Source organism: Oreochromis niloticus, linkage group LG15 (genome assembly GCF_001858045.2).
Source record: "Oreochromis niloticus isolate F11D_XX linkage group LG15, O_niloticus_UMD_NMBU, whole genome shotgun sequence".
NCBI classification, from domain to species: Eukaryota; Metazoa; Chordata; class Actinopteri; order Cichliformes; family Cichlidae; genus Oreochromis; species Oreochromis niloticus.
This window is the reverse complement of record NC_031980.2, coordinates 10035150-10165636: the sequence shown is the minus strand read 5'-3', so window position 1 is coordinate 10165636 and position 130487 is coordinate 10035150. Positions and strand designations below refer to the sequence as shown.

The 130487-nt window shown below is 40.6% G+C and overlaps 9 protein-coding genes and 1 long non-coding RNA gene across 18 annotated transcripts; 4 read left to right on the top strand and 6 right to left on the bottom strand.

Annotated features, from left to right (window-relative positions):
* Positions 1 to 5088: 5088 nt before the first annotated feature.
* On the bottom strand, positions 5089 to 35457 carry LOC109194847 (wiskott-Aldrich syndrome protein family member 2). Of its 3 annotated transcripts, none has more exons than XM_025899253.1 (2): positions 34735 to 35451; positions 5089 to 6355 (listed from the first exon to the last, which is right to left on the bottom strand). In XM_025899253.1, the coding sequence occupies exons 1-2, from the start codon at positions 35054 to 35056 to the stop codon at positions 6348 to 6350; spliced, it is 330 nt and encodes a 109-aa protein (XP_025755038.1). In that variant the 5' UTR covers positions 35057 to 35451; the 3' UTR covers positions 5089 to 6347. The 3 variants fall into 3 exon arrangements, 2 of the variants coding, with proteins under 2 accessions (XP_025755038.1, XP_019201393.1); XR_003214331.1 differs by lacking the exon at positions 5089 to 6355 and adding an exon at positions 26769 to 28451 and having other exon boundaries at positions 34735 to 34815; XM_019345848.2 differs by lacking the exon at positions 5089 to 6355 and adding an exon at positions 31985 to 33706 and having other exon boundaries at positions 34735 to 35457.
* A 1587-nt stretch (positions 35458 to 37044) lies between these two features.
* acbd3 (acyl-Coenzyme A binding domain containing 3) lies at positions 37045 to 45899 on the bottom strand. 2 transcript variants are annotated; one of them, XM_005454709.4, is made up of 8 exons: positions 45496 to 45899; positions 43979 to 44120; positions 43615 to 43755; positions 43196 to 43354; positions 42776 to 42950; positions 41772 to 42018; positions 40915 to 41199; positions 37045 to 39588 (listed from the first exon to the last, which is right to left on the bottom strand). In XM_005454709.4, the coding sequence occupies exons 1-8, from the start codon at positions 45761 to 45763 to the stop codon at positions 39374 to 39376; spliced, it is 1632 nt and encodes a 543-aa protein (XP_005454766.1). In that variant the 5' UTR covers positions 45764 to 45899; the 3' UTR covers positions 37045 to 39373. The 2 variants fall into 2 exon arrangements, with proteins under 2 accessions (XP_005454766.1, XP_013129699.1); XM_013274245.3 differs by having other exon boundaries at positions 40915 to 41202; positions 45496 to 45898.
* A 2734-nt stretch (positions 45900 to 48633) lies between these two features.
* On the top strand, positions 48634 to 51490 carry mixl1 (Mix paired-like homeobox). Its single transcript, XM_005454711.4, has 5 exons — positions 48634 to 48700; positions 49217 to 49711; positions 49832 to 50052; positions 50226 to 50352; positions 50527 to 51490. The coding sequence occupies exons 2-5, from the start codon at positions 49615 to 49617 to the stop codon at positions 51105 to 51107; spliced, it is 1026 nt and encodes a 341-aa protein (XP_005454768.1). The 5' UTR covers positions 48634 to 48700; positions 49217 to 49614; the 3' UTR covers positions 51108 to 51490.
* Positions 51248 to 60738, bottom strand: lin9 (lin-9 DREAM MuvB core complex component). Of its 2 annotated transcripts, none has more exons than XM_005454713.4 (15): positions 60595 to 60738; positions 59660 to 59692; positions 59290 to 59381; positions 58026 to 58139; positions 57020 to 57150; positions 56633 to 56758; positions 56367 to 56524; positions 55214 to 55347; positions 54945 to 55073; positions 54492 to 54593; positions 54321 to 54401; positions 54098 to 54223; positions 53759 to 53944; positions 53406 to 53503; positions 51248 to 52220 (listed from the first exon to the last, which is right to left on the bottom strand). In XM_005454713.4, exons 1-15 carry the CDS (start codon positions 60623 to 60625, stop codon positions 52115 to 52117), a joined length of 1647 nt encoding a protein of 548 aa, XP_005454770.1. In that variant the 5' UTR covers positions 60626 to 60738; the 3' UTR covers positions 51248 to 52114. The 2 variants fall into 2 exon arrangements, with proteins under 2 accessions (XP_005454770.1, XP_025754787.1); XM_025899002.1 differs by lacking the exon at positions 60595 to 60738 and adding an exon at positions 60047 to 60507.
* Positions 60660 to 61801, top strand: LOC102076639 (uncharacterized). The gene is made up of 3 exons (XR_266522.4): positions 60660 to 60735; positions 61132 to 61208; positions 61321 to 61801. It is a non-coding gene; the product is annotated as an uncharacterized LOC102076639 (long non-coding RNA).
* parp1 (poly (ADP-ribose) polymerase 1) lies at positions 61506 to 72628 on the bottom strand. The gene is made up of 23 exons (XM_003449856.5): positions 72363 to 72628; positions 71069 to 71231; positions 70400 to 70515; positions 70072 to 70286; positions 68183 to 68273; positions 67964 to 68080; positions 67636 to 67812; positions 67005 to 67167; positions 66744 to 66884; positions 66412 to 66651; positions 66243 to 66308; positions 66026 to 66158; positions 65701 to 65896; positions 65482 to 65610; positions 64725 to 64808; positions 64387 to 64509; positions 64149 to 64277; positions 63907 to 64005; positions 63613 to 63765; positions 63346 to 63473; positions 63186 to 63247; positions 62803 to 62917; positions 61506 to 62208 (listed from the first exon to the last, which is right to left on the bottom strand). The coding sequence occupies exons 1-23, from the start codon at positions 72483 to 72485 to the stop codon at positions 62127 to 62129; spliced, it is 3045 nt and encodes a 1014-aa protein (XP_003449904.1). The 5' UTR covers positions 72486 to 72628; the 3' UTR covers positions 61506 to 62126.
* Positions 68287 to 70065, top strand: LOC112842435 (adenosine receptor A1). Its single transcript, XM_074527738.1, has 2 exons — positions 68287 to 68838; positions 68912 to 70065. The coding sequence occupies exon 2, from the start codon at positions 68919 to 68921 to the stop codon at positions 70014 to 70016; it is 1098 nt and encodes a 365-aa protein (XP_074383839.1). The 5' UTR covers positions 68287 to 68838; positions 68912 to 68918; the 3' UTR covers positions 70017 to 70065.
* A 3370-nt stretch (positions 72629 to 75998) lies between the features above and the next one.
* On the bottom strand, positions 75999 to 87000 carry si:dkey-206f10.1 (adenylate cyclase type 8). The gene is made up of 20 exons (XM_025898581.1): positions 86807 to 87000; positions 84950 to 85690; positions 84227 to 84376; positions 83976 to 84106; positions 83680 to 83791; positions 83466 to 83593; positions 82850 to 83008; positions 82356 to 82590; positions 82031 to 82201; positions 81839 to 81939; positions 81273 to 81474; positions 80689 to 80781; positions 80357 to 80517; positions 79991 to 80072; positions 79672 to 79830; positions 78708 to 78854; positions 78399 to 78491; positions 78160 to 78274; positions 77856 to 78058; positions 75999 to 77375 (listed from the first exon to the last, which is right to left on the bottom strand). The coding sequence occupies exons 1-20, from the start codon at positions 86960 to 86962 to the stop codon at positions 77160 to 77162; spliced, it is 3555 nt and encodes a 1184-aa protein (XP_025754366.1). The 5' UTR covers positions 86963 to 87000; the 3' UTR covers positions 75999 to 77159.
* Positions 87001 to 92503: 5503 nt separating this feature from the next.
* LOC100706296 (protein EFR3 homolog B) lies at positions 92504 to 123247 on the top strand. Of its 5 annotated transcripts, XM_005454718.4 has the most exons (24): positions 92504 to 92696; positions 93111 to 93252; positions 101983 to 102059; positions 105396 to 105523; positions 106191 to 106341; positions 109557 to 109678; positions 110032 to 110181; positions 112753 to 112887; positions 113931 to 114009; positions 114472 to 114607; positions 114696 to 114857; positions 115949 to 116060; positions 116140 to 116191; positions 116531 to 116703; positions 116815 to 116890; positions 117080 to 117241; positions 117550 to 117681; positions 117759 to 117826; positions 117935 to 118062; positions 118691 to 118782; positions 118876 to 118924; positions 119149 to 119255; positions 119380 to 119429; positions 120535 to 120640. In XM_005454718.4, the coding sequence occupies exons 2-24, from the start codon at positions 93246 to 93248 to the stop codon at positions 120638 to 120640; spliced, it is 2454 nt and encodes an 817-aa protein (XP_005454775.1). In that variant the 5' UTR covers positions 92504 to 92696; positions 93111 to 93245. The 5 variants fall into 5 exon arrangements, with proteins under 5 accessions (XP_005454775.1, XP_019201355.1, XP_019201354.1 ...); XM_019345810.2 differs by lacking the exons at positions 92504 to 92696; positions 93111 to 93252 and adding an exon at positions 93730 to 94179 and having other exon boundaries at positions 116818 to 116890; positions 120535 to 123247; XM_019345809.2 differs by lacking the exons at positions 92504 to 92696; positions 93111 to 93252 and adding an exon at positions 93732 to 94179 and having other exon boundaries at positions 120535 to 123247.
* Positions 123248 to 124936: 1689 nt separating this feature from the next.
* LOC100706564 (pro-opiomelanocortin) lies at positions 124937 to 130285 on the bottom strand. Its single transcript, XM_005454720.4, has 3 exons — positions 129986 to 130285; positions 127035 to 127196; positions 124937 to 126088 (listed from the first exon to the last, which is right to left on the bottom strand). The coding sequence occupies exons 2-3, from the start codon at positions 127152 to 127154 to the stop codon at positions 125366 to 125368; spliced, it is 843 nt and encodes a 280-aa protein (XP_005454777.1). The 5' UTR covers positions 127155 to 127196; positions 129986 to 130285; the 3' UTR covers positions 124937 to 125365.
* Positions 130286 to 130487: the final 202 nt, after the last annotated feature.

The following is a 130487-nucleotide window of genomic DNA, read 5'->3' as shown; positions in this document are numbered from 1 at the left end:
ACATTTGCACAGATTCTAGTCTGCAACCTCTTTTGGCGCTGGCTTTACTTTCCTTACTCCTGATCCAAGCACAGCTCCCTAAGCAAGTCATCCTGTTAGACATGGATTTAAGAGCAGAATCCAGATCAGCAGTTGCCGGCCAGACCTGCTGGCTGCTCTGCGTTCCAGCCGTTACACGCCGCCATCTCAAGGCACTTTAGAGACAAGCCGCGGAGGAAATGGGGAGGACACACACGCAGTCACACAATAGATCGACTCAAAAATAGAGCGTCTGAGTTGAATACACCCACACGGAGTAATATAAACAAAGAGAGAGTTCATATTTGCTGTGCTATGATTAACCATTCAACACGCTACGGCTGACAAAAACACACACACCAATCAGAAAAAGAGTTCCCCAAAGATATTCCTCCCACGGGCTGTCACAAGTTTCAGAGCGGAGTTCCATCTGGCTACCCTCTACTTCTCCCTCCTTCCTTCCTCTCCATCTGTCTTTCTCCGGCTCTCCTCATCCCTTTTGTGTCATCTTCCTCTGTCTCAGGCTCATCTTCCCTCCTCAGCTTGCTTTTCTTTGTTTGTCCATCTCAAATCTCTCTGAAGCATTCCAGAAATCACTCAACATTTTTCCAGCACCCCCACCACCCCATTTCTCTGGACCTCTCTCCACCTTATCATACCTTGACTCTTTTCTTAAACACAGTGGCTCTTTGTGTTTCTCCCCCAAAGGGGGTTGGGTGGAACACAAACTCTCAGCCCACCTTGGACTCGAAGCCAAAGGCCACTGCTGGTCGCGGCCACCCACCCGCAGCACACCGCTGCAGCAGGGACTTTCCCTCTGTGTGTGTGTGTGTGCGTGCGCGGGCGGGCGGGCGGGCGCGTCTGTGTGCAGCTGTGAGCACGTCTTACCGGTGAAAATATGCATCTGCATCCAGGCGTCCATAAGTCTGGGTATGTGTTTGCCGGTGTCTTCTCTGTTTATTTGTTTGCATACGCTTGGTTAACACTTCACACCGACTGTGATAGCACACATGTATTTGTAAGTGCTGCCACAGGCTCTGAGAAGATTGTGTTTCCAGAAAATAAGATAAATAAAAGAAGATTAAAAACTGGAATTACAGCCCCATCCAGGACAGGTATTGTGTGTATTTTTCCACTGAATCTCAGGTTTCACCTGATCGTTCTCTTCCTGCAGGGCTCCAAAATATTTTCAAACCGGCTTATATTCCTGGGAAGAAAAACTCCAGTGCAGCTGGGCTCTGTGATATTTTTTTATTTCTGTGTGCAACTTTGCAAGACATTTTGCTTTACAGTATCATTCATCTTACCACTTAAAGGATAGTCAACAAATGTAATGATTTTGAAAAAAGGCTAAAAGCTAATCATGTCCAAAACTTTAAAAAAAAAAACTGTTATTATGACACATTCGGATCTTTCTGGTCAACTTGTGTGTTTGCTTTGTTTTACTCAAAATACAGAAAATTGTTGCAATTACACATTAATAAACTATAAATGAAGTATATACCAAGCATGTCCCATCATTTCGCACATGGACCTTTGGTGGTCTGATTCTGGCCCTCGGGCCGTATGTTTACTACACAATTAAGTTGAATAACCCATAAGAAAAAAAATCTGTCTTTAAAAAAATGGCAAAAAAAAAGAAAAAGAAAAAAATCAAAGCTAAGAAATCCCGACTGTAAGTATTTGATATGGGTCAAATTCCTAAAATACTGAATCTTGAGGTAAGAGTTGAGGCGCTCTAAAAGCCAGGGAAAAGTCTTCAGCATTAGTTTCTGGCTACAAGTGACACACTGCTGCAGCCAAAAACAACTTGGAGAGCAGAAGATGAACTGCTGGTTTTCTGTAGGAGGCAGAGCAAAGTGAATGTGTCCACTGGCAACACATACAAACACACAAATTCTTCAAAGCTGACAATAAAAAAAAAAAGCAGGAAAAGAACTAGATTGGAATAAAGTAGTGTTTATAGTTTTCTGGAAAGTGTGGGGAGACTCCAAAGGATTTTTTTTAACATGACAGAAGGAGTCAGACAGCTGATGTTTTTACAAACTCCTTACAGCTTCCAGTAGCCTCCACAGCCTCAATAAAACAGAGCCGTAAAGTCAGCAGACCATAAGGTGGCCTTTCTTCAGCCGAGTTATCCACTGATGCTATACTCTATTATTGTGGGTGATCGCTCTACCTCCCACTTGTCTAGACAACAGTCACCCTCTTTTGCATTAGACTTTTCTGACTATTGCGTAATGAAGTGTAGCGTTGGTCAAGACAAAAAAAAAAGTCAGCTGCGATCCTGGCCGATCTCAGCTGATGTCAGTGCCAGCCCACATCAGCTGACGGCTCAGCTGATTCCCCTTTATACAGCTGTTTATTTAAACTACATAAACCAACCTAAAGTGGCTGGACATTCCCAAGCCGCTTTGAAACACTTGTCCATGCCTACTCATTTTCATGCTCTATATAAGGTACTGCAATTGTGTCCTTTTGTGTAGAGCCTACCGAGAGGATTTTTCAACCACAGACCAGCCGTTTGTGACGCTTTAGTGACACAGCTACAACATGCAGACGAGGGTCTGCAAAGCTGTCCGTAGGCTGGGCGTACAGACCATCGCAGTAGCACGTTTCACCCATTAATCAATGTCACATCCACTCAACAGCCACTTCATTAGTCACACCTTGCTAATGTGGCGTTGCACCCCCTTTTGGATTCAGAGCTACCTTAATTCTCTGTGGCACAGATTCAACAAAGTGCTGGAAGCATTCCTCAATGAATGTCCTGAGTTGCTGTCATGTGACTGACAGATTAGATCACAGATGTCAAACTCATTCTGCATTGCAGTTCACATATAGCCCACCAAGATTTTATGTTGAACAGACCGGTGAAAGTCCCCTTTCTGTCAGTGTAAAGAAGTTTAACTACACATTTAATCTCTGATAATAAGACATGTCTCCGTTTTTCTACATTATAAAGAAATCCTAGTGTAGTAAATTAAAGAAATCTGTCAGCATGACTCTTTAGGCTTAAATTTTATGAAGTAAGGCAATGTATCATTTAATTATTTTAGTTTATTGTTAATGGAAATTGGGGAATCTTTGGGGAGGCCGTAGCCAGGCTGAATACATTTGGATGGATTAGATATTTGTATTCTCGATCAATTAATGGGAGGTGAGCATATGTCCTTACTGGTACCTGTTCTGTTCTATGCTAGGGGCATGGTGCTGCTCGCCCTGACTCCACCTTTCCTCAGACACACAGACAATCAGGTGCCATAACAGAGCCACACTCCCAAATATACACTCTGAAGTACCGCAGATGGAAATAACAATCATGCGTTAAATGTAGTAATCCTGACCGATCTTTAGCTTTTTTTAACCACTAAGAGAGGGTTACATTTTATAAGATGAGCTGAGCTGCCTCAAAACATCAGAAATCCAACATATTTAAAGACACTCTAAATGACCGAACTGTAAGGTGGCGTAAAAATTCATCCATCCGTAAGGAGGGAGTCATAATATGGTTAAGCAAGGGGATAACAGCACATTTACTTTCGGTAACGCCCGGCTTACCTCTCACCCTGCACAGCTGGCTAAACATGCTGTTAAGCAGGTGTTGGATTGTTAATGCTTTTTCACAAAAATGGTCCGACACTGCGATCTGAAATTAGAAAGTTGTTGGGGGGAGGAGGTGTCTAAAGCGATATGACCCTCGGAGGAACAGCTTGGGCAAGATTATAGTGGCAAAACTACAACAGCTTTGCAAAAATATATAAAAAAAATACCCCCCCTCTTTATATGTATTAATCAGAATCCAGGAATATTTGAAAACAAAATCTATCCAATCTTAAGACTTGATAAAAAAAACAAAAACATGATATGCATGGCATAGACAAATCTTTCACAACGCTTTAAAGATTTAAATGTAAGTTTTCGGGGCTTTAAGATTCACTGATTGAAAAATTGTGATGTGAGACATACTAACAGCACAAAGAGATTCTCTCCACTGCAGACTCAAATATTTTATACTCCTACAAGAGAAGATAGGAGGGTGGTAGAGAACATATAGTTCATCTATTTTTTAGCCCAAAGGCTCAGATAATGAGTTGAGAATAGCAGAGTTAATAACCTTTAGAGACACACAAGCTCCAGTGTCGCCTACAGCTCTTCATAACACATGCACGTACATGTACACGTAACCTCATTTCAGGAGAAGCAGGCTCGGGAGACACCGTACAATCCAACGCATATATGTTATCTACATCTGGACACAGTCAGATATCTTCAAAAGAATCTCTAACATAATGTACCTTTATAACAGGCAATAAACTTTAGCCATTTCCATGCATGTTTACCAACTGATTAACCGAGCCAAAGGAAAAGAAAGGGAGCAAAATACTTAAAACTGAGCTAATGCAAACTGTAATGGATCATTAGAAACTTGACATGGCATGCAATTCATGTTCCATTGACTGAACACTAATTTAGTCCTATCAAGATGTCAACACAGAGGTTTTTAAACAGCAGTCACTCTTATTTCTAAAGGCCATCTTTTCCCACATTTACTGTTTCCACAATTTAAAGGTTACTTAATAGAAAAAAAGAATATTTTACTACTAATGAATTATTAGAGTATTAAAAGTGATGCATTCTCATAAACTTAGTATTATTGTATTAAAAATGCGTCAGCTCATAAAAGCCGCCATGTTCCCCCACCATCTCGAATACAGTGGCCAATATGGACATTGGTGTGTTGCGTAATTGAAATTTATGTATGTGGCTAGAGAACAGCCAAATTCCTTGGTTTGGCGATTCTACGAATATATCGACTATCGACGATGGGCTGAGTCTTTCACCGATCATTTTTACAAGGGCGATTTATTTATTCGCTCAAGAGTAAGTTTGCTAATAATGTTGGTTGAAGCTAAGAGAAGCAGTCAACGGAAAAAAATAATAGCTCTGTTTTGACAGCACTGTTTTCCAGCTGCGAACAAATGCAAACTCCTCAGTGTGCGCCCAAATGCAGTGATTCATTTACTCAAACTCATAACAGAAAGAAAGAAAGGCAGTAGCCGATGTTCAGAAAAAAACTAAAACATTTTATTTAAATAAAAAAACACAATGAGAAACTGGCTTCTTTTTTCCACTGTAACTTTGTTTACAGGTCATTCCAGCGTTTATCTGTCTTACACTCTTGGCAAAACAACAAATACAAAATTAAACAGAAAGTAAGTTAAAAATGAAAATCTCTGTTCCAGCAAACATAAAAAAATATCTATCTACATATATATCTATCTAGTCTTTGGTGCGATTTGGTGCATCTCAAATAAATAAATAAAGGAATAATCCAAAAAGTAGCTATATTAATACTGAAGCAAACAAGAAAAGAAGGTAAAATATTCCCTCCAAACAAAACTTATAAATTCTAAATGTGCAAATCAGTCTGTGAATGATTACATTGCTCTGCCCATCGAAAAGTCTGCGCCTGCACGAATATATCACCTATCATCGCGTATTGGACAGGATTGTCGGTTGGAAAATTTTTACATATCGCCCAACCTTACCACATAGTACATCAAAGGTGGAGAAGAAGAGAACAAATTTAAATGTAAATTTGTGCCTGCACCTTCATACTCAAGATATATGAAGCATCATACCTATGTTTTATCATCTGAGAAGGTGTCCCTTTCATCAAAGAAGCAAAAAAGAAAGAAAGGAAAGAGACAACGCGACAGGCATAAAGATAAAATAAGTAAATTCGAAAAGTAAAACCGGATGTAATTTTGGCAAATAAGAGTTTGAAAAAAGTAAAAAGTTTGTCTTCCTTTTTTTTATGCGTTTGTCCTACAGCAGCCACCGTAGCTAGGATTACATACAGACAGAATTGACTCTAATCTGCAATCTACTGACACCTAGTGGTGAGATTTTCCACACTGTACCTTTAAAAACTTTAACACGAGACAACAGGCTATATAACACAGTCTATGATCTCCAAACATCCTTTTTTTCTGGATAATAGTCAACATTTTATAGTTGCTTCAAAAGCCATGTTAATTATACCTGTAAAAAGTCAACAGACAAGACTAGCTAAGTACACAACTTCAACAACCATGAACTGGGTGAAATCCCTTGTGGCACCTTTGTAACCTTCTGTGTCCCAGAAACGGCAGTTCCACTTCTTTACAAAAACTTTTTTCCCCCCATGTTAAAACAATACAAATGCTTTTAAATCATCAGCTCTAAGTGGCTGACAAGCCAGCTGTAGCTACAGGCTGTTGGCAGGACAGAAAGACGACCAGTGGGAAAAGAACTGATACGGGTCAGCGGGGTGTGAGAGCAGGTCAGAGCGCTACAGTGAGAGAAAACATTTTACGGCTGGGCAGAAGAAGTGGAGTCTGTGTGCATGGTTACCAAAAGCGCTGCCTGTGAGCATGCACGACTATGGATTCATGCGTGTGTGAATTATGCAGAGGGGAAAACAGAACGGCGCCTGCGGGCTCTGCATGGTATAGCATTGACAAAACACTGAGTTTAATGATCTCAGAGGCATTATTTCACTTTCTGTTCCCACGTCAGGGAGAAGGAGACGGTTAGAGGGCTTTTCGACTTGTGTTTTACCCACTCTAAACACACAACACCATTATTTGAATCCGAGTGCATTCATAATGTACAGAGCTTCACACATTTCTGAGGTTTATTTTAAGAAATCAGGCCTATATTTTGGTTCATCAGTGACTATGTGTGTGTCAGGGGAGTTTCTAGTATTACAAAACATCATAAAAAAAATGGCAAAAAAACACTTACCTGTGAAGTTACATGTTGAGTTGTAAAGTGATTGGATAGATGTTGAGGGGCGATCACAAAACATGTGGAGAGAACAGAAACATGACGTTAGATTCATTCGGCAGATGCTTTTGTCCATACAAACGTACCATAAATGCACTCAAACTCAGATCTCGAGAAATGAAGTGCCTCCATGTTCAATAAAAATTAAAGGCATGCTCAGTGATACATGCAGGTCCAAAAGGTCTTTTCAACATTTCTAATCAGAGTATGAAAGAGGAGATTTTTAGCCTTCAGAGGAGGATGATAGCAATTGTGTTGACCTCAACTGAGTGAGTAGCACAATGCAACACTGTCAAACATGAAGTGAGATTAGACTTGACCAAGAAAAGAAAGAGAGCTGGTGTGTCTAAATAAGGGGTGTCAAACATAAGGTCCCGGAGCCAGAATTGGCCTGGAAAAGACTCTAATCCGACAATTTGGATGAAACTGTGAATAGTTGGATAGATTTTGGACTTTAAACTGTATTTTCACAAGTTTTACAGTTTTACCAATAAGGGACCTCGCCACTGTAATTCATACTACACTAAAGTAATTAAGTCAAGAGGTAAACAATAACAAAAATCAGCATCAGCATTTCACCATCAGCAATAAAAATTTTATTTGTGGAGCAGTGAGGTTTTTCTGTAGTTTTACACATGCTGACATAGATGTCGTTCATTTACTGCAGCAGCATTTCTTTATCATGGAGAAAAACCAAGACGTGCTGCTGAATTTGCACTTCTTTTTATTCTCATATTAAATAGGATCAAATGTGCAGTTAAAGAAAAAAAAAGGGACCAAAAAAAAAAAAAGGAGTTGAGCTGGTTCGGCCCAATTCAGATCAAAGTGGGCTGTATGTGACCCATGATGTAAAATGAGTTCGAATCAAGGAATATCATATCATGGTGTTTGAAAAAATTGGCTCAGATTTACATTTGACTGTCAAAACAGCTGAATCATTGCATTCCCGATCTGAGCCCACTGAGACTGGGAAATTGCAGCAGTGACTCACTCCTGTACATCCATGCAGGTTTTGAATATGTCTGCAATTCTTTTCACTTCCCATTTCCCACTGACAAAACCAAATCCCTCCTAGTGCTTTGAGCACATCCCAGTTAGTTGTAGAACCAGTTAGAACCAGTAAGACAAAATAAAAATGGGAATTTATTCACCACAGTGGTACGCTACTAATAGGCTTCTGCTCCTATCTGGAGTTCTCTTAATTATTATGTGCAAGTCACAAGCTGTGCAACGGTAAACGCCTAATAACAAAAAAATTCCCCCATGAGAGTTTCATTCATGCTGCTCAGTCCTTCTGTGAACTGAGGACGACCCCAAAAGCCGTGTTACGACACGTTTGAGATGTGATTCAGAATGAGTGAACATAGATAATGGAGCTGCAAAGACACAGCAAAATAAAGACGCAACAACAACTGACAGGCACTCAATTACCCCGTGATTAATGCCTGAGAGAAAGAGGAAATGTTTGTTTACTGACACAGAGACCCAACATGGTTCCTCGAAGTCACACTAGACGTTATTCGCTTGTGTGACTGTTTGTTCCTTTCCATGTTTAAGCTTCCATGCTGTCCATCTGACCTAACCTGCATTCAATTCAGATGCTTTTCCAGAAGCAACACAGAAAAATATTTAAAGGTTTGAAAAGTGAACAAGAAACACACAGTGTACTCGACTCTGTGCGTGTCTTAGAAGGAACCTTATGTTCACAATGGCTCTATATGACTCAGCGCTCATCAAGGGCACTAAGGCTGATGTGAGGAGGTGGAAGAGACAGAGGAGGAGGGACGGCATGAAGGGGCAAGAGGGTGGAAGGTGCAGGAGCTGAAGCTATAACATAACAAAGATAGAGATTCAAAAGGAGGACATGACTTCAGACTTTTCTTCTTGAGCCACTCCTATGATTCCAGTTCTGTGTCAGAAAAAGCAAATAGAAGACAGTTTCATTTAGATACTTCTTTTTTTTAAGAGAATTGGATTCATGATGTTTCAAATGCACTCGTTGACCATCAGCACTCCATAAATCCATAAACGGGAACAAAGGTGATGTTAAAAAAGGTAGACGGTTAAAGGAATCATTAAATATGACATTCATACACGAAGACTGAAACGTGTTGACAGAATATGAAATAAAAATAAACTATATGGTGCATAGCAACTAATAATATGAGTTTAAAAAAAAAAAAGCAGTATGTGACAATGTATGTCAAGGAGTACTTGGATCAGTGATTAGTGGAGGGTGGTGTTGCATGGTGAGGGTGTACGTATACATGTGCGGTGGGAGGAGTAAGACAGTGTCTGCTGTGTGATACAGATCAATAAAATCTCTCCTGCTGCTACGCAAAACATGACCAGGCAGTCACTATCGCTCAGTCAAGCTGTCTCTGCAAATTACTTTATTTTTTCACATTTAATTAAATACAAATTATTATTTCTGAAAACATTTTATATGATATGCTATTTACTAAAGATGAACTGGTTATTTTGGAGTTGAATCTGAAATGCTGTTGAACTGAACTCTAATTAATAAATACTTGTTATTGCTTACTGTGGTGGCGCGAATGAGGGATAACCAGGGACGGGGACTAAGATGTTGACAACGCCACCTGGGGAGGGAGTTACACCCCAGGAAAGATTTCTATAGCCAATGTAGATGTTACACTAGCTACCAAAGCCCACAGGCTCGTTATTAACAGCAGAGGTGAGGCAGATGAATTTTACAAATCAAAATTTAATAAGAAAAACTACTAAAAGCATAGAACTGTAAAATCAGAAAAGTTCTTAAGGTAGCAGGGCTGAGACGGCAAGACAGTTAATTAAAACACTTTATTAACAAACAATGATTAAAATGACCAGGCTCGCTACCACGATGCTACCCTAGAACAATCACAGCTTGATAAAAATAACTAAACAAAATGGTGGAGACCGGCCACTTGAGGAGGAAACCTACAGAGAGGAGTGCCCAAGGGTGCCACCAATTACTCACCCATGTAGTTCCACTGCAAACCTCACTGTCACTCACACTGAAATCTAAATGGTGCAATCTACCTATGCCCGGTGTGTACACTCTCATGCATCGAGGAGGGGATTCCACCTCACGTGCCTAGCCCCTCAACAAGCGGCCGCACCTCCACTAAAGCAATAAAACAAAGCATAAAACGTTAAACAAATTAGTAAAAGAGATCTACATAAAACAAATACACCCTAAGTTACAGTTCTTTATAAAAGCATGATTAAAAATGTATAAAACAATTCAGAGTAAAAGACCATAAAACCAGGAGTCAGTCGAGGCCAGTCCATAAACGTTTGTAAGATGACAACAGGCCACAAAAAGACACAACAAAACAAAACAGCACAAGACAAGACAGCAGCAGTATGGCACAATCCTGTAACAAAAGAGGGAAACAGTCGTCAAGGTCCACCCTACTATATGCCACATTATGATAAACGCAAGATCTGCAGTGCTTAACTGCCTAATGCTCTCAGCCACCTTGGACGGGAAAAGACTGCCAAATGCCTCCGTGTGGTAGTGAAGCGCAGCTGTTTCTTATAAGGCCGCTAATTATCAGCTGGGAAGGTGTGGATGTTAGTGCTGCATTCGTGGACATCAGGTAAAATCCTACCCCAGTATCTACTTCACTACATTACCTTAATGCTGGACCTATTGCAGGACTGCTTAGACTGCATTAGTGCTGGCCTGTTGTACTTAACTAGCTGGCAACTAAGCACAACACTGCCAAACATTGATATCAGCCAATAAAAATCTTGTTGATTGTCGTCAGCCTATCAGTGGCTGACATTTATCTGTCATGTCATATTAGTTATGCACTGGCTAACGGCCGTTCGCTGAGAAACCGGCATGGTTCGGTGAACGTCCCAATATTTGTGGTGCGCAAAGTTTTTTCTGTGAATAAGAGACTCATTTTGTGCCTTCACATAGTAGACAACTAGCAAAGATAGCACAGTTTTGCCGTTATAAAAGGAGCAATTTTTGCACCTTTAAGGTGATTCCCAAAGAGCTATTAGTCAAAAAAAACTTGCCATACCTACATGGTGTGCAGTGTGTCCTTAAAATTGAGGAAACTGGACAAGTGGAGCACAAAACGATGAAATCACAGGCCTAAAAACTATCCACAACAGATTAATATTATCTGAATGTCATATACTTAAGAAAAAGGAACAAACTGAACCTAATTTGACATTTTTGGCTTAACTGTCATGAATATTTACAGAGGATGTCAGAAGAGAGGTACAGCAATAAGCGTTTACAGCCATCTTAAAACACGGTGAAGGCTCTGTTGTAGTTTGGGGCTGAATTTCAGCCAGTGGTGTTGGAGATCTTACCAAAATCGATGCAATTATGAACATAGAAATATAACAATAACTTCTGGACTGGCTTCCTCAGACCCGGACCTCAACATTACTAAAGCAGAGAACAGAACAAAAGGCAGAAACATCCAAAGAAGAGCGTTGAATTTCCATTCATGTGTGCACACCCTTCAATAAATCACTGCACCTATTTCCTATTTTCCAAGCAAAACATAAAGAAATGAAGCGTGACTCAAGATTTTTGCATGTCAAAGCATATGTATACAATGTACAGGGTCTTCTTTTTCCTATTGTACACAGTTCAATGGAGAAATTTAATTAAAAATCCAATTTTATGGCATTATATTAAAAGGTGTTTAAAATCAAACTGAATTATAGCCTTCAAAACATTTGCAGATATTCACAGTGTTAACATAGGCTTTAACAGGACTCAGTTTATTGCTGCAGTATCTAAATCATGACAATTTTGTGAATTTTTAGCCACACAGAGCAAGTGTTTCATCATCAGTGCTCAAAGGTGTCATATGCTGATGAAAGTCCTGATTAATAACACAGTAAAAAAGGGTAAATTAAAAAAATATATCATATTATATGCAACGCTATTACCGAGTAACGCTGCTATTGTTAAAGCTGCATCAAAGGCTGCAACCTCTGACCTCTAAAAAGAAACAACCTGCCTAGCTGTCTCGCTCAATAATCCCTTACAATCATCCCCAGTTTAACTAATCATTCAAGTTCACAGCCCAGTAGTGACCGATAACATAACCTAAATACTGTGTAAATAGAGAGAAAAAAGATCAAATTCACCTGCAATGACAAGTGCATCTGTATCTCCGTCTTTTTCCATTCACTCTTCTGTCCACTATTCAACTTAGTCTCAGAATCCAGCTTCTCTTTACCCATCCCAGAAAACCAACAGTCTGAACAAAGGAAGCTCTCAGCCTACACTGCACTGTTTGCTGATTACCACCAGCTTTGTATCTCTCCCCCACCTTTCTTTTTCCAATTCACACTCTTCACACCTTTATTTTCCTATTTTAGCTCCCAGTCTCTCCCTCGACTCCTTTAATTCTGCCTCTGACTTCACACCATCTTCTTGCAAATTTTTGAAGACAATTCCATTAAAAGTCTGCTGATTTTTTAAACACAACCACGGTTCTTGAATTTGTTCCTATGTGTGTACAAACAATTTGTCTCTAAACATGCACTCCAAAACTATCAAAACACACATACCATAGGGGTTCCTCCTTTGCTTCCGGGACCAAATCCTAATCCCTTTAACAGGCATGATGCTATGTAATAACTACACAGCTAATATGCTACATAGTTTGGCCTCTGTGCAGCATCCAAAAGTCCAATTTCACTCCTAACGTCAATTCAAATACTTGTACACACTCACACGCTCAAATCACATACTCCGGTGTCTGTACCGCCTCGCTGCACGCGTGGAGAGCACACACACACGCGATGGCCAATCAAAAACCTGTCATGAAGAAAAAGGGGTGTGTGAGGGGGAGTGATGTATTCAAAGGAGCTCCTACGTGGTGACCCCCCCTGAACCCCAAGGTTGCTACGGTGATGCAGTTGTTATCTGCCAGAGGCTGTTACCAGGGCAATGAGGCATGGTCCACGCTCTCTTCTAACGGGTCCTCGGGCCCCTTTGAGTATCAAGTTGGGGGTCAGTGGCACATACGCAGGCAAGAACACACACTTGTGAAATAGGTTCTTTGTGCATTTAAGCTGCTGAGCAATCAAGCTTGAAGAATGGGCAGGTTTCATTTGATGTGAGCCACCAATGAGAAGGCGAACTTGTACGGGACTCCAAGTTCCCAACTACCTGTCTCGCCTTCCGAACTTTTATGTCTTAAAAGGAGGGGAGTCAAACATAAGGCTCGGGGGCCAAAATCAGCCCAGCGAAGAATCGAAAATGTGCTTTAGAAAATGTGAAGGAGTGCATAGAGTTTAAACTTTTAACTGTACACCCTTACTGCTATTCACAGTACACCAAAGTAATTAATTAACTGATAAACAATTAAATAACAGGAAGTTCCTGTTTTTCCAATATTAAAAACTTTATATTTTATAATTACAGGACAGTCCTCTTCAGCAGCATCTTGACTTTTACCCTCTGCTCCCAAGTGTCCCATCATCCTGTCACCATTTTCCTTCTCTGCCTCCTGGCCCGTTTCCTCATCCCCTCCTCTGGTACACAAAGAGCTCCTCTCCATCTGATGCAATTACAGACACCACTTACAATTAAGAAGCCAAAGGCCGGGACTCTACCAAGCCAGTCTTGATTATTGAGACAGACTTAAATGTGGTTACTTTTTGCACCTATTATGTTTTTTCTTTTCTGTTCTGTGCATAAAATTTTAGGTTGGTCTCCATATAAAATAAACTCTGCCCTATATTTAAAGCCATTTAAAAAAGAAAAAGAAAAAAAAACGTAATTATGTGCGTGAACAACTTTCCGCACCGGTGCTTACATTGTTTGCTTTAATCATAACCTGCAGAGCATGCGGAAACCTTTTTGGCTAACCCTTTCCGCAGACAAATTCATCACTGCTGCTCTACTTTTCCAATGCAGCAGGAAACAACGGCGAGAGACGTGTCACATCCTGTGGCTGGACTGGGAAACAATCGCAAAGAACATTCTAAGGGAGGCGACTGGATGAGACGGTTTTCCGAATAAGAGCATTTTTCCTCTGCGTTCTGAGTGTGCTGTCGAGGGTCTGGGGTGTAGGGAGAATGGTGACGGGGACAGGAAATGGAACAGGATGTAGTTGACAGTGGCATCTCCCACAGGATGCTGAGAAATGTATGGCTATCAGAGGGTTAGCTCATGATTCACGGTCTGAAATGTGATCAGGGAGGAGGTGGTTAACCTAAATGCCGAGGCAAGGTAGCAGCAAGGGTTGAATAAAACTGAGCAACACAGTCACATGCAGACTATCTGCATATTCACAGCATCCGTTATTGGACTCCCTTCACTACACACTTTTTCTATCTCTGTTCATCGCTGAATGTATCATTCTTCTCCCTCCCACACATCACTGCAACTTCTTCTGCCTGGCAGAGTGTACATATCAACAATCTGGTACGTGCAAAAAGCCGGAGAGCTGTTGACACAACTGCGAACAACTGAGCATTCGCAGAAACACAAAAGCATGTAAACACGCACGTTTCCATAAAGCAAGGATTTCTATTTCCAAGCTCCCTGCATTTCCTCTTCCTCCTCTTCTTCTTCTTCCTGTCTCTAAAACATCCAGAATTTGGAAAATTTGCACTTACCAGAAGACAAATATGACAATGAACACTGAGAAGAAAAAGACACAAAGGCGATAAAGTCAGTGTGTGAAACAGTAACAACACGAACACCTCAGGACCTTCAGAAATTCTGAACAGACCCACTGATGTTAGGGATGTGTTTTAAATATAAAAGAGCACACACATACAAACGTGCAGATTCATATTGTGCTTGAGTGGCTTTGGTTTGAGCCGACACGTAGGACTGAAAACACTGCCACGTGGGCCGCCGAGGGCTTTAACTCTTATCTTAACACTCAGAATGTGTGTGTGTGTGTGTGTGTGTGTGTGTGTGTGTGTGTGTGTGTGTGTGTGTGTGTGTGTGTGCGCAAGTGTCCGTGAGACCAGACTTTTTCTCACACTCCTCAGTATTTGATGCTTAATTCACACTTATTATCAGCATGGGAAAAAATTGACAAGGGTTTCAATTATGGACACAACCACACACAAACAGACACACACATGTATTTACCATAAATCAAGCTGCGCTGTCTTTCCACTGATTGAGCTTAAAAACATTTGGTCATGCTGTATCCCATCACTGCTACAGCTTAGCGAAATAAAGAGACAGATGAAGGAATAAACAGACAGAAGGAAAAAATATGAAGATGTTAAAGGAAGTACAGACTTCTTTAATACTGGGCACTAGCTTTGAGACAGCTGAGCTATCATGAGGCAGCAATGTGTGTGCCTGAGAGTGTGTGTGTGTCTGGACAGCATCAGTGGAGGGCTGCAGCAGAGGAAAGACAGCAACATAAGGCCTATCACTAAATGTCACCACCACACAGTAGCGGGGCACACCGACCGCAGTTCAGAGCTACAGGCTTGGAAACACAATAACCAGTAGCAGTGAGTGCATGTGAGACTGTGTCCATGAATGAAGTAAACATTATCCCTTATAATCGTCAATGCATCCTGTAAGGACACAAACTGGACTTTCCACCTTGGGTCTTATTCTCACAGATACCCAAATTAGGACAGGCTAATTATGTACTCAGTACAAACATCATAGAGATCTGGGAAAGCTGATTTCTGGAAAATTAGCAGTCTCCTAAGTGCCCCGCTAAAACACTACAGCCACTGAGGAGTCCTATAATTAGAGCCCAGGGGACTAATTTCTGTGTTTACGTTTAGTTGGACAGAGAAACCAGCTTTTAAAACTGTTTATGAAAACCAAAGTTTAGGCTGTGTGTGGCTCGTAAAGCCACAGACAAGCCACACACAGCCTGACCCAAAAGATCATGTTTGCAAGAGTCCATGTTTCGAAAAATCTCCATTAAAGTAGAAGAAACATATTTATGCTGAACCATAGCTAGAAATGTATCAACAGGCAGAGGACAGGGAGCATTTAAACCGCAGGGTGGGTGGTGCAGAGTGTTGTCAAACTGTCGTTGGTTACTGAATAGAACAAAGCCATCTTTAAAGTTACCAGTAACACCGGTGATTTTCTACCTCAAATTGTCTCCTATTATAAGATTAAGACCGGGGTTTAAACATCAACGTATCATTGGCAACTTAATTGCAATAGCTACTTGCGTCACTTCAGCAGGATTTGCTGTAAATAAAAGTTTCTTTTAAGCTGATCACAGACATTTATAAAGAGAAAGACACCTCCACATCGCCCGATTAGTTTCCGATGGATTTGTTTTTCCTCTTTCTTTTTCTTTAAAAAAATAATAAAATACCTGGAAACATTACATTGTCAGCCTAAGCTAAGCTGTGCTGGAGGTAAACAGCAATCTCTGTGTTGGATGCCATCACAAAGCAATCATTTCCACCGATGAGATCATAGCCGTTAGCCTAATGAAAAACATCGCCATTATGGCTCAGTGATTACGAGTCAGCTCAATACAGTGTCTTCACAACGCTGACACGAACTGCAGACAGTGCGAAAGCAGCGGATTGGGTGTGACTATGATACTAATAACTGTGTTTTAATAATGCTGACCATAAATTTACAACTGTTTGCTATCATTATCAATCATATTGATAAGAAACTAAATTAATCAAAAGACAGGAAGAACAAATTAATTCCAGTTGTGCTGCAAGAGATATGGAGTGCAAAAGACTCCACTGGTCTGTCTCTGTGTTGCCCAGAGACCAGTTATGAAATTCCCATCAAGGTGTTTCCAGTTTGGAAATCTAAAACTACATCTGTTACAGCACCAGTCCACACATACAAATGTCACCACTTTCCATTTACAGCGTCCCAGTGACCCACAAAGAAAAAAAGCCAGCCAGAGAAAAGCAGTGCATTAGTGTGTGTGGGTGCATGCATGTGTCCATGTGACTTATGGTGTTACTACATTTCAAGCTGTCTACGCTGGTCGGTAGTAGATGTGAGTTCATACAATGGGCTTCTTTGTGGGATTGGGTGATGGGGGGAAGAGATTAAGTAATATATGAGAGAGGCTGAGCTTGGCAGACTTTAGTAGCTCCAGACAATTCAAAATTCAGTGGGTTAATCTGTCAGTGCAAAAGGATTATTCTTTGCAAAAACAGCTTTTCTAAGGGTATATTTGTCACGCTGTAAATGTAGTTATGGGATATTTATAAGTCAGATGATTAATTCTAGCATTACTCAATCTCTACGTGCATGCATCACATCAGTGTTTAGACAAAGTGTGCAAGAAAAAAAAAAAAAGACTTTCTCAGAGTATTGGGGTGCGACCTTTAATTGCCTAACCACACATGTGGCAAAACTTAGTCAACTACACCCAAAGCACTCCGCCCAAACTCTGGCAGCAACAGGAAAACTGTTGGGATCGAGTCCAAACCGCGAACCGCTGTGTCGCTTCAAGCCCCTGAAAAATATGAACCCCGACTTCTCAAAGTGTTTGGCTGAAACAAAGAGATGAGACAAGGAGGAGAGGAGAGGAGGAGAACTGCTCAGACCTTGTGTGTCACCTCCCTGCTCCTGAAACCGCTTCCCCTCCCATCCACTCCCTGAGCCCGCAACCACATGAAAAGCCTACTGGGCTGGGTTCCCATCTGGTGAAGAGACAGGGGTGTGTGTGTTTAGACGGTTTAGCCAGTTAAGGGGGCTCCGTCCGACCTAATGCCCCCGGCCTTAAGAAGCCACTCAGACAGCTGTTTTCCTGAAGAGCCTCACTCTCTCTCCCCAACACACACATACATGAACAATGCACACTCATCCCTGACCAATTAGGACACCCAGTTATGCTATTAGGCCTGTTTACCATAAACTCCCTGCTAGTCCCTCCCTTTCACCCTTCCCACTTTCCACCCTCTCCTTCTTGCTTCCATCAACAAAAATTGTTTAAAATCCTAAATTCCTACATAGTTTAATCCCACAAGAAAAACAATGTGAAAAAAAGAAACAAGGCGGCTAAAATGGTGCTCATAAATCCAAAAAACAAGGGGCTCATAGCTGCGGTGTATAGTTATGAAGTGTAGCATGGCTGCAACGATAGCAGTTTTATAAATAGCGTGTAAATGTTTTCCAAGTTTCCAAATATGTCCAAAAAATAAAATAAAATGCTTTCACTAGTTCCTTTTTGTGTGTCTGTGTTGTCCAATTCCCCCATTTTTGCTAATTTCTTCTTTTTTTAGTCCTCTTGCATTTCACCATCCTCTCGCCTTTTCAACTCCTCCGTCTTTTACCCTCTCATTTCCGCTCACTCCCTGTCACAGCTCCCTGTCTATGGAGCCACTGAGTTGGAACTGTTGTCGAACGGTCAGCATGCTGGGAGAGATCGAGACTGGCCAAGAATGCCTGTGTTTGTGTGCAACTTCACTGGTCTTGCCAGGGGGAATTAGCCTCTTTTTCTTTCCCCTCGCTGTTGTGTATAGCCCTGTCTGACTTGTCAGCCTCAACGGCACGGAGATCAGTCCAGAAAAAACACTTTAAGAAAAGATGCACAAAACAAGAGAAGAGGGAACAGGAAGAGGGAGGATGATGAGAGGACAAGGAGGAGAGAGAGGAGGAGATTTGCTAAATACCGCAAGCCTGACTGACTGGTTTGGAAAGTTCAATCAAAGGGAGTGAGCAGTGGACAAAGAAGAGGACATAACAGTGATATTACAATGCAATACAGTACACACTGAGTGCCTGCACACACCCCACGATTACAGTATGAGTACAAGCTTGTTTGCATCTGCGCTCAGGGTTTGTCCAGGAGTGCGATCAGGAATAAATGTTTCTCCAACTTGAAGGACAAAGCAAGAAATGAAGACAGAAACACTGACAGGAGCAGATATTAAAGCGAAAGAAAAGGCAGCAAACAGGTTGATAGAATGCCAAACAAAGACCAGACTTCTTCATGAATGATTTAAAAAAAAAAAAGAGAGAGAGAGAGAGAGAAAGATTGAGGGATTTCCCTGTTTTTTTTCTTCCAGCCCTAGGGGATCTGCAATTTCCATCGAGACCACTCATCACTGCCTCAGTCTTCCCACAACAAAGATCCTCATCTCTCATCTCCAAACATCCAGGGGGCTCAGGGACTGGTCCCTCAAGGGCAACAGTCCTTACCGGCCCCATTAACCTGCCTCGCCACTCCAGCTTCATTCAGGACCTTTGGGCCTCTAGACCCAAGTTTTTCCAAGAGGTTGGGGGTGGGGTGGAGAAGAGGCCCTGACAGTAGAAGAGGCAGCTGATTGGGTGAAATCATCTCAATCCCAGCAGAGAGTAGAAGCACACTGCTGGGGTTGAGGGTACTTAACTGAAGAGAGGAGGGGGTTTTCTTTTATGTGGTGCCGCCCTTTTTGCTACTGTGGGCCCCACCGAGGCTGACGGATCAAACGAAGAAGGAATGTGTGGGTTTGTGTGTGCGTGTGCTAGGGTGCAATAGATGGAGAGATCTAAGGATCACAGGAGGCAGACGGGCAGACTGTGGGTGCTTTTCATTATGCTAACTTATTCTTCTTTGAGTCCTCTCTCCACCTGTGACCCGGAAATCTTTCCCACTCTGCCATCATTTAGGATTTTGCAGTTCCATAAACGCATCACATGGAAACTACTTCTGTGTTACAAGCAAGTGATGCTGCTTAAAACCTAAGGAGTACTCATTTGCCCAACCCCTCACATTCTCACTAAGAACCGAGAAAGAGATGCAAGTGAGGAAAAATAAATTAGACATTTGCACACAAATAAGCACAGAAAGTAATTAAAAAGGTGAAACATCCTCTCTCTCTCTTCTCGATCTTGTCATATGCTGATGCATTTTCTCACAGCCAGTCAAAAAGTTAACTGTTTTAGCTATCAAAAACACAATACAGCCTGCACTGGAACCATATGTGATCAAGTTAAAGAAAACAAGAGGAGGGGATTAAAATGACACAAAAACACCGCGTCTGTGTACACTTACAGCACAACCTGAAACATGCACACACTGAACAAACAAAAGAGCTCTGAGGTAGGAACCAGATCCCTCTCGATCAGCAATGAACTCAACACGAGTGAAACTGGCCTACAGTAACTTCAGCCCTTATGATACCACTGACAGGCGCACAATAACAGTTACCTGATACACCGGTACCACAGGACTGCTTCTTAACCTACAGCTGGGACCACGGTGCCTCCAGACTCTTTCAGTATGAAAACATTTGTTACTCTGCAGGATTCTGTATGAAAACACGCCTGACAGGCAACTTATCAGATGTCTGTTTCTTCACATTCTGCTTTCCTTCATGTAAAGAAACGGGATACAGCACCACCAACTTTCATTTTATTGGTATTACTTTTTGTAGGAATTTTAAAATTGCACCAAGCATATTCCATTACTGGCTGACATTTTCTGAACATAAACTAATTTAAAATAAATTTATGACCATTAAAAGAACCAATTACATACTTCCTGTCTTCAGGAACAGAAAAAGACAAAGAACTTCTCAGATTATACTGATTATATAATTCGCTTTGTGGTAGTTTTCATCATATTCACCAAAATCTGCAAATTTGTGACTTTTTTTCTTTTTAATTGTAACTTTTCCTGATGAGCAGAGGATTTTCTGACTGTAATTAAAAGGCTTCCCTTCATATATATCGAGTAAAAGCCAGACTTTAGAAAAGTGGAGAACCAGTCAAAATGTTGGACATTATCTCAAGATGTAGGACAGGAGGGCAAGGAATAAAATCCAGTTCACTCCCACATAAAGAGGGACATCTGGTCACATTAAGTACAGAACAAAGAATTAGTTTTTCACTTTTGATGGTGAAATTCTAATGTTTTATTAGTCTGTTATTTGGCAGAAATATTAGTCTGTTAATTGGCATATTTTATACTGTCTATGTTTTTAACCATAATTAACTTACTATTTGCTATTATAACAGTTCATATGTTTACAGTCGTTTTCCACAGACACTTCTCCTGCAGGCAGATCAGGGATACAGCTGAATTAACTAAAGTGAAATGTGTGAATGGTGTCCATTCTATGGAAGCTAGGTCAGTGGCTATTTGGCAACCTGTGTATAATAATAACTTTAAAAAAGTGTGTGTGGGGGGGGGGGGGGGGGGGGGGGGAGAGAAAACACCTGAGACTAGGGAACACACCAAATCAAACAGCTATGACGGTGACAGCCTGTCTCACTGAAGCACATGCACAAACACACACACTCCTTTCACACACACAGAGACAGAAGGTCAAAAACACAGCTGAGTCAATATACCAGGACATTAGCTGGCAACAGCCTCAAAAACACATATCAGTGCCTAAAAGGTTTGACCATTCAAGTCCAAGAGGCTTTCACTTCATTGCAAAGGCTGTTTGAGCAGGTCACTTTTGGATTAGAGTCTAAGAATCTTATTAGAAAGCAAAAAAAAAAAGGCAGGTTTGTATTTATAATCTGCCTCCTTCTGAAGCTAGCGTAAACCTCAGAGTGTGGGACAGAGAAAAGCTTGAGCCAACAGCAACAGCGCCTGAATGACAATGTGGCTGAAATACATGAGAGAAAGCCATTCACATGACCTCACAAGAACTTTAACATAACTACTATTGTATTAAAAACAAGCTCAAATATCAACATAATTAAAAGGATCCTGTAATTAATGTTATCCATAATTTCATGTTTCTAACCATCTTTCAACATTTATAAACCAACAGGTATTGTATGGACACACACACACACACACACACACACACACACACACACACACACACACACACACACACACACACACACACACCCTTGTTTCCTGGTCTTTTCAGCTTCACATGGAGCCTCCGTTAATGGGCAGTAACTGGAATGGGTGTGCAGACTCCAGCAGAGCTTAAGGAGATTAACCATTCTGTAGCCATATGAAATAATATTCCCCGTCACCGACTCCAAAAAATCCCTTCTCACTGTGTGGCAAGGGAGGGCCTCGATTAATGTCCTCTCTTGTTCTCTTGAACACACACACACACACCTGGACAAAACTATTGTGTGTGTTTGAATGTGAATATGTACACTGTTCAACAGTTTTTTTGCAAAGTAAATCAATAAATTCGGTCCCTTGCTCTCTCAGCGTCTCTCTCTGACAATAATGCAATAATCTGAAACATATTTAATTGGACTGTTAAAGCAAGCCGTGTCCTTTACTCTATCCACTTTCACTTAACAGATGTTCTGACTCGAGGAAGTTCTGCTGCTGTGTGTGGCCAACCATGCTAAGACCAAATTTGTGCACTGGTTAATCACAATTAGAGCCTTGTTTTGTCTCCAAGCACCTTATCAACAAACTCGTGAATGTGTGATCGAGTCAAACACAACAGTATCAATAAAAACCAGAATAAATACATCATCTCATAATCATCAAGTATTAACATTAATAAAACTGAGTGTTCTGACATGCTGAGGTTTACTGAGGAACAGTGAATCCGTATATCCAAGGACGATCACTGTGCATGTCTACCACTAGTTTTATTTCCTCTTTGTGTGAGTTATGATCCACAAACCATGCATTGAAAAGCACAATTGAGAGCCCACATTACCACTTCAAGGCCAGTGACTTATTGTTTACATGTGTTTATCCAAGTTATCATTCTTTTCTGAGTGTTGATAGACGTCAGCACATGTTGCAACCAGTCCCTGAACCTCATTTTCCCCCCTTAGGCAAGTTTCATGTTTAACAGACAAAATCACAACAATAAACAAAATTCTGTTGCCGTTTGTTGAGCCACAGTTATTCGGCCCGAGACACTGATCGGCGACCCCTGGAAACCATTAGCTGCAAGGAGAAAAAAAAAAGCGTATTCCCTGACAGGTTGGCAAGTGGTTGGTGGAGGTTGTTGGCAGTCATTATGAAGTTGTTTGCCTAAGACGAGGCTTAGAGATTCGTCACAGACTCCTTGGCAACCACAAGTTGTAAGGAAACTGGTTGCAAAGAGGTACACAGTGCTAAAAAGAAACACTTGCCAACTACTGTAAGAGTGGTAGTAACAGTGGATTTCAGTTGAAGTCAGAAGTCATAATTTCCAAGTTCTCAGTTGGAATTTTCAACTACAACACCCTTTCAAGTCAGACTTTCAACTCTGAATGTCAGAGCAGCACCACCAACCCTGACTTAACAATCCGAGCTGGCGGCTGTGAAAGCAAAAATTAGTAAAACTGTAAAAAAAAAAAAAAAAAAAAAAAATCTAGCACAAATAAATAAGGCACATGAAGAACATTGACAAGGCGCTATCAGTGAATGTGCTCCAGCTATGTTTGTAGGGGCCAAAAAATTGCCATGTGATGTGTCAATGACTCGACCTTACTAAGAAGTAAAACAGCTCCAACATTCAACTTCAGAGGCATGGGATGCAGCATGGAAGTGTGAAAAGATCAACACAACATGGGGGGGGGGGGGGGGGACTTTCACATTTAAAATAAATTGTTCAAACAACCTCTGAAACAGGTGTGGGGAGAAAAAAAAAGAAAAATGAGAGAACTAACACAGAGTAAACAGGCTAAAGATAAGGAAAGAGTGGAGAGACATAAACAGTATTCTGTTGTTGTAATAGATACATCCCCTGGCTATACTGGGTCAAACATATGCAAAAATGCCATAACACTCAGTTCACACATGCCACTGGTAATGTAAATAGCACTCAGGCAGTAGTAGCCTTGGTAAAACAGAGAATTTACTGTAAATGTACTCAAATTTATATAGTGCTTCTCTATTCTTACTGACAAAGCACTTCACATAAAAAGTTACATTTTATCCATACATTCATACAGCACTTTATTTTGTTCTGTTCAAACATGTATCTACTGCACATCCATAGCCAGTTTAGAACAACATTAGCCTAAAATGCATGGAAAGAGCTCTGGGAAAAAGTACCCAGAGGATGTACTCAAAGCAGAAAGCCCCCAGCCAGCATTCGAACCAGTAACTTTCTTGTTGTGAAGTGACAGTATTAACCACTCCATCACCAGGCTGCCCTAATGCTGATGAATGGAAGACTGGAAGAGCACAAATAAGTTTAAGTGAAGGCACACACGCAGACACAGATACACACACACACACACACATATATATGCACAATGAGGTCTCTGTGGATGAGGCAGACAGCTAAAGCTGCTACAGAAGAAGATTCAGTAGTCAATGGGGATTCCTTTATGGAGTATGTCATATTTCACAGTGACACACACTTTCTCAGACACACATGCAAACACCATGGAGCCTTCTGCAGCGAGACAGTGATTAATGATGAGCCGAGAAAGTGCTTCAGGCAAAAGAAGGAAAAACAAAAGCTTCATACTGATGCCCATTTGAGTAATTAATTGAAAAGAAATTACCAAAGTAAACAAAACAACTCAAAACTCTCAGTATGCATCTTCACGCCTGTTGCACTCGAAGGAATTTTTTTTCTAACTGTTTGAGATTTTGAGCTTGCAGTCTGAGAGGATTTCCAAACCAAATGCTTAATTATCTGAGAGGGAATAGGAAACTTCACTGAAAATGAAAAAAAAAAAAGGACTCTTCATCCTCCCTCCTATCTCTTAGTCAGTAGTCATGCATCTGCCACAGCTGTGATGTTATCATATCGACAAAATCAGTCCAGACTTCCAGTGTAAACACCTGTCAAAGTTCCCAGTCCTACATTTGTGGCCATTTCCACTACAGTAGGCATCCCTGGGAGAAAACTTTACTACGATGACACACACAAGGTGAAAAAAAACAAAAAACAGCAGACACGCCACTGCAACTAACAATACAGATGATCGAAACAGAGACGGAGACAGAGAGAACAGTCTCATGTTAAGTCACATACATCTTAGTGAGTAATCAGACAGAAAGATAAACAAGTCTGGCGAATTTGTGGGTTGTTGAAAATAAGCCAGTAAAATTAGTCAGGATGAACTTAGATATTTATGGTACTGAGTCAAGACAGTCGTAACTGTTCAGTCTAACAGGGCAAGGTGAAGATTTTTTATGATCTTTACCAACATTAAGCTGACATACTTTAGGTTTACTCAAAGAAAATGGGTAAACCTAAAGTATGCTGGTATCCACCAGGTAATGGCTGCACATTACGTCTTGAATTTTGTTTAGTTCAACTTCTCTTTAAGGTGAAGGCAAAGGCATCAGGAAAGTCAAGCGTTAAAGAGTTTAAAGCCAAAAAACAAGGGGAAAAAAACAGTCAAAGTGATCAGCAGATTCTACTAAACTCTGCAGTTCAGCAAGCCTCTCCGCTTTATTGTGCTCTTTTGTTAATATAGGTCTAATGGAAACAGTGACCAGTAAGGTGGCACAGGCCATTGTTTACCATACAATCGCCAGACAAACATGCAATAACCAAAGCCGCATAATGTAATCACTAAAGGGAGCCATAAAGTAGGGAGTGGGGTATGTATATTGTATTAAATAACCTAGGTCAAGAGGATGACAGTGAACCCCCTGACCAGGAAGGTGGCAGATTGTGATACAGCTCTGACAAAAAGAAAAGAAAAATAAATATTTTTGAAAAGAAAATCAAGAGAAAAGTTCCTGATGAAATACATAATTAAGACTTTTTTTATACAAATAATTAGAGATCGCAGGCATAATGAAACTGAAGGGCATTATATGGAATGATTCCCCAAGGCAGACTAATGTAATGTATAATTGACTGTATTTATGTAGCGCCAAATCACAACAGCTGCTTCAAGACACTTTATTTTGTAAGGTAAAGATCGTGCAACAATACAGAGAAAATCCGAACAATCACACAACCTCCTGTGAGCAAGCATCAAGTAACCTCCGACTCAGAGAAGGCAAGCCATCTGCCGTAACAGGTTAGGGGTGAGGGTCAAGGGGGGATAGACACCATGGAAAAGACCGAGATTAATAATAACTAATGATTAAATGCAAAGTGGTGCATAAACACAACCCCCAGGCCACGGACCGGTACTGGTTCGTGAGCCGTTTGGTTCCGGGCCGCAAGGGTTGAGGCTCGGGTGTGAAATTTATGGGTTTCAGGTTTTTTATCATTAACTCGGTTCCCCTGGGTCTTTTCCCGTGTTGTAGTTGTGTGTCTTATTTTGAAAGAAATATTTACGCATTACCATAGCAACCAGAGAGCGTTAAGGGGCAGAGAGGAGGATGTTACTCTCAATGCTGTTGGCGCATTTCAGGAGGACGCTGCTAATAAAGTTACACAATTACACAGTGAATTTGCGTTTATTATTATATTTACAAAATACCACAGGTTTTGTGTGGGTCGTATCATTTTATTTTGTTATATTTATCCGTGACACCTTAAAGACCGGTCCGTGAAAATATTGTCTGACATTAAACTGGTCTGTGGCACAAAAAAAGGTTGGGAACTGCTGACACAGTGAGTGAAAAGAGATGCGTGAAGATGAAACAGTGTATCATGGGAAACCCCCAGTAGCCTAGGCCTATTACAGCACAACTAAGAGAGAGTTCAGGGTTACCTGATCCAGTTTAAAAAAAAAAAAAAGTTTGGCTCCTTCAGGATACATAGTGATTTTCAATTCTAACAATCCTCCCAGCAGCATCAGTAAACACAAGGACCCTGTCCTAGCTTACATATGACAAATAAAAGTGAGGGTGAAACTACTTACCCAACAACTTCTCTCAGACCATCATCACCTCAAACCAACATTGCTGACACTTGATGCATGTCTGGAACTTTTCCATCACACAGCTGGTGAAACCTAGCCTTAAATTGTTTTTGTAAATCACATACTTTTAAGACCATCAACCGATTTTTCTATTGGCGGACTATAAATTACAAGCAACGGGTTCAACCAGAAGTGTCAGTTGCACAATGCACATGTCTGAATAAACAAATTCTGAGATGTTCATCAAGTATTAAACATTACATCTGCTAGTCTAAAAAAAAAAAAAAAAAAAAAAAAAACCTTGATGACCCTCTTGCCCCGCAACTTGTTTATTCAGCTGAGGATATTCAAGTTGGTTAATGTCGCCAGTGTTTACAGGACTAAAAATATGCCTGAAAAAAGCCAGCCGACAGCTGCTTCTGAAGACTTATCTGTCAGCCCAAATATAGCAGGAGGTTCACCCCAGCCTCTGCCGTTACAAGGTTTAAAATGCAAATATTTCAATTTACCCCAAATTCATCTGTTGCATCTAATCTGAAGCCTTGGCTTCATGTGATCTATATTCTGCAGACAGTGTTATTTACTGCCAAATGGCCCATTACATTTCATTTCTGTTAATGATACACATTACATACCACTAAGAGAGTTTGAGTGCACGACCTGCGTGCTTCTGCCTGTGTGTTCCTGTGTGAGCTTTGGTTAAGTGGCACAAGTGACAGATGTGGCAGAAAATCCTTGTTTATTTTTCCTCAGGCAGCCATTCAGTCAGAGCGTACGTGTGTAGGGTGCGTTTCCAGGCCTTGAGTGCAGTTTTAGTGCAGATCCAGGATAACAATAGCCTTTATATTCCTGCTAGATGAGCTCCCACCTGCTGCAGTATGTCATTATGTACTGGATGGAATGGATGTGCCTCCCTGTCAGCCCATCTTCTTCCTTCCGTCTGCCTCTTGTACACATCAGTGATAAACCATCATCTAATACATGATAAAATCCATCCTTTATTTTGCTCCCAACAGATGTTTGTGTAGCTTTACATGACACTTTTTTTACTCTTTAACATCATAAAATAAACATGAAATGCTGCAGCAGGTTTGCCACCACTCTGCAGCTGTTGTTCCTTTTGCAAAAAAAGAAAACAAGTCAAAGCAAGGTTGATACCCTCATAATATGCCCTGTTATGGATCACTTTATACCAACTGCAAACATGTTTTTCTCTACAGGTTGCTTTACAGTATATAATGTGTAATAACACATGCAGGATACAGTAGATAGCAGTGCACGGTATTGCATAAATGTACGAGTCAAGATAAAAGACAAAAAAAGATTAAATCTAAAGATGCAACTTTTAGTAGGAAATTCATGCCTTCATCTTTGGATATCTTCTAGATTTTTCTGAATTAAGAATAAGTCATCTCACTCATGCACAGCAATAAACTATATTGCCTCTCTCTTACTCTCACTGTTCTGCTATATCTACAAAAGGCTTCCCTGAACGCCAGACAAAAACATGTAGGACAACATTCCTGGAGTTTATTTTACTCACTGTGAAGGCTCTAACCAGATATATATGGGCACATCATATACACACATTCTTCCGGACATTCATAAATCTTGTAAACTCAAGCTACTGTAAACACTGATAGCAGATAATCTGAAGATCAGTTAGTCAGTCAAGAGGCATGTAATAACAGCTGTTTAACTGCTATATAATATAAAATTACAACAATAAATTTAAAATAAAGGCAATAATGAGCATCAAACACATTGCAAAAGGAACACATGCTTTAAAGGGGAAAAAAGGATAGCTGGAGGAAAAACAAAAGATAAGAAGAGAGAAAAGAGCGTGACAAAAACTGATTATAAAAAGAGAAAGTCGAGAGTGTGAGCGGGGTCCTTGTCTTTGTTGTGGTCAGCGTGGCAGTATAAGGGTTGACATCAAAGTGTAGAGGATGGACAGAGATGAGAGACGAAAGGTCTGGAAACCATATGAAACAACAGGAAAAGAGAGCGAGAGCAAGGGAGTGAGTGAGGAAGAGACTTTAAAACAGAGGAAGGGAAAGCTGAGGCAAAAAGGAGAGCCACTGAAAATTTGCTGAAATATCATTTTACACTCACACAGAAGCTGTGAAAATGTTTTGCAATATTTCATGTAAAAAAAAGGTATATTTGCATATCTTTAGTTTCTGTGGTCTAGAGGCGAACACACGATTTCACTTGAGATCTGCTGACGGTTCAGCTTTTGTTTGTCTTTCCGTAGGAAATACATTTGGGAACGAACATCAGGCTATTTGTGACACTTTTCCTCTAAAAACAATAGCTGTGTAAAAACCCGACCGTGACCTCGACTTGAATTTTCCAGCAGCGGTCCAAATGTAATGCATCTGTGTAAAGGCCTTTGAGTTTACAAATACACACATCAAAACAGATATGTGGAAAAAAAAAATTACCACAAAAACACACACACCCTGAGGATGTCCCACTGCATCCTGTCTCTCAGGCAGAGGTCAAGACAGTCGGGATTAAATCTTGCTCATCTCCCTGCATGCTGGTTAAACCCTGGATTACCCCACAGCACCCTCAATTGCCGACTTACTAACCTATAAGTCCATCATGTGGTGCTCTCTGATTGCGGAGATGTTCGCATGTTTGTGTGTCGACAGCAACAATGAAATCTCAACAGTAGGGAGACAGATTTATCTAATTAAGTTTACTGCCGTCAGCATAAGTCCCCAACCTTTTTTGCACCAAAGACCGGTTTATGTCTGACAATATTTTCACGGACCGGCCTTTAAGGTGTCGCGGATAAATACAACAAAACAAAACCAGTACCAGTACCAAAAAAAATAAGATTTATTCATAACACACGGGAAAAGACCCAGGGAAACCGAGTTAAAGATAAAAACGATAAAAAAGTAACGATAAAAACCCTGAAAACCATAAATTTCACACCGGTGCCGGTCCGTGGCCCGGGAGTTGGGGACCGCTGCTCTACTGGACTGAGATCTGGTGACTGTGGAGATCATTCGAGTACAGTGAACTCATTGTCATGTTCACCAAACCAGTTTGAGACCATACAATCAGTACACCGTGTCATGGAGGGATGGATGTGATCAGCAACAATACTCAGGCAGGCTGTGGCATTGGCACTGGAGTGGCACCCAGTGTGGTCTTCTGCTACTGTAGCCCATCTGCTTCGTGCGTTCAGAGATGCTCTTCTGCATACCTTCTTCAACCAGTGGTTATTTGACTTAATGTTGCCTTCCTATCAGCTTGAAGCAGTCTGGACGTTCTCATGACATTAACAAGGCATTGTCGCCCAGAGAACTGACACCCACTGGATATTTTCTCTTTTTTGTGTTAACAAAAAGTTGAAAAGATACATCTAGCGAGTAAAGGTTATCTTAGCTTATCTTATTTGGGATCCAGGTTAGGAATTTGTTTAGTTAAATTTATATTTAGAGACAGAAACAGAAACAAAAAAAACCTTCATAAAAAAAGAAAAAGAAAAAAAAGGGCTGCAGTCAGCATCTGCTATTAGAAAAACTGTAATCGCAAACATATCCACCAATTCAAGGATATTTTTGGTCTTTCACAAGTGGAGATACAAATCAACCAAGATTATAAGGGCTTTCATCTGCTGCCATTCCAACACCGATGTGATATTTTTATTACTTTATATAAGTAAGGTCTCTCATGACATGTGGTTTGCTCAGGAAATACCTAGATCTATTACAGCTGCAGTTGAGTGACACAAGTGAGGAGGAGAAGCGGCCAGGAAACGGAGCCATGAACCAACCAGATTACCACAAAATGCGAAAACCAACTTAGGCCTATCATCTTCTACTGGTGTAAAATAAGTGATAAAATACACTACTGTATACGGTAAGAGTGATCTTGTTAACACTGCGGCTCGAATTGGGGCTTACACACAGTCAGGGCATATACACAAATCTAAATTTAGCTGTTTCCTTATTAACTTGACTGTCTCCCACCATCAACAGCAAATCTGTCTCTGACAGATTATGTTTTAAGAAACTGCAAGACAGCACTGAGTGGAATCTGGTGTCAGGACATCATAAGTGATGATCAACAAGCATTTTATGCTAACGCAGCCCACTGAAGGAAATGCATGTGTTTACACAGGCAAAGACATATTTAAATCCTACAGTTAAGAAAACACTTTAATTTAGGAACAACTCTTTTTTTCCATCTTTAACACTTCCTCAGTGCCAGGGTGCCACAGCATGGATTTTACAGCGCAGTTAATATACACAGATGTTTTGATTTTAGCGTGTTCAAAGAATGACCCAATGAACTGCTATATTTTTCAGACAAGTTATGCACAGGACACACTAACCACAAGGAAGAATCTGGATGAACTCCTCTAACTAAGCACTCAAGGCTTATTTTACACTTTAAGGCACCTCTATCCATTCATGCACACTTGCACGTTCATTAGAGCCAATAAATCATACAACTATGATATAATGAATACTGCGATATAAATTTTAGGTCATAAAGCTGACCCATGTTCTGTGCTCAGGACAGGGATGTATCCAAATCCTTTGCCGTCAGCTCAGAGCCGTGAGAGAGCACTGCCTGTAGATACAAACACACAAACTCATACACACAGTCCAAGTCAGACACAGTCCACTTCCACAGCCCCTTCCCACTCATTTTCTCTCACTTTTTCAACCCATCTCTTTTGTTCCTCATGGGAGAAGGTCGACCTCTAGAACCAGGCCAGGCTGCCGGCGTTGGAACGAGCGCTGTGGGAACTGACTTGTGGATTCTGGCTGCGTAATGACTGCTCTCTATCGATGAATGAAGGGGACCACAGTGGGCCAGAGTGAATAGTGACTAGGGAGAACTGAAGTAGGATAAACAGGGCTGTGCATGTGAGTGCGCATTTGTGTGGCAAACAGGAAAAGAGGGTTTAAAAAAAAAAGCCACAAACACCAATTAGTTTATCCAGGCACGACTAATTTGTTGTTTGTTGGCTTTTGATATGGACGCAACTTTGATCTCAGTCAAGCAGTTCCACTGTTATTATCTGAATAACTGATTGCAGTCCCACTCTGAGGATGAACTCCCCCTCCCAACACAAGAAGAACCACTTGAACATAGTAACACACCCTAAACATGATAGCATACATTGCTACTCATGAAAGAGCATCGGGCAAAGACTATGTCTATAAATATCTGAGGGATAGGAGGAGGAATGTCCAGGCACTTAACATGTATGTCAGTGTGTGTATGGGAGACAAGATGGACTGTAGACATTAGCAGGTCAGCTGGAAACATGCTTTTTTTATTCTGTGTGTGTGTGTGTGTGTGTGTGTGTGTGTGTGTGTGTGTGTGTGTGTGTGTGTGTGTGTGTGTGTGTGTGTGTGTGTGTGTGTGTGTGTCTGCTAGTGGGCATCAAGTTAACTGACAAAAGAAGGCCCCAAGTCTCTCCTTTCTCCAATTAACCTTCACTAGTATGACCTACTTTTAACATTAAAATAGCATACTCCCAAATCAACACAGAGTTATATTTGGCAGAAAAGAATACGTTTTTAATGTATAGCTAAATCCATACTTCAAGTAAAAGTCAAGCTTGTGACATCGCAGAGAAGCTCTCCGGCTACTCGGTGTACAGAGGTGCGCGGACCTCTGGGGGAAGCAGAGCCTGGCGTGGTTCTCAAGGTCGAACTTTTCTCATGAGGAACAAAAGATGGGTTGTAGAGATGAAGGGGGAGAAATGACAGGAAATAGGTAGTGGAGGGATACGGTCAATGAACGGTGTCTGACTTGAACTGTATTTATGAGTCTGTGTATCAGCATGAGCTCCAAAAAAATCAAGTATTGATGAGAAAGCTAGGGAGATAGATGTTTGGATTAGTAAAAGCATAATAATACATCTTCATCTGGAACAAACAGCATGGTTAAGGGACTTGAAACTGGTTTTATTTCTAGTATCCATGGCATTAGCTTTATTAATATTATTAATACAATTGCACTTAATACAAGTAATACACCAGGGTGGAGCAAACGAGATCCATGTGCCAAACTTAGCAGGAGTGGCCGTTGTTGGCAGCCTGCAGAAATCCAAGCTAACCAAACTAGACTTTGTTTAAACTCTTGACTCTGAGTGTCAGGTGTTCCCCGCTGAGGCACAAGAGGATGACCTGTGACCTTTGCTCTGGGGCCCGCTCCTTCAGAACAGATGGATTAACAGTGGAATAAAGCAGACAAAATACACACAATGAGGAAATCCCATTTTCCTATCATGTCTATGTTCAAACTGCCACTGATTACATTGAGTGTAGAGGTAGGAGTGCACGAACACACACTCTTACTACGCCCTTCTTTCAATGTCAGTCTTCCAGAAGCCCCTCTTCTTGCCCCTCACCAGTAACATGATCCGACTCTGAGCTCTGAGGTTAGGGTAGGAACCCTGAGCCACAGAAGCAGAAGACAACAGGGTGACCAGCCGCAGATATTTACAAGCAGGCTGGTAAATTTATGTAATACAGTGCATTCCTCAGGGTTGGGTAGTCAGCACTACCCAACAAGCAACATACCATTATGTCTCATCAAGGATTTGAGGTAAACACCAACTCTAAACACTGTCATTTAACAGCCGCTCCTCACTTTGTAAACCAGTGAGAAACAGCTGTAAAATAGCACAACATGGCAAAGAATGCTTTGTTTCCTGGAGTCATGTGCATGACACAGTAACTTTTATTCAAATACCAAATTCAAAGTAACTCTGCCAGGTGTTCTGGCATATTCAAATCAAGGACTCTTTTCATGGATTGACGCTGGAGGGCACTTTCAAAAAAAAATGCAGGTGTTTCCATGTGTGGAAAAAGCTGGCGTTGAGCTTCAGTGTCTGCGTTGTAATAAATCTAGACTCAGCGCTTCCGTAAACCTAACACACGGCCTTGAGGGTGTGTGGGAACTGCAGATCGCAACATAACACACCGCATTCCTGCCTACTCTCTCACACCTCGTCTTCGGCTTCCGATGAATCAGGTCTTTAAATGAGACAAACCCTTTCAGAAAGAGCTCCCAGTCCCGCCTAAAACCGCATCAAAACTTCCAACAGGTACAGAAAATGGGAGCAGTCGAGTCATGACAGGGACTGGTTGCTGTCATGTATTGGGCACCCCTACACCCATCCACCTCTGTCTGGGATCTGTCTGCCTGTTCGGCTTATCATTTTCTCTGCAGTCACTTTTGAACCTGTGTGTTTGTGTGACAAAGGGTGAGTCATATTTAGACACAAGTCAGGATGGACAGACGCAGATCAAATGCAGGAGGAAGGACAGTAAAAAGGAAACAAAAGTGAGTGAGTCAGAGCTGAAATCCTCCTCTTTCACTTGGGTTTAGAGGTATTTGCACCAGCCTTCCCAACACTACTTTGCAATACATTTCGGAAGCAAGTTAGATAAGAAAAAGAGGCGGTTGCAGGGACTCAATAGAAAACATGATCCCTTAACTGCTGGGTTTACGCACGTTACCACATAACAGAGTCTTAAATAGGTGTCGAGAGGCAGATATGCAGTCACTCAAAGGCTCTGCAGCACAGCAGATAAAATGACAGGCCTATCTCTCAGTCTTGCTTGCACAGTCACCAGAGCATGAGTCAGTCTCAGTTAATATTTAACCCGCCTAAAGGAGGGAGCTTTAATAAAAGCAGGCTAAACAAATCACAAAACCTCAAAAGTAAAGAAATTGATTTTCCATTTGTCTGTGTGTTTATCAGCTTTATGGACATTAAGGAGAGATGAGGAAGGTGAGAGGTCTCCTGGAATCTCAGTGTCCTTTGAGGACCTGGATACAGATGGCCAGTATTTTGAGAGGATATCCATCATTTCTGACACAATGCCCCTGTTAACATAAGTCCCAATCAGGCAAATAAAGCCATGTGGGCAGGAGTCAGTGGTCACTCCTCTTTGACTCCTTTAAGAAGACAAATCATGACAGTCACCTTGGACCTCTCCACACTACTGCACATGTTATCATAACAGGAAAAACTAGAAGGTAGACGCACCTCTCTCACACAGACATATTTAAACTCTCGAATCATACATAACTTTCACATCATATCTACAAATATGAACTCACTGCATGCATTTTTGCATGTCTCTGGGTCTCATTTAGTGCTCTATAGTGGCTTGTAAGCATTTCATAGAAAGCTAAAGTGATTGGAGCTGAAAGATCAGTAAAGTAAGAGGGACAAAAACAAGTGGCCAACAGTGCAGACTCACGGATTTTGATTTTCTTGGGATCAAGCTTGTGGACTTCATCCTGCAGAATTTGCAGGCGCCCCTCGATCCTGCAGGATCTTCTAAACACCATCCCCGCCTCCATCTCGATGCCCAGGAAGATGTCGCTGGCATGTCGGGAAAGGTCGGAAAGTTGATGTATTACGTTAGTCAGCGTATGACAGCCAACCTCATCCAGCGATGAGAACAAAACGGGTTTTCGCAGTTTGCGTTTGCCGGCTTCCTCCCTCGGTTTCCAGCCATCCTTCTTCGCCGATAGCCTGCTCACACGGCGGGGCTCGATAGTCCTCTGGTGAAAGGGCATATTTATTTCATACCAATAACTCCAGCGGGACCGAAAAGTGTTCACGCCGAGAAAAACAAAGCTTTAAAACAAACCCAACACCAACTCCCTCCCCGCGGTTGAGGAATAATCCTTGAATCCCGCCATATTCTGATTTTCAAAGCATGGGGACTTTGTGCTGCTGTACACTGCAGACGTTGCCTCCTAAAGTCTATTCAAATTCAACCAGACACAGTGCAGGCTGGAAAGAAAAAAAATCACAAGGAAAAGTAGGAAAAAGTACAAATAAAAACCCGGAAAATACTACAACCACCTGTAGCGAGTGGAGCCGGAGCCAGAAAGAAGCACAGAGAGTTTACCTGCCTCCCTCCGGAGAGAGCGGCCTGTCACAAAACAAGGACCGGAGCTCTTCAGAAAACGGAACAAGGAAGGAAACGAGCAGGAAACCTGGAAGCTGCAGATCCTGGATCATATTTTTTATTTATTTATTTAGTATCTGAAATCAAAATGTAAATCTTTCTCAAGTGGTTTGATTTAATAATTCTAATAATTTTAGTTTTTTTTTTATTTTATATATATTTATTTAGAGTTAGTAAATCTCTCATCAACCCTAACCCCGACTTTAAATAAGTACATTAACCCCCCCCCAATAAATAAATAAATAACTGTCGGACACAAACCTTCATTTTATTAATTTATTATTTTCGTTTTTCTGCAAATGAAAAAAATGCCATCCATAAATTTAAATTTTGAGTCAGCTTAAATGGTTTTAGCATTTTAAGCTAGTACCTGTCACACTAATTTTGAGTAAGTCAAAATTTTAAGAGAGGAAAAAAAATTTTTTTACTGTCATACACAAATTTAATTATATGTATTTTATTATTTCTAGAGTTTATTTCAATTTCTTACATTTTTAGCTATTTTGAGTTAGTAAATCTCCGATCGTTTCTCAGTTTCTCATGTTTATGAAAGTCAGCTGAAAAAAAATCATGGCGTTGATGCTACCTACATATCAAAATGATATGTAGGTAGCATAGTCTGGATACTTTGAGCTAGTCATGTTACTTTCTTGCTAGTTCGCCAATGTTCCTGTTGTCTGTTGCACATTTATTTTTAAAGGGGAATTTGCCCACAGTTATTACAGAGCAAATAGACATAAGTTTTTTTCATACCATTTAAAATAACCTCATGGTAACACATTCTGTGAACACTTGTCTGTAATTTATGACCTCAGTGTGTGCACATGGCATGTTTGTCCAGCTCCTCTGTTCACCATCTGACATTCCCATATCTGCTCTTTAAATTCCTCACAGCTCTTTTCAATGGCACACCATCCACTCAACTCACTTTTAAAATTAACAGGCCACGAGTTCAGTGGATGAAGTCCCGTCTCTTCTCTGTAGCTGTTAATGCGCCCCCTGGTGTTTTTTAGTGAATACTCCAACTTCCAGGATAGAAGCAAGCATTCCTGTCATTTTCACCGTTTTCTCATTACTCAATATGTTCTATGTGGCAATAGTTTAGTAGCACGTTGCTCAATATTTGCATGTAAAAAGTTGGATTTATGCCCCCACCGCTCTGAATATTGAGACACCCCACATACACAGAAAACACAGAAAGTGGATTGTTCTCTCAGGCATGAGCAATATCCGCATTTGTCCTTCCCTCAGCACAAATTGTGTTTGACAGGAAAGCAGCGTGAGGATGACACATTTACTACTAGTGGAAAAAGGAACAAGCCTGATAGTGGCGTGTTGTTCCAAGGCCGTTTTTTGGTGTCCTCACATTCCCCGCATCCTCTGTTTGTTTAAAATACAAATCTTCTCGCCACTTATCTGCTGGGAGACGAGACCCATGAGCTTGTGTCGCTGCAAAGAAAGCACATGGGTAATCAACTGTGAGTGAACCGGCGCTGCCTTATTGTTAAATGAGTTACATCCACTTGTGCTTTTCCTGCTGACGTCTTGGTGCTGTAGAAACCAGAGCAAGCAGCAATAAGCAGACAATTATAGAGATGAAGATACGTTTAATCAAGATTAAATATATGCCCAAAAGATCTTGCAAATCATAAGAGATCCAAACATTAAAACAATACAAAAAAAAATATGAAATTTTATGTTAAGGGAGTCTCGTACTTCCTACAAGTTTTGGACTTTCATTCGGGGTAAAATGCACGTGTCATATTATAGTGCATTGATTCGCAAAAACCCACAGCCTTCTTCCACATTTAAAAACCCATACATAAACATCATTTATAGAATTATTTACATACAAGGCTTAAACATCTCAAATCAAACCCTTTGATGAGCCACAAACTTAAGAAAAACAAAAAACATCACATTTGAGGTTACGGGGACTTTCTTGAATTTTAGGGCTTGTGTGAGCCGCAAGTAGTGACATTCTGTTGCACAAATGACTGACTGGATTTGGAGGCAGGAGTCATTAAATAATGATGCTCTGCAAACACTGGAGGGTTAACTGGCTTGCAAGATACTCCGCCTCGGTCTTTAAAGTTGCTTTGCATTTACACACACACACACACACACACAAAAAACCTAAAGTGTGATAAAGTGAAATCAAACGTCCTTGTCGCCCACTTGCCACGTTCGACAATCACTTTGATTCAGAGAGCACAGTTCATACAGCAATGCTCACAACACACCCAGATGTTGGGCACATATGTCATGTATAGCTGAAGAACAGAATGAATCTAAATTTTACATTTTCAGTAATAATATTAAAATTAAAAAAAACAAAAAAAACATTTAGATGTTAGTAAGCAACCATGTCACGCAGAACACAATTATATTCACCTCTTTTTTTTTTTTCTTTTTTTTTAATATTCACAATGCTTGAGATGACAACTCAAAGAAGAAGAAAGGAAAAAAGTAAACAAAACAGCGTTTTGTGTTGTGGATTTTCTACACAGATGTAACAGTGTGTCATGACCTAAAAAAAAAAAAAAAAAAAAAAAAAAAAAGAAGAAGGGTGGTTAGTTGATTTTTTTAAAGTTTATTGTTATGTGCGTGTCAGAGCTCTGAACAGGAAAACAGGAATGATAAAACAAATCCCCCTGCTAACATTGACAACACTAGCTCTTTCTTTTTTGTGAGTCTTTAATTAACAAGTGGTGAACGACACATATGATGAGGAACTGTCAACGAGCAACTTTAATAAAAAAAAAAAAAAAAAAAAAAAAAAAAAAAAAAACTCAAACGGAAAACATTTGTGGGAGAACGGAAATTACTCCTACACCGATTTGACTTTTATACTTCTTACAATGCGACGCTTCTGCGGGCGATAAGGCTTACAGCCATAAATTACCATGTGAATGATGTTTTGCACACCCTCCTTCAACACCCATGTTACTGAATGACTTCTTGCCGGTCCTTCATAAATGATGCAAGTTTAAAAAAAACACACACCCTGCTGTTGTAACCTGACTCTCGAAATAAGTATAAGAAACAGAATGTTTGCGAGAAGAAGATGAAAAACACCACTCGTTCCACTTCACAATCCTCTCAGATCTTCATACAGGTACGGTGGCTTTGGAAAAGGGGTGCCAGACCACTGTGACAACAAAAAGGATGAGCGGGTTTGAGAACCCAGCTGTTTAAATGAGTGAACACGACTTGGCAAAGACCAGAAGATCTCAGAGTAAAAGGCATAGTGTTATGAAGCACATCTTTAATAATAAATGGATTTCTAACATTGTCCTCTGTGTTCTCGTGGGATAAACAACCACCTTTTCCACTCCCAATAAAGCAAACAAACAGAAAAAGAAAGGAAAGAAAGGGAAACATAGGCTCGTGGAGCCACCAAGTTTCCACTTGTGGTTATGATAGCATCACTCGGAGCACAAGCAGCCGCAATGCCACCGTGTCGGACAGTGCTGGGCCGGGCTTTGGTGACTGAAGTGGAGCCCAGGGGAGGAAACTGGTGAAATATATCATGAGAGCAAAGTCCTACAGCTTGGTGTGAGTGCAGCAAGGACAGGTGGTGAATATACAACAGGTATACGCACTCCTCTTCCAAGGGCTCGATAACGGGAACTAGCATGGGTGCATCTTGGGTCACGCGTACACATACAGTAAATACATATTAGTCGAGTCTCCAGACTAGGACTCCAGATGTGTCTCTTTGTCTCCCTCTGGTGGTTTAATCCAGAATAAATCTGGTAGTTTCCTCCTTCGCACACACGCACACATACACACAAATACAGGCTGCCTTCACACAAATCTTCACCCTCCCCCCCTCACAAACACACACACGTACATACATATATTTATATATGCGAACATACACACTCCTTGGCTCCCCTTGTGTCTGTATTCAGGCTTATCTGGTATAGTAGACTCTGTAGTAAACACTCTTGGAGCGCCAGAGTGAGTAGGAGTTGTCGAACTTGAGCAGGTAGACTCCGCGACCTGGGTACTGGTGGCTGCCAGCGTACACCTCCTCATGACAGTCCCTCCGGTAAACCGGTACAATCTCATCCACCTGAGGTTTCCCTGCCTCCTTCTTGGCCTTCTCTTCCTCACTGGTTGGCTCACCTGAAGGTAAAAAAAACAACACATAAACAAAAAAAACAAAAACAAAAAACAATGCATTATTTGGGCAAACAATACATTTTGTGCTGTATGATTTTTCCATTACATTCCAAGAAATTAGCCCAACAGTGGGTATTCCTTACAGGTAGGAGCCTCCTAGTGTGAGAGGTAAAGAAAACACACTAGAACTTCAAGATGACAAAGCATCCAAACATCTAATTGGACTGTGTTCAGCACAATGTCAATATTATTAAAAAAGTCAATGTTGTTCAATAATTTGACTGCCAGTATTCAGTCATATGCTTTCCTGTATATGACAAAAGATAGGCAGGACTTTTGTTACAATGGGAAGAGTCAGTGGATAATTATAAGTGTAGGATAAGAATAAAATATTAATGGAAAACTAGTTACTAATCTGTCAAACAGGCTTATAACTGAAGCCACAGAAATAAAGCACAAGACAACACTAATTAGAGTATTGACAGCCTTCATGCAGACTTTGTGTGAACATGTACACAAGTGCATAAGCATCATGACAGACACTTTTTAAAAAAAATTCTCAGCAAATATTTTATTTTTCCAGTAGTTTTGTAACAAATAACTTAGCACTAAGTGATATAATCGCATGTCTCTCGTTCTGTGGACCAACTCCACCGTTCTGTTGTGCAGAGGGCAGCAGTAGTGTCACACAGTTAACCAGTTCTCAGCCTATTCTGATACGACAAGCATTCGAACTGACGGTAGTTCTTTTAAGCAAAAGGATGACCACCATCGCCAGCTACAGTCCAAGATACTGGAACTGGAGCGCCGTTAACCATGGGACAAAGTCCTTTTTGGAGAGGGATGATCAACCTGACCAACAAGGCAGTCAGCAGGGAAAATACAGGAGGAGAACAGTCAGGGTTAACTGGTTAGAGGTGACTAAACTTTCAAAATAAGAGTGTAGGTGTTGCCACTAGTAAAACACTGGGAGAAGACATTCCCTTATAAATAATGTCATTAATTCACTATATAAATTCCTTATATACTATATATAAAAAACAAAAACAGCTGTACGGCTTATACCCAACAGTGAAAGGAAACAGTCACAGTAATCGTTGACACAGTTGCCTAACCCTGGTTCGATCCTGGGGGGAGACAAATCATTGTAGGGGTTGTGTGGGGGCATCCAGCATGAATAATTAACCAAACCAATCATGGTATGATTAAGCGAGAAGCTTCAAGGCTGTAATGCATAACTGCTGTTTACATAATAAGAAGCAGCAGCTTAAAAAATGTGTTTAAGTACAGCAAGTAAAAAAAAACAAAAAACAAACAAACTACCCTCACCTTCATCATCTTCATCCTCATCACTGGACTCTGACACGTGCACGCTGACTGAAGCAGAGGCTGCGTCCGTCCACTCGAAGAAGACCCCAAAGCCGATGTCGTAATAGTCTGTAGCAAACTCCCAGAACAGGTACGAGCCGTCTTCATGAGTGGGAACACGCACCGTCACCACCTCGCCGCGCCCCACCGTGATCACGCTGTCTGCGTCCTGACGGATTTTCTCCTTGAAGTCCTTGATCTGTGGCCGTGTCCACATGGAAGGAGCAGCTATGACTGGTGGGGATTCTGCTGCGATTAAAAGGAAAGAAAAGACGTTATCTATTTTGCTATTTTCTACCAGTTTTCTTACAAAACAAACAGTAGATTTTCCAAATAAGTGATTCCCTTTCAGCATATGCAGACAAGCTCAACTTGGAGGAAACCTGTGTGTCTCAGAGCAATCAGAGGAAAAACAGAATCCATGTGCACAATAGCAAAGATTTGTTTTTGCAGGCACAGCTACTCCAGCTTAATTTATCATTCCACTGAACAGGAAGAAGGAAGTCATTTGGAAAGGGATATGTGTTTTGGATTCACACCAAGGACTTTTGCATATCTACTGTGACGTCTTTTACTTCTGTAAGCGGAATATGTGACTGGATGAAACCTAAACCAACACATTATTGTGTGTCGCTTGTTCCAGCTCTTCTGCCCTCCAGGTTACACCAACAAGGTCACAGCAGATAGGCATCATGTTTCAGGCTTGGCAGACCGCTTCACTGCTCTGACAGAGAGCTTACCCTGTCTGACCCCTAGTCATTAGCTGCTCCAATATTTCATGCTTTTATTTTGAGATGGATATAGAGCAGCCCACCAACCTAATAAAGGCCCATTCTCGGAGACCTCTTCTGCCGGCTCAGGCTCTGGCTCCCGATCCATACTCTCTGAGTAAGAGTCTGACTGGCCTCCATTGATTGTTGGAGCTTCTTCTCCAGTCTGTGGTAAAGCAGCAGCACACAATGGTCCTGCTGAGGAGGCGGGGATGGGTTCACCTGTGTGGAAGCTGCTAGATTCTAGGGTGCCCTGCACCATTGAATCAGACTGCTGCTGCTTCTGTAAGGCCGCCTAGGATGAGAAAGAGAAACCAAGAATCTAGTTTCACCAGGGCTGGGTTAGGGTTGGATAAGGTTATTAACAATTAAATTTCCATCTTCTGGCAACATTCTATATAGCTCGAAAACCAAAGGGTCTTTTTTTTCTGCTTTGCTGTATACGAGTAGACCTAGGGCTAGACTTTTAAACAACTGATTTGCTCAGTGATTTTGAATCTTAGTGTTCTTTTGAGGTTTTTATTTATCACACCTGGCTGTTAAAAATGGTATAATAAAGTCATTCAAGTCAAAAGGTTTAAAATATTTTTTGGCTTATTTTTCAATAACTCCTTTGCAATTTAACAGTTCACTTGATGTGGAAGGACTCTAAAGGGAGGCCGATGTCTTACAGGAAGGTTTTATGCATCACTCAGGATATTAAAGAGGACATGAATAAAGGTGTGTGCTGTCAAGACATATACCACCCAGTTTGGAAGGCTATTCATTAGCAAGGGATCTCTACACTAATTGAAACAACACTAAATCTATCCTAGATAATACAGCTGCTAGGCTCTGACACACATTCCTTTCAGTCAGATAATGAAGAGTTAATTAAGGGACTAATCTCAGGGGTAAACTGATCAGATTGAATTTGGGGCCAAACAAAGAGACCTGCAGGCAATCCTTCTAATCTATTCTAAATACTTCCACATTAACTGTAAATCCTATATATTGAACAATAAAACTCAATCAGTGAAAAGCCTGTGTTATGTTGGGATCCTGCATCCTACCTGTTGCTGGGCCAACTGGACCTGGTAGAGCTGCTGCATGTACTGCTGATAGTGCTGCTCCTGCAGCTGACGGATGAGGCTCATCTGCTGCTCAGGACTGTTTGGGTACTGCTGAGCAGCGTACTGTTGGAACTGCACCGCTGTCTGCGCATTTAATGCTGCCATTATCTGTTGTCTGGTTACAGTAAAATTAATGAGAATGGAAATACAGGAAACAGAAAACAACAGGAAGTCAGACAGATTTGTAGTGAGATTTTCATCTTTGGGCCAAGTGTCAGCACAGGACTAACCCTTGTTTTCTGTCTCACATTAAATGTGGAAATAAAGTGATTTAAAAAACAGATATAAATACAAAAGGAGAGGGATGCGTGATGATGCTTATAAGAAATAAAAAAGAAACAATATAAACACCACACATACTTCTGCTGCTCAATCCGTAGCCTCTCCTCTTCCGCCTGCCTCCTTTCTTCTTCCTCTCTTCTAAGCCGTTCCTCCTCCTCAAGCCTCCGTCTCTCTTCCTCCAGCCTCTGTCGCTCCCTTTCTTCCTCTTCCCGCCTTAGACGTTCTTCTTCTTCTCTCCTGAAGAAGAGAATTGAAAGATTTAAATAATGCAAATGGATAAAAATGCATAATTTACATGCAAACAAAAGCCCAAACTGTGAAATATACATGAATATCACGACATTCTAACAAGGTCAAATACTGTATAACCTATCCACCCAAACTAACCACAGCTTTTCAGCTTTTCTAGATAAATAGAGAGCAAATTGAGGTAGAAACGAAATTTAAGACACACTAGCAGATGAATGTTCCTTGGACAAAGAAGCTGATCCTCCCACCTTTTCCTCTCCTGCTCCTCCCTTTCGATCTTGTGTGATGTGACGTATGGGGCAAAGAGGTTACAGCATTTGTTAAGTAGCTTGACAAACTCCACCATGGCATCGTCCTTCTCCATGTTACCCAGTGAAGCCCACTCTTTCCTGCACACAGGTCAAGATGTGGACAATAATGGGTGCATTATTTATTTTTTTTATTTCATTCTGAACAGGATGATTTTCATCCATTGTCTGAATCCATTTTAAACTGTTAATGAGTAAAAATGCACGAGTGTGTATTTCCTGATACAAAGCAAAAATCACTGAGATGTCCACTACAATCCAAAGGTCACACACACACACACACACAGAAGTAAGCTGGTGTTACCTGCGGTCGTTGCCCAGGACATCAAAGAAGCCGACCTCTGGTGAAGCATCGGGATTGTAAGGACCGAGTAACACCTGTTTGTGCAGAGCCACCAGTCGAAGCTTCTCCTCATAAGTCGGGTGGAAGGCCTTTCCATCTTTATCTGAAGGCAGCAAAGTGGAAGCAATGAGTTTGCAGGCAATTCTGTTAATGTCCACCTGCAGTGAATACTACAGTGCAGCTTGTGTGCACAACAAGGTAGTAAAAATTCCCGCGTACAGGAGTGTTATCTTCTTGTGCCAAGACTGTAAAGCATAGATACTCCTAACTGTGCTCTCCCACTCTAAACTTTTCAAGCTTCCTTGGGGCTAAAATCATTAAGAATTAAACACAGAGATAACATTTGTCATACCTAAAACTTGATTTAAGGTGAGGCAAGAGGGAGATTTAGGTAGCTGAGTTAAGCAAGTTGAGCAAGTAGACCTAACCCTGTCTGACACACTGACAAGAAATACAAAGCCCAGATTACTATCACACAGAGTGGCAGCCAGGCCCCAACCTGTTTGCACAGTCATCACAAGTGTTCTGCCATAATACAAACAGCACAAATGCCCAGTGTTCAATACAGCTTACACTTGTGTAGGATGACTGGAAAGTATGGACACAGTATCTTGCAGGTTTTGTGGCTTTTGTAAAGCAGACATATAGAACTAGCTAGAATGGTCAGGCTGCAGAATAGCCACACATATCACAAACTTTTCCAATTATTCAACTACTTAAGGTATTTCAATATGCCTTAAATGCATCCCAGCATGTCTGGAAGGCCTAAAAATGGCTCCCAGAGCACACATAAAAGTAGTACTACAAGTAGTAGCAGCATAGGATCGGTAAGGATACGAAAAGGCAGGTGCAAAAAGAGTCAAGCTGTCACATAAACCCCTCATAGACTGAAAACGTGGTGAACTGCTTTTAGGGGTGGTGAGCTAAAACTAGGCAGCAGTTGTATCCTCAGAATAATAATTCCTCCAGCACAGCAGGAACTTGTCATTGAGTACTTTGGGAGGAAACAAAATCTTTGAAGGCAGCTGCCACCTGATGCAGTCCCGCTTCAGTCACAGCAGAGGGAGGGTGTGTTTAAAAGCTTCTGAACACATCCCAGAATAAGCTGTCATTCAACTGGAATGGAAATCTTCCTCAATTGGTGGACGAAGAAATATGCAAACTGGTAATAAGTATGGTTACTCCTCTTTGGTCCAAAGACAAAAACCCAGGAAGGAGACAACAGCGGCAAATCAGCTGACACAAAGGGGCTACTCAGAAGTGCCGTGGTTGTTTTACCCTTTAACGGCCAGCAGCGTTAGACACTAGTTAGCCGTGAAGCTAATGTAACACCGAGGCTGACAGCAGTAGCACCAGTCCCGGTGGTGACAGCTAGCAGCTAATGCTAGCAACCTGCTAGCCTGAACCAGCGAGCGCCACACTTTAAACTGTTCGAGCAGCTTTCTCACCGCTTGGCGATTGAAACAAACATGAAGTACCTTTAAAAAATTTAAGGGCCATTCCGTACAGCTCCAGCAGAGGAAAGCCCCATTTCCTCTCTATCGCACATTTGGCAGTCTCTCCATCTTCGCCTTCAGCGCCGCCCGGCTTATCTCTGCTGGGTTCCGTGGGTATGGACTCCGGTTCTTCGGCCTGGCTCTGCTCGCCCTCCGGGTCCGGAGTGAGGGTGAGGCCATCGATGGAAACTTCGAGCCGGCTAGAAGTAGCGCTGTCGAGGTCGCCGCTCTGAACCTCTGTCGCCATCATGTAGACTGTCAGCTGAAGCAGCCACGTACCTACTTCCGTTTCGATCTACCGGAAGTTCCGGTTGTTTTTTCTCCCCTCGCCGATGTAAATAATGACGAGGTCTTACCAACAGATAAAAAGACTTGCCCAAAAACAAACAAAAACAAAACCCCCCAGCATTTTATTAACCGTCACGTACACTAACGGACACATGTAAAATTAACACGTATTTTTAAATATGCAATAGATAAATTGTCTTTTTTTTTATCGATTTTCCATGTTTTCCATATAATGATTTTATTTGTAACAATATTTCCATGAATAAACAGTTAAAGAGAAAAAGAACATTTTACTTGAAGGTACCTTTATTTAACATAAATATGCAAACTTTTATGGTTCTACAAATATGTTAAAGATAAAAAACATCACTTAAAATATGATAAAATGCAATACCCGAGATAAACAATTAAATCTTTTATTGTGTGTCTTTTATTATGCTTTTATAGAGCAAAAAACACTATCTTTTCTGATATTATTTGGTAAATTAGACACTTTTTATTATGTAAAACATGTTTTACATAATCAAAACGTACATTAAATATAATTTAAACTCTTGGAACACGTTTTTGTAAATACAAAGTAATGTACTGTGCAAAAAAAAAACAAAAAAAAAAAACAAACTTCAGCTACTGTTCCGTTCTTTAATTTTGCTAGGAAAATGGGAAATAGATGACTTGTTGAAACATTTCCAGCACTGAAATACAGTATGTAAAGCAACAGCAAAGTCTGTACAACGTTAATGAGCTTGAATGTCAATAACCGGTATGATCATCCCTATTCTTCAACACATTTTGAACTCACTTTGTCAAGCTTTCTTGCAATGTCTTTAAAAAGTCTTTGGAAATAGTTATCCAGGCTTCTTGAGGAACATTCAGATCTCTTCTTTGGATGTGAGGAGCTATCCGGGTATGCTCTTACTGCACTGGCAGAGTGTTTGGGATTATTATGCTGAAAAAATAAGCCATTGCCAATCGGATGCTTCCCAGTTTTTTTTTTCAGTTTTTCGTTGTTGTTGTTTTTTGGTTTTGGTTTTCAAAACACACTGCACAACATGCTGAAATATGCCAGATTTTCAGTTAATAGTTCTTTGGGAATGGTGCAATAATAATAATCTTATGTGTGTGTCAAACTGTGTTATCTTGAGCATTTTTTGTACATTCCAGTTAAGAAGAGTGAACAAATGGTGTGTTTCTGGAACTGTTAAGTGCCTAAAAATAAAATTTAAAATCAGTTCTTTGATAAGTTGTCTGTTATGTGTAGACACAAAATTGGTTCATCCCTTGACTTAGGGGCCTTTTTATTATGTCGGAATGATTCACAGGTCAGTGTAAAGTGAGTTCAAAAAACAAACAAAAATCACTAACCCTCTGAAAATGATCAGTAACAAGGACTGGACAGAAAATTAATGAAAAAGCGGGCAATGTCCAAAGAAAAGCTTCAAAAAACCTTCATAAAGCCTGGAGAACTATATATATACTATGCTATACTAATGTCACCAATGTTTATTTGTAATTAGCTAATGATGATTGCTGCATTTGCCCAGGTGAGTAATCAGTGGAGCTCTATGATGAAACACACCTAATTGCAGGTACATTGACAGTGAGACTTGGCCTATGCTTTGAATAATATTTATGCACATTTTGAATGAGCACATGTTCTCTAGCTCCTTAAATTATCCTTCAAATACACAAATATTGTACTGAAATACATAATAACAAGGGCCCATTAGACAGGTGACATTTTAACACATTGCTGAAAACCCGTGAGAATACTTTGCCTGTCTGTCTGCAGGGTAAATGTATAGTGGCCAAGTCAGACTGTGCCCAGTCTGTTAGGTGTGAACTTGCTTTTGTTTTGAGGCTACAGAAGCAGCAGTATTAATCCCCCACAAGAATTTAGTCCAGCGTTTGCTTGTAGTCCAGCCTGATAACTACATCTTATCAGTATCAATCAAATTAGATCTGCTTTTTAATCTAATTACAGTGTCCAGTGTCTGTCATAGGCTGCCAAGCTAAACAAACTATATAACATACCACAACAGCTAAGGTAAAGCTGCAAGGAATTTGCATGCAGTTGCTGTACTAGGTTAGCATTTCTAATCTACCATGGCTTGTCTTCACAGATCAATGTTCAAAAAAATAATAAATATATATAAATAAATTGTCCATGCTATGATCTCCAGGTCCATCAGAAGAGTGTCACAAAACATCAGGAACTTGAGGACCCAGATTTTTAGCATAGCAATGTGGTCTGTGCACAAGGGGCAATACCCAATTAGGGCCCCCAGACAAAGCACCCTATGAACTGTGAATGCTTTACCCAACAAGCAAATCTTATTTGAAAAAAAGTAAGTGTCGAAGTACAGAGATCAAAAAGGTTAAGATTACCGTTGCGCTGCGGCAACAAAAAAGACACACATTAAATATGCACACACAAGTAAACATGGAGCTAAAACGATCAAAGTACATTTAAAAAAGGGAGTAGAGCATGTGTTATATCAGAGTCCCCTGGTGCTCCGTCATTATTGCAGATGTTCATTAATAAAGGACCCTGCACCTCCATCAAGAGTACAGATTAACACATGAAGAGTCACCTAAAATTTTGGCCTGCCAATTTTAGCTTGGGTTACTCCCCAAGAGTAACCAATGCGTGCTCTATTTTAAACACTGATAAACACATTGCCAAATTTGCACTACATTCCCCCGACCCAATCTCCCCCCCCGCCCCACCCCACACCCCACACCCCACACCCCACACACACACCTCCCCTCTGAATCAAATGGGGGTGACATATTCAATAACACCTGCCCACTCCCAAGTACTTTTTAACCGTGGTTTGTGTATTGAAATCCACTTTGTTGACACTGATAAGGCTCAGGAAGCATCATTTCCCACAAAGTAAGGCTTGTGTGAGGGGGCAAGTGATGGAAAATTGATGCTTTCTTTTACCTCAAAACATAACTTATAACCTTCCTGACAGATGTGGACAATTCAATATTTTGTCAGTTATTAGGGTTTAAAAAAAAACAAAAAAACAACAAAACTTCAAAAGGCCACACAGTCTGTGGTTACACCATCTGATAACATCCAAAGGCTTAATGACTTGACAGTTCACAAAATTCAATGTTAAATGTTTTTGCCATCTAACAAAAAGGTTTTTATATAGTGTAAGAAGTCATCCTTTGAACAGTCGTTTCTGCAGTTTCAGATTTTATTGACAGCTTTGTTTTGTTGTCGTTGTTGTTGTCGGGTTTTTAGGCCTTGGGATACTCTGGGATACTGGCATGATGCAGAATAACCTGTATAAAGAGCCAGTCTTGTTGGGTATATATAATTATTAAATGATGCCCTGTTTTGAGTTAGATTAAAAATAATAAAAACCTAACGCTTGCGCTTACATCTGTTTTCTCACAGCGTCCTGGTATAGTCCTTTGAACTCCTCCACCTTTTTTGGGAAATTGCCGTTTCCGTCTTTCTCCCTTTGAAGGCTGAGGGTCCATTATTGCTTCATCCATGCCAAAGCGGATAAATGTTTTCTCTGCCGATGTGTATTGAGCGTGCAGATTCCATTAAAACTCCTTTAAACAGACCTGCGGCCGGACCATCGTTCCAGGTGTGATTGCTTCACACCCTGCTGGCCCGCAGACGTCTGAAGTTGCTGCACGGCCGCTGCAGTGCCAGTCGGCCCCGATGGCAGACCCATTCACACATCTAGACAGCTTTACCTTTGATCACAGGAGGATTTAAATCCAGCGAGCGCACGGACCTCAGGCTCAGTCAGTCAGTCAGTCACCGGGGATAAAGCGGAGAGGATGTCTGCAGTTCATGGGAATATGCGCGTCGGGGAGGCGAACCAGTTCCACATGTATCACGAAGGGCCTCTGCAGATGAACAACGCCGTGAATCCAGGTTTGTGGCTCTGGGATCATTAACCCCAACAAAAAGTTACTTTCAAATAATGGCCTAATAGCTGCCTCAGAGCTCAACTTACGCAATGATAACTAAATTGCGCCTGCGTCTTCTTTTCAGAATGTGGACCCCCGGACGGTGGAAACTACTTCAACCCCGCAAATCCTGTTCCCAGGACGGACAAATGCGTGGCGATGCTGACCCACAGGAGAAAGAGGACCAATTTCACCCAACAGCAAATCAAGGTGCTGGAGAAAGTTTACAACGACACTAAATATCCCGACATCTTCCTACGGGAGAGACTGGAGGCTCTGACTGGGCTGCCGGAGTCCAGAATTCAGGTGAGGTCCGGTTTAAAAGCCACACTTTGTTGAATTGGTTGATTTATTTTGCAGGGTCAAAGGGTAAACACAGTCACTTAAGATCACAGGAAACTCTTGGCTACTCCACCCTTGTGGTAAAATTTGATTTATGGAGAGCTAAGATGTGAATTAACGGATTTCCCAAATTGTAGGTGTGGTTTCAGAACAGAAGGGCCAAGTCTCGTCGCCAGGTTAGCTCATCATCGTCTACAAAGGTCAGCAGCGCGCCAGCAGCTGGTCCCTTTATCCAAGTCCAGAACAGGATGGCTCAGGAGAAAGGTAGCTATTAGCTTTACTCACTAGTTTTGTGATCACATCCTCACTCGCTCACTCTAGCATCAGGGCAAGCCTGCTCAGTGTCACTCATTGTAGTTTTAACTTCAAGTTTGTGGCTTCTTTTTTCTACATTCTAAAACATGTTGCTTAGTATTTTTTTTCCCCTCTCCATTGCAGTTTGTGACAATTTTCACAGTGCTGAGGTACATCAGATGGGAGGTTTTGGACTGGAGGACAGTTTCAGGTCTGCAATGCACCTACAAGGCATCGAGGACACCCACAGGAACACTCTTCCAAGCAAACCCAGCAGCTACGCCCAAACATCTGCCTCCCGCATCTATGACAAAGAGGGCACCAGAATGAATCCAGAGCACATGCAGCGGCACAAGCAGAGTGCTGGCACCTCAAGCTGCAGTGTCCCTCTCTATCCCAGGAGAGAGCACCAGACAAACATGGACACCAACATGGCCAACAGCCAAGCTCCAAAGGTTTTGGTGGAGTATGACAATTTCCCACCAAACAAAACCATTGGACCAGAGATGAAAGTTGTGATTCCTCCCATCCCAACGCAGAACACCTTCAGCACACCATCATCATCTAAGGATAACCGATGCCAAATGCAGTATCCGCAGGCGAGGGCCAGCGGGGACAGGTTCCATCACTTTTCCCAGATCCCCGCCAGAAAGATGCAGGACTTCTCTGACTCGGATTCTGATTGGGAAAATGAAGCAATGGGAAGCTTCCGTGGCTTTATGTGATGCATTACCAAAGCTACATGTATCATAAGAGGTGTGAGAGTGTATTTATTGTAAAAGTATAAAAAAAAAAAAAAAAGAAGTTTATTTGTTTCATATGAATTTGTTTGTTTGTAAATAAATAAAACGATAAAGCCAAAACCTGCTTTTCAATATTATGTTTAATATAAAAAGACAAAAACATTATATACAACTGCCCGGGGGAACTCTCATATACAACTTTACAAAAAATGAAAAAAAAGGAGAATCTCTAGGAAAGAACTTTTGACAGGGTTTAAAGGTCAGTGATGCAGACTTAGTGTGGGGGGTGTTGCAGCAACAGCCGATGTCAAATATGGAAACACTTAAGATCAAAACCCCAGAGTTCTCCTTTATAAAAAAATACCAAAAAAAAAAAAACTCTTTTCAGTGCGCATAAAATTACAAAAGCCATTTCAGAATACACAGCGGAAAGGCTGACAATATTCCTAATAATCAGATATTTTACAATTATCTACAATAACATGTTTTTTATTATAAAACATCCCTTCGCCTTCCCCTGTACTTATCATTAAAGGAACAACAGAACACAACTCACAGAGGGAAACGTCGGGAATAGCAAAATATTGTTGCATAACCATACACACCTACTCAAAAATAAATAAATACGGACAATAAAAACTGTTAAAACCTTATGTTTGGCACGTGAAACCAAATAAATAACAGTTTTAATATTTTGGAAATGTGGAGCGTGGCAAAAAGCTTTAAGACTCTTTCGGGTTTGTGTTCAGTTGGGTGCACATTTTGATACAACAAAAGCCTGTGGGTAAAATATTCAGCATTCTTCTCTCCATTCCGATCAAAACTTGAGGAAATCTGGGAAGAACTCAAATTGAAGATCCACAGCATCGACATGAGCCTTCTTTGAAGTCTTTTAACAGTCCAGGTGAAAGCACCATTTCACAAGAAAAATATGGATATACTTCCGTGTGTGTACATGCACCTGTGTGTGGGCGGGACGATGCAGGTACTCAGACTGCATTGGTGTTGTTGGCAGCGAATGCATGCAAATTGCCCAGCTGACTAAGGCCACTCTGGATGTGTGCCACATGGATCTCAACATTATTCTGGAAGCAACTGGAAATACAGAAAAATAACCAAAGTTATGATGAACAGTTAACAACAGAACAACCAGGTGGTCCTGCAACATCAGCAACAATAGCAAAGAAGTGGAGAAGGTAATTTGCTTATCTTATTTTTCTGAGTAAAAGCAGCAAAGATTAAATTTTAGGTGTTTTAGTACTTCTGCAAATGAAGAAGCTACTTGCAGCTGCTCCCTTATTCACAAGAGGGCATCACAACAGGTAAGCCAGAAGGCCTCCCTGATGCAACCTGCAAAGAACTTTCTCTTACTAGGAGCAAAAACAAGATCTTTTGCTTGTTCTGCAAATTTATAAACCACTAAACAGATTGCAGATAATTGTAATTTGTTATTTCATCATATATCTTAGAAAGGAAAAATATATTTTAGCATCCACTAATAAGAAAATGATACAACAAACAACACCATAACACATTAAATTATTGTGGAAAACATAAAAAGGAATTTCCGAATACATGTTGTATTAGTTAAAATAAAGTGTGTATAAAAAGAATAGCCTCGCTGTGGAATTGACAGGTCACTGCCTACATTTTAAACATACCTTGCAGCTAGCTAAAACAAAATAAAACATTTTTAGTAAATTAATTATTGTAAAGTAACTGCAGCCCTTTTATGTTCCGCTCTCTTACTCTGACTTTTACTCTGCATTTTCTCCGAATAGTTCTCCACACTCTAGACTCTGCGATCAGTTCAGCTACGGTTCCCATGCTGCTCGACACAGCCAGCAACCTGCCCGGTTCTCTACATGTCCTGCCATACACTCAACATCCCACCCTGTTCAGCTCTGCTGTAAATATTTTTATCTAACCAAATGCCCTAGATAGTTATCTGTCAATCACATGCAGCTAGCTCTGGCTCATGTTACATTATCATTCACATCAAAGTGTGTAAATGATGTGTGTTGCTCAGCAACATGCAGCAGTTTACATAGACTTCAGTGGGAATCAAAATGACTCCAGTAAAACTAATCAGAAAGTCATTTATTTTTATACCACATACCTGCATTATGAATAATCCTATTTTAGGAAAAGTCATGAAATATGAGATCATACTGTTTTAACAGTTCCACTATTTTGGGAGTTTTAAGAGTCACAGATAATAAAAAAAGTCACTGTTGCTCTTTTGTTAGAAATGGATGGAAACAGTATTTGGTCCTTTACCTGAGGTTGGAGGGATCAATCGATGCCTTGATGTCATTGAGAGAGTCTGTTAGAGATTTAAACTCAAATGAATTCAGATCCCCGCCATCTGCCAAACACTGAGACATGCCAGGAGAATGAATGATTAACAGGTAATCAAATCATAAGTCATGGATGCATTATATTATATTTACTGATTAATTGATAAAACATATATGGTATTATATACTTGAAGTTCAACATTTATTAACAAATTACTGCTGCTGTGCTCTAAATTTCTGCATTAAATTTCAAACAAATTGCTTTTTTGCACACACAGGGTGACATCCTCTCCTATCATCCTGACACACTTGTCATAAAAATACATCTTCTACCTTGATCTGTAGGAGCAGAGCAGTGAGACGGGAGATGAGGTGTGTGAGGCTGGGATTTGCCACACTCTGCTGCCCGTCCTTCATGGAGTTGATGCGCATTTGCACCATCTGCTGGGCCTCTTCTTCGCTACGCCTCCGCAGCTCTGTGGGATGGTCTGCTGGAACCATGCCCTGATCAGGAGCGAGCTGGAAAGATGTACACTGATGTTTAACACAAGGCTCTCTTACTCATTTGTTTCCTTACTCGTTCCTGACTAACAAGAAAAAAAACATGCTAGAATTATCAGATACTGCAATAAAATATTTCAAGTTTAAGTGTAAGTGTGCCTTTTCACTTACTTCACAGCAGTACTGCTGAACTTCATGAAGAACCTTGTTCAGATCTTTATTTAGCTGCTCCAGCTCAAGCACGGTGGTAGCATATCGCTTCTGGAAGTCCAGATCAATAGGCATCGAGTACGACTTCTGAACACAAAACACAAACATAGCTGAGGTAAGCTTGATGTGGGTATTTCAGAAGTATTTAACATGTTTTAAAGTAACTTAACTATAATGACTTTACCAGCTTCTCAGCTTCTGTATTCATTTCTTTCAAGTGCTTGATGTGCTCTTTCTTGATCATGAGGATTTTGGACAGCCTTGTCTAATAATGGACAGAAAAACAAGACAAAGCATTAGAACTACATTTTAGGATTTCACCTTTTTAGTTCTCAATTTGACAGGAATTCCTTACCACTTGGACCAGGAATTTAACAGGAAATCCTCCCAGTGTATCTCCTTCAGCACCGGGCAGTTTGTTCCTCCATGGTGACTGGGTGATAAGAGGGTCATTGTCCTGTTGTTTAAAAAAAGGCCAGTTAAGTCAACAATCTTCAAGAGAAATCTGTTTTTAGATGGGCAAACAGATACACAGCTGTGAAAAAGGTGTCTGGCAAAGGTTTCACTGGCTTTTTTACAGAGGAATCAGCTTCTAAGGAAGAATTCAGCGACTGTGCCACTAGCCCACCTTGGAATTGTTCAGTCTACCCACAGATTAGCGTTAATGTATAAAACCTATAGTGTATAGTAGGCCAAACAAAGCAGCTATTTGAAACAAAACAAAACAAAACAAAGAAAAAATAAAACTTGAATATGGCCATATGTGTTAGCAAATGCACAAATGGCATTAAATGTAGTTTCAGAATACCATATGGACAGGAGTGGTAGCGGAAGGATAGGGCCCTCTAGGCGGAGTCATGAGGCTTTGCATATAGCGTGCTGACCGATGCTTCTGGGCAAAGGCTGAAATGGGCATGGTCTCGTTAGGTTCATTGCTCTGGAAAAGAAAATTACAATAAAATGGTTAATAATGTGACATGTGAAATTCCTAAGATACAGCTATTGGCATTTCTTCTTCTCATGAGTGGCAAAATCACACTGAGAGTGAAGCTTTTATGAGAGTAAGTTAGTGTTTACCAGGACTTCATAATCAGGCACAGTGTGAGTTCCCAGGCCAGTGCGGTCAAAGGTGACACGATAGGTGGCGGCACTGGTGTCTACTGCATCAATCTGCCCTGTGAACAACCCATCATGGAGTCCTCGGAGACGAGCTGTAGAACAAAGATAAATGCACTTGATTTAAACCTAAATAAACAAATAATAAATAAATAAATAATTCACATATGGAGTCTGATACAGCCTACACCACACCATTAAAAGGATCTGACTTGTTACGAGTACAGATTCATGTGGTGTCTGAAATAGCCAAGTAGACGCTTTGCTATTTGTCCTTCCAAAGATGTTGTTGGCTTGATTCCTTGGTCCTTTAATTGTCCATAGTTTTGATCAAATTCATCTCCAGCACCACATTTCAAAAGTACTGATTCGTTCACTGTCTTGTGCTCTTATTGTCCAATTTTCTCAACTCTAGGTAACCGTGGAAAAAAAAAAAAAAATCAAACTGTGTGTGAGCCCTCTTTTCGTCGGCTGAAAAATGTCTTTATATTTGACATGAGACCTAAATGTCTTGTGTGTTGTTTATATCCCTATTAAAACAGTATTTGTCAGGAAAGACTGCAGTCCTTCAACTTTGAAGGAATTTAGCAATTCCTTGTTTATGCTTGCAAATAAAGTCAACTGATAAAGCAATAGAGTGTAGACAATCCTTCAAATATGTGTTGCTATACTACGAAAGATCTGTACAATCACCACAAGGTGGGCACCTCAAATTAGCATCTGACCAGGTGTGAAATATGGACACACATTTTGTTTCTATGAAACGTCATCTGATCACAGTCAAGCTAACCACTGACCTTTTGGATACAAAATATCATTCAACATGACCTTTGAGGCATCTGCGTTCATTTGTGCCATAATTAGCATATTAATTCTTGAATCATGACCAAGCCTGTGTTTTGTGAGGTATCACAGTAAAATTCATCTAATTAGGCCATCCTTAAGTTCTCCCCCAAAATTACTGATAGATCAGGGGACAGATAAAATAACTTTTTTTCTCTCCCTCTTAAGTTCAATTCCGTAAATATATCTTTTGAAAGTGCAAAGCAGAAAAAATGTAAAATGCGACACTGCAGCTCATTTGAAAATCATGTGCTCACTTCAGTCATCTTACCAGTGACTTTGGTTCCTATGATGAGAGGCAGAGGGATTTCATCAGGAAGATCTTTGCAGTTTGACAAGTCAGTCAGTTTTCTTTGCTGCAGAAGCCGCATTTTCTGCCGTTTCTGCCTCAGTGCTGTTCGCTCTTCAGCAAAGAATGCAGACGAACACCTTGAAGGGACAAAAGAGCACAGCAATGTAACGCCAGTTCTTTTTGTCCTGACACATCAAGTCCATAAGGAAACTGTTCCAAACACTTGTGTAAAAATCACAGCGTACCGTCGAGGTTTCCCCATCAACCTTCTTATTGTACCCCACTCAACTCTGGTTAGCTTTCTTGTTTTCAGGTTGGGGAAAGTCTCCTTAAGACACAGGCAGAACTCATTGTCACCCTCAAAAAGAGGCCTGGAAGAAAGAAGCAACAGTAACAGTGTTATGATTAACAATTTTAACACATGCATGTTACTAGGCTTTTTAGAATAATAACTTTTTTTTTTTTTTAAATGTGTGTCAGCTTAAGTTTGCTTTTGACTAACGTGATGAGCTCAATTCAGACCAGTTATGTGTGGGTAACTTATTTTTTCTCTCATTTATTTATGTGTACTCATCGATCATTATTTTCTTCAAAAAAGGTAGAAAAATAAGTAAATAAAAATCAGACTTTACCTGTCAATATTGGAATAAAACCATTCATAGATGCACCATTTGTGAGCTTTGGGTAGTTTCAGCAGGTTTCTTAATCTCAGCCCTATTTTCTGGGAAGCCTTCTTATCTGGTGTCACGATGTTAGAAAATTTCTGTGAAGAAAACCATTAAAATAACAGTCATTTCATAAACAACAATATGGTAGGCAGTTTAAAGAACTCCCTTGGAAAAGGTTACACTAGACAAATCCTTTTCTGTTATGCTGTAGAGATATGATTTTGTACTACTTATTCAATCTCAGGCACGCCAACTTGGTCAGAAAGCATAACCTTTAAAACTCACATTAGCCCGCAAGGAGCCTTTAAAAAAAACAAACAAATAAAATTGTAGTTTCGATTTTATATATATTTGTGTGTACATATGCGTATGTTTATGTAAATACATATATGGATATCTTAAGTTTAACTCCATTTTATTCTTTTACCTATTGATTGATTTTTATGTTAAATTTAAGTTATTAGCTATAATTTTGACTCATATTGTATCTTATTTTAATTTTGACATTGCATTACTCACTGTTTTGGGAAGCACTTTGTAATGCTTTTAAAAAAAATAGCGCTATACAAATAAATTGTATTATTATTAATTATTATTACCTATATAAGCTAAATAATTTCAATTTCCCAGTGAGAATGCAATTACAGGGCCAACCTGCACCTAAACCAATGCTCTTGATTCTCTCTTGAGTTCCTATAATAGGCTACACTAATAAATCTTTCAGTAAATACTACATGTAATTCTGCAGCAAAGGTCGATGTTCAACTTTTTGAAGGTTGACCCCCATACCAAAAACAGCTCAGGTATAAACACATAATTTTTTGGACCAAAACAATCCTCTAATAAAGTTGAACTTTTAGGCTACAAAAGCTTTTAAACACCCACGTATTATATGTCTCGTCACATAGCATTACCAGGACAATGTATTAACTGCAATATACACGATCATAAGGAAGAGTGCAATCATTACCTGTGGTGTGGTGGTGACTCTCTGGCTCCTCCGTGGAGATCTGGACGGAAGACGCTGCTGCGGTGGCTCATCTTCATCTCGAAACAAACGGCTCCGCTTCGAGCTCCGTGTAGGCTGCAAGAAAAAAAATGTAAATTCAAAATATTACCAACAATCTATAAGTAACATTATTGCATTCTCCATATTAGGTGTCTGTTAGCAGTAGAAATTCTGGGATGTTGTGTTATAAATAGCCTGGCTAAAACAAATGTTATTCTGGGAACTCTCATGTATAATACGCAGGTTCTAAAACAATATCTAAGTAAACGTAAAGACCCCCATTTATGCAAAATGAGATGAAATGTATTTTCCTTCCAGTCCTTCCTTCCATTACACTGACAATAACAAACTTAAAGAGGCAAAAAATTCAACTCCTGAGCTGGAAAACAAAACGCCAAAAGACTTAACTATGCTGGTAAGATAAGCAAAGGGTGGTAACCATGCATAAACACTGACGATATATCCATAGTGAGAAAGAACCACTTAATTTGTTTATGATTCACAATGCTTACTGCCATCTATGAAACAGACCCTATTTAAATATCCACTCCTTTAAGCTTTCTTTTGGTTCTATTGAGCTGTAATTCGACGTGGCACTTTTTAGAAAATTAATATCTGCTCCAAATACACTAGCATTTTTGGCCATTGCTCTCTCACATAGGATGAAGTGACGTTCTTTCTTTTCATTTTCCAAAAAGAAATTGTGATTTTCTTTTCATTTCAAACACCGTATTACAATACTGCATTGTAACAATTAACTTCTTGGTTGCTAAAAGGAAAGAAAATATACACTGAACTACTCCCTTATTTCCCAAGGGGTCACCACAGTGGATAGTATTTTATCTGGTGCAGCTTTGACATGATTGGTATTCTTTCACTGATAAATTCCAAAACGTTCCAAAAACTTAACCGGAAATGCATCAGGAGGAATCAGCGATACTGAACAGGCCAATCACAATAGCTGCGGCTTACACTAACGCCACATTTAGTTCCATTTCAGTGGAGGTGTGCGTCATGTCATGCCTTAGGGTTTCTTCATAGGGTTTCAGAGGGATTTGCTGTTATGACATAGCTATGGCACAAATTTCCCACTGAAGCATAATTACGCAGTAAGGTGACTATGTTAACCATTATACCTTATTATTCATATTAGTAATTAAAGCATCATGTGTAATAGATTATCTGTGTTTTCGAAGTTTTCATTGTTTTCATTGCATTCTCTTACCGTGTCCATTGTGACAGAGGAATGCCGTCCCCTGGTGTTGTGAGCTCGTGGGAAGCTGTTTTTCTCATTCAGAGTGTTGGACAAACTGCCCTCTGTGAGAATACCAACATATTTATATACAAGAACACCAAAAACAGTTTCTAAATCAGTAATTATATCTTAACAAACCTTTGCCAACAGACAAAATCACATGCAAACAATAACAGGACCACTATGCCCTGTAAGCTTGCAATTAGAAACTATTACAGAACTCTGACCAACGTGATCTGACACAGATCTAATCTATATAGTGAGGAATTAGAGTCAACGTTACAGAAACACCCAGTATATTTGTAAACAGTAAAAAGCATAAATACAAGGGAATCCATACCTTTAAGACTGACGAGTGCCTCTGCTGAGGAACCTGAGGAAGAGGACAATTTAGGCTACATTACTGTAGAGCATTAAAAAGCATAAAAAAGCAATACCACATAGACTAAATCTAAAACGCATGCAACTTTGATAAATATTATTTGCTAGTGTTCTCCTTTTTAAGTTACGATACGCTCATTTTAGCTGTCACAGAACCAGTAAGATGGTGCTTTAAACACTGACAGCAGCCAGGCAGGTGAACAGGAATTAAAAATAAAGCTAGCGCACTCGGTTAGGCCTTTACCCCTAACTGGAGCTGTCAGACACGGGTGTAACATCAGCTGTGGGCAATTTGTATCGACACACGAGCCAGACAAGCTATGAGCTGTAAAATAACGTTATTTACATTAGGTACGTTCCCAGCGACCGTTTCAGGTGTAAACAGACAAATGAACTGGCAAGTTTCCCTACACAAGATCAATAATGATACATGAAGCTTAACTATAACCAGGGTAAAGGAACGCTGAAAATGAGGAAAGTGTCATGGAAAACTAAAATAAATCAGTAAAATAAAAAATAAGTCCAGCAAAACAGATAGCTTGTTAGCAGCTAGTGGCGTAGCGGCAGCCTTTTTGTTCCTGCTGTTCGCGATCTAAGGTTAGCAGACGTTAGCTCGGGGCTAAGCTAACGTTATTTGTTCACCCAGTTGTGCTAAAGTAACTTGTTCAACTCCAACATTAGCCATGGTTAGCCTCTAGCGCTAACAAGCGTTAGCTGACTTGGACAGACCCGGTGTCTGTTTGCGTCTAAAATGAGCTTATGAAGTCCGCGCAGAACCTATGATAGCCATTACATGGTCAGCGATATCGGATTTTGGCCAGTTATGTATTTTATCACTGCGGGACTGCTGATTGTTTACAATGCAAAACTCCTTGAATTTGTGTTGTTACTCACTCTCGTCTAACAGCTGGTCCATCTCCGCCATCTTGAATTAGCCGCGCCGCTTTTTCAAAGACCTTGTCAAAATGCATTCTGGGTCGGGACTCTATCTGGAGGGCGATTTGAGAAATAAAAATCCCGTAATTTGCTTAAACGGTAGCTTAAGAACTGCTTCCAGTCGTTTGTTTATCTAAACATATACATTCACTTTCTACACATCCAACTTTTACATGTTAAATGTGAAGTTAAATGCTTGGGAAACCGTTTCGTATGAAAAACTTGACTCGGAATGGGAGCATAGCAGCCAGCCATTGTTTCAGACGCCACATCAGTCATTTTATCGTTCATTTCTCCTTTACGTTTTAGTCATTGTTGGGAAAGTGTTGTGTTTGAAATGAAATGTTCTCTCTTGAGTAAATGTATTTATTTTTACCAGCAGTTATACCTAGAAGGATTTTGTGTATACTATACACAACATAAAAGACAGCATAGGATACTGCATTTATCTATTAATGAATAAATACCCAAATACATTTGGAATCTTTTTCTTAGATGTGAGGGGAAAAAAAAGATGAAAAACTACAAAAAAACCTCATTTGTGCAAATGAGTTTCTAATCTCACAGAATGTGTAAGTTTCTTCTTCCAATTTTTCCACTTTAGTATGCTCATAAATTGGTACCATTAAATACAGAAAATCCTGTTGGGTTTTTTGCATATTAACTCATTTTGTTACCCTTCAGTGCCAATGGGAAATGAGGCAAAACAGTTTCTAATGCTTAAATGTCCTGCCAAAATCAAGCCAAAGCCTGCTTTTTCATCAAGGTTAGACCATTCCCAGAAGTGCTCCTTAGCAACTGACCTTGATTTCTGCCTTCTTCAACAAACTGAAAGAAACACTTCAGGAATGAGGAAAAACATGTAATTCTTCATGTCTAACGTTTTATTTGGGTTTGAGAGAAGCAAGGAAAAGACATTAAAAAAAACGTAAACACTTAGTATGGCTGTTTTAATCTTTTACAGAGCGCCTTGCATCACATTTTTTTACTTTTTAGTGAGGAAGACAGCTAGAGATGCGAACAAAACAAGTATATACATGTCAAAATGCTTACAGTATCTTAGTCTTCACTTTAATGTGGATTCACAGCAAACTATTGGTTTGTGTACGTTTGCAGACTGGCTCTTGAACACTCCTAAACTTGCAGGACTATACCTTATGAACTACAGGAAAATAAGATCCTTCTCCAGTGACAGATTACCAACACTTTCTGAAGTTATCGCCAGACCTCTCCATGTACTGATGTATGCAATGTGAAGAAGCCAGTATTTAGGTACCTAATGTATTACAAAGGAAGTCTGCCACTTAATAAACCTGGCGAAAACACAATAAAGTGACAAGAGATTTCCAAGGATCCACCATGAAGGACGGTTTAGTATCACTCCTTTTTTTAAACATCTTCGGTTGCAGAGAATGAAGCCCAAGCATTTTGGAGGCAACAGTGGTTTTTTTTTTCCTTTCTCTATGAAGAAGGTTCGTACGCAGCCCCTCTCACCACAGGGATGTCTGGTAGTTAAACTTGATCTTCAGAAGATACTTCAGATTTACCTGTGCTACATCATACACGATGTACCTGAGGGAGCACGGTTAAAGAAAACAGGTGGCACAGATGATCAAAAAATAAAAAGTTACAAATTAAGCTGAAAACACAAATACCCTGACAATTTATTTTGTGGTGACTGCTGTTAGAACATAAACACAACCCTTCAACTGTCTCATCTTCATGTCTTCACTCCTATAAGCAGTGTAAATGAGTCGATTTATGCATGACAGCTGGGTGAGCTACACAATGAAAAGTAGGTTAGACAATATTCACCTATTAAAAGACAGAAAGCTATAAAACTATGTTTCCATGGGTGAACTCACTGGCCTTTTATTAATTATACCTTATTTGTACTGCATGTTGAAAGTGACTTAACTTACCTTCCCTATTGTAAACCTCTCTTTGATCTTTGACGTGTAAATGCACCAAGTTGCTGCCATGCGACCGGATCATTAGATTTTGTATTAATGACAAATGAACAGATACACCTAATGAAATGGCCGCTGACTGTAAGATAGAAATTTAACAAATTTGACTCACCTTTTAACTGCACAGGTTATGTACAGACAAGCAGGTAAAAAAATCATTACACATATAACCAAACAAACTAATATTAGAGGATACTCGTTGTACAGCAGACTTGTGTCATCAATATTAGTGTGGACTCCTTTTCCCAGAGGCACTTGCACTCCATTTAAAGTGACAGTGGCATTTGGATCGGGAGCAGTTCTACCCAAACCTGGAATAAAAAAACCCAAAGTGAATATTATTATATGCACACACACACACGCAGTTTTAAAAACTGACAGACACAAAGGTAAATATTTCCTGGTGGGATGAATTTCATCGCGTTGTTAAGAACTACGCTGAGAAGTGTGGATCTAAATTACAGTTAGAGACACAGACTAAACAGAAATATAAAGCTTTAAGCACAATGTTTGCCATGTGAACCAAACACTAAGAAAAATAATACTAATTAAAATGTTGCAACCCATTATGTTTCTCACCTTTAACACTGTGCTTGCCCTTAGGTAATTTTGTAATATGAGAAGCCTTCTTCAGTTCATGCCTGCATTAATTAAAAAGGAGGTTGCATTTATTTACACAGTCAGGCCAACATTTCAAAGGATGAAATATATATTTTTTTGCATTCAGACCGTCACTTACATGTTTCCTAGAGCAACCTCGCCGAGCAGAATGAGGCCTACAGGATCTGACTGGGAGGTGTGGCAGTAGTTTGCACTCTTGGACACCATGTCAGCAAAGTACACACCTTTGCCAAACATGTAACCAGTCTGGAGAAAATTAAGCAGGACTGTAATGTTATGCAGGACTAAACACTAGAAACTATGGGTAAAGTTGGGGTATTTATTAAAGGAGAGGTTTTTAATTCTTCACATCTTATCATCAAGCTGGCTTCAAAACAACACCCACCACTGGGGCCTCTGGAGGGGCAATGCGGAGACCCTGAGACAGAATACCGGCGTAGTTGGTGGTGCGAGAGCCGTGCCACAATAGCTGGCGATTGTGAAGCTCCTCGAATGGACGATATCGCTGGTGCTCTCCCTCTCTGACAATTTTAAATATCTAAAATACAGAAACACAATCAGAAAACAAACTAAGTTTCTAAATCTAACCATTAAAATGAAGCGGTTTTCCTGCTTAAACCCGTTTTTACCAAGTTAATCAATCAATAAATTAAAAAAGAAAAAGAAAAAAAAGACTTGCCTCTTGTACTTCCAGTGTGTACGTGTTGTGTGTAGCAGCGTGGGTGTTCTTAACGTATTGCAAGATGATCTCAGCTTCACTTGTGGTCTTGTCAACAACCTGTAAAACAACAGATGTGTTACATGCATTTTTTTGTTTTTAAATGTCAAAACTTAAATCGATCATCAGGGCAAAAATGAAACCTTGCACACCGTTGATGATTAAGAAGAAAACTTTACTTTCTAAAGAGCCGTACTCCTTACCTCAATCTTTGTCTTGAGGTTCTCATAGTTTATGTCGATGGGGTCTTTCTCATTGTCCTGGGCTCCTCCTCTCAGTAAGCTGTAAGCCACTTCAATATCCAACAGGTTGTCCAACATCTGAACTTTAGCCTAAACAGTGATGCATTAAAGATCAGCCTTTTTAAACTCTGCATTAGGCTTAGCGGCGACATGACAAAGAAAGGTCAAACTCTAGATTGGGCAGTTTATGAGTCCTTACTTGAATGTAGTCCAGGTTGTTGAGCAGTGGAGGCTTCTTCATGCCAAAGTCATGAGGTATTAGAGTATAAAAGCGATTGGAGAGATCCAGTATCTGCGCCTCAGACACACACTCTGACACAGCCTTTAACAAAAGTAAATTAAAAATGTAAATGTTGCATGATCAGGAGCTGCACAGATCTCATCCAACCACTGGTACACAAGGACTAGTTGTTATGTCCAAAATTCATGCCAAACGATAGTATTAAAATGGATTTCAAAGCATTACAGAGTTATATAAAGAGAAATCCAACATAAATACTCATGCAACTCTCAGAGGAGCTGTTGACTGTCACTGACCTGCTGTACTTCAGTGAGGAGAGCATAGGCACTCTGGATTTGCCTCTTGCTCAGCTTACCAAGTGGCATCTTCTGGAGGTCAATCTGTAGACAGAAGAAGAATAAATGAGCCTGTCAAGTGCAAAAATACTGGTGGATGCCAGTGCTACCCCTCAGTATTCTAGTAGGTCCGTATGGTATCAGTTTCAAAATCGTATGTTGCCTTGTTCTCGAGTTATCACATTCACAACCTTGTGTTTCTATGCCAGCTGCCCCCCGCCCCCGAGCAGGGTCAGCCTTTTACAGCTGAAGGGTAATAATAATAAGTAGTAATGCTCACAGAGCACTTAACATCATTATAAATTAACTAATTGCATTAGAAGAGTTATCTAATCTGCTGCTAAAATAAAAAGCACTTAAAATGTTCTCTTTGTGAATGAAGACGAGTATTCTCCTTAAATTGTTTAATTTCTTAAACATCAGTAAATTATTTTTATGTCTGTGACAACAGCCTAAAAAGTCAAAAACTAAAACACATTTTTATTTATCCAGACGTTAATCCACAGCATCAGACGGGATTTTTTTGTTTTTTTTAATATACTTCTTAAATTTGTACTTCTAAGTCAAAATATTACTGTATACTGCAAATGTTTTATCCATCTGACTTGAATGAATGAACTTGCGAAAATGTGAAGTAAATACCACATCGGGCAAAATGGTAAAAATAACCAAAAGAACTGGAAGATCCTGATTTCAGTGTGTGGTAGGCAAGTCTTACCTCAAACTCGACCATGGCCTTCTTCATGCTTTCTACATCAAAGATCATCTTGATTAGCTCCTGGACAGGTTTGGCCAGCTTTGACTTGGTGCCAGCCGTGGCTGTCAGCCTCTTCACTGCCTCCTCATCCTGCACAGAAACACAAGGGGTCACTAAGAAAATAAAAATCCACAACATGTCAGACGAGATGTCGACTTATTACTGTGTGTGTGTGTGTACCTGTCCGTAGTCAATCTCCAGCGGGTAGAACTTATTGGGATATTTGGTGAAGTTGGACGAGCCCCAATCATTGCCAGTCTTCTCCTTGTACACACCCAGGAAATTATCCACAGCAGAGTTCTTGTCATGGAATTTGTCCAACTTGTTTCCTCCGATAGTGGTACCCACTCTGCCCCATGACCTGAACACCCAGTACCTACACATATGTCACAGAGGGAAGAGATACATGAGTTAGTCTCTGGATAGATAACATTTTCACGAATGGGGGGAAATGGTAAACAATAGGCAAAACCTAACTGCAGCCAACACAAAGAGGTCCGATTACCGTTTCTGTACATCATCCTCAAGCAGCTGCAGTTTATAGTAAGAGTTAGTTCCTCTGATAATATCCACAAGACCGAGTGTAGCACTGTACATCTTCCCATTCTGCTCCAAGACATGGGCACTGTTCTCCAGCCCTGGGAAAAAATAATAATTAATTAAAATTGTGGGGGGGAAAAATGAGAAATGAAGCATTTTCAGTCCATGGTACTAATGACTACCTGAGTCTGGATCCACAGCAGCTCCACCTTTAACTGTGAGTTTCATCTTCTTGGATTTGCTACCACCTGTAATGGCACAACTGCTTAATGTATGCACTAAATGTCACATTGTATACCCCCGCAATTGTTCTAATGCATTCATTCAGTTTCCACATTAAGTGCCCTTTACCTTCCTCCTCTTTCACCCTCCCTGTGCTCTTAGTAGCCTGTGTTCCAGACTTGGAGGCCACAGATGGAGCCTGAGCTTCGACTTTAACCTCTGCCCCCCAGGGGGAGATGGCGTGCAGGGAGACCAGCTCCTGGAGGGCTTTGCCCGATGACTTGATGTCAGTGAGGAAATCCTCAGAGACCACACGCACGCCAGCGTCCCTTACTTCCTCCATCTTCTTACTCATCTTCTCCACCTCCTCTGTCAATACATGGCAAAGTTTGATGTTATATCATTCCTTTTCTTACTGAGAGTACTTGTGATAATTCTCTCTTTAATAAATCGTTACTCACTCTTGGTGCTTATACACAAAGAGGCCTTGTTGACTGTGCCGGTAATCTTTCCACCAAGCTCTTCCACAGCAGTTTTCAGATCATCCTTGTTCTTAGTCAGCTTGCCCACAGTCAGCAGCTTCATGCCAGTAAGAGGCTTGTCTAAGGGACAAAACAGAATAAAACATTGAATTGTTAATACTTTTTTCATTGCATTTTGTCCGTGATACCAAAAGGAAGGAAGATTTTTAATGCTTTAACACAGTCTTAAGTTTTTCTCACCTGAAGGTGCTCCCTGTGGCAGGGTCTCGGTCGGAGCGCTGGATGCACTCGGTAGTGGTTCTGATTTGGCCGCTGCCAGGGTTTTCGTGGGAGCCTCTTTGGGGTAAACCCTGTCCTGCCGCTTGAATTTGAATTTTTTCAGAAAAGAAACTTCGTGGAATTCCTGAAATGGAAAGAGAGGATATTTCAGAGACACAAAGCAAACAAGTAACTACAAATTACTTTTATATAGCAGTTTAATTTTTCTTCCTCAGTCCTGCTCATCGGCTAAGGCCATCTCATTTATTTACTTTTCATTTTCCCAATGGTGCCAGTACTTATTCTAGGTTTCACACATTCCACCAGGAAAGACTGTTGTTGGTGTCAAAAAGCTAAGACAGTACCACCATAGAAACGTAGGATGACTCAGTGACTAGGGGAGGGGCCACTGCAAGAAATATAATACAGACTGACACATGCAGCCCACAGATTTTGTCCAGGGTAGCTATCCAGCCATAGTAATTACTCCAGCTTGTGCTGTGCAGTGCTAACAGGAATGTGGACTAGTTGTTAAAAGGTAACAAAGACAAACTTGTTCTGCAACTGTGGAAAAGACATCTACATATAGTTAGAGTGAGATGAGGTAACCAACCTTGGGAATGACCCAGTCTTTGCGTAGGGGTGTTGTGGTTTTGAACACACACTTTGTCCAGGCAGAAATGTTTCCTGTGCAGTAATAGGCGTCACCCTTAAACACCAGCTGGCCCTGGCACTCCTTACAGGCCTCGAGAGCACCAAAGGCCATACCATCGGCCAGGCTGTCAACCAGCTGCAAGTCCAAAAACAGTCGTCATCAAACAGAAGAACAGCAGCACTCCTCAGAAAATTTTAGCTTTAACTGTATTCATGAGCAGTAAATATAGAATCATCTCCTTTCCAATATGGTACATTAGACACAAAATAAAACAAGCTTCTCTTACATTGGTCTCTCCAGAGGGAACTTCCTGGCCATTTGCAATCAGCAGTTCCTTCATATCATTGGCTGAACAATATTTTCGCAGCTTGTCCTTAATTCCCCAAATAAGCTGACTTTGATTCTGCAGAGAAGTGCAGCCAAGAGACACACACAAACAAATTAATGTGACATCAGAAATGATCAAAGTTTACTCTAACACGTGAGAAGTAATATTAAAAAGTACCTTTAACTGTTCTTCTAGCTTTTTCTTCTTGTCGTCTTCTTCTGTCTTCTGTTTCTTTGACGCTCCATCAACATCATCAGTTTTCCGCTTCCTGTGAAGACAAACATAACATTTCTTTAAAACTTTTTTTTTTCCAGTTAGTTCAATGAGGGCAAAAGGAAGGTGAAAAAACATCCAAATTAGCTTCCTAAATGAACCTCAGAGGAACACAGGATAGCAGTCAAGATGAGGAACAACAAGCCGGATTCTGACACCTTCAGTCATTAAGCAGATCCAATTGGGCCTAATCAGTTAATGGACACACACAAATGCGAGTTGGTACATGTCTGCACAGCCCCAGGTGTCAGTGTTGTCAGTGTCATTCTGCTCTGACGAGGAAAATGCTTTTAGCATCCTGGGAGACCAGACATGCACACGTGTTTCAGTTAATGACCATCCAAGTCTCAGACAAACCTCACTTATCAGACAACAGCTGAATCTATGGGGAGGAGGAGGATGGGGGCGGGGGTGCATATAAATCAATGTGGTAATGTGTTTCAGCAGAAGTCTGTTTGCTTTTTTTCTGAGTGAAGAAGGCCAGTGTCAGAATAATACTGAAGAAGCTTTTAGATTCTCTGCTAAATTCATCATAAACAGATCCAAGCTCCTGCAGACGGGTGAGTAATTTTCCTTCTTTAATGCATTTTATTACCACTCCAAGTTTGTTTTGCACCTTATTTCTCTTTTTAGGACAAACATGGAGGCCACCACAGCATTGATCCAACTCTACACTTTCCAAAAAACAACGAGCAACTCCTCCCATGTGTTGTCCCCTTTTCTAAAAGCTTTCCAGAACTTTTCATCTGCTTCTAATGCCTCCTCTTCAGCGTCGCCTCCACCTGACGACTTGGTGATTTCCCCCAACGTGGCGTACATGGCGGCTGAGCTTGTCATCGCCTTTTTCTCCACTACAGGAAATCTACTGGTCTGTGTCGCTGTGGGCCTCAACCGCAAATTGCGCACCGTCACCAACTACTTCCTGGTCTCGCTCGCAGTTGCTGACATATGCGTGGGCGCAATCGCCATTCCCTGTGCCATCCTGACCGACATTGGCTTGCCGCGCCACAATCTCTACCTGTGTCTTCTTATGCTCAGCGTTTTAATCATGTTCACCCAGAGCTCCATCTTCAGCCTGCTGGCAGTGGCTGTGGAGCGCTACATCGCCATCTTCATGCCATTCCGATACCAGGTCCTGATGACGCCTCGCAACGCTGTGCTGGTGATCCTCGCCACATGGATTCTGGCGTTTCTCATCGGACTTGTGCCTCTGATGGGCTGGCACAAGACGCCGCCTGACACGGGCTACTGTTTCTTTGTCCTTGTGGTGGACATGACCTACATGGTCTACTTCAATTTCTTCGCTTGTGTGCTCACTCCTCTGGTGATCATGTTCCTCATCTACGCCCAAATCTTTGTCACGGTTAAGCGGCAAGTGCGGCGCATCACATCTGAGCAAAGCGGCAGAGGTGACGGACAAATCAGGACCGCGGCCAGCATGCGACGAGAGATGAAGACGGCTACTTCTCTCTTTCTGGTTCTTTTCCTCTTTACGGTCTGCTGGATCCCACTTCACATAATCAACTGCTTCCTGCTTCTCTGTCCACGCTGCTATGTACCTCTTGAGCTTCTGCTCACAGCCATCATCCTGTCACACGCAAACTCTGCTGTCAACCCTTTCCTTTATGCCTACACCATGACGGCTTTCAGGGACACATTTAAAGCTATTTTTATGTGCTGCAGGACAGTGGTGGACAGAGAGGCTTTAAATGAGACCAACAGTGGGGATCAACGCTAGACCTGATCATAACTTTAATCCCAGGCTTCAAACCGAATAAATCATTTTGGCTCACCCCTCAGATTTGACAGCAGGGAGCCTCTTCTTGAGCTCTTCTTTGTCCTCTGCCCGCAGTGCATTGAATCCCTTCAGCTGAGCGGCGCTGTACTCGGGCTTGAAAACCAGCTCCTCCCTGCGGCTCACGAAACACGCCGTGTGGTACCAGCGGTCAATAAGACCCAGCTGTGGCTTCTCGGGGTCCACAGTTTTCTTGGACACACGAATCTGATCCTGGTGGTTCAAATGGATCAAATATTTATGGGAAAATGACAAAGTTAAGCCACCAGATAATTAAATAATTACATTTAAACAGCAGTTTTCAGACAATAAAAGCGGTCCCAAACCTTTTCTATTTTCTGCTCACAGCCTTTGCATGTGCTGCGGTTTGACTTGGCATATTCCACAGCAAAGTCATTCAGCGTCTTCTCGCCTTTAGCGCCACCCTTCTGGTCACCTTTCCCTACAAGATCAAAAATTGAACATTTATATCTTTTTATAGCTGGTTCAGTTATATGTAATAAAACATATATCATGATGAGTCTACAGATGTATAGATATATGTATAGGTTAAATCTGAGTTATGTCAGACCAACTACAATTGAAATGGCTGTCAGTTGTTTTCATTCAAATGACTGACAGACTCAGTGTTCAGCTCTAAATAAGCCTACCAAAGCTTCACCTATAGTCTAGTCATCAGGAAACCATTTAAAATATATAATACAGGGTTTGATTTTCTTTCCAAAGTCAACTGCTATAAATTCTTGTGACTGAGCAGGTAATTATGTTATCCTCTCAGGATAAGGGCATTTACACTAAAGAATGAAATTACTTTATGATTTTTCTTTGCTGCTGCACTGATTGATTCTTTGATGAGGCAATGTTTAACTGCTGCTTAGTAACACTGTTACTCCTTCGATTGCCTATAATAACTAAAGGAAGCTTAAGATAACATTAATTAAGTCGACCAACCATTTCCACGAGGGGTCACAGCCTAATAAAACTTAAGTACTGACCTCCTGCGGCGCCACCGCTTTCAATGGCCTTTTTCACCTTCTGTTGGTCATCCCAGCGGAGATCAGAAAACCCAGCGATATCAGCGGTGGACTGAGCTGATGCTCGCTGCCAGAAGCAGGAGAAGTGGTGCCAGTGGGGGACCTTCCCATCAAACATGGGAGACTGGAGAACAAAAAACAAACACAGATGTTTTATTTTACAGTGTAAAGTGTCTCTAATTGCTTCTTCCAGCTCGATGGTTATATGATGCCTGAGAAGGGTAATATTTTCCTGCCAGACTTATTTAATCATCTCTTTTCTTTACCAATGCCATGTTATGTGTAGGGCATTCAATCCATTTATTGCATGACACAAAGATACTTTGGAACTAACTCTTAAGTTAAATCCAGGTTGTGCAAAATTTTGACAAACAGCCCATGGCTTTGAGACATTTTTTATGGACATCAGTATTAAAAAAAATAAGATGTAAACATGCTGTTTTCTAGCAATGACAGTCCCTGGGCAGGTAACAAAAAAGAAAGCATGTATAGCTATGAAAATTGAATAAATATTGTATATTTAGGACATAGCACATTTTTTAAGGTTCATATACAAAGATTAAAAAAAAAAATCTTTTACTAAGGCATACTTTATACAAGGTGTAAACTAAAGTGGCTCAAGAATAGAGCCCTGTGTGACCCCTACATTCTTAAAAAAAAGGTGCATTAAGTGCTCAAAAAGTACTTTACACTCTGCTGATTTGTATGAATTACACAGACTGAATGTGACAGGTCTTTAGAGAGAAAAGTTGAGTGACCTGAGAATCTGGAGCTGTTCCATCAACCATGAGTAAACAGGCAGCCACATAAGCAGCTCTCCGACTCTTTAAGTGATTACCTCTCTGTGGGGCAGCAGCAGTTTCCACGCAGTGGTATTTCTGCTTCTGTGTGCTGTGATTTTTTTCCTATTATTTGTCTTCTGGGATAGACAAACTCTGAATATCTGCAGCCTTCAAGCATAAATTAAATTAGCTCATGAACTGCAAGATGCATAATAGCCAGACAGAGACAAAAAGGCTCCGCGGCTCTTTGTGATGGACAGGAGTGCACAGACAATGTCAGCCATTTAAATGCTAACGAGGGCCTGATTCGGCGCAACTCAAACCACACCATAAGCTATATTTTCCTACTCTCCAGTCTGCTCCTACCCATCCACTACACCCGTACAACAGCCCGCATGCTTTACGCAGATAGCAGCACCCAGATAGCAAGCTAGTTAACGGAGCAGCTTTGCCTCCACACGTCGCCACCTTACCTGCACCATGATAGCCATCCTCAGCGAGTCTTTAGCTATGTTTTCTTTGCATTTTTTGCACGACGCGCGGCCACTTTTGGCGTATTCCACCCTGTACAGCTTGTCCTCTTGTGAGTCTGCCATAGTTGATTTATTTCTTAATACTAAAACAGAACTACGCAAATTCACCACGAGCCGAACAACTTTCTTCGGGTGACGAGGAACCGCAACAATCAACGCACTGGCGGAGAGAAGCCCGCGTGCCTGCAGAGAGAAGAGTCACGTGGAGAGTTCTCACTCTGTCTCTGTTTCCCACCGCACCAGCGGCTCTCTCATCTGGGAAAACTACAGCTCTAAACTCGCAATCTCAATCTCATTCTTCCTGAGTGAGATATGAGCGAGTGAAGGTGACATGTATGCTGAATATCCATATGTCTTAAAGTGAGATTTTAAGGATTTAAAGACATGGAAATTTGGAGTTTAGCCTCTGGAGTAGAGCCTGTGATGCATAGTGTGCTACATGTGCTGCAGATAATATCCGTAATAAAGAGGCTATATCATTTCTTTTTTTATCACTGTGTATGCATACAAAATGTTTGCCCTGTGTCACATTAAGGCCTTTACTCCGGACCTGTGGTACCGCACCTGTGTACTGTGGTACAATGATGTTTTCATTGTTTCCATGCATTTTTTAAATCCTTTATCCTACAGTAATGTCCCTTTTGGCATTAATAAAGTACCTACCTACACTAAAGACCAGAACTGAATTAAGATCTAAAGGAAAATAATTCAAAACTTTATCAAAATTACACAAAATCCATTAACACATACCTTAAACATTAAATTACTAAAATATGCAACTGAATTGTGTAAAAATAAAGACAACAGCAACAACAAAACAACAACAACAACAAAACCTTTACAGCTCTGCTTAGATTTGCATCTTGACTTAAGAAACACATAAATTCTCTTCAGTACTATACAAAATCCAACAGATACATGAAAAACACTGTGACTATTAACATTATTATGATTAATATATTGTATTATTATGTTTATTATATGATTATTATGATTATATGATTATATTACTGTTATGCTTAAGGCTTTTATAAAGGCTTTTTATAGACCATATATTTATATTTGATTAATTTTAGACAAAAATAGGAAAATAAATATATTTCTGTCCTGTGACAACAGTGAAACAGCATTCAGAGAGATGATATTTTAATTTAGCTTTTAACTAACGCTTATTTATTTAATGCTTATTTATTCTATCCTGTTATTCTATTTATATTATTCATTTAGTTTTACCTAATACCTATTGATTGTATTCTTATTCATTTTTTATCTTCTTACTCTGTTTATACTTATATTTATATTATATCCCACTCTTATTTATTTTATCTTTTTATCCTGTTTATATTCTTATTAGGTCATATCTCCAGTGTTTCCTCGGAGGGGGGTTCTCTGCACCGGGGCTGTGATCGACCGTGGCTGCTGGGGCCCTGTGGGTCCTCTGAACCTGGCTGGGGGGCTTCTTTGCCTCCCTCCTGCTGTGTGCCCAGCCTGGAGGCTACGGTCTGTGACCGGCTCCCGGTGCAGACAGCTCCCTGTGATAGTGTTTCCTCACTTGGCTAATACGTACCCAGCCCAATTTTACTCTTTAGGTGTGTGTGTGTGTATGTGTGTGTGTGTGTGGGGGGGGGATGTGTGTATCATGACCGCTTCTGTTAATGACAGTGCGGGGAATGAGTGGGAGGGTGGGGTGGGCTGCTTTTAACCATGTAAAGCACTTTGTGCTACAGTTTGTATGAAAAGTGCTTTATAAATAAAGATTGTAATTGTAATTGTAATTGTAATTATTACAGAACTTTAATTGAAAAATGTAATGGAAAATAAACCAGTATGTGATTACAGTCTACAGTGTTTGTCAGGAAACCTTTGTTTATGTCTAGGAAAGGAGTATTAGACACTACTGTAGATGAGCTAACTTCTGTAGAGATTATGTTTATTCTTTTCGAGCTTTCTGTAAACCTTCCGGGTGAACCATCTTTCAAAATAGAGCATCAGTGAGCCGGCTGCAGAAGACCCGCGCTGGCTGCAGACAGAACTAATGGAGTCAAGAGCAATCGTCGTGACTCTCAAGAAAGGAAGACACACCTCCAAGAAGAATACACCTTCAAAAAAAGAGTTTAATAAGAGTATCGTGTCATTAATAATTAATAATACAGAGTTAAAAAATTAAAAGCACCCAGCTTTATGGTAATAATTGATTTTATTAGTAGAAACTGGACTGGTTTGAATGTTTTTGTAAAAATTATATTAAAAAAATGAAGTAAAAAGTTTTGCTGATACAGACGTACTATTCGCTGTGAACATTTCTATACTGTAGCAATAATTAAACATGTCTTTGTTATCTATTTAAAAACTGCACAAAGTCCCATAGAGGAGCTTAACATTAATATTTGAAGTTAAAAGACAAACAAAATAAAGACTGACGTGAATTTGTGTCAGTTTGAATCAGACCTGCAATGTAAAACATTCCTACATCACGATTTGTTTGATTTTAATAAATGATCAAGGTAAATAGAAAAAAGAAAAGAAAAAAGAAAGTACACCATTTTACATATCTGGACATAATCACTCTGGTTCTTAGTTAGGACCGAAACTTCAGTTGAACAACAAAATAACATCAACATATGACATATTACACTGTGTCGTCCACAAAAACTAAGCCAAAGTGCAGAAGCAGAGTGTGAAAAACTAAGTGCACTCTTACTGTTTCCATAGGAATTAACAGAGTAAGTAGCAGACAGGTCTTGCTAATTAAATGCACTTGATTAATTGATTGTCAGTGAGTATGAGCACCTATATAGAAGTAGAACTTTTGGCAGTTTGATGGTCTGCTGCATTCAGTTGTGTGTTAACACAATGACAAGGAGTAAAGCAAAGGCTGCCTATCAGTCTGGGAAGGTTTATAAAGAAACTTCCAAACAATTTGATGTCCATCATTCTATAGTGAGAAAGCTTATTCTCACTATTATATTATATATCTCACTATTATAATATCTTTTGCTACAATGCACAGCATCATATTTGGTGAAAACATAGCATATCAGCACATGCACCTCATACTAGCTCTCAAGCACGGTGGTGGAATTGTAATACTTTGGGCTTGTTTTGCAGCAACAGGACCTTGCAGTCATTCCTATGTATTCCTAAGTATTCTAGAGTCACATGGGAAAAATTGTAATTGAGTCATTGAACAGGAAAATGATCCCAAGCACAGAAACAAATCTACAACAGAATGGTTGAAAAAGAACAGAATCAAGGTGTTGCAATGGCCTGGTCAAAGACCAGACCTTAACTGACTGAAATACTGAAAGAGAGCTGTGCATAAATGATTGCCTGCAAACAATATTACAAAGGCTGGCTGGCCAGTTTATTAGGGCCTAAATATGGGACTCTCCACCAGTTGATCGTAGAAATGAAGAAGCTTCACGGATGAGAGGTGAAACTTAAAGGAGTCCACTCGCTTTTCTTTCCAAGCCCCTTGGATTACCATGACCTGGATGACTGAGGACCTTCACATAGATAAAGTTTTACAGAAAACATTTACATCAAGTTATTGCTGCTAAATGTGGTTCTACAAGCTATGGAGGTGGACTTAGTGTACCTAGTCTTTCACACATTGCTTCTACATGTGGTGTTATTCATCTGAGGTTGTATTTCAATGCATTTAAGATCTTGTAAGGATGAAATGATTTTTTTTAGGTCCTAACACAAAGAACCTTAGTACTGACAGAGGTTGTGCTTTCCTTTTTACCATGACAGTAAGAGGAATACAGTGATATGTAAGGTGTTTTTGGCATTAAAACTGTTTCAGTGTTCATCTTCTGAATCTCATAAATCCAGAACAACACTGACTCTGACAAGATAGAAAACAAGAAATACTGGCTCAGTGGAAACTATGCAAATACAGTATTTACAAAAGTAAACCGAGCAGCAATCACTTTATAAATAAAGGGATTTTTTTCTTTTTGGATTATGTTGCATGAGTGAATTATAGTGACCAAAATCTCTTTAACATATTTGAAATTATTGGATATAAAGAAGAAATAATGCTTGACTTCACAACATAAATGTACTAATTAAGATAATACAAACAAACAAACAAACAAACAAACAAACAAACAAACAAACAAACAAACAAACATCATTCTATATTGGCCATTTGTAGTCTAGGAGAATTTGTACTAAGAGGTAGTGTTTTGCTTGGAGGTCTGGAGTCTTGCTGATGTGTTATCCCAGCAAACATAAAGACATGTTGATTTTTTCTTTCTTTCTTTTTCTTTTTACAAAACAACCTTCAAATCAGTGCTTATAGTGTATAGATATGGCAATAATAGTGATGAAAAAGCACTTTGCACTGCTTACAACATACTTGTGAAACGTAAGAGGCCAGAACTTTGATTAGATAGCTCAGTTAGCTCCTAACCAACTAAAGTTCAGACCACATACCACTCGGTGTGTCATGCAAGATGAATGTTTTGGTCCAGAAGTCAAGAAATAGAAATATGAGCATGGATGATTTCCCATAAATTCCTATTAACTTGTCCAAAATTTTCTTGAGATGCCAAAAAAGATGGGTATGATGCAGTCTTGGAAGAAACAAGGCTTAAACAGGATTGGGCTCCTGCCACAGGTAGCTCAGTATTTTGTCTGTGAAGCTAATTCAGTTATGGCAAAGCATTAAAGGAATATGGCTCCAGTGTGTCCTGGCCTACGTGCAGCCATTTGACCCTGACAGTCCCCTCAGCGCTGCAGTCTGGAGGGAGTCCGATTGAACCTCCTGTTGCCTTCTCTCATCTTCTCCTTGTGTCTGGCCTGGACGAGACTGAACACCACCTCTGCCAGCGTCATGCGTCCTCCTGTCTGCCCTGCCAGGCGGCCATCTGTCCCATCGTTGGCCATCTTACCGCGCACGGTCCTGATGAAGTAGGTGCGGACTTTCCCCTGGTGCTCACTTACCTACAATGGAAAACATAGATTAAAAAGTGAAGATGTGTATATTGTCACAGTTATGCTAAACACATAGATTATTCTACAAAATTTGTATGATAATGAAGACTTTCTGAACATAAATTCACTGCTGGCAAGATGTTTTTATGCTTGCTGGATAACTGAGATGGTTTATCGATCAGAACCATCTAGAGCAGCTAGTAGGATCCAGCCGTCACCATCACTCGATAGCAACACATTATGGATCACCTTAAACTGTGAGGTTTTTGGATAAAATGCTTCTCCCACACTTAAAAAATGCAACATAATAAAATCAAAGGAGATCAAATAATCCCCCCCTCTTCTGGAAGTCAGAATAAAGTTCCTAACTCCGAAGATGTCATTCATTGATTTAAGAACCAGACCTTATAGTCCACAATGCTTTGGCGTTTTAAAAATAAACAACTCTTGTTTAAGCTTAACTACTCTTCACAGTCAGTCTCCACTCACCCCTTTGACGAATATTTCTCCACGCAGCTCCAGGATGAAGCCCCAATCTGTCAGGATCCTTCGAGTGGCTTCGGGTACTTGGATGCGTCCGCTCACACCTGTGCTGTCCATGCGGCTGGCTAAGTTCACTGTGGAACCCCAGATATCGTACTGCGGTTTGGTGGCACCGATCACCCCAGCGACCACAGGCCCGTGAGCAATGCCTGTATGAGTCCAAACCCAGACAATAATTTCAGATATTTGCTACAACACTAGAAATCGTGCGTGTGTGCTTTTGTGGGGCTGTGGCAGGGCAGCTTCTTACCCACACGCAGCTGAAAGCGTTGAGTAGAGTTCCTAATAATCTCTTTCAAGGTCTCCTGCATCGCCAATGCAAACAAAACTAGCTCACTCAGGTGGTTCCATTCATCCATTGATTTCTGGAGGAGACAAAGATAAATATACAGTTTCATGCAAGGAGATAATATCATAATAAGTACCACAAATCAAAGCAAAGCTGATAAGACAAAAGGAAATAAGACCACATACAGAAAAATCTCCCACCTGTTTATCTGGAGCTAAACCCGATGCCGCCATGTAGCAGCTCCCAATTGTCTTAATCTTCTCCACATGGTGAAAATACGGCTCCTCAAACAGCTTGTTAGAAGATAAGATTAAATTACACATCAAGTTTAGCAGCTGACTTATGCAATTAGAGGCTATCCTATTTATCAAACTGGGACTTGTGTCAACTCAAAGCCTGGATTGAACTACACTGTCTCTGTTTTATTTTTAACCGATAAATAATTGGTCCAAAAGGGATAATCCATAAATAAACCACTGTCATACGATCATTTTGAGTCTAACACTCACCTCATCAAAGCCGGCAATTATCTCATTGAGTAGGCGGAGGCATTCCACTCCTTCATGCTTGATCTCTTTCTCCTCGAAGTACTCATCGAACCCAGCGATGGAGGCAAACATGACGCCCACTTCATCATAGGACTGGGAGTAAAGATCCTAAAAGAGGAGTCATGATGGGTGATTTCTTAAAATCCTCTTTGTTTGAGTCATGTAAAGTACTGTGCAAAAGTCTTGAGCCACCCAGCATTATAAAACCACATTATTTGTTCCAATTTCTTTAGTTGAATCGATGAAAAATGCAAGGTATAACACAGTTTGACGGTCATAAAATAATATTTTTGCATCAAGAACGCATGCATGTGCATGGTGTGTCTTAAAAATGGACAAGTGGACGACAAAAGAAGAAACAGGACCTGAGAGATGCACCTGGCCCTCAGTTGATGTTCAGTGAACAGTAGATGTACTGTTCACTGAAGCCTGATCAAAAATGGTGTCAGTGGAAGGGTGGCTGTCAAGAAGCCATTAATAAGTAAGGGAAACAGGGAGGAAAGTAACTGAATATCCATGGCAACGGGTCTTATAAAGTGATGAATCCAAATGTGAAATTATGTTAAAATCACCGTCGCTATGTACTGAGGAGGTAAAGAGGTATAACAATGAGTGTCTACAGCCATGTGTAAAACATGGTGGAGGTTCTGTCATGGTTTGGGGCTGCATATCACCCAGTGGGGTTGGAGATCTTTTAAAAATTGATCAGATTATAAATAAAGGAAAGTGCCAGATTTTAATAAGTACTACATAACGTTAATTTTAATTGTGCAATTTCAATATAAGGAAACCTGTAGACAGATGTTGCTATTCATTGGTCCAATCAGTATTTTCAAAGCACTGATGGTCACTCAGACTGATTCTGCTGTGGACCAGACTATCAGTCAAAGAAGTGAGGCTAAAGGTTTTGGGGTGTTTCAGCTACCTCGTCATGCTTGCTCCGGTCCAAGAAATGTTGAGCTACATGAACTGGTAGGATGTTGTATAGCAGACACTCATTGTGTTCCCGCAACTCCCTCATGTCCGCCACCTCCTGCTGGGCCTGCAGACGCCACAGGAAGTCCAGTCTGGCGGTAGCCTCCCACTGGATAGAAAAGATACAGCGAGATAGAACATCATCTACCTGCAACACAGTACTGTGTGACAGAAAACAGTTTTAGTTTCAATAACACAGACCAGAAAATGTTGCTATAGTGACAGGATCATCTATAACTTCAATCTGGGAAAATGAAGTGTATGAGCACCTGACGTCCATTATAGAAGACGGCAACAATAAACATGGCCATGAGAAGGAAGGAAATTCCATTTCTTCTGACATAGTGAGACCTGTAACAAAGTATATTAGGAAAATCGATACACTCTGTGGCAAAAATATACCTACACATTACACTTAAAGGAGATGCTCAGCTATGGAAACCCATGGCATGAAGCTCCCAGTGCACAGTTTTTGTGCTGATGTTAATGTCAGATGAGGTTGGCTCAACTAACTGGTTTGGCCCAAAGCTTTTGATCATAAATTGTGTATGGAGGTGAATATTTAAATATAGCACTGTGTAGTAAAACTACAGCAGCTGTGCAGTTTGTATGCTGCTCGCTGCTCATACACTGACCTGTGCAGCATATCGTGGCGCGTGAGTGAGACAAAGGCGAGGTGGCTGAGGTAGGAGTAGACAGCCACTGCTAGCAGAAGCGTTGCCAGCTTCAGCAGAGAGTTCAGACGCAAAAACACCGCACACGTCACCATGGCAATCACCCCGCTCAACACGAAAATCTAAAGGGAACAAATTGGGAAAGATGAAACAAGCAGTAATGACCTCATTTTATTGAAACCCAATGTGATTTATTGTTAATATTTTTAATACAAGACATTTGGATAAATCAACAGGAAATCACATAAAATCTCTATAATAATTGTCCCAAATTTAAACTACTGTTTGCTTGCCTCAGGATAAGTGCAGACAGTGAGTGGACGTGAGCCTGTGCCAGTCTTCTCAGTTATGTCAGCCTCTCCTGTGTTCATGAGGATGCACCACACCTGCAAGCAGCACAAAATGTTCCAACCTGGTTCTGCATCATAGAGTATAACAAATATAAACCAGCAGTCAAACTTTCTTAAAACCGGTGATTTAAAACCTTTAATGAGGTTTTGCTTAATTTTGTGCTTTTTTCTAATAAAAAGAAGGTTTACTAAATAATTTTAGCACTGCAAAAGACCCCTTTTAAATTCTTATATTTAAATGGGCTTTTTACAGCACACAAAAGACCCCTGTGCTTACTTCATTTTTTAACTTGTTGCACTCCTCTGTCCTGTTTGCATGCCAAGTGTGCTATAAATATCAGCAGGGAAGTGCAACTTTCTTCTTTTTGCATATGCATTTCAGAGAAGATTATGCAAATTAATGTGCATTTGGTTTACAAGGGTCAGTTACCAGGTGCAATACTGCAGACATACAAAGGAAAAAGTCGTGTTGAAGAACATGGCAGTTTATGTAAATTATTCTTCTCTTGTGTTATTCAGACTCTCACCATGTCAGTAGAGGCCAACCCAAAGTTGATGAAGATCGCTATGAGGGTAAACAGGTTACGGGCACTGTTGTTTTCATGGATCCAGCAGCAGAAGTGCTGCAGTGATGAAGGAGTCCACTTGAACTCTTCGGCAAGGGCAACCAGTAGCAGCAGCACGTGGGCAAGCAGAAAGACTGAAAACTGGAGGGCAGCAGGGAACAGTCTACAATTGGGGAGGGAAGAGGGGGTTAAGAAGAAAGTGAGTGAAGTCATGAATATTAATATATTAATACAGTGTAGAACAGAAAAAAACAAGTGCAGGTGTCCAGTGTGACTGCATGGTTCAGTGCATTCTTTTAAATACCAGCAGGTGGCACCAAAGTAAAGAAAAACAAAAACTTAAGCACAGCAGCAGTAGAGACAAAAAAAACTACAGGGAGCTCTTTTTATAATACTGGTAATACTGATGTGGAATTGATATTTTTTTAAAACGCTATAAGCTGAATTGAAGTGCAAAATGTCTTAATGGAATCATAATAAGTGGAATTAACAGTGAGGACTGATTGTAACATATTGGAGTTTCCTACCTGGGGGCAGGGATGAGGGCCTGGGCAGCCATGAGAAACAGAAGCAGGATGAAGGAGCAGACCAGATTGGAGTTGAACATTTCATCTCTCATCTGGGAGAACTGGATGGGCCAAAAGCAAAAAAAATAAATGTCACTTTTAGCTACGTCTTTAAAAATCAGCGTGGATCTCTACCTTTTCTTTACAGTCTACCTTGTCCTCGATGTTTGTGTCCTTGAAGACAAGGGTCAGTGGTGTGATGTGCTCTCTGTGCATACGCTCACTACTTCGAAGCTCGATGGCATGCTTGATGCGTTTGTTAATCTCTCTTGAGTTGGACTGCCAAAGGGTGGGCATTGAGCCATTTGTAAAAGCAGCTAGAATCTAAAAGAAAAAATATAGAAATGACTGATTAGGTGAGTGCAGGTGAGCCTCAGATATGCCGCGCTCTCCAGATAATACGATTCAAATTCTTCACCACCTGACCAAAGGCACCAAATTCAGCACCTTCCTTTCTGTTTGGTATTTGTGCACTTACGCTGTTCATGTCAACGACTGTCCTAAAAGGTATGTCCGGACTCCAGGTTTGAATTGGTTTTTGAACTTTGGGGGGCTCGATGTGGTTAACTTTGTCTCTGTCCTGCTGAGGGCAGATGAGGAAGGTGTCAATGTTATATTTTCGTAGGAAAGCATTCCTATCACGACCATGGCCCTCTTCTGTCTTGTAGGTGCCTTCTAGACAATCGAGAGTTGCCCTTGAGATGTGGATGCGTCTGTTTCAGGGAGAAAGCAAAATTGATGCAGAAAGAAATTAAAAAAATATTGTGGATGATGTGAGACAAGAGATCATCATTAATGCATCACCAGATGAAAATATATATCCCCTCCAAATGTACATATTAAGAAATTAAATAGCACATGTGTTATTCTTTTCTTAAATATTATCTTACAGAAAGCCTGGAAACCTGTCAGGCACATCTTTGTCAGGTAACATACTTGACAGGAGTTTCTCTAATGGTTGCTGGTGCTCACCCAGGTATGCCCCCTGCTTCCAGCATGTTGGCGATGCCCACGTCCCAGGACCAGACATCAAACTGCCATTTCTGCAGACCCAATACCCCACAGAGGACAGAGCCCGAGTGGATGCCGATCCTCATGTCCATGTCGAAGTTCAGCTGCTTCCGTACATACCTGGTGGTTTTGTGAGGTAAATTGATTGTGTCATATAAACAAAAATAGGATCTTACACTCTCGTATGGATACCTACAGACCCACATTAAAAAGAAGGTGGACCCTCTTTCAAGGTTGAAGCAGAAGCATTGTGTTAACACAATGTATTGACACACACCTGAATGCTGCACACTAGCAAACTGCCCAGACTTCTGCTTTTACTGAGGTGCTCACACTTGTTGATCATCAATTAATCAAGTGCACTTAATTAGCAGGATCTGAATGCTACTTACCTGCTTGATTCATGTGGAAGCAGTAAAGGAGTACTTAAAAATTTCACACAGTGCTTCTGCATTTCAGCTTTGTTTTTTGTTAATCTTTTGTTATTTAGCTGAGGTTATATTTACATAATTTTAAAACCACATGATTTTGTTTTTTAAATTAACTTGTTTTTGTGTTTTTAAATATGATGACTGACCGTATAGTGTTGATCATAGCCAGACCCATCTCAACACAATAACGGGCATGGGCACGCTGGGGCTCGGGAACCCCTGACACACAGTAGTAACAGTCTCCTAGTATCTTTATCCGCAAGCAGTGGTGTTCCTATGATAAAAGAAGAAGAAGAAGAAGGAAATTAGAAGCTGGAAGATGTTTTACATCAACCAAAAAGTGCTTGCTCAGGCCCTCACCTCTGCCAGTCGGTCAAAACGTCCAAAGAGCTCATTGAGGGTTCGAACCAGATCCTGGGCCGACAGGTTCATAGACAACAAAGTGAAGCCCTTGATGTCTGCAAAAAGGATGCTACAAGAAGGAGAGAAGGACTAAAAAGTCTGAAATGACATAGTAAACACTTACTATTGGCATTAGGTTTGTCTGCAACTTGATAATCAGAGTGAAAACACATAGTGAATGGCTTATAAATCTGCGGAGTCAAGGTTAGAAGGTTACAAATTAACTACTAACATACTAACATGTGCATGTATACCTGACATCTTTGTACTGGTGGATATAGATCTTGTGAAACTCTTGAGGGTTTAGATCATCTTCCATAGCACCCATGTCAGCAATCATCTCCAAGGCAACAAAGCGAGGCAGGATCGACAGAACTAGGCGTTCCTGTGAGGAAGTGTAACGATTTGACGGTCAAGGAAGTGAGTTAATGCAACCAAAGCTTTCATCATAACACAGATAATTCTCTGGCTTTAAATTTCAGGGCAGCTCCCATCTTCATTGTACCTGTCTTTGGTTCTCTTGCTCTAATTTGAGGCGTCCTTCAATGCAACGTCGGGTCTCCAGGAAAACCTGGCGCTGGGCGTGGTCTGTCAGGTAGTGAATGAACAAGCCAGCTGTGTTCATCCCCAGGTACAGCAGGCCTTTGGCAAACACCTGCATCAAAGAGTGTGAATACTACATTAATTCATAGAAAAAAAGCTTTAAAAAAAGTTTGAAGGCAAGGGGAAACTGGGGAACCAGTACTGGACTGAAGCCTGGGGGGAGGGTTTCTAATTCCTTTAGGAATTATTTGTTGATTGATATGTCAATAGAGACCCATGAGCTCTCAAGAAGTACAATGAAATTTTTTTTTTCTCCAAAAAAGTAAGATTCATGCCGTAGATGGCTAGATTAAATAATAACATCATTCCAGTGTGCTTTAAAGCCAGGGTAGGCAATGTGTTACTGAAATTCAAGTGAACTGAGAGACTGTACATAAACGATAATCGTCTTAGTGTTTTGAAACCGCACATAACAAGCAAAGGTTGGATCCCACTGAGAAACTTAGGACAGTGTTTGCTTTCAAATTCTAACATTTCTTTTGTAGATTTGTGCCTAACGCTGCTGTAAAGTCTAAGAAATGAAACTTTCCATAAGCCTTAACAGTGTATCATTGATTTATCGGCATGATAAGCATTTAAAAAATGTAACAGTAGGAAAGGAAATTCAAAGGGGACTTCTTTTCACCTTTCTCAGAAGCAAAGCATCACTGTAGCAGCACACTATCTCCACCAGAATGTGCAGCATTGAGGAGAGGGTGCCTGCACATATGGCCCACAGCAGAGGTAATGGCAGCAGTGTGTATGTTGCGAACAAAGTGAACAAAAGGTACCACGATGGGTCTTTTTCTAGTCCGTACACCAGACCCCCCAGCACCTGTGTGGTCTGTGACAACCAGCTGGCGAGGCCGGCGTAGTGAAGCCACTGTGGGGACATGGAGTCTTTGTGGGTTAACACTATGACGCACAGAACTGTCGCTAACACCATGAACATGCCTGTCAGGCAGCCACGCAAAGTGTCTGTGGAAGCTTCCGGCGCCAACGCCAGGTACAGAACCAACATGTGCAGCTTGGCCACCACGTCTATCACATTAGTGATGGCCAGAGAGTTACGTCTTTGGGTGGAAGAGTGCTGTTGGTAGAGTTTCTCCAGGTCATGGGACTTGAAGGTGTGCAGTAGCGTGGGTATGTAGACACCACTGACAGTTCGACCCCAGTGGACGAAGAAGTCGGCGTCGCTGGAGTAGTCGTTAAAAGCACCCCCGGTGATGCTGTGTGTGCTGGTGGAATCGCGAACCAAGGGCTGGACTCTGAACGTGGAAGAACGGCGCTTTGTTACCCCGCGTGAGGCTTTGCTGCGGATTTGCCTGTTGATCTCCTCTATGTAGGTATCTGTCACAAAGATTTTGCGTGCTGGTTCAACACCCAACTGTCAAAGGATAAAAACAGGATCCTTCATTCAAAGTTACGAGGCTATTATATCTTATTTGGCAAATCAGGGTAGACAAGATTCAGCATGCAAAAATAACAATTACACTTACATGGATAGTGTAAAAACAGCCACATTCACACACAAAGAGGATTAATTAGTCAGCAGCCACTCTTACTGGCCTTTAAAACCGAGGTCACTGGCATCAGGCCAATGCCAAGGTAAAGGCAGCACTCATTTAGCCAAGTCAACAAATCCTTTTGAAGCAGGAGAAACATTAATTCATCGTTGCATATCTTTCTAATACACTCTTTTACTTTTACCCCTATTATGATGTAGAAATAATAATAAAACAGCAGTGCTGCCTCATGCCTTTGGGCTGCTGTCTGTGAAATTAAGAGGCACAGGGTTGAGACACTCCTTTCAAACCATGCACAGGTAAAAGAAAAACAAGGCCTAAAAGGCAAAGCAAGGTTGAGCCTGAAAGCAAGGAAGCTGAATCATCCCCCAACTGGTAGCAGGACCCCGAGGTGCTTCAGCAAACAAAAAAGGCAAAAAATGCTAAAAACCTAAATCCAATTGTTTCTGAATAGGTGTACAAAGCTGCTACACACCTGTCTCTTTTCACTTGTAACTTTCTTTGTTTTGCTTTCATCTCTTATTCGCCACATGGGGATAGAATGAGTCTTTGTGCAAAAGCATAACAGCAAGCAAGCCAAATGAAGAAGTGTTACCGTTATGGATGCTGAATGTTGAGACTTGCTTCTAGAAGGATCTTGTGAGGCTTGTTTTATTATCACATGTCTGTTGTAAATGTGAATCATTTTTGAAATATAAATGCCAAAACCATTTCAACACACATTAGATATGCATAATGATAAGCGCGCATTAGATTGTAATGGTAAGAGTAATAGCTTTATTTTGAAAAGAAACATAAATTTCAGGTGTGCTTGATGGCCATTAGTGAGGTACGCTTTTGAATGCAGTATAAAAAGTGTGTCATAAGGCCAGAGCTCCACACAGACAGACACAGCCTCTTGCAGTACACAATGCTAGTGTGCACAAAAAAAAAAAAAAAAATCTGAACACATTTAAAACAATCTAAAACTCAATCACCTGGGCACTGAGCTCCTGCTGGATAATGATGTGTTTTACTGCGTTCTGCCACAGCATCTTTTTCCGCCGCAGGCCAGGGGACATGGTGGGGGTTACACAGGGCAGCTCACGCAGCCGCATGGGGGAGACCTGCGTTGTGTTAGCGAAGGTCACCATGGTGGCGACCTCAGCTGACCTCAGCTGTTGGTATCGGATCAGGAGCAGGTAGGAGCCTGGAACATGAAGGGAAAGGTGGAGTCAGTAAGGACCAGATTTGGTGTTATTGCTTAAAAATACATTAGAGTTGATCAGTAAGTTTTATAATAATAATAAAAACAACAACTTTATTTATATAGCAGATTTGGAAGCTGTTTTGACAGACAAGTCAAAGTAGAATACTAAATTCAAACAAATAACTGGACATTATTGCCAGTAATTAACATGTAAAGTAAGCCCACTTTAATTCATTTCAACTTACATCTTTCATCTACCTAATTTTGCCTAATATGAATTCGTCTTACAGAAACACTGCACTAGAATGACCTGCAGTGTGAGTATTTGTTTGAATAAACGATGAAAAGGGAATTTGATTGATTGATTTTTATACAGAGGAACTTTGGGTGGCTTTCTGTACCAAAGCCACAGATGCATCTACTATCATAAAATGCTAAATATAAAGGATTTTTGCAGTTTGATGCATCTGAATACCCCGTGTGAAGGATTTAATAATCAAAAGTCTTTATGCACTATATAAATCGAGTAACAAATCCGTCTGAGTTCCTAATTCGTTTAGATAAAATTTGTTATGCTGCACACGTTCAACCATGCCAGAAAGGGCCACCTGGTCGGCTCCACGTGTTTACGCAGTGTGTGCCAGAAGAAAGGCAGCTTTCCAACGAATTATCTGGCCAGATTTAGACCTGAGCTGGTTAATGCTCAGAGTTAAACTCCTCCAGGTCCTTCTGGCTCTGGATGCTGTTGTCCCACCCACTCACAGTCTACTGCCACCGGGCTGATTCTCACCAAGATCATGTATCTGCACAGAACAGACTGGATATGCTAAAACACATCATATTAGATGAGTAATTAGGTACAGTATTAAGTGTGCACCTTTATTTGTTTTTGATCATACAGCAAACATTACAGTTTCTCTGATGTAGAAGAATCCCTTTGTCATTCCTCTTTCAGCAGTTTCAGCTGTCCAAAACGGACAATAAGCTCCCCGTAAGCTACAATCTGTCAAAAGAAACAACTCACCCTCAAAAAGCAAAAAGGATTGCAAACCACACAACTGACCTGTAACGTTTCCCGTAAAGTGCATCCACTGACAATACCTAGTTTCTGCCATTGTATACGTGCATCCAGCTCATCATAATCCATTTTTGTTGATTTCATCGGCTTTGATATTTAAGACACAACCTATAAAAGGAAAACTGAAACTTGAAGCAGCCCTTGCTGCGATGCCGTATCCAACACTGATGCGGACAGCGACATACAGGCCTGGCGAGACTCGTGGAGTCGTTCTTTCAGGACTGCAGGTCACCATCTGGACTGTTTTGAAATGATGTCAAGAACTGCCACACAGCAGAGCTGCAGGAGTGAAGAGTGCAAAGAGGATTAATTAGTCAGCGGCCACTCTTACTGGCCTGTAAAACCGAGGTCACTGGCACCAGGACAACGCCAAGGTAAAGGCAGTGCTCTCTCATTTGGTCAAGTCAACAAATCTTCTTGAAGCGGGGGAAACATTAATGCATTGATGCATATCACTTTAATACACTCTTTGTTTCACTTCTGATAATGTGCAAAAAATAATAATAAAACAGCGGTGCTGCCTCATGCCTTTGGGCTGCTGGTTACTAAACTACCTGTCTGTGAAATTACAGACACAGGGGTGACAAATTCCTTTCATACAGTGCACAGGCAAAAACAACGCCTAAAAGGCAAAGCCAGGTTGAATGTGAGAGCAAGGAAACTGAATCATCTCCCACCTGGCAGCAGGAGCCCAAGGTGCTTCAGCAAACAAAAGGCAATGAAGCTGCCTTTGCTAAACATTTTAATCCAAGTGTTTCTGAGTAGGTGTACAAAGTCACTGCACATCTGTCTAAATATAAATTTCAAGGCTCTTCTTCGTTTTTAACATTTTATTTGTAAGTTGCAGATTTTCATAACAAAACACAAACATACAAGTTTCATGTTAATATCTTATGGATTACCAAAATTACCCATTTGAACTTAAAGAATAAGTTCTAGCTTTTAATGCAAAATCATCAAATACTGTTTCCCATGATAACACAAATTCTGCTTGCTATGTGTGTGTCTGTGTGAAGATGAATAAAGGAGTCATTTCCACATTTAATGCTGAAGCTCAGTGTTGGAAATACAGAGCTCTCCAGTTACCGTTTGTTTTCTAACCCTGAATTACTGACAATCCTTCTATATAAATACAATATTTCTTACAAACACTCCATCTGGTAAGACTTCAGTCAGCAAATCTTCTGTTGTTTTCCTTTCTTATGAAGTAAATAATTAAATTATATTCTGATGGATGAACACATTACTCCAAGAGCAATACCAACATAATATTTTGCTTGGATTACTTGTAATCATTTGTGCATTATCATATACGAGGCTGGTTATTGTTACACAATGGAAAGACTTGTTTTTGCACAATTCAATTCAGTTTTATTTATATAGCACCAATTCACAGCAACAGTTGCCTCAAGGCGCTTTATATTGTAAGGCCTATAATATTAGAAGGAAAAAAGAAACAATTACACAACCACCTATGAAAAAACATTTGGCAACATAGGGAAGGAAAAACTCCCTTTTAATAGAAAGACACCTTCAGCAGGGCCAGCATTGTGCCAAAAAGTGATCAACTGTCATAAGCTAATTTCCATTATTTGTGAAAATTGCCAGTATTTAAACTGTTGTAAATACTTGTTAGCTTATAAGTTGTCAAACATATGTCAAATGTATCTCTCATGAATAATATCGAGACATTTTAAGTCAGAAAGAACATCCCTATTGCAAATTAGAAGCTGCAAACAGTTTTTGGCGAAGTCAGTTGTAAATATCCTTTATTTACCTGGCTAAAAAGACATTAAACGTGCGTTTTTTGAGAGAGAGTTGCCCAAAAGGGGAGAAGAAACTGCAACATATACAACACAATAGTTCTATCAGTATTTTAAGTGGCCAAAAGGACCGGATTGATTATAATGTCGATACAATAATGCAGAGTTGTACGGATATTTGCAAAACAGGCGGTCTCTTTATTTGATATATAACTCTGCATTTTATGCATTATATTTTGCCACATATGCCAGTTGACACTATATGTATTTATTGCTTTTAACAGGTTTCATGGTAACATCCACACAAACTGTACAGGGTAATACTGAGTGTGCAACAGGTTAAAGAAGCAAAGAAAAGCACGAGAGCTGCGATGATTGAATCCCTTACTGGGCTGATGTCTCCAGCTGGCTTGTGGTCATTATTGTTGTAAGCTGGTTAAAGTTTTTCAGACTTGCTTTGCTAATTGTTTCCAGGCAACATGCAAAACCCCTAAGACTGATGTAATGAGTCCCCATCTGTCCCACTGTGACGCTGTGGCTCAGACCTTTCTTGCTGATTACGGTACAACTAAAAATAGCTGCCAGGTCTAAGGCAATTAGTACTGCTTTAACTGCTTCCACATCAACATAGCTCTCTGACACTTGAAATAAGGCACCTTTAAGTATGTTTGCTCCTCAGATGGCACAACAAACAACAAGGGGGAAGGAGTAAAGTGAAGATGAGTGCAGATCACCTTGTAATGACCCAGCTTTTGGTATTCTGTATAAACAAATGTCTGTGATTGTTAATCTACTTTACCTGTTCAGTCTGTGGTTTTCTTTTTTGACTCTGATTGATTTGAACTGTAAACTTGTTTACACCTAACAAGGAGCTAGTCCACTATGGGCAAAACCTCAGAATATATTTAGCATTACGGCTAACATTTCTGGCTACACACTAATGAGATAACAAAAGCTAAACCAGCAACAGAACTGACCTAACAGCCTGACTGTGTGCCAAGGATCGCGCATATGTTGTACACTGAGCTATTTCTGTCCGTTGAAGTGTAGCTCTAACACGTGTGTGAAGTTCTGGCAGTTGTACAAACCTCTTTAAAGTAAGGAAGTGTACAGGTCAGCAGGGGTCAAAGCATTACAGAGAGTACTCTAAAGTAGCATTTCACTGACATTTTACTATTTTCATCAACCACAGAAATCTGTTGAGATAGCCTGCTTCTCAGAGTACTGTTTGTCTCCAGCTAAGAAGCCTCATATCCAGAGACTGAGGCATCATCATCCCAAGCCCTTAATTCAAGTCCCTGAATTCTCTCTGTGGCGGTGAACCCATTTCGTTTTGGCGTCAGGATAAGTATACCTACTGCCCACTCGCAAACAGCAGCTTGAAAACAAACAGATGTCGAGCAATACTTTGAGAAGGCGGCCCCTTTTCTCAATGGATCTCCCCACCCCCAAAGATTGAGGGCCATAGTGAACCCAGTTCCTTATTACAAGTACCTGAATGTTTCACCTATAGTTGAAAACAGTTGTCATCAGCAGGCAGCATAGGACCTCAGCACACACACTGCTTCAGGAAAGTCACCAGTATTTGCATCGATTTCACATGCTGTTTACAGAGGCTTCCATGCTCAGACCTCAAGGCTCGCTTCAAAAGCTGTACAAGCACCTGATCAAACTGTTTGGACTCACAACCTGCACTATGGCCATATCTTGTAGAGCATTTAAAAAATTAAATTAAATTAAATTAAATTAAATTAAATTAAATTAAATTAAATTAAAATGTTATTCAAAACTAACACCACATAAAACACTGATGGTAAAGTAGGGCTAAAAGATCCCGAGGAGTGAATGGCAGGACCAAGTTTTGACAAGGTGCCAGATAAAGTAACATGTTAAATGTTCACTTCCTAATATTTTTCATGCAATGTTAAACTTAAAGTGAAAGAGTGATTATGGACGATAACAAGCTTTTAAATGGCTAAAAAAAACTGATTGTGACTCAGTGCTTCCACCAACTGGTAGAATGAAAGACTATTGGAAAGAAGGATGCCCCATCCTCAGCTGGAAAATACATCAAACACATAGCATCCACATTTAATTTCTTTAAATTAAATGTTTTTTTTTTCTATATCTAAATGGAAAAGGTAAGATTAGATAGCCTTTATCAGTCCCACTGTTGGTAAATTTACAGAAATTTACGAGGGAATTGCATAAATGAGTAAGAAAGGCAGTGTATCCTCCAGTGGAGTCCAGCACTGAATAGAAAACCGTTTGAGGAGTTGATTTAAACACTGTATGGCATTTGAACTATTTTGGAAACAGTATTGGCATCTTCTCTGGAGACAAAAAGACAATATTTGTCATGTATAATGACTACCAGTGTCCTCTTGACTTTTATAATCTTACCAGCTGCTTTGCAACATCAGTAACATTCACTAGACTAAATTAAATTAGGTTATTAGATTAAGGAACTTTTCGCCTAGTACTGTATGTTTTTTTCTGTACTTCAATAAAGCTGTATTATTTCTTATTATGTTTTCAGAATCTCACCCAATAGAGCTTTGTTTAAATATAATGTTTTTTCCCCCTCAGTATTTATCCAGTGATGCAAAGGCAGGGGCAGGTCCTGTGTGAATTGTACATGTTCTAACATGACTAAAGGCTCAATCGAGTGGTGGGCTGTCACCATATTTACGGCTAGCCAGGAGCAACTGCTCTGTTAGCCGTCTGGCTTAACTAAGTAAATGATGTCCCGGCGTAGCTAAACTTTAGTTAAGTTGTCCGCCGTTACCTGTCCGCATGCCTCATACTTTTGGGATTTAACTGTTTTTTAATTCATGGTAAGTAAAAAATGTTTTCCGAAATTAATAAATTCCGGGGGGCCAACGATGTAGTTAGCCACGTTAACGTTAGCATACTTAGCTAGGAGCTGAAAACAGTTATGCCTATATTTGAATCGTAGGAGTTAGGCTTGTTACACCTAGTAGCGACAAGTTCGTGTCTAAACTTAAAAGAAATCAAGGAAATGTACTGGAGTGCTGTAGAATAAAAATGGTTGTTGAATGGGAATGCTAACGTGTAATTATTTAACCGGTAACTCATGATTTCACATTTCTGTCCAGATGCTGGAGGATAATTTCACCACGTTCTTGTCACTAGCTAGGAAAACGATGAGGGAAAATGATAGGTTCGGATATACTCGGTGTTAGCAGTATATATTAGTGCTTCCGCTAATTTGGGCGTTCTAACTTCAGCAGGCCGAAGACAATCCAGCTGCTTTCCTGATTTTCGAAGCAGTGGTGGAGACTCAGCTCAGGACTTAAGTACCACCCATCTGCCCTTGTCTTGGATCCTGGAAAAGCAACGCCTCCTTGTGACTGATATTCAGCATGTCAGGTGCGTTAACGCCAAGCTATTTTACACCTGCTTCATCACTGCCTAGAGTAATAAATCATGTCCTCCACGCGAAGTTGAACCAAACAAAGAAGCCCAAAATGCACACACCAATAAACATACACTCCACGATGAACCACTGCTATCAGATAGAAGGAAAGGTTTTGTTATAGAAGCTTCCCATTGTTGTTTCTTGGCTGGATGATCTATCTGGTCCTGCAGCCAAGTGTGTGAACTTGCACCAAAAATCCCCTGCAGACCTTTTGCCTGTGCTGGCTTCCATAGCTGACATCCATGGCTGCATTCCTTGAATCTCAAGCCCACTCACTGAATGGCTATCCCACAGTGCCCCTTTTGCCCTGCTTCTCTCCACCCTACTCTTTCTTTCTCCCTCTCTCGCCTGGCGAGCAGTCCCGGCTGGATAGTGGGGTCCATTGTGTCAGTGAGATGTTTATTGATGAGAGGGATGCACACGGAGCAGAGCTGCTATAGAAGGACTAATCACTAATCTCTTCGTTAATGCGGACAACCTGTGTATGCAGTGGCATACATTACAAGGAAGCTGTGTGACAAGGACATACAAGTTGGTGTTCAGCGGGGTGTCTTGGTGAAGTTTATTTTTATTTTAAAGTTTTCGGAGAAGTTTTGTTTTTAGGCTTGAGTGTTTGTGTTGGGATGGAAGTTTAGTTTTTATGTGTAGGTGCAGAAACCAAGTTCTATTAAACAAGAAACCAAGTTTTGCTTTTTGTTTTTTTTCATATATACGTTTGGATTTAGGAAGGAAGGTTTTTGTATCTATGAAAGGAGTAGTGTTTGTCTGAGTGTGTGTGTGTCTGTTGCCTGCCATGCCTTTGCCTCCGCCTGATGTCCCGGCCACTCAGAGGCTGGCACTGGACTGTCGTACCCTTCTGGACCATCGCGTTGGCAAGGGTAAGTGACAACATCACCTCCCCTGTGCTCTTTGGGACCCTGCTTTGTTTCAAAGGCAGGGAGAAAGGATAGTGTCACTGAATAGCTGTTTTTTTTACCATACTTCCCAAATGCAATGGAAATGGAAACTATTATTTGGGGTCTGCCTCTCTCAAAGTTGCTTGAGATTTGTTCACAGTTAATCATACAAGGTGCTGCTAAGCAGTGTTACCCAGTTATCCAGGCAGATTTTATTTATTACTACGATCAATTTATTGCCAACTTCAATTAATTGTACAACTGCTGATTTCATTGGCAATCAATGGTGCACTTTTGGGAATTGCAGAACTGAGCTTGATTGATTGATCTTTGCATTCTAAAACCCTGTGAGCTGCTACTATTTTACATAAGAGAGAAACACCTAACATGTTGTTATTTTAGATGTTTAGTTCATTATAAGATCATCTCAGAAGACTGTGAAAACTGTGAACCAGAGAGACTGAGCACTTAATACATATTAAGTACGCATTTGAGCTTTTATGAGTACACTGCACTGCTGCAAATTTGTGCATTAGAACAAATTACATGATGATCGTATCTCTTTTTAATGGCTTAGTGGTAATAGTTATAAAAACGTAGGATTCATTTAAAAGTTCTGCTTTTGTGGCGCATTCATGTTGCTCTGGTGATGAGCTTTGCCACTCGTGAGATGGAAGCGAGCACTGTTGCATTTATCTGCTTGGTTTTTTTTTTTGGTTTTTTTTTCGAAAATGAAACCTGGAAGAGAAAACCTAAACTCTGACTTCATTAAAAGGAATGGTTATTTGCTTTTGTTTATGCAAATATCAGTACACATGGTTATGTAATCTCACATTTCCTACTGTAAGGAAGTGTGGCAGAAGGTTGCATAAGTGCACAAGGAAAAGCTGAATTTAAGTAAAGCGGAAGAGAGGGGAAGATTAATGATGGAGAGGAGGGCAAGAGTGATGCTGGCAGGGGGTGGAGAGAGGGAGACGAGAGGGTTGTGTGGGAAGGAGGTATTCTCCCTTTTCATCTTTGTGGTGCACATTTCGCTCTTATTCTGTCACTCCTTGCCTTTTTTTTCCCTCTGCAATTGAGAGCTAGATTATAAGTGAGTTTGGTGTGCTTGTATGCACGCTTGCATGTCAAAATCTGCACTGCCCCCGTTGAGAAGGAGCACTGTTGCAGAAGAATGGGAAAATCCAAGGTCATCACGGCACGCTTTCCTCTGACGTTGCCTCTCAGCCCCTTTTTGTGCGCAAGTGTGTGAATGACTGTGTGTGTGCCTGCATGGCAGGGAGACTGTGTGTGTGCGTGTGTAACTCATAGCAGCGAGCCAGCCTCTGCACCAATCACGGTGCACATTCATATGCCTTTTAGCTCCAAGCACACGTGCAGGCATTTATCCCAGGGTGAGCGGTGCGTGTGTTTGTGTGCATTTTCAGTGCCTCTAGGCACAGCAGTGTGTCTGCATGAAGAACTGAAGCTGCATTAAGAAAACATAAACGGCCGTAGTGAGCGACTTCCACATCACGACTAATGTACGGTAAGGTTAACAATCCTTTTCCATTGCGTATTGGTCTGTGCATTCTGGGCTGTGTAAACATGTGAGTAATGTCAGGCATCCGGCGTTTAGCCTGTTTTCCTACATTCTACAAAGACGTTTCCTTCTCGGCTTTCTTGTGCTAAAAAGCAGTTCTGACTAGAGTGTAGCAGCTCCTGAAAGCGCGTTATGAGAACTTGGACACTTAAAAGGATACTCACTGTTACATTACAGTAATAAATTACTCGGGGACTCTGCTTTGAAGATGTTTATATTTGGTAATAGACACTTATTTACTCCTAACTATCACTGATAATGTTTCCTTCTGTTATAGTTGGTGTTAACAGGGTGTGTTCTCTGTCAGTGTATTATGTCTTTGCTAACTCTGGTTAACTTTGGGTGTTTGTGTTATAACCTTGTGTTCATACGTTTATGATTCTTCAGTATTTTAGATACTGTGCGTTAAATTATGTTTCTTTAAAAACAGAAAAGCTCTGATAAGATCATTTTTAGATTCGATAAAATCCCCCAGATGGTTTTTGACATTTATTTTGGCTCTGATGTTACTGGGGCATGTTGATATATAGTTAATTGATTAGTGTTAATTAAAAATGTAGCCAGCTTTGCTTTGAGTTGCAGACTGTTGATGGAGTAAGGTTTTGGTTTGGAGTGGATTTTTAACACAGGCGCTTCAAACTGGAGGCTGTACAGTGTGCTCAGCGTATAGCGTCTGTGCAGGTTTAAGGGATTCATAGTGTGTTGGACCAGGCTTGTGTTATATAGATTTGTTGGCAGCGGGGTCTGGGCATCAGTGTGTTGGTCGGATTACACCAGCCATGTTTGCTTCCACCCACACTGATCGAATGTGTGCTGTGAGTCTGGCTCATGGCTTAATTGGCTGAAAAACGGATGTATATGATGTTTTCCTTATCAAATTCCAAGATATATTTTCCAGTACCTGAAATATACCTAAGCGATATGGTGGGCAGGTATGGTGGAGTGTTATGGTTATATATAAGCAGGACATTTGAGTAGTTTTCATGTCATCCCCAAATATTTTTATTCCCTGTCACGCTTCCCAAAAGGCTGTCACCCTCTCAGCTATGATATATGCTCCTCTCCTCATCTGCTGTACAGTATTCCCAAACTCAGTGACAGCGTCTGTGCATACTGGTTAGCTGTTGAAATGGCCTTGTTCATTATTTGCTATTTGCTTACGCTCTCCTCGTTTCTCGTTTGCTCTCCGTGTTGCCAGATTCTGCTGTGTGCTTGCATTTCTTTGTGTGAGTACAACGTTTGAAGATGTTTGCTGATGTAAAAATAGCAGGACTTTGTCTCTCTCCCCCCTCCCTCTTATGTAATGACACCCCTGAAGGGCAGCTTGCTTTGTAACCCTCATGAGAAGTGATGTGTTTCTTGGGCAAGTATGTATTTTTACAGCAAGGTCACTGTATGCCTGTGTGTCAGCGTTGGCCTTCAAAACCACCGCTTTGCATGACCCTAGGTGAAGGTGAGGTCTGAATGTGCACCTGCAGTTCTGTTTCCTAAGTATACGCACACCTCCATACACACAGGCAGATATTAAGTGTGTTAAATATTGTTGTTGCTGCGTGTCAGGACTGTATTTATTCTCTCTTATCCGCCATGTGACTTCAGGCACAACAGAGCAGATTTGGGACAGCAGGTGCAGATGACACTGCAAGATGCGTAAAACGTCATGCACCACCTTGTGCATGCACATGTATGTTTTTGTAGCATCATTTGAGATAATTTCTGTTGTTTTAGGCAATAGTTATTTATTTTTTTAATTTAGCAGTAGTGTCTACAGCTGATACGTGGGACCCACAGTGCAGTTATTAACACCTCATGGTGTTTGTGTAAGTGGGTGGAGGATTTTTTTCCTTTTTTCTGTTTTTTTTTTTTTTTTTTTTTTAAATTGTTATTATCATGCAAAAACATGTCTTCTGTAGCTATGTATTTTTGCTTTACTCCATTTTTCTCACTTCAGCGTACAGATTTTTCCTCCCTTCTCTCCATTTCTCTCTCACCCTAATGTGGAAATGTTAAGCTGATATCCTGGGGGATATGGAGAGTGTAATCTGTTAATGTACCGGCCCATTGTTACAAGGATAAAAATAGATTGCGATTGGCTGGCTTCTTCCTGTGGCGATTTGAAGGATGGTGACCCCCCCCACTCCCCCACCCTTACATGTGTGTATATACCCACTCATAACTTCATGCTGGAAGATTGTGTAGCTTAACATCCAATTAGTAGCAACAGATGTTCACCTTGCCGTTGTATTAGTGTTAGATCTACAAGTGATTTATTGTTCCTGTGTTTCAAGCTCGTCAGTGTGTTGCTCACAGTGTTTGCTGTGTAGGTTTTATTCCTTATGTGAGTCTGTGTGGAGGAGCTCGGTGTCCAGCCCATAAATGTGTTGTCACCTTGCAGCGCAGAGTGGGTGGATGTCGTGAGACCCCCTGCTTTGTGCTTTTCACCACTGTCGACCAAATCATTGTGCACCCACTTTGTTTTGCCTTCTAAGTTTTTTTTCTCTCTAACTAACCCATCATTATCAAAAGCACAAAACAGCCTTCATTCCTTATAACAGAAACTGAGCACAACTCTGAAACATCAGAGGAATTTCTGTGCCAGTGAATCAGCTGGAGAAATTTCCTCAGAGAAGTGGTATTGCAGTACACACATTACAGTTAGAGTGCCAGCAGAATATGTAAATGTTTTAAATGGCGGTAGTTTAATTTTGTGTTATAACGACCTGTGGGTGTAATCGGCCCCTTTGAGCCACATGAAATTTCCCCTTGTGGGACTAATAAAGGTATATCTTATCTCATCTTATCTTATCTTATCTTTCATCAAGTTTGTTGAGTTGTAGAAACAAATATGCTGTTTGGTGTCGTTACAAAAAACTGTTCAGCTGTCAGCTGATCTAATACTGAAGTAAAGAGCAACTGGTTACAATTTTTTAAAAAAAGGAGGAAAAAGGCAGGCTATATCCAAATGCTGCATCACAAGTGTATGAAATAGCATGCAAATATATTACATAATTTAGTTTATTTAGAAATGACTTTCCAAAAATCTTTTTTATGTGCAGCTGACAGAGAGGACAGGACAGATTTGTCCTGGACAGAGCAGATGCAATAAGTAGCACTAATCTGTGACTCATTCAGCACATCTCATTTCACCTCCCCCATCACACTCCTATCTCTGTATATGTCTTTCTCTCGTTCTCCTGCCCATTCTCTGTCTGTCCGGTACCCTTTCTTCTCAAGACTGGGGACCTGCTGTATTTTTTTTTATTAATTCAGTGTTGACTCCTACACTCATGCCCTGAGCCACTACAGCAAGGATGTGAACAGGAGGTGGATGGAGTTTAAGTGGGTGCAGGAAGGGAAGGAGAGTTGCAGAGGCCTCATTAGTGTTTGAAGTGATAGAGGAAAGAGAAGAAGTGCTACGAGTAGACTCACACTTCCCTGAGATGAGCACAGGGATGACAACTCCTGCCGAGTTCAACATAACTTTTAGAGAGCAGACATGAGTCTTGAAAAACAGGAGCGCTTTTAGTACTCAAAGTGATAACTTTATTAAAAGGTCTTTTAGGGACATCTTATCTGTTCTTGCAGCTGCCTTGCCAGGCTTAGGTCACTGATAATGTAGCAGAAGGCTACTAAGTGTTGATACACAGCCTTGTTGCTTGGTCTAAATGACGACCTCTATAGCAGCAGTGCTCAGAAGTCTAAATAGTCTCAACACTCATTTTCTTTGTTTTTTTTTTAATACTGGGAATTTATTTAAAATGTTAAATGTGTGTTTGTTTTCAAAAGTTGGTTGGACAAAAAAGCAAGATAAGACAAAGTGTCTGAAAATATTTCGTTTTTAATTTTTCTCTATTGTTATACTATGTGACTTGGATTGTGCTTGTGCTTTGAAAAAAACCCCTCACGCATGCACATCTCTTGGAAATAAACCATTTTCCACCTAAAACTTTGCTTTTGTCTTGAGAAGGGACTCAGGGTGCATTGGCTGATGTTTGTTTCCTTGATTTTTACAGTTTGATGATTTATTGTTGAGGATGCACTGGGCATTTTGTCATTTTTGCCACCTGTTGTGCCAATTAAGCGCTAGATTGGATAGTCCTGTTTCTGTAGGAGTGCAAGTGTCTCACATTTCAGGCTTGAAAGGTGTCCCTTTATAATTAACTTTGGTAATGCATGACCTCTTCTCACACATTTCAGACTTCCAACAACTTCTTGTGATGAGAAGTTAAGAAAAGTTCAGTTTTTCAAGCAGCAACACATGTCCCAATGAAGACAATTGCTTACACAATTAGCTATCATTTCCTGTCATGATTGTACTAACAAAGACACTAGGGATGAAGTAAAAAAATTGATACAACATGGTATTGCGATATCTTGTGTCGTTATATTGTGGGTGTTACACACTCATGGTTTGATATCAGTGTTTGATATTTACCAAGTAATATCTTAATACGTTAATATACAGATATGACTCGTTATGAACAAATATTGAAGAGTGCATAAAATTTTTACATTTCCTGTCTTTGTCTTAATAGATACGTTGCTAACACCAATGCATGGTGATTATAATCACTTACCATTTATTTAACAAGGGGAAATGTTGTCACGTCCAAATAAATAGGCTTTTATTGCATTTCACACAGTATTTTGCAAGTCATATTTGTCAGTTCTGGCATAGCGTGAGCAGTGTTGATGATGGTGTTGTTTGAAGAACAGAAAATAGCTTTTTTGGTAGTAGTGTTAAAAATAAATATATTACCTTGGTGTTGAGTTGGGAGATGGTCTATAAATGGAATGGAAGCCATTATTGCAAAGGTGTAGCAAATAGACCGCTAATAATGTTGTCTGTGTGCTCAGAATGGGTTTTTTAGGGCCATTTCATGAGACTGTGTAACAGCAGTGAAAATAATGATTAAAAAGGGAAGAAGATGACGTTGGGAGAAAGGAAGGGTAGATGAAAATCTCTTTCTTAGTGCACTGATTTTCTTTTCTTTTAATAAACGTTAAATACCTCCTGTCTCTATTTGTGTCAGAGAACCATTCATTACTTGCCTGCAATGCTGACTGCATTATGACCTACTTTTTTCGTCTAGCTTTATGACTCTAAAACTCACACGGTGAGTTTAAAGGAAGTAAGATCGGGGGGAAAAATGCATGTATGCTTCAAAGGTAAAAGCGTAATTTGGGAATTTTGGAGGGTGTCCCTTTTTCATTTTCACAGGGCCCCCCTTATGACTCATCACTGCTGAATTCCCTCAACCAATCATGTCAGCTCTCTGCCTCTCTGCCTGGCTTGCTTTCTCCTCAGTGCAAAGTCAGAAAAAAATCACTGTTCACAGTTCGTACTTCGTGCTGCATCATTCTCTTTAAGGCTGTCTTGACTGAGAGAAAGCGAGGTGTGTGTGTGCGTGTGTGTGCCTGTTTCATCTCAGTGGCATTGCTGTCACTGTAATTGTCTGGTGACCACATTCCTTCCATATGTTGGTGTCCTAAAGTGTCTTTGCACAGAATCGCCTTGAGTTGACACGTGTTTTGTGACATAAAGGTTCGGTTTGATAAATCTTTTTAATCCTAAAAACAAAAGTTTGAGTGATTATGTCATACCCATACCGCATGATGCAGGTGTATTGTGTGTGTAGGAATTTCTTTAAAAGCTGACATGAAGTCACCTTCTACTGTACACATTTTTTTTTTATTTGTCTCAGGCTATATGCATTTGTAAGTTCATGCGTTTATATTTACGTATGCTGCTAAATTAATGATATTACGGCCTGACTATTGTCAGTTGACAAAAATGAACAAATCCATTTTGTCCATTTTCCTACCTGCAGTTGTTTTTTCCTTGCTGACAGGTCAGTTTGACTTCTGTTAAAGTTAATGTTTATTTTCTGTAACTTATTTTTCTCCAGCTTTCAACCATTACTTCTGTTGTGAGAGCAATAATGTGAAGTCATTAGTTGCTGAACTGGAATGACTTTTTTATTGCCCATTTGTTGCAGTGTTCATTGAATCGGTACCGAAATGTGGCTGATTTGAGACTACCTCATTACTTTGGCTGACAGAGTGCAGACTAATACTACTACCAGAAAAAGAAAAAAGGAAAAAGACCTGATTTATTGTATTTCTATCAGTCATACTGCACAAGCCTAATTGAGCACTTCTCTCTTGTTTTTGTTTTTCCTCTCCATTTTCTCCTTCCTCAGGGGTTTGTGGCTGTTGCGGGGCACTCAGGCCTCGGTACAAGAGACTGGTAGACAACATCTTCCCAGAAGATCCAGAGGTGAGAAGTGACTCTTTCTGGGGTTTTTTATTAATACCTCATGTTGTTCTCTTTCATGTTCAAAGTCAAAATACCATTCTTCTACATAGTGTAGAGTTACATATAGAAATCACTTGGCGCTTTCGTATCTGTGGATAAAAAATAACTGGGGTCATTGTACGTTAAGGATAAAAATTGAGCTTTGCCAGGTTTAGCTGGTAGGATCCATCTGTGGTTTCTTTGCTTGCAAATATAAATAGTTATGACAATTTATATTTAGGAGGATTTATATTGAGCTACATAACTGCCTTCTTCAAAGCTCATCTTTCCTACCATTTTTCTGATTTACTGAGATCTGATGCAGATGACTCATAAAGGGAATTAATCTGGGCTGAGACGAAGAAGCTGATTTGCTGTTCATTACTGCCTCAATGCTGCTGCAGTAACCCACTTTACCTTTTAGATCTATGGTCTGCAGTACAGGGGCATGCTTATACTTAACTCTTTTTTCCCCCGCCCTGTTTTCTGTCTCTGTGAGTCTGTGCACCTGCTTATTGTGACGGGGCGATCGTGGCTCAAGAGTTGGGAGTTTGCCTTGTAATCGTAAGGTTGCCGGTTCGAGCCCCGGCTTGGACAGTCTCGGTCGTTGTGTCCTTGGGGAAGACACTTCACCCGTTGCCTACTGGTGGTCGTCAGAGGGCCCGGTGGCGCCAGTGTCCAGCAGCCTCGCCTCTGTCAGTGCGCCCCAGGGTGGCTGTGGCTACAACGTAGTTTGCCATCACCAGTGTGTGAATGGGTGGATGACTGCATGTGTAAAGCGCTTTGGGGTCCTTAGGGACTAGTAAAGCGCTATATAAATACAGGCAGCCTCGCCTCTGTCAGTGCGCCCCAGGGTGGCTGTGGCTACAACGTAGCTTGCCATCACCAGTGTGTGAATGTGTGTGTGAATGGGTGGATGACTGCATGTGTAAAGCGCTTTGGGGTCCTTAGGGACTAGTAAAGCGCTATATAAATACAGGCCATTTACCATTTATTGTGCTCCAAAATGAAACCTGCAGTGGCTGAGTCTGTAACTAATGGTGCTCCAGCAGATTAGGCATAATTAAGATGTCCGATAATGTTGACTCGTAATTGTGTCACATCGTGTGAGCATGTGTATGTGTGTATATATGCATTTATTGAAGTACTTGTTTTCCTTTTTATTTGTTTTCGCTAAAAAATACATTTGGAAAAGAATTGAGGTCCTATATAATTTGTAAATGTGCAGTGGCTGGGTAGTGAAACTGGAAAATTCTGAAATGTAACGACCAAAAAAAGGTACTAATTTCACTGGTGCTTTCTCTGTCTTCTCTTAAAAAGTGTGTTGATGGTTTGGATAAGAAGCCATGTTTATAGCAAAACTTAACAGTCAAACTGGTTATTGGGCATTAAACTAATTTCAAGAAGATGGTAGTTGGTAGCGCCTTTTTCATACTCAGGTATGACAGCAGATGTGCTCTCTTAGATGAGAATTCAGATATATAAAAACAATGACTGCATCCTTTTTTTGTGCATGCTGTGACATTACCACTGAGGCACTTACATTAAAAGGGGCATTGTTATTGTTCATCCTGCTAAAATGTGTCCCTTGGTTAGAGACACATCCCCAGCTAACTGTGAGTGAGCTGTTTTGAACATATTTTGATGTGCTATTTTTTTGTGCGTGTAAATGGCAAATTATATGTGTAACTTATAAATCTTCCTTTTATTGTTATGTACAGGATGCTTGGATTGTATAAGTAGTTCCGCTGGTGCTCATGTCTTCATCACAAGATTTATCATTTTACTGAGATTTACCCATTTTCATTTATACAGTGTCTATGAAAATAACTTTTTTTTTCTGTTAATACGGGTACAGTATTGAGAAAAACAAAGTACACCTTCTTCCAGTTCTAAGGTTTTATGTGTCAAGACAATAAAAATCATGTTTTAAGTTTTGGAAATTTGCTAGTACAAAGCAAAGAAAGAAAGACACTGGCAATTACCTTTCAGGGTGGTTTCCAATCTTCCCAGTAGTGAGTGGATATCCCATCATCTCAAAGTCAGACCGTGCAATGCTCAGAGAAACTGACACCCCCCCCCCCCACCCCCGAAGGAAACAAAAACAAAACTACATCTCAGACTCTAGCAAATTTAAATGTTAAAGTTCACGACAGTACAATTAGTAAAAGGTTGAACAAGTATGGCTTGTTTGGCAGGGTTACCAGGAAAAGGCTTGGTAACCCTCTTTAAAAAGGACATGACAGCACAGCTTATGTTTGCAGAACTGGATCTGAACAAACCATGAGACTTCTGGGACATGACCTTTGGACAGACAAGACCAAAATCAAGATGTTTGGCAAAACCAAATGCAGCATATCAGCACAAACACCTCATACCAACTATTCAGTGCAGTGGTAGAGGGGTGAAGATTTTGGCTTGTTTTGCGGCCACAGGACCTCTGCAACAGTCATTGAGTCAGCCATGAACTATAGTATAGCAACTAAGTATTCTAGAGTCGAATATGAGGCACTATGTCTGACAGCTAAAGCTTGAATAAAACTGGGTCGTTCATCAGGACAATACTCTCAAGCACAGCAGCAAATCTGCAACAGAATGGAGGAAAAGGAAAAGAATCGAGGTGTTGCAGTAGCCCAGTATAAGTTCAAAGCTCAACCTGATTGAAATGTTTTGATGGGACCATAACAGATCTGCGCTTTTATAAAGACAAGTGGGCCAAAATTCTTCCATAAGGTTGTCAGACACTAAAAACAGTTACTTCAAGTTGTGACTTTTAAAAGCTACTGAAACATGGGGTGTACTCTCTTTTTTGTAACACACCGCTCATGTCTCGTCTTTCCGGATGTGTAAAACCTTCAAATTTTATTTCATTCGCTCCTTCTTTTGGTCTTGTCCGAATGTAAGTGAGATCTCAGTGGACTGTTGGTGTTTTTAGCTCTCTCTTCCCCCAGACCAAACTGAAGAGCAGTAAAGTAGGTCAAGGGGAAAAGTAGGAGTGAAAACCTGATGATCTAGTTATACTCGTTGATTTGGGGTTTTTTAGAAATGAATAGATTTATATTTGTCACTAAACACGCACAGTTGCATTAGCACAGAAATATTTCTGGAACAACAATTTTATAAATTATTATCCCCATTGACATTAAAAAAAGCTGTAAAAGTAAACTGAGCCAAAGCATGTTAGTGAAAATTAACTCATGTATATATATCCTATCTGACAACTTTTTTTTTTTTTTTCTTTTAAATTCTGGGTTAACTGCTCCTTTGGTTTATTGCAAAGTGTCTCACTTTTGCCGTCTCCCTCTGTCACCCACCTAGGATGGTCTGGTCAAGGCCAACATGGAAAAGCTGACATTCTACGCCTTGTCAGCTCCAGAGAAGCTGGACCGTATCGGAGCCTACCTGTCTGAGAGACTGTCAAGGGATGTGGCTCGGCATAGATATGGGTGAGCTTCAACTGTAGTCTCTTAAACATTTGCTGTTTGCGCATCTTTTGTGTTTATTCTTTGCCACATATCAGTTTATTTAAATCTAGCACAACTGAAGCTGTAACATAAAAATTCTGGGAAGATTTTGAGGTGGCTTTGCTGTTGGTAATAGGAAAAGTGGTGCTTGTAATATCCTTTCATCAAAGAGATTTGTTCTGATCTCTGCACAAGATCTGAGCTTATCAAAGCGCTTAAGACTGTGCTGTAAAAATCCTTCTTTGTATTCTGTGTGCGTGTTCTTGACCCCGTTTCCTCGTTACATTCGAAACTCACTGTCACTATGTTCGCAATATAACCAACAGGACATGGAGGAAAATTGGTCTGTTTTTAATAAAAAGAACATGATTGGTTTGGGTTATGTGGTGTGATGTGTTTGTTCAGTCTGCACTTACTTTATATTCCACTGAAGTTGTTTTTCTCTGAGCACCCTGCAATGATTCTCACAAATGCAAACAGCCTGTACAGATTATATTTACACTTGGCAGAGTCCAGCTGAATATGTTCAGTATGCCTGTCTCCAGAGTTTGTCTGGGAAAGCTTATCTTATTTTGATTTCTTGCAGGCACAGACTACATTTATCTGCAGGGTTAATGGTGACTCTCTTTTCTTTCTTTTGCCATTTCAGGTATGTGTGCATAGCCATGGAAGCCCTGGACCAGCTGCTGATGGCATGTCACTGCCAAAGCATCAACCTGTTTGTGGAGAGCTTTCTGAAGATGGTGCGCAAGCTTCTGGAGTCAGACAAACCCAGCCTGCAGATCCTAGGAACCAACTCAGTGAGTTTCCAGGATTTTACTATTGCATTATATCAGTTTGATGACTCCCATTGTTTATAATGAACCACCCAAAACAAACAAACAAACAAACAAACAATCAAAAAAAGAAGACTGGTAGCTGCATTTCTCTGTCAATTTTGCTTTGTGGAAAAATAGGTTTGCATACTTGTCTTATATCTACAACAGAATTAAGTGCCTGTAGTATAAACTAGTAAAAGGGGTGCAGTTTTGCTGGATGTTAGTCCTTGCATTCAGAACATACTGTTTGATTTTAAAACAGAGACACTTCTTTAGTTGATTTACAATTTAATAATCAAGAAAACTTGCCTAGCTATAATGTGTTCTATTTTTTCAGACACAAGTGGGCTGTTTGAGTGATATAAATTTAGAGAAATGCTCTCACACCCAAGCTGTTGGCTGTTAATGTGTCTTAGTTTCTAAGCTTTCCTGCTGCAGCAAATACTGCCCATTTGAGTGGATTTAGAGGTATTATCTGAAATTGACAGGGTGCATTTACTTTCCTGATGCGATGGTAAAAAGCGAAAGATGTTAACCTTGAGAGAATACTGTGTTGAGAAAGATCAGAGCTCAGCGACGGAGTGGTAGGCAGAGAGAAGTGATGAGTATCTTCTGATGTGGGAAGCATCTATCAGCACTGTCTGCTGGGTCAGGAGAGGACACGTAAAGGAAATCAGATTAGCTTTAGACTATACGGCCACTGCTCTGCAGTCATCTGTGCAGGCTGATGAGACATGCTAGCTTCTTGCTGTCATTCTGTCTTGCACACACTTATAAACACAAAACACAAATACAAAGCCTGATGCATTCAGCAAGTAGACATATATATACACAAAATAAAATTATATAATGTTTGTGTGTGTGTGTCTGTGTGTATGTAGAGCACATGCCTATGGGACAAAATCAGGCCCTTCTTAAAATTTAATCTGGCTGCCAGGTTGTAGCTGTGACCTGCATAGCCCTGTGCACACGACAAACTAAACAGACCTCCTCTGCACCCGCAAGTTAAACAGCTGCATATGGTAGAATGTAATAAAATGGAAAATTGAATCTAAAGACAGTTTCAAGTGAGGCCAGAGACTGAGTAGCTTACCTCTTTACTGAGTTTTAGAAGGCCCGTGTATTAATTTACCGTGAGACAATTTCTGTTTCCAAATAATATAATTTCCAATGTCATTTTGATGTTTGAATTCACACACCAGCAAATACATGAAGACACAGAACAGAGGCTTCAAAAAGTAACTGAACTGAAAAGTGCTTTGAAACTCCTCCATGATATGTTTTGAGTACAATCTCAAAGTGATGAGGCTTGAAAGGGAAGTCTAAACTGTATGGTGCAGGTAAACTGTGCAATCAAAGATCTTTTCTTTGTTATTTTAATTAAACTTCCTATCCACCTGTCAAGCTGTGGCGTTCAGGCCTGTGAACTAGGCTAGGTAAGACTCCCTGACATATTAGCAAAAACAAAATTAAAGTTTTATTGCATCAGGATGTATTTTGTTGTATTAAATGTGCTCAATACTACCAATAGGTGTCAAATTCAGGCTTGTGAAACAGGTTGTTGTGAGTTGGCTGTATGGTACCGTTCTTGTAGAGCCATAAAGCTGTGTCCACACTCATCACACAAGGGTTTGTGACTAAAGGCTGGTCAATTGTGGACATTGCTGGTTCTGGTTTCCTAGATAACTGTAATGTATTTACTACCAGGTCGTATGTCACTCATTGGTAGCTGCTTCAGTCACTCCTCTGGGAATAAAAATGTTTATCTCTGTGCCCCCTTCTTTTCTCACACACACACACACACACACACACACACACACACACACACACACACACACACACACACACACACACACACACACACTCTCTCTCTTTGCATCTCCAGAGGTTGTTTTGACTGTAGTTGCTTGAAGTCGCCAAATGCCCTTGACTTTCTGTGACGCCTCCAGTGTGGACATTGCTTCAGATCTTCAGTTGTTCATTTAAGACTATATTCCAGTACATAAATGATGCTATACCTCTGCATGGTATACTAAGCATGAGGGCCCTGAGCATGTAAAGATTCCTGCCCTAGTCTTGTGTGAATCACACAAAAGTGACACCATGTGTACAAACTGTAAACTACATTGAATTGACATAAATTACACAAATATTAAGACCAGCCAAAACCCTGAGCAGCTGCCATACAGCTTCTGACCGTCTTTGTGCGCACAGCGTAGCTCATCAGAAGCAGATCAGAGTCAGAGAGAAGTGAATTAAAAGGAAGATTAAAGAGGTTATTACAACAGGACTCAAACTTGGCCAGATATTGTTGCACTCCGTTTCACTGACTAAAACCTTCACTAAACCTTGCACTCCTGAGAAATCTCTAACACAGCCCTGAGCACCAGACCTATTGATTGTGTCAGCCTGCTTTTATTTCTTTGGAATCTGTGATTGAGATGAGGGAGGTTTTCTCTGTTTTCTATTGCCTCTGGTTTTGGACTCTATGCTGAAATTCTATAACTAACTGAAAGCAATAAGAAGAGTTTCAGCATAGTTGATACATTAATACCTGGAAGCTGCCCGGCATTACTGCCAGTAACACTGGGCAGCTTCCAGGAATCAACTGTGGCAGTAAATTGCTGCAGCAGCTGAGCGGCTTCACAGGAACTGTTATCGGCTCGCTTCATTTAATTTGCTCAAGGATACTTCATTAAATTTCAAAAACCACTCCATGCACTCATTCTCTACACAGGAAATGATTCAGCAAGGACGTCATTAGATGCTAATTTTCTTTGTGAGCGCTACACTTCTGTGTTACTTTGCATGGCATAATTATGATTTTCTGTATTGACTTTTTATGGTGTAATTCTTGATTCACATAGTATCATGATCTGGCTTGATTCTAAAGAAATTCACTTCATAATCTATTAATTGGAGAGTCGTGTGAAGCTAAATGTCAGCCTGTTTACTTGGTGACATTTTCTTGCCCAGTGGGAAAGCCTCCCTCTGCCCTGTGTTTTTCACTTTTAATCCTGTGTTAAGAGAGCTCTGGTTTGGCTTTAATTTAGCAGATATGCACCACTCAGATTTCAGGTTCTTGGGCTTTTTCAGGAATGGGCGTATTATTGTAAATCTTTTGGGCTGAAGTGTCTCTGTATGCGATTAAAACTGGATGTCTTTTTTTCCCCTGTCTTACCTTCTTCTGTTGTTAGTTTGTAAAATTTGCCAACATAGAAGAAGATACGCCATCGTACCACCGCAGTTATGACTTTTTCGTGTCCCGCTTCAGTGAGATGTGCCATTCAGGCTATGAGGACCCAGACATCCGCACCAAGTACGTAACAGAGACGCTCGACTGCAGTAGAGATGGAGTTGTTAAATAAGTGCTATTCTTAGTCTACATGGGTAGTGTTTATTTTTAGTTTTTATTCCTTTTTTGGACATTTTCTTCTGTACACTTAAAAAAGAAAAAAGAAATCTTAAGTCATTGCTTTCTATTGCTGAAAATAGACTGTGAAATCGTTTGACAAATCAAACATAGCTTTGACATGGAAAAAAAAACAATAAAACAGAGCAATTCAAACACAAAGCTAGGTACAAATATAATTTCCTAAATATGGTTACCTATTTATAGACTGAGTAACCAGTCAGATGATTTCTGTGTGCGTGTGTGATTGTTGCTGTAAGGATCCGCATGGCAGGTATCAAGGGTCTGCAGGGGGTGGTGAGAAAGACAGTCAATGATGAGCTGCAGGCCAATATCTGGGACCCTCAGCACATGGACAAGATTGTCCCCTCTCTGCTTTTCAACCTGCAGAGTGGAGAGCGTACCGAGAGGTGAGTGCAAACAAATGCAAATGCATAAAATGCAAATGTGGATTACATATGCAGCAGAATAGACGTGCTGCATTAGCTTTTCAGTGTAACATATTATATTAAACATTAAACATCTTAAATTTTGCAGCATAACCCTGTGGTATAATAGCTAAAGATGAGGCTTTTCATAGTGCTTAACTGGACATGTGGACTTCAGTGTAAGTGTTTCATGAAAATCATCTGGTCCATACCACTTCTGAAAATTGAATATATGCAACCTCAGATGAACAATAATATATGACATATTACAGTGTGCTATTGTTTATTTAATACAAATTAAGCCAAAATGCAGAAGCATTGTGTGAAAAGCACCCTTATTGCTTTCATAACAGTTAAGAGGGTAAGTAGCAACTAGCTCCTGCTAATAAATTTGATTAATTGCTCATCAGTGAATTTGAGCACCTCTATAAAGGCAGAGGTTTTGGCATTGTGCAGGACTGAAGCGTTTGGCCAAGAGGGGAAATTTTTAGCAGTGATCTTAGATAAGTAATTGCTGCTACCCATCAATAAGGCCATATCCAATCAATTTGAAGTCCATCCTTCCACAGTGAGAAAGATTATTCACAAGTGGAAAACACTGAGGACAGTGGCCAATCGTCCCAGGAGGGGACCTCCCACCAATTTATTCAGCCAAGCTCCGAAAATCTGCAAAAAAACCTAAAGCTTAAATGTTGAAGTTCATGACAGTGCAAGGGTTACCAGGAGAAAGCCTTTTCTGTCTAAGCTGCTCACAAAGGAGCTTAAACACACCATTTAACGTGTGGAGAGAAATTTGTTGAGTTAACAGCAGCTAGTGTTGACCTGCCTGCCTTGGATAACACAATCCAGATACACTGTAGCCAACTGGTGTTGTTTGTCTCACATTAGGCCATATTTGTCCTGGCTGTCTAGCCAGCCATCACCCATGTCATTCATCATCACTGTCATCACCGACAGCTCTGTTTCCCCTTTTGGACATCTGGTAACCCACCCAGAGCACCCAGGAACAAGGAAACCAAGACACGTGGTTCAGATTCCAAAGAGAAAAGAAGTGAATGTGAAAGGAAAAGCATGCACAGAAATATTGCAATGGGTGAAGAATTAGAGCTCACAAACACAGAGGTAGAGGATGCCAGCAGCAGTCTGGAGTGTCTCTCTCTTGGCTGTATTCCACATACTCAAATTCACTTTGACGTCAATGCCGAGATCTGAAAGTTAGGAAAGCAAAGAGGGAGGGCAGCAAAAAGAACATTGGGAGATCTGGTGAAGGATAGATAATGGAAATTAGAGTGATAGAAATGGGAGAGTTATTCAAAGACAGAGACAGACAGATTTAATGCAACAGGGAGTCACATTTCATTCTCAGCTTCTCTCTGCTCTGTGTCTTATCCCCCTGCTGTGCATCCTCATTTCCTCTCACACTGGGTCTAGCTTGTCATTACCCACAGCAATCAGTACAGAGCCTAATTACCTTACAGATGGTGCATTTTCAAATCACGTAAAGATCAGCTTTAGTCAACCTTCTGACAGTTCGGAAAGTTTATTGATGCAGATGACAGAAGCTCTCTGGACTTTGTTTTGTGTTTAAACTTCAAGAACACACGAGGATTGTTTTTAATGTATGTAGTTGCCTAAAAAAAAAGAAGCTTGTTGTTCGTCTGAGGTATTTTTCACATAGACTCACAAACAGCACATCTGAGATCAGGTAGCTATAGCTAAGTTCGCTTTTTCAGATACTGGTGATGCAAATTTGTCCTCACAGCAGATGTTTATTTGAGAGAGATTGTTCAGGATGAAACAACCCTTTTCTGCCACGATGTTTTGCAACCACTGAACAAATAAAGAAAACTTTAAACAGCATGATATTATTATTTTTTTCTGCAGCTGACAGAAAATATCACTGAAAAAACTTGCTGACTTCAGCTCTTGCTAGTTTAGCATGTTTTACTTTATTTAATTTTTTTAAATTTTGGCATATTTTAGTTTTGAATAGAAAACATGGGGTAGGAACTCACATTTGCTCCACAGAAACAGCAGGCAAGATGAAAGAGTTAGGCTTTTAATAAATAATGTCATCATTGGTGGACTACCCGAGGCTAGTCAAGACCAAGATGGAGCTATGGCGGATGTTTTTAACTATGCATGAGAATGAAAAAGGGCTGGACACGAAAGCGAGAGACCACACGATTGACATGAAACGTTTGCGTGTACAAATTTGGACACGGACACGCAGTACGTAAATGCGTAAATGTACAGTAGTTAGCTCTGTTGTCTGATTTTCACTGCAGACAAACTGCAGAGGGTAAAGTCGGCTCAGAAGCACAGCTGCAGTGATTCAGCCGTACAGACTGTGTTTGTGTAAGAAATAGAGCATTTGTTGAAATGTTATTACATTAAGTTAATTTCAGTGCCTTGCCTGTTCTCTGTTCTCGCTCTCTCTGTCTGCACCCTCCCAATTTGCCTTCCCCTGCCTCCCTCTGCTCGTCTCCTCCCTGCTTTTTTCCCCCCTCTCCTCTCCTTTTCTGCTTCCTCACCCTCATCGCTCCCTGCCAGCCGCTCTCCCTCTCCGCTGCAGGCATCAGAGAAGGAGAAGGAAAGCCCGGTGGAGCTGACGGAGCGCTGCTTCAGGGAGCTGCTTGGACGAGCCGCCTATGGCAACATCAAGAATGCCGTCACGCCCGTGCTGATGTGAGACAACCAAACAGTCGTATTCATAAGAAATAGCATCTGTTTGTGACGTGTTCTTGCATGCGGTTCTTTTTTTTTGTTTTTTGTTTTAACATAGTGAGTAAACCTGAAGAGAATGCTGCATGTCAGGGTTCTGTTGGCGCATCTTTATCTTTACACTAATGGGCATGTGGGGCTGCGACAAGGTCAATGCAAGGTTATGGAGTTGTTCTTGACTCGATGTGACTGCATGATTTGCAGATGGGACATTTAAATTCTATATAACTGCATTTATTTTTGCAAGACGTGATCTTATTTAAGTTTTTCTTTTTTGTTCTACCAGTACATTTCTGATTTTTTTTTTTTTTTGTATTTGAATTTATCCATCTTGGTTGTTCCGCCTGAAATTAAGTATTTTATCTGTCTTAGCCATTTCCTGTCCCCACATGTGCCCGTGTGCGGGGCTGTGCAGGGGTGTTTTAGAAGTTGTGGCTGACTTTTTAGTTGGCAGGTACATAAGTTAATAGATTGGATATAACTCGCCAGTATGAATATTTCAGGCCCTTGCAAATAGAGGTAAATGTTGACTACATTATGGGTTTTAAAAATGCCCAGTTTTAGGTACTTCGTAGTGCCTCAATGCCTTTTTCTTCATTTCTGTTCCCATGTCCTACACACATTTTCCTTGCAGAGTTATATTTTACATTTATATTGTTAAGCAAATCCGTTTTGAGTTATCTGTCAGTTTTAGTCTCAGCAGTTGTGTGCTCAGCTTAATTGCACATTTTCCACGTTCTATCAATGTCAGATTGAGAGAATGTTTTTAAGTATTTAATTACTTATTGTAAAGTGAACCGTATGTCATAGTAAGTATTTATCTGTGCACTATTTACTCCTTTTTTCAGTTTTACATTCATTCTTAAATGTGGCAAAACCAGACATGATGTATGCTGTCTGGACTAAATGCGGTCTTTATGCCTTACTGCTCTCCATCATCCCTACTGCTGTGTTATTACATCCTGTGTATCCAACCTGTTTCTCTTCCTCTGTTCATAACCCCACAGGCACTTAGATAACCACTCTCTATGGGAGGGAAAGACCTTTGCAGTGCGCTGCTTCAAGATCATAATGTACTCCATTCAGGTGAGTGATATAGTGCCATGAGATCCTTCACAGCCTTACCCTCGCCTCTTTTCTCTGTCTCACACTTTGCTGACTTCATTACTAGGTTGAAATGGAATCTGGAAACATTTTGTATGAATTTTTCACCACCATGTTTTTTATCTTTGCAAGTGGTTATTGCACATTTTAGTGGTGCAAAGAAGAAATGTGCTTCAATATTCATGAAGTTCTCACTGATTTCAATTTGGGCTTCAGCCTGTTTGCTCACAGCTGTGGTTCATTTTGGGCCTGAATGAAAAATGCAAATGCAGTAAAGCACTTTATCACCAACATCCAGTTTTTAGTTTGCCATTTAATTAAGCGTATTACTTCAATATAACAGTTTTCTGTCACTTTTTCTCTCACCCTTTTTTCTTTTTTGTTTTTTTCTTGTTTTCAAGACAGGTCAGTAATTTCCTCTGTTCTTTGTTTTTTTTCTTTCAGTCCCAGCACTCGCACTTGGTAATCCAGCAACTTCTCGGTCACCTGGATGCGAACAGCAAGAATTCGGCCACGGTGCGAGCTGGGATAGTGGAAGTCTTGCTGGAAGCAGCTGCCATTGCAGCCAGTGGTTCTGTAGGTAAGTTGCAATCCTCCAAGGTCATGTCAAGTCATAAACACATAGAGATGTGAATGGTTTTTTTTAACTATAAACTGTGTGTTTGCAGGTCCCACAGTACTAGAGGTGTTCAACACCCTGCTGCGGCAACTTCGTCTGAGTGTAGACTATGAGCTAACCGGCTCATATGACGGCAGCACCAACATCGGCACTAAGATCATCAAAGCTCACGAGGAGAGGCAGCTGCAGGAGGCTGTAATCAGGACCATTGGTGAGTCTTGAGTGCTTTGTATTTGTTAGTGAGGGAGTGTTTAGTAGATGTATGTGCAGTAGTAATTGTTATTACTAGGTATGTGTGTGACTATGTGTGTGGATTGCTGCAGATGCTATTTGGCAACAGAATATTAGTTGGTTATATTATTATTCAACTAGTATGATCCCATGCTCCAGCATGGTTTGGCCTGTTTTTGCTGTTATTAAATGATAGGATGCTTTTATAATGTGTTGTGTGTAGGTGCATTAAAGCAAAAAAACAAAAACAAAAAAATCGCAGCCCATTTTAGCCTGTTGTTGCATGGTTGCCAGGCAACATTATAGCGTTATAATATAGTTTCTGGATATAAACTAGATGTTACTGCTGTAAAATAAAAATATGTAACACTTTTAAAAGTTGTTACAGGAGCAGAAATGCTAAGAACAGGTCATTTTAGCCCATTGCTAGGTGGTTGGTTGGTAGGTAGAAAATATCTGGTATACATAAGAACCTGCTGACATTAGCAAACAATCAGGATCAAAATACTTCAATAATCCCTAAGAAAAGTATGTATAGATATCCACATGATTGAAAAGAAAGCTATTAAAACAGACGAACACTCTGAGTACAAAGTAAAGGACAAAGAAATAATTAAGAAAAAAATTAAAGTGAAGAGAAAGAGCAGGAGCAGGAGCAACTGAAACAGGCTGCATGCTGGTTGATGCATGCTCACTGAGTTTCAAATAATCTGATATTGTGTGTATGGATTGTTCTGGTTGGCTACACATTTCAGTGACATTTAGAGTGCTTCTTGATTATTGGAGAAAGTGACTAACAGTTTCAAATGGTGCTTAAATTACCTAGGTAATATTTGTATAGGCAGTGTTTAATGTCGCCTATTTAATTAAACTCACTTTGAACTCTTCTGAGTGTTTTCCTATATCCAGGCTACTCCACTAGTCTTGTTCTTTTTCTCCTGTTTAAACAAATAGTAAATGAGTCCCTTGGAGGATTCCTAATTACTAATATAGATTTTCTTTCTTTTCTTTTTTCTTTTGTTGGACATCTTATTTCATTTGGTACAAACTGTCTGGTTCTGTCCCTTTCAGGTTCATTTGCCAACACTCTACCAACTTACCAGAGATCAGAGGTCATGCTCTTCATTATGGGAAAGATCCCTGTTCCTGGAATTCACCTTACTTTGCCCTCCTCGGACTCTGGGTAAGTTGACTCAAACAGTATTTCCCTGTATGTTGGTAAACTTAAGGGCACAGTCTTTATTTGCTGTTTGTAATTCCAGGCCTGAGGGTACCAGGATGATTCAGGTTATGTTACTCAAGTCCTTGGTCCAGGTAAGTTATCATTTCTCAATGATTTAATGTTTAAGAAACTTGTGGATCTTCATGAAATTATGAAGACTAACACGAAATGCGTATTGCTATCAATTTAAAAACTGCATGATTGTGAAATCAGTGGCCTTGTTAGGCTTTATGGGCAAGTTTTTGATCTTTGCTAATGAAAGTCTCAGAAGTGTCACTCAAACTAAGATAGTTTGTCACACTGTCACAGCATAAGAGTCTCTCAAGTTATTGCTAACTTGTGAAATTATAACCACACTGCAGTCACCTTGATGTTCCAGTGCATGTTCAGTTTTGTAAACTATGTGTGGGATTTGATCATCCACCTCGTAGGTAACAGCAGGTTTCCAGACTACCAACATGCTGACAGCGCTGCCCAGCTCTTTCTTGGAGCCCCTGCTGTCCTTCTCTCTAACCGAGGATCCAGAGGTCCGTCTCTTGGTGCTCCAAATCCTCCTCAGTCTCATTGACAGGCATGACAACAGGCCCAAGTTTGCCAATATGAGGTGTGTGATTGGGTATGCAGGAAGATTGAAGGGCTGAAGTGTTTTTGTACTTCCCTTATAAACCCGTACTTCAGTTACAGTTTGTGTGTCTTTGGTCTTCTTTCTGTGTAGCAGCATCTCGGACATCTCTGTGCTGAAGCTCAAAGTTGACAAGTGCTCCAGGCAGGACAATTTATTCATGAAGAAGGTAATTTTTTAAATTTATTTAGTTGACAACCTGTTCCGCCTGCTGAACAACATCCCTGTGAATTATGTAAATTCACATAAACATTAAATATTTATTTTAAAATAATTTTGACAATAAATGTTTACACGTACAATGTATCTGCACTAGACATTTCGAGTTCCATTTACCCTGCACTTCATCCATTCACAGCATGGCCAGCAGCTATATCGCCACATATACCTGGGCTGCAAGGAGGAGAGCAGTGGCCGGGAGCACTACGAGGCCCTCTTTGCCCTGTTAGGTCTTCTCAGTGTAGAGCTGGCCAATGAAGAGGTGGTGGTGGACTTGATTCGCCTCGCACTTGCCTTGCAGGTATAAATGTAGAGTTTTAAGTAGCCTGTTTATTCCCTGAGCTGCATTTATCTAATATGTTTGTACTGCAAGATGAAAAATATCCTGATAGCAGCTTTCAATCCACTTTATAAGAAAGCTTCAGTTTCACATGTATCATTTCACAAATGACACTGACCATCAGCTGTAACACTTGGGACAGTGTCATAGCTGATGGTTTAAAATCAAAAACAAATAAAACGACCAAACATTACAAGATGAGAACAAATCCCTCCATCCTTCTGAGGCAGGGTGTTTCACAGTGCGGTGTCTCTTTGTTTCCTGTCCAGGATCTGGCTCTGTCCACTGACGAGGCTCTGCCTGTTTATAACCGCTGTGCTGTTCATGCCCTTGTCGCCGCCTACCTCAACCTCATTTGCCAGCTCACCACCGTCCCAGCCTTCTGCCAGCACATTCACGAGGTGTGTGTCTGAGCCTCTTTGTGTGTCTGTGTTTTAATGCTGTTTGTTTATGCCCTGACTTTTTCTCTGCCTTTTAGGTAATTGAGGTGAGACAGAAAGAAAGTCCTTACCTTTTGCCCGAGGCCGTCTTTGTTGACAGTCCAAAGTATGTACCAGCTGAGTACTGCAACCCACAAGTGTTTAATTTGATATTCAGATACACAGTAATAATTTAAAATTCCTGCTATTGAATGCAGTTTGTTTTTATTCCTAGGCTGCATTCTTCACTGGACAAAGTAGAAGGAAGTGTTTTGTTCCTCCAGTCAAAGATCACAGAGAGCCTTGGAGGAAGTGGTTATAATACAGAGAGACTAGCCACACCTTATGTCCCTCAGTATACTGGTAAGGAGTCTAAAACTAGTCGTTTGGATACAAGAGTCTTAATTTCTCTGTTTTTGTGTTTATGTTTCCTCTGTTTTTTCATGTCACTGTGCCAGCAGCAGCTGAGATTATGAACATTTTGTTTTCTGGTTGATGATGAATTATCTTTCCATTTGTGCATCCCTTCTATTCTTGAGGAAATTGCTTTAAAATTTGGTTGTCCAAGTTATCCGCTTGGACTTGAAGATAGACCCAATACATTCTGGTGGTCCCTGAGGATCACTGTGACCTCACAAAAAGAGGTTTTTAGCCATAACTCATGAATTCATACAACGATTATTAGAAACATTCACAAAGATGTCTTGTAGGAAAAGTGATGAAGTCATGACATTTTTTATTCTAAAGGTCAGCCTTACTATAATATAATACTCATCTATTATTTAAGAGAAGGGGAGATTGTGACCATATTTCATATTTGGTCAGATGGTCTGAGTTGGTGCCATCAATCCTCGGGACCCACCTTGAAGCTGTATTAACACTGTGCAGAGTATGGACAGCATGACTTGGGCGGTTTGCAGAGGCATATGAACATGAGGTGACAAAAGTTATTGAAAAAACTCTCAATATATTTTCTGCACTCTGCTTCCAGAAGAGGACCGTCTGTCCAAGAGAAAGAGCATCGGCGAGACCATCTCACTTCAGGTGGAGGTTGAGTCCCGAAATAGCCCAGAGAAAGAAGAGGTAAAAGAAAGACTTCACAACCTTCCCATGGTCTAGATCTCAAATGCACCCTGTATAAAGAAGTTTAACATACATTCTTGTTCTGGTCTGCAGAGGACTCCAGCAGAGGAGATCACATTTGAAACCCTGAAAAATGCCATTGGTAAATCCACTCTCTTCATTTGCAAAGCCCTTTTTATTAGTTTACATTGATGGACCTTTAATGGTCTAAACTTGACTTTTTTTTATATGTTGGCGTAATTTACCAAAGCATGACAGCAGGGAAAAAAATACAAACTACCTTTGTATAAAGTATTTGTGAACTTTGCCTTGATGTTTTCACTTTGAGGCACATGCTACATTATATTGCTTTTTGTCTCCCTCTAGTGGACAGTGTGGGTATGGAGGAGCAGGAGAGGGAGCGGAGGAGACAAGTGGTGGAGAAGTTCCAGAAGGCCCCCTTTGAGGAGATAGCTGCCCACTGTGGTGCCAGGGTATAGACCCCTACCCTGTTGAAAAATAAAAAAAACTGCTTTTGTGTGTGTGTTTTTTTGTTGTTGTTGTTTGTTTTAAGAAGGTCTTAAATGTATTGTTTTTGATGTCTTCTGTCCCTTATAGGCCACACAACTGCAGAGCAAACTAAATCAAATCTTTGAGATCACAATCAGGTAAGGGACAGAACTTTGGGATGGGAGTAGTCAATAATAATATGGATGGCAGTAGGGATGGGTACCGGTGTCCGGTTCTGACATAAACGGTAGTAACCAGACCGAAAAGCAGCGCACATTTCGGTGCTTTATTTCGGTGCTTTTTTTTTTCCTGAGCCAATTCTAGCCAATCATTTTACGTTTCCGAGGATAGTAGGCGGGCCCAAGTACGTATGTTCTTTTAGAGCAGAGCTACAGATTAAAAATGCCCAAGGCAAAGCGATCAAAAGTCTGGCTGTACTTAACAGCAAAAGATGCAAACTCAGCAGCCTGCAACAAGTGCTTTAAGCTGATACTGTGATACTGTCAAAGGAGGTAACACCTCAAACCTGATGAAACACCTGGCGACGCAAAGCCGAGAAATGCGTCGTGTTTGATAGCTTGCTGCGAGACCTCACACCGTGCACATCTACTGCGGGTGTGGTGCCTGTTATCGTTAGCAACATCCCCCCAAAACCTGAAGAGTAGAGTCCTGGCCCCTAGCCCTGCCAGTGTAGCAGAAATGATGACGGATGATGGTGGCAGCAGCAGCCGTTCTCCTCTGCGTGAGTAGCTTCATGTTGTTCATGTGTAATTAACGTTGAGTACGCTAACCACGTTATTACATTAATGCATGTAAGGGTGAACTAGCAAACACCGTGGTAATTACATGCGGCTGTCTTGTTTGATGGCAGATACTCCCTTCACCCTGGCCAAAAAGGCTAAAATGACCAAAGAAAAAGTGGAAAACAGTTACACACGAGAGGTTTTTGGACAAAGTTTGTGTTTTTTCCATTGTTTAACCACTGCTTCCAGCCAAGAGTGAGACCATATATGCCCTATAGCTGCAGAAAAGGCTAACATTGTTATCTTGTTACAAAAAAAACAGCTGAACATGAGAGGTTTTTGGACCAATTTTGTGTTCTCCATTCTTTAAGCACCGGCACCGTTTCATAAGTACCGGTTTGGCACCGGTAAAACCTAAACGATACCCATCCCTAGATGGCAGTCATTCTGACTAACAGGATAATACCTGCATTTTTATTTTTTGGAACTAACCGCTTTGTTTTCTTCCTCTTTCTGTCAGACCCCCTCCCAGCCCATCTGGAACCATTTCATCAGGTTACGGCCAAAGCCAGAGTCGATCTGTACCCATTTACGAGATGAAGTTTCCTGACCTATGTGTTTACTAAACCACAAAGTCTTCAGCAACGTAAGCGTACAGTAAAGCCTTCAAGGACAGAGAAAAGATTTGAAAGGGCAACCGATCCTCACTGTAAAATCGTCTTGACCGTGGAATCAAACGGCCACAGTGCACGTGGGACAAACTCAGCTGCAACTAAAGAACACCTCTTAGCTGTCTGAGATTTTCTTTTAGCCTTTGATTGCAACAAAAACAAGCTAGTGTCTGAATTGAGCAGTAAAACAAATGTATTTCACTCACTTCAATGCATCAGTCACTCATCCCTAGAGACTGGTTAGGGACCCCTGGCAGCCGCCGGCCTATCGGGATTGATATGTAATCCCCGATCGGGTGGCGAGTGGTTCCTATAAATTGATGGCACTTGCCTGGTGAAATTGGTTACAGAGAGAGTTCACCTTCAAATAAAAGTTGTGCCTAAGCGCTGAAGCCACCATTTCTCAAAAGATGCAGCTTTTAATTTGAAGCAACTGCCACCAACTACTTGCTGGCAGTTTGCTGGCATATTCATTTCTCCCTAGCGGCTGGTGGTTGTCAGGTGGTCTCCAACCAGTCTCTAGGCCCATGTGACTGGGAACTGGGATGTCTATAGAAACTCCACTGGTTGGATTTTCAAATTAGAAATTGCCAAGAACTGTGAGGGGAAAACTTGACCGACTGGATGTTATTTATTGTCTTGAGAATGAGTTGAGTGTCGCATGCCTGCGACTGAAAACTAGCACTATAATTCTTGTGCATTTTTTTTAACTTGTTTGTCCCTTCCAGAGTGCCATACTACCTTTGATCACAAAATTAGATTGCTAGACTGCTTATTAATATTATTATTATTATTTTTTTTTTCAATTGTTTTGATGACCACAAAGAGTGTATGTGGAAACTGAAGCATTTTAATTTACTTGATTGTATTTGTGTGTATGTCTGATTGTTGTATAGACATAAAGGTAATTATCCTATTCTCCCATGCCACCTAGCTGCTGAGCACCCATCTTTTAGGCTTTATTGTAGCTTGGTTTTGCCTTCTTAGTGTTAGCCAGAAGTGCTTTTTTTTCTCTTTCTGTTTCTTTTACCTAATTATTAATCTAATTAGTTAAAACACATTACACCAGTCATGACCACACTAAAGGATTTACAGCAATGTTTACCAGATCAAATGCTAAAAAAACCTTTTATTTTTCTCCCCTTTCCATATAAATGTGTACATACAGAGGAATATATAAATCTTTAAGCTGACGTACAGCATAAGGATGTTAATGTGCGTGTGTATATATAATGTATATTCTGATTTTAGACTGACTCTGCACTGGTTGTGTTCATAGATAAAAGAGAAATCCACTTAGTATTCAGATACACAATGTTAACCAGTAACCAGCAGCACATGAAATCCAAACATCTGAGCAGCCCACAGGAGAAATTTGCATCATTTCAAGGCCAGTATGTCACAGCGACTAATAAAGGGTTACCGAGGCAATGCTGGAAAAAAATAATTTTCAGCTTTACTCACACAGGTTTCATTACCATCACCCTGACCTGCATTGTTACCATTGACATTCTCAGTCCTGCTGGAATGAGTTTGCACTATGATTTTCTACTATACCGCAGCTTTTTCAGCTGCATGTCTCAGCAAGATTCAAAAACATCTAAAAGCCCAGTGTGTGCACAAACACACACACACACACACACGGGTATAACAACAAGTATGATGGCAATAATTTGGCACGAGTCTGGCTAACACGGTCCAACTGTAGGTAGCAGATCATGTTTGTGCGTTTTTAAATTGTGCCTGCTGTTGTTGTGGTGCTGTGATGGTTCAGTTTTGTGGCATTTTTAAGAGACCGCCCCTCACTCTCTCTCCCTCTGTGCTGCTTCTGTGAGCGAACCACACCCGTTCCAGCCATTTTGCAGCCATCTTGTTCAGGGTAGAAGAGAGTGTCTGGTTCATCCCTGTCATGAGCATTTCGACTGGCTCTGTTTTTGTTTTTTGTTTTTTTTAAAAAAATGTCATGTCCTGTGTATATCCGTGTCAGCACATGCCAGTGTATGTGATCGTCTGTTCACGTTTACCCCTTTTTGATCAGTGCGTGAGTGAGCGTATTTATGTGTCTGTGCTAACGCTCGTACAGGTGTGTGCGTGTCTGTGTCATCATTACCGAAGACCAAGCTCTCCAGACGTGGTTTACAGTTCTGTCCAGTGACTCTTTCCACCACGTTAATGCAGAAAAAGCTACTTAAGAGCCGTGTGCAGCTGTCTAAACCTTCCAGTTACACCTTGTAAAATTGTGTTTTCAGCATCTTGAACTTGGCAGTGAAGACCTGTAAATCTATCAGTCCGCGTGTCGTCATTGCATCGCGTAATGTAATATTAACTGACGGTAATCCAAACTTACTTTTTGTCATTACATGTCTGGTTAATAGCTCTGTTTACAATGTAGTGCTGTAGGTCAAATCTATTCATTCTGTGAACTTTGCACTTTAAAAACTGGAATACCTAGTGAGAAAGGCAGCTTTTACATGGAGAAAATGCCTTACGCGTGTCATACCTGACTTTGCATGCTAGTTGATGTTACTGTGTTGTACAATAAATTTATCTCTAACCATGAAAGGCCTGTCCTCGTTTTAATTTACCTGCTAATGGAAACTCTGAGACGAAGAAGGGGATCATCTTTTGGCAAAAATTACGTCGACTCATTAAATCCGGCACCACAGTTCACCGAGGCGCAGTGTTCAAAGTACTGTTTAATTCAATTACCTCCTGTTGAGGTCATCTGAGTAGCACATGAATAGCACATTTTTCCCATAGTGTAGCATTTTCAAGGATCTGAACTCACAAGCTCAAATTCACGTCACAGTATTATGTATTCTGAGCCTGATGTCACCGTCAGCTATGAAATTAAACGGTCTAAGAATTAAGAATTAATTAAGCAGCTGAAGCTCAGAGTAGTGCTGATTTTCTGTGGTTATGCCTCAGGTCCAGTGGGTGGCAGTCTCAGTCTGGCTGTATTTTCATTAAACTTGCACATTCATTCATAAGTCCCTAGAGAGTGAATTGTAATAACTCGTTAAGTAATAATGAGACTTGCGAGTCTTGGATCAGGTTTGTGATTTGTGTTTATGTAGCATGCATGGTTCAGTTTCTCAAGATTTGGATTAAGACTGATCATAGATTAGGATGTATAGAAGTGAACATCTGACTTTTTTCCCCTCTTAGTCTTGGATTAGGTTTAAGATGCTGCTAAACATCCGCATGTCAAAACGGGTATGTTGGCATTTATCTCAAACTACCACTTCAAGCTTGGCTTTGGACTCTTTAAGTCCTAAAAAACATAAGAAATTATTTATCTCATTCTATTATAATGGGTTAATGCAGATGGTATGAAGGATTTCATGCATCCATACTGGTGACAGTGGAGGTGAATCAGTCTGGTAGAGAAGGTGCTCCACCGCTGTCCAGTAGAAGATGCTCAGATCATTACCACCGAAGGATACTCCACCATACCCACAAGTTTAAAAGAAACTCAAACTCACCTTGTTGTTAAAAACTTTTAAATCCTGTTTCTTGTATGTTGTCAGTCTTAATATTCAGAATTTTGTCCATTCTGCTTCCCCTAAATCCTCAGATTTGTCTAAAGACACAGTACTGGGTAAAAGTATTCAGTCACCCCTCGTGTCTTCATAGTTTATTTTATTTTATTTTTTTTTAAGTGACCTTGAGCAACAGTTCTCTAGGCTTTCTGAAGATCTTATTTATTTATTTATTATTTTTTTTCTTGTTAAATTGGGTTCCAGTTAGTTCAGTGTATTAAAAATGCCCAGTAACACAGTTTGACAGACATAAAATAGTATTTTCGGACCAACAAGGTGAAGAGCTATTAGCTAAAAACTTGGCTTATCTCGGCATGATGTGCAGTGTGTCCTTAAAAAATTTTGAGGAAACTGGAAAACATCTGGAAAACATCTGATTCAAAGTGGTTACATTTTTCACCGTGATGAATGATCCCAAATACAATGCCAATACAGTAAAACCCAAAATAAAACACCACCAGTGATTGATTGGACTTTTGCAGAGTACGGCACTGAGGATGAAGCTGATTGGCTAATCACGCTTTTGCTAATACCATCACCTTGTTATGCTGATAGCACCTTTTAACATTAGCTGTTGTACAAAGGCCCTTCCGGTGTTTCTGATTTACAAATTTTCACACCATCGGTGGAGCGGTGCTATCAGGACCAGCTTGGGGCCAAATTCTCACAACTTGTCAGCTCTCATCAAGGGTTTGCTTAATAAATGACCTTAGGCAGAAAAATTCCATTTATTGTTTGCCACAAACAGGATCTTTAATATTATTTTTATTTACATAAAGACATGACTTTTTAAAAACTGTCTCAATAATTTATTTCCTTACAGCCACCTTTCACCCCGCTGTGACAGTCACTGTTCAGCTCGATTCTTCATAACGTTAAGATGAGTACGCTCTCAGAAAGCTTTGGATTTGAGGCCAAGAAGTTGAAGGCAGTCAGTGGGTGCGTCAGTGTTTTTATTCAGCACAACACTGCCTAGCTTAGGTTTTAATGAGAGAAACTTTGGCCCGTGAAAGACATTCAACAACATGCTAAAAGATAGCAACGAGTTTGTGTAATTTAAAATTAAGACATGTGGTTACTAACATGCAATGGCTATTTGACTCTCTGAGCTATCCGCCCCCCCTGCTGAATCTTCCATTCATCCCATTATTCTCTTCACATCTTTGACTAAAATGTTCCTGAAGAACTTGGCCAGCTGCCCCTGAGGTTTCTCCTCCCACGGCTTCATAAAGCCGCCGTTACGTTTGGATGCAGGTGGGCTGCCCCATCTGAAGTGACTCATCTTATAGGTCCTATCTTTCCTCTCCTGCAAGCTCAAGGGGCTTTGTGATTTGGAGCTGTCCCTGGCCCTCAGCAATCCCTGATTTTCATTACTTCCTCCATCAATGTCCCCCTCCGCTTCATCTTCGCTACTGCTCAGCTGCCTGCGAGCCTGAAAGGGAAAACGGCCCTCAGAGGAGCTCCCTCCTTCCAGAGAAGAGGCAAAGACTTTAACGGGTCGGCGTTTACGGCCTGAGGGCTTCCCCCAGCGGAAGTGCTCCATTGAATAGGAGCGCCTCTCATCGCTGCGGGCTTTCAGCTTTGGCTCTCGCATCTTAAGTCCTGCTGGTTTGCCCCAGCGGAAGTGCTCCATTCTGTAGGAGCGCCGCTCGTCGCTTCGGGCTTTCAGATCTGACTCGGATATTTTGTCATGGGAAGCCAGTGTGGCCAGAATAACTCTGAGTAAGAGATCATCATCATCATAATCATCACCACCACCACCACCATCACCAGCATCAGCATCACTGTTAACCTTCAGGGCCAATGCACTGAGCTCTGGGATTTCAGTCTGGATCACAGACATGCAGAGGTGAACACAGTCCTGTGTGGAAGAAATGGCAAAGATAATGTCATACAGAGCAGGAAGACTTGATGGGTATTTAGTCTGGTCGGATGGATGATTTGGACTATACAACAAAAAAATCTAATGACGTTTTATAACACAATTTGCTTATATGTATCTAGATGTTTCAGATTCACCAATGATTTGAAGAGTGAAGAAGAATAAGCAAAGTGTAGGTGCTCATGATGACTGTATGTTAAAAGGAAATATCCAGATCATAAATCTAACATTACTCACTTTAGCAATTTGGACAACTGCAAAGAGGATTACTTAAAAAAAAAAAAAGAAGCTCCCAGACAGCTGCTGGTTAAGTCATAAGACTTGGCATGATAGGAAAACCCCCCCCAAAACAAACAGCAAACAAACAAACAAAAAAATTCCCTTTACTGCTTACGGGTGTCAAAAATTACAGATGGCTTTTCTAGGTTTTAAATACAGTGTTACGTCCATAAAATTAATGCAGCTTGTTCTGTATTCAAACACACCCACTTTAGGCTACTATCACATGGACAACCCAAGAAACAAGAAATGTCTTACATTTAAGGACTGTGTTGACTAATCTTTTCAGCTTTCACATTAACTTATTTGTCAAAGAATGAAATAGTTCATTATCACCACAGATCTCCTGGCTTTGCCGGGGGAAAAGGAAGTAATGTTATATGCTCTGAGTTTAAATTTCCATTTTCTAAGTACTTCTAAGTACTCATCACCTCGACACTAACAAAAAAAAGATTCGTGGAAACGATAATTTTGATTAAAATGTAAGGTTTACTTACATTTAATTTGACCAGATTCCATTAAATGTAATGGTTTACACTGCACTTATGGATGAGATGAAAATGTGCAACAAAGGGTTCCGTTAAGTTTTCTTGGCCAGTGATGAAGATCTAAAAGAAGAGAAATGAGGCAGGGCTGTTCGACCTACCAGTATCCTCGCCTTGTTGCTCAGGTCCTTGCAGATGGAGTTGTCCCAGCATACTGACTCAAACCCGGGGATGCACACAAATGCCATCACCGCCACCAACAACCAGCACTGGCACACCATCTTCAGCCCGGTGCACAGGACACCAACTCGACTGGGGTGGAGCTGCAGAAGTGAAGCCACAGTAGGGAAAGCTTTGAGTCTCAGCAGACAAAAATATTCATTAGTCATCTTGAAATGTTATTTTGTGAAGAAATACAGTAGGTGTCTCTTAATAATTGCGCTTGCGTAACACTTTCCGCCCGTCCTTATGTAACGTGACATGTTTGAACACTACCTTCGAAATAGCCAGAGAGGCGAGCTTTTGTAGCTGGTGTGTCATGGCTGAATAAGCGTGAACTTAAACACCAGTGGTCTCTATTTGGTCTTTGTTTATCAGGGGCACATGTATTTTATTTTGAAGGTGTCAAACATGTGGCAGTATTTTATTTTTCAAAGGATGAACCTTCAGCACTGAGGACTGTGTGAAAATGATCAGCAGGACTGATGAGGTTCAAAACAGAGGAGGGACAGGGCAGGGTCTTTAGTTCCTTTGATGGGTTCATTTCATGTGAGATTTAGACTGAAAATATATGAAGATAATAGATTTGAAGATTTTTTTTTTTTTTAATGATGATTTAATTTATCTACAGCTAAGGCCCTGTATGAAAAGGTAACTGCCCCCTAATCTTAATTACTGGTGTACCACCCTTGGCACCAAGCGAAGCATAAACTAGCAATGAGCCTTAATGTCGCTGTGGAGGAATTTTGGTCCACTCTTCTTTGCAGAATTGTTTTAAATCAGACACATTAGAGGGTTTGAGCCTAAACAGTCTTTTTAAAGTCATGCCAAAACATCTTCGTCTGATTTAAGTCCAGGCGCCGACTAGGCCACCCCAAAAACCTTCATTTAGGGTTTTTTAAGAGGTGGAGTTGCTGGTGTGTTTAACTCAAGTGTGGTTGGGCTTCAAGACATGAACTGATGGCCTGAGATTCACCTTTAGGATTTTATGTTGGGGAAGCAGAATCCGTGGTTCTATCAATTATACAGATCCTGAAGCAGCAAAAACCATCATGCTACCACCACCATGTTTGTATGTTGTGTTAGTATTACACCGCACATAACGGGACTCCTTATGTGCGAAGTCCCATAAGGAAAAAAAAAAAAAAAAAGTCTTTTCAGTCCACAAAATATTTTCCCAGAATTCTTTGGGATCATCAAGATGTTTTTGGGGAAATGTGAGACGAGCCTTTGTGTTCTTTTTGGTCAGCAGTGGTTTTACTCAGTCTCTTTCTTGATTTTACATCATGTATTCAGGATTCCAACAATGCATTTTTATATTAATGTGGGTTATATTTGTCCAATATTAAAATATATGTGATGTTGTGAAAGTGTGACAAATATGCAAAAACAAAAAACTGAATGAAAAACACAAAATCAGGCAGGGGGGCAAATACTTTTTCACAGCACTGTGCACTGTTCTCTGTGTGCAGAGAGCAACCAGCTGTGATCCTGACGTCACTGTCTACCGCTGCAAGGCTGTGTTATTCTACTGCCAATAAATTTAAGCTTCCTTTTTTGAAAACACGAGGAACTATGAAGCAACTTTTGTCATTCAGCAACAGGAACTGCAATGTTTTTTTCAGTCTTGACTGTGTATTGAAGACAGATGTAGCTACTTTGACATCACCCACTGGGTTGTGAAGTTCTGCTTTGAAGCTTCCAGCTGAGCATTTTTCTGTCATCATCTTAGTTTTGAAATCGGAGGCAATAAATAAAAGTGGATTTGACCAAACTGCATGCTAAGACATTAGGGAGCTGTCTGTCTGTCTGTCTTTCTTTCTTTCTCTCAGCCTGTTGCAGCGTACAGACTATAACTGCTTTGAGAGAATACGGAGAACAGTATTGCTGCTTGTGTTCAGGGACAGCCAAAGGAAATATTAATAATTGTGATAAAGGACTTTCTTTCAGACATAAATTTCTCCCTGTTGCCAGCAGGGATTTCACAATAGACCCTAAAATTCTTTCATTTTCTGAGCTCAGAGTTGTTTTCCTGCCTGGAAACCAAGCAGGAAAAAATGAATCTAATTGTCCCAATAAAACTTAACAAAAATACACAACAATGACAACAATAAGTACTTTTTGAAGTGCGCTACTTTATTGAATATGAACAATTTGGTTATTCAAGTCATGAGGATGAATATCCTCTCATGCTTCTTATTGCTTTTTTTTATAGCTCTTTTTTATACTCTCCCACTTCCAATCAGTCTTGAGGACAGCTTTCTTATTATAAAAAGTTAATATCTATAATATAAAACCGAAGTGCAGTATATAAACCCCATGTTCACTGCTTTTGGTTAAATCCGACACACTGCCGGGCATCTGATGCTTCACAGATGTGGAGAAAAATCCTGTCTCACTTTTAAAACTTTTCCCTGGGCGCTTTAACCGTTTAAAGATGTAAACAATCTCTTTTCTTTTCTTTGCTGGGGTATTGGATTTTTCTCACTTCCTCCTTCATTATTCTAAAGAGTGAGTCCTCGGTGGGCTATTGTCTTTGCGACTCTGGCAGAGACTCGTCTTCCTACTGAATGACTCACAGCTGAGCTGTGCTCTCCACAGACAGACTCCGATAAAAGAGGCATGAGCGCTGCAATCAAAATAAATTCAAAATTGTACGTGTGAAATGATTTCTACTGTTTTGTAACTTAAATCACCTTTTGTTTACATTAAAGGAAAGCTGAATTCATCATAACTGTGTAGCCTTTGCCGCAAGCACATCATATAAAATAGTAGAAATTCCCAAATCCATGAATAAAGGAGTTTAGCAAATAAATGAATTTGAGCTCAGCTCATCCAACAAGTCAACCCAAACAAGCAAGTTTAAAAAAAAATCATATAAATATATTTTTACCTTTTTCAGATGCTTTCTCTCCTCTTGCTTTTGTCACTCCTTTTGTCCACAGATCCTCCAGACTGGCGACTCTAAACTGTGGTCCCTCTCCTCCTCTCCTGCTTTCTCTCTGCTCTTTGAGAAATGATCAGTAGGAGAGGGTCTGCTGTTGCTTCCTTAAGGGAGGAAAGCTCTTTTTATAGACACGTGAAGTAAAGCGTCTCAAGGCCTCGGGGTGTGATTGAGGTAAAGGGTCTCCTGCTCCTTCTCTTGATGGGGAGGAGTCGTGCATTAGTGGAGTTTTGCGTATGGTATGTTTAAAGGCTTCCCACACACTTTTTAATCAATAGCGCGGCTCGCTTCATCAGACGGGTGATGAGGCTGTGGTTAACTGGTTAACTTGCCACCCTCTTCGTAATCCTCCTCTGATTGCGATGCAGTCTTGAAACCCTACAAGTATCCTGGATTTCTTGAAAGCATGTTTACGTTATCGTATACTGATTAAAAAGAAACACAACTGCTG

Bases quoted from the DNA above. Each gene is read 5' to 3' on its own strand.
- LOC109194847 (XM_019345848.2), bottom strand. From the start codon at position 35,056: ATGCCCTTTCACCAGAGGACTATCGAGCCCCGCCGTGTGAGCAGGCTA. The intron at 33,707-34,734 runs GTGAGTCTGCAC...ACAAACACACAG, and splicing joins TCCCAAGAAAATCAAAATCC to GTTCAAAAGTGACTGCAGAG.
- acbd3 (XM_013274245.3), bottom strand. From the start codon at position 45,763: ATGATGGCGACAGAGGTTCAGAGCGGCGACCTCGACAGCGCTACTTCT. The intron at 43,355-43,614 runs GTGGGAGGATCA...TCTCTTCTTCAG, and splicing joins GAGGAGCAGGAGAGGAAAAG to GAGAGAAGAAGAAGAACGTC. The intron at 42,951-43,195 runs GTATGTGTGGTG...TACTGTAACCAG, and splicing joins CTACGGATTGAGCAGCAGAA to ACAACAGATAATGGCAGCAT.
- mixl1 (XM_005454711.4), top strand. From the start codon at position 49,615: ATGTCTGCAGTTCATGGGAATATGCGCGTCGGGGAGGCGAACCAGTTC. The intron at 50,053-50,225 runs GTGAGGTCCGGT...CCCAAATTGTAG, and splicing joins TGCCGGAGTCCAGAATTCAG to GTGTGGTTTCAGAACAGAAG. The intron at 50,353-50,526 runs GTAGCTATTAGC...TCTCCATTGCAG, and splicing joins CAGGATGGCTCAGGAGAAAG to TTTGTGACAATTTTCACAGT.
- lin9 (XM_005454713.4), bottom strand. From the start codon at position 60,625: ATGGCGGAGATGGACCAGCTGTTAGACGAGA. The intron at 53,504-53,758 runs GTAGAAGATGTA...GGCATGTCTCAG, and splicing joins CTCTGCTCCTACAGATCAAG to TGTTTGGCAGATGGCGGGGA. The intron at 52,221-53,405 runs GTAAAGGACCAA...CTGTATTTCCAG, and splicing joins ATTGATCCCTCCAACCTCAG to TTGCTTCCAGAATAATGTTG.
- LOC112842435 (XM_074527738.1), top strand. From the start codon at position 68,919: ATGGAGGCCACCACAGCATTGATCCAACTCTACACTTTCCAAAAAACA.
- parp1 (XM_003449856.5), bottom strand. From the start codon at position 72,485: ATGGCAGACTCACAAGAGGACAAGCTGTACAGGGTGGAATACGCCAAA. The intron at 71,232-72,362 runs GTAAGGTGGCGA...TTTGTTCTCCAG, and splicing joins GGATGGCTATCATGGTGCAG to TCTCCCATGTTTGATGGGAA. The intron at 70,287-70,399 runs GTTTGGGACCGC...TTGAACCACCAG, and splicing joins GTGAGCAGAAAATAGAAAAG to GATCAGATTCGTGTGTCCAA.
- si:dkey-206f10.1 (XM_025898581.1), bottom strand. From the start codon at position 86,962: ATGGTGACCTTCGCTAACACAACGCAGGTCTCCCCCATGCGGCTGCGT. The intron at 83,792-83,975 runs GTATACATGCAC...TCCTTCTTGTAG, and splicing joins CACCAGTACAAAGATGTCAG to CATCCTTTTTGCAGACATCA. The intron at 81,940-82,030 runs GTAGACTGTAAA...TGGCCCATCCAG, and splicing joins ACACAAACATCGAGGACAAG to TTCTCCCAGATGAGAGATGA.
- LOC100706296 (XM_019345809.2), top strand. From the start codon at position 94,095: ATGCCTTTGCCTCCGCCTGATGTCCCGGCCACTCAGAGGCTGGCACTG. The intron at 109,679-110,031 runs GTACGTAACAGA...TGTTGCTGTAAG, and splicing joins GACCCAGACATCCGCACCAA to GATCCGCATGGCAGGTATCA. The intron at 119,430-120,534 runs GTAAGGGACAGA...TCTTTCTGTCAG, and splicing joins ATCTTTGAGATCACAATCAG to ACCCCCTCCCAGCCCATCTG.
- LOC100706564 (XM_005454720.4), bottom strand. From the start codon at position 127,154: ATGGTGTGCCAGTGCTGGTTGTTGGTGGCGGTGATGGCATTTGTGTGC. The intron at 126,089-127,034 runs GTAGGTCGAACA...TCTTCCACACAG, and splicing joins GCAACAAGGCGAGGATACTG to GACTGTGTTCACCTCTGCAT.